This window comes from Dendropsophus ebraccatus, chromosome 7 (assembly GCF_027789765.1).
Source record: "Dendropsophus ebraccatus isolate aDenEbr1 chromosome 7, aDenEbr1.pat, whole genome shotgun sequence".
NCBI lineage: Eukaryota > Metazoa > Chordata > Amphibia > Anura > Hylidae > Dendropsophus > Dendropsophus ebraccatus.
In genome coordinates, this window is record NC_091460.1 from 16678450 (window position 1) to 16793686 (window position 115237).

Consider the following 115237-nt stretch of genomic DNA (forward strand, 5'->3'; position numbering starts at 1 on the left):
CAAGAAAAACATGGTCACATTCTTCCAGAAATAGATTTACTCTTGTCTCTGGGTGGGAACTTGGGTGGTAGATGGACAGGCACTTCTCTCCCTCCCTGCTCGGTGCCCTCCAAATGTACTGGTTAAAGGACACTTGCTCCCCAAAGTATTCCATAAATGTATTCAGTCAAAAACATACTGTATATTACATTTACATACACATCCATTGTAATTCCAATGGAATGTCCAGCAGGGGCGCACTATATATAGAAGTCAATGGTACTCATTGACTTCTATATATATAGTGCGCCCCCTGCTGGACACTCCATTGTAATTACACCCCCGCTTCATGACGTCACTTTTTTTTTTAGAGAATCTGAAGTCTCCCTGATCTACTAAATTAAGGGAAATAGCCCTATATGTGCATTTCCCATAATTAATGTACATTAGAAATTTGCCTAACTTTCCGTAAGTAATAACATATTAAAAAATAGTTTTGGCCGGAGTTGTTCTTTAATTCATGTTGTTATTTTTGTGACTTTTTTTTTTTTTACATTGACGTTAGGGTTCATCATCGTTATTACAAAACATTTAGGGAAAAATATACAGCCTAATAACCCAGCAGTAGAGCCTAGTATAGCGAATATCTCCATAGCCACCATGTATTTCCCCCTGGTGCTCAGATAGGCCGGGATCATGGCGATCCAGACACTGCAGAACACCAGCATGCTGAAGGTGATGTACTTGGCCTCATTGAAAGTGTCCGGTAATGTCCTCACCATGAAAGCCAGAACAAAGCTCACCGCTGCCAGGAACCACAGATACCCCAACATGGAATAGAACCAGATATCTGACCCTTCATTACACTGAATGAGGATCTGATCCATAGAGGACGTCATGTCAAACTCCTGATATGGAGGAGAAACGGACATCCAGATAAGAATTAAGAGGTGAATATAAAAATTATGACAATATTCTCCCCATAGGATAGAAACGTATATGTTTTAGGGATACAAGTTACTTTCCTCTCATCAGGCCATCCATCATCAGGACATCTATGGCAGATCTCACTGTCTGTGGGGCAGAGAACAATAGTCAGATTCAAAACATCCATATATCCCGGAGAGCACAAGCAGTAAGAAGGAAGAGTTACCAAAAATGATAATTGTCTAATAAATATATTATAAAATACTGGGCCAAATTTCATTTCACTTTTATCATGAAGAGAAGTCAAGGCAAAACAGAAACTTGTTGCTGGATGAGTCTCCCGTCATTGTTATTTGGTTGTCCTTCCCTTTGTATAGCAGTTTTTCGTATTGTTATACAGATGTATCCATGGTTAACATGAGGTATGTTGATGTCGTGGCCTGGGTGCTGGAGTTGGTGTTATAAAGCAGTTGGGCTTCCTGTTTTTACTGGCTCACTTGTCACGGTGGGCAGGAGTGGTGATACTCAACCCTGGACACAGGCACTGCGGTTAAAAAGGGTAGCACAAAGTGAGGGTGACAGAAGAATACTTAGACTCACTTAAAGATAACTTTATATCTTGACTGCCTTTTGCCCAACTAGATCAGAGAGTGCCAGGTTGGGTAATACGAGCCCCAGTCCTTTACAACTGGGTGTAGCAGACTTCCCAAGGTTTACCCATTACTTTCAGCTGTGCTTGGACAGACAGTATAGAAGAAGAGTGCTACACCTAGTGGGGGAAAGACATAATTAAACGCCTTCATCCCCTTTGTTCAATACCTGACAGAGATACTTTACCCAGGTTGCATAAAGACTTCATGGACCAAGACACTACATTGAGTCAATTAGAACAAGTTAACACAGGCTACACCTGTATATGTTATATGCTGATATGCGTAACACTTAGCATTTTCTCAGCATCTACAACACCTTAAAGTGACTCTGTACCCACAATCTGACCCCCCTTAAACCACTTGTACCTTTGGATAGCTTTTAATCCAAGATCTGTCCTGGTGTCCATTCGGCAGGGGATGCAGTTATTGTAATAAAAACAACTTTTAATCCGGCAGCGCTCTGTCTAACGGCCGGGGTTACATTTGTATATGCATTAGGCTGGCACCACCTCTCTGTCCCTCCTCCCCACCCTCCTCATCATTAGGAATACTCCAGGCAGATTGCTTCCTATTACCCACCTGTGTGTATAATGAACATGGGCTGGATCGTTAATACACCTGTGCAAAGCTCAAACAGCAGTAAATGTTCCTGGATCATTCCTAATGCTGAGGAGGGTGGGGAGGAAGGAAGGAGAGGTGGTGCCAGCCTAATGCATATACAAATGTAAGCCCGGCCGTTAGACTCACCACTCCAGGATTAAAAGTTGTTTTTAGGAGAATAACTGCATCCCCTGCCGAATGGACCCCAGGACAGATCTTGGATTAAAAGCAGCTATCCGAAGGTACAAGTGGTTTGGGGGGGTCAGATTGTGGGTACAGAGTCGCTTTAAAGCAAATCTGCAGGACACAGATGCTTTAGGTCCTGGCATCCTCCCACTGGTTGTCACTGGGATTCTAGACAGGTGGACACAGTAGCTTGACATATGATCCTGCTTCGGTTGGTGGTAGTTAGTGACAGTGTCGGACTTGGATATCTGGGGGCCCACCAATGAAGGACCAGTGAGAAAAACCATGTCATTCAGTGTTTGTTTAGGTTCTAAAGCTGGGGGCTCATTGAAGGATCCTCCCGTCCTGATGCAATGTCTGCAAACCTGGTCAAGACAGCCAGGAAACATCCGACCTCTGTTACTGCAAACAAAGGTTTGAGGACCAAATATAAAATTCTGTGTTTCTATTGTATCAAATCCTTATTTCATGGCATAAAATGCTAAATAATTATAAATTATAGAATGTGATTTTCAGGAACTTTTTAATAGATCACAGTTGAAGTGTCCCTACCTTGCAAAATCGGCAGCATATCAAATACTTATTTTTCCCAATAACCAACGATGATGATGATGTTTTAGTCCGGCCGTATACATTACCATGTGGCTGTGATCATGGTCTCTGAATCCCGTATAGTTCGTTGTCAAGATAGTTGTTCATGTCATGAATAGCGTGAGCCAGGATATATACCGCAGTGTACAAAGAGTAGTATGATCTATGACTTAATAGAAATTTTTAAGATCAAGATAATCTTCACTGGTGCAATTTTTAAGAGTATTTTTAAAATATTGGTGTAATATGCGAAGCCTGGAAACATTTGGAAAAGAACACCCACAATGATAGTAATAGAGATCTTCTAGGATGAGATCATTTGGACGATTATTCAGGGTTATATTTCTCAGAAACGTCCTCAGACCCGGGACAGGTTTGTCATACAGTACAAAAAACAAAACTTCAATTCAGCGCTTGGGGATATAAATGAATCATTTGAAAGTGGGTGAACCAAGAGTCACTGAGGACCAGAGTTCTATCCCGGTGGATGAGGTCTATATCCAATAACGTGAGAAGAACAGAAGAAAATTGCCCACAAATTATGATGACTTTAGATGTTGACTGACGGATGATATTCTGCTGTTTGGTAATGATACGTTTGTAAAATCTAATGACAAATTCAATGCAGATTCCCCATCTGGCCAATTCCTTGGTTAAATACAACAATTCAGGTTCTCCGTCACCTTCACCTGATACAATGATACCGACCCAGTTCCATCCAAAGTGTTTTAGGAGAGATACAGCCGCCATACACCAAAACTTCTCATTCTGAGCAATTTTTAAAATAAGATTCTAAAAAATCATTGTCCTTTTGCATTGACTCGGTTGTTCCGTAGCTGATCTAGAGAAGAAGAGGCAATTCTATGAAGTAGTATATATTGGCAGCATTCATGTAACTTACATACTTTATTAAGATAAAATACAGAAAGTTAATACCTTTGAAATGTTAATCTTCGAGAATTGATGATAGGAATTTGATCGACCTCCATTTAGGCTTAATGGACAGATCTCAGTTTTGTGCAAATTTAACAAATAAGTCAAAAGTATTAAACATGGTCCTTCTTTATTTATTATTAATATGATTAATTAATTTGTTCTAAATTTTGTACATTTCCTTTAAACATCTTTTTAGGGACAAAATATATAAAAATGATTACAAAATTTTGATTACAAAATGCAATAGGTAGCACTAGCCATACTTACCTGTCTGCACTCCTCCCGATGCTTGCTGGCTCCAGTCACCTACTCATTGACAGCCAGCTAAGCTGATCACTTATGGAGTGTGATTCCTATATCTACACGAATATGCAAAAGAGGAGCCCGTGGAGCCTCATTAAAGAGTCTCAAAACACAGGACTAACCAGATATCCCTCCAGGAAGGACCCAGCCAAGGGGCAGCTCCTGTTAGGAAACCACCAAAACCACCATATTAAGTGGCCCTATAAGTCAATGTAATGACAAGGGATAAACCAAGGCTAGGTAACCATCCACAGACAGCTGTTTCGGGGTGTTGCCCCTCATCAGTGTGGAGCAGGATTCTGGCTAGGTGGGAGCAATGCCTAGTAGAGCCATAAGAGAAACAGATTGCTGAGCTCAGGGAGATCAGCCAAACGACAACACTGCCAGCTGCTAGTGAAAGCGCTGTGAAGTCCTAGGTGCATTGCCCCCTGGGAAACATGAATATGCAAATGAGGAGCCAGTGGAGCCTCATTGAAGAGTCTCAAAACACAGGACTAGCCAGATATCCCTCCGGGAATATGTAGCACTAGCCATACTTACCTGTCTGCACTCCTCCCGATGCTTGCTGGCTCTGGTCACCCACTCATTGACAGCCAGTTAAGCTGATCACTTTTGGAGTGTGATTCCTATATCTACACAGTGGAGGAGGTTTATTAAAGGGGTTGTCCAGCAAAAATCCTTTTCTTTCAAATCAACTGATATCAGAAAGTTATATAGATTTGTAATTTATTTCTATCAAAAAATCTCAAGTCTTCCCATACTTATTAGCTACTATATGTCCTGCAGGAAGTGTTGTTTTATTTTCAGTCTGACACAGTGCTCTCTGCTGCCGTCTCAGGCCGAAACCGGAACTCTGTCTCGGTTTTATATGAATCCCCCTAGAAAACCTCTCCTGCTCTGGGCAGTAATTGGAGTGTCTAATGCTACGTTTACACGGAGCGATAATTCTCCCAATCGATCGTTTAACGATTTAGAAGCAACATTTTGGTTTTTTGTAACGATCAGCGTTTAGACTTATAAATCGTTAGAAAAATCGTTATTGCGATCGTTTTTAAGATCGCCTAAGCCCATCTTTCACATAGGGTGAATCTTTGAAAGACTGTTTACACGAAGTGATCTGTGAATTTTTAGCGAACGTCGATTTGAGAACATTTTGCATCTCCTCTGGGGAAGAATTTTCCCCAGGGCCGGGAGAGAGGCTGGGGGTAAATCAAGGCTCAATGTCTTTCCCCTCAGTGCTTTTGTATCTTGTCTCATCATTGAGGCAGTGGGATTCACACGTCCTTCCACTTTTTTTTTTTTTATGGACATCAGCTTGTCTAAAAAAAACTAAAAAACATTAAGACAGCACTATTGCCATAGAGCAGGGCTGCACCCTCAAGGTATAACAGGCAAAATCTGTCCAGTTTATCAACCCAGAGGTTGAGCGTGGAACGCCCATTGCTCTTTATCTGGATAGCTGCATACACAGTGCTTTACTGTGCAATTTCTGAATAATAAAAATCACCTTGGCAGCAAATAGATAATCTTGACACGGATTTTAGTGCTCGACTTATTTTTGTGCTGCAGAGATACTTGCAGAGATAAGAGATAGTAGAGGTAGTTGTACCAGTGCTTGGAGAGTTTAGAGTGGGGCAGAGTAGAGGAGAGGAGTTTTTCAAAGGAGTCCTAACCCAATGTAGTACTTGTGCTCTGCCAGAAGTTGAGAAAATACTTGAGAGTGAGAAGTTTAATTGTACCTTTGTTTAGACTATGGTCTGAAAACTTTCTGACCTACAGTGTGGAGGTACTCATCCTCATAGGGTGATACAAGCCCCAGCCTTGGATACCTGGGTGAAGCTAAGTGTGTGTGACTTCCCTGGGTTACTTGCACTATGGGATAGAATACATAGACCTTCTGGTATCTTTGTTCTATCCAGGCTAGTTCCTTTTGTAGTGTAGAATACTGCCCTGCACTTTGTAGAGTGTTTCTCGGCGTGGGCTACAATTATCCCTAGCTTTTCTTCCTGTTTAGTGTCTAGCACTGTATAGTAGATATAGTGGATAGACTGGAGAAACTGAGTGTCTCTAGTTGCATCTGCATAAAGGTGTAGACTGCACTCACTAACACACTGTACTGAACTAGACTGGTCCCAGACAAGGGTCCTGGCAGAGCCAGGCCCTGGCTAGGCTACAGCAGGGATGTCTGTTCTGTGTGTCCTCCTCCCACAAGAAACTGGGTCAGACTGTAGCTACGCCTCCCCCCACCAAGTAACTTTCTACAAGGACATATAAGAGATCCTGTAAATGGTGGAAAGGGATGTGTGCAAGAAAAGAAGAAAAGTGATAGGTCTAGGAAGGGAGAGCATTTCCATTGAACAATAAAAGTACATGAAAAAAAAAAACAGGAAACAGTAACCCTTTGCTTACTTCAGCTGTGCAAAACATAAAAGCTGATCTATATAAAACACTGACATCTTGTGGTGAAATCATAAAATACCTTCACTACCACTCAACCTAGAGAAGCAACATTTGTGACAGGTGTGAAACACGAAACACCCATGGTGTGATACCACATCTGCAACACATGCAGCAGGCAAGGGATGAGCATCAAACAGGTCAGGCCACTGCTGGTCCCAAGTTTCACTTATTATCGCACATCATATGAGCCACACCAATCGCTCATCCGTCTGCTCTTCCATACCCCTCAGCACCCCCGAGGTGTGATTCATCCCCCAGACAGATGAGTTTCAGAAGCCATACCCAGTTGTTACTTATCTTTGTCTGTTCTTACCCTAGTTTTACTTTTAAGCCCTATACCCCCTAACTGCGGCACAATGTGCAAACCAACAGTGTATTGTCGTTACTGCCAATGGAGATACCACCCAGGGAGCTCCACTGATCTGACTTTGGTGAGCTCAGTTTCTGGGAGAGGTGGCGAGTACCAGCCAACCAATTGGCTACTAGTCACTCTTTTTTTTCCTTTTTTTATGTGTGTGTGTGTGGGGGGGGGCATGTGACTCAGTTGGGGGGAATGGAGCTTAATTGCAGAATACACCTGAACTAGAGACAAGAGTGGGGCTGTCTCTGGAAGAAAGTGGCCATGTTTTTGTAGCGCTGGATAACCCCTTTTGAGAGCACATGTTTAAAACAGAAAATGGGAATGTGGAATGAAGAGGAAGGGTTTTGGAATGAGCACCCAATTTAAAAACATGGTTAAACTTTAACCTATGAAAAGGAGCGTGTCCTATTTATATATTAACTTTAACCACTTTCCCTACTTATATTATTACTAGAGATGAGCGAACCTGGAGCATGCTCGTGTCCATCCGAACCCGAACTTTCGGCATTTGATTAGCGGGGGCTGCTGAAGTTGGATAAAGCCCTAAGGCTATGTGGAAAACATGGATATAGTCATTGGCTGCATCCATGTTTTCCAGACAACCTTAGGGCTTTATCCAAGTTCAGCAGCCCCAGCTAATCAAATGCCGATCGTTAGGGTTTGGATGGACTCGAACCCGAACCTGGTTCGCTCATCTCTAGTTATTACCTATGCTTACCCCAGTTGTTACCTATGCTTACCCCAGTGGTTACCTATGCTTTCCCCCGTTACTGTTTGGTTTTCACCAGGCTGGAAAATAGCAGTAGCTCAAGTTTTGTTTTGTTTTTTCTTATATGTGGGGTCTCTTCTATTTTCCAAAACCAATATAAAATACATATATTGCAGTACTAATGTATTACCTTATATTGTCAATGTTTTATTCTCTAGACATTTTAGCATGTATCATACTCTATATGGAAAACCAGCTAAAAATAATAATAATAATAATAATAATAATAATGCTTACGCAAACACGCTAACCATTGAGCCACCATGCTGCCCATACTGAGCCACCATGCTGCTTTGTACCCTTTTTTTACTACTGTCCTTTTTTGCACACAATGGGGGAGATTTATCAAACTGGTGTAAAGTACAATTGTCTTAGTTGCCCCCGGCAACCAATCAGATTCCACCTTTTATTTTCCAAAGACTCCAGTTCTACTTTAAACCAGAGATTTTGAGCTGTTTCTTGCTTATCTGTAACAGTATCCATATCAGAAAACCCTGTCTGGACCTAAACACGTTCCATCATCAGACTAGTGGTCAGGCAAGGATCTGTTTTGTTGTTTTAACTGCAAATATCCAGAACTTTTGGTGAGTAGTATATATTCTAGAACTTGTATAGGACTCTTACTTTTGGATGATTGTATAAATTCCAAAAATTTGCTGCTTCAAACTTTTCACTGACAAAACCAATGACTTCGCCACGGTGACGGCAGGAATAGTTGGGGACGTTCTTTCTTCTCCTTGATAAAATACGAAACATTTTGTGGATATAGGTGATCTTGTCTTCACAAGTATCATATATGTGATAACCCAGAGTGATATTAGGGAGGAGCTCCGGGTCCTTGTTCACCTCATCAATAGCAAAGATAAACGTCAGAGTAAATTTACATCTCAGATGAAGCAACGTCTCATCATTCGGGGATTCTAAGCCGTATCTCTCTGCATTTATTATAAGGATGGTTATTAAGAGAACTTAACATTTACTTGTAAGATTTATATATATTGAATAAAGAAAAAGAAAATGGCAAAGTCACACATCCTAGATCCGAATGAATGAAATCTTCTCATTGAATACTTTGTTCTGTACAAAGCTGAATGTACTGACAACAAAATCAAACAAAAATCATCAATGGAAATAAAATTTAATAACCAATGGAGGCCTGGATTTGGAGTCACACCAAAAAATTAAAGTGGCTGATTTAATGTCCTTAACCCCTTAAGGACAGAGCCAATTTCGATTTTTGCGTTTTAGTTTTTTCCTCCTTGTGCTTAAAAGGCCATAGCACTTGCATTTTTCCACCTAGAAACCCACATGAGCCCTTATTTTTTGCGTCACTAATTGTACTTTGCAATGACAGGCTGAATTTTTGCATAAAGTACACTGCGAAACCAGAAAAAAATTCAAAGTGTGGTGAAATTGAAAAAAAAAAAGCATTTTGTTTATTTGGGGGAAAAGTGTTTTTTTACGCCATTCGCCCTGGGGTAAAACTGACTTGTTATATATGTTCCTCAAGTCGTTACGATTAAAATGATATGTAACATGTATAACTTATATTGTATCTGATGGCCTGTAAAAAATGTAAACCATTGTCAACAAATATACGTCACTTAAAACCGCTGCATTCCCAGGCTTATAGCGCTTTTATCCTTTGTTCTATGGGGCTGTGTCAGGTGTCATTTTTTGCGCCATGATGTGTTCTTTCTATCGGTACCTTGATTGCGCATATATGACTTTTTGATCGCTTTTTATTAAAATTTTTCTGGATTTGATGTGACCAAAAATGTGCAATTTTGCACTTTGGGATTTTTTGGCGCTGACGCCGTTTACCGTGCGAGATCAGGAATGTGATTAATTAATAGTTCGGGCGATTACGCACGCGGCGATAGCAAACATGTTGGTTTATGTATTTATTTATTTACTTTTATTTATAACCTGGGAAAAGGGGGGTGATTCAGACTTTTATTAGGGGAGGGGGCTTTTTACTATTGACACCACTTTTTTTTTTTACTTTAACACTTATACTAGAAGCCCCCCTGGGGTTAGGGTTATTCCCCCCTGGGGTTAGGGTTATTCCCCCCTGGGGTTAGGGTTATTCCCCCTAGGGGACTTCTAGTATAAGTGCTTTGATCTCTCATAGAGATCTCTGCAGCATAGATATGCTGCAGAGATCCATGAGATAGGCACTCGTTTACTTCCGGCTGCTGCAGCCGGAAGTAAACGAGTGCCGAGCCGGGGACGGCGCCATCTTGGATAACATCCCGGGGGAGCGATCTCCGCCACTAGACACCAGGGAACGGCTGAATCCGGTAATCGGATGCAGCTGTCATGCTTGACAGCTGCATCTGATTACTGTATTAGCGGGCACGGCGATTGGACCGTGCCCGCTAATACCTACGGTCCCGGGCTACAAGCGGCACCCGGGACCGCCGCGGTTCAGAGCGGGGTCGCCGCGCGGCCCCGCTCTGAACGTCCTTACCGGCATCAGGGCGTAAATTTACGCCCGATGTCGTTAAGGGGTTAAAACAAGTCACATTGAGGCTGAGTATTGTGTGTGGCCTCCATGTGCCTGTAGGATCTCCCTAAAATGCATGGACATGCTCCCAATGAGGTGGCGGATGAGGGATCTCCTCCCAGACCAAGACTAAAGCATCCGCCAACTCCTGGACAGTCTGTGCCGCAACGTGATGTTGGTGGATGGAGCGAGACATGATGTCCTAGATGTGCTCAATGGGATTCAGGTCTGAGGAACGGGCGGCCAGTCCATAGCTTCAATGCCTTCATCTTGCAGGATCAGCTGACACTCCAGCCACATGAGGTCTAGCATTGTCCTGCATTAGGAGGAACCCCAACCGCACCAGCATATGGTCTCACAAGGGCTCTGAGGATCTCATCTTGGTACCTAATGGCAGTCAGGCTACCTCTGGCAGCACATGGAGGGCTGTGCGGCCCTCCAAAAAAATGCCTCCCCAGACCATTACTGACCCACTGCCAAACGGTCATGCTCCATGGCGTCTCCAGACTCTGTCACGTCTGTCACTTGTGCTCAGTGTGAACCTGCTTTCATCTGTGAAGAGCACAGGGCGCCAGTGGCGAATCTGCCAACCCCGGTGTTCTCTGGCAAATGCCAAGCATCCTGCACGATGTTGGGCTGTGAGCACAACCCCCATCTGTGGACGTCAGGCCCTCATACCATCTTTATGGAGTCCGTTTCAAACTGTTTGTGCAAACACCTGCACATTTGTGGCTGCTGGAGGTTATTTTGCAGGGCTCTGGCAGCGCTCCTCCCGTTCCTCCTTGCACGAAAGGCAGAAGTAGCGGTCCTGCTGCTGGGATGTTGCCCTCGTACAGCTTACTCCACGTCTCCTGGTGTACTGGTCTCTATTCTGGTAGCACCTACAGCCTCTGGACACTGTGCTGACAGACACAGCAACACTTCTTGCCACATAGAGGCACATGGAGGCCACACACAATGCTGAACCTCATTTTGACTTGTTTTAAGGACATTACATCAAAGTTGGGTTAGCCTTGAGTGTGCTTTTCCACTTTAGTTTTGCATGTGACTCCAAATCCAGGCCTGCATATGTTAATAACTGTATTTTCCATTGATGATGTTTGTGTGATTTTGTTGTCAGCAAATTCAACTTTGTACAAAACTAAGTGTTTAATGAGAATATTTCATTCATTTAGATCTAGCATATGTTATTTGAATGTTCCCTTCATTTTTTTCTTTGAGCAGTGTACATTGCCGTTAATATGTGCACGGCCAGCCTTTTGTACCACGTCACGTTTTTTCTTCTCATGGCACTGTATGGCTTGAGTACTTCATCTGACAAGTCAACTCCTTCCATGCACTAATTGTAGTCCCCAATACAATCGGGTTTCAGTGTCAAAGGATGGAGCCATTACCATGATATGTTGTCAATATAAACATCACATTTGTCCTTATACTTGACCAACAACATATTTTCATAAGGGCCCTGCTTTCCCCCCTTGAAATGCTACAGGACTTCTAGGGAGGCCTCTTTGGTTTTTCACCATGGTACTGCAAGCTGGTGTACAAGTTACCCACATAGAAGTGATGGGTTAAAATTTACTAACCTGAAATTCTCTTTTCCTGGAGTCTGTAGGCAGCACAACAATTGGATAAGTTTTATGCCCCCTGGAACGAGGCAGAAGAGACTTTAATCAGCAGATAGCAATTACACTAATAAGCATGACATAAATAGCCCAAAGAGACAGAGAGACATTGAGTTGTGTGCAGCAATATTTCAATCAGAGGGTATCTTGTGCTGCCTAAGGACTCCAGAAAAAAAAAAAATTCAGGTTGGTAAATTTTAACCCTTCCTGGACTTCCTACGGCAGCACAATAATGGGATTTTCACAGCAGTAGACAAAATAAAGGGAAAGTAGAAACTAAACAGCAAAATTTAGAAGGACTTGTTTGCCGAAGGCTGGAGTACCAGACATGCCCAGTCGGTAGTGCTTCATGAAGGTTGAAGGAGTTGCCCACGTAGCGGCTCTGCAGATCTCTTCCAATGGCATTTGAGATAACTCTGCTCAAGATGCTGCTGTGGATCTGGTAGAATGCACCCTTAACTGTGAAGGAGCTTGAAGACCTTCCTTCTCGTAGCAGAATGCAATGGTGTCTCTTACCCACCTAGCCAAGGTGGATTTAGATACCTTGTAACCCCTGGATCTGGGTGCGAACTGAAGGAGGAGTTGTTCTGCTCTACGAAATGGCACAACCTTCTGTAAGTAGCACAATACAGCTCTTCTGACGTCAAGGCAGGAAATCGAAGGATCATCAGATTGAAGAGAAGGTAAGAGAAATTCTTGATTAAGGGAGAACGCTGAAGATACTTTAGGCAGAAAACCCTGCATTGTGCGCAGGGATAAGCAATCTCCGAGATCTCTAAGTTAAGGTTGTTAAGTGGATAACGCCTGCAGCTCGCTTATTCTTCAGGTTGAAGCTATGGCCACTAGAAAGAGTCGTCCAAGACAAAAATTTTAGGTCAGCCTTTTCAAGTGGTTCAATGGGTGGTTCCACCAAATGCTCTAGCACTAACTGAAGATCCCAAGAGGGAATCGGCTGACTGATGGAAGGCTGTAAATTCCTGACACCCTTAAAAAAGATCTGGCTAGAGGGTCTACTGAGAACTTGCCAATAAGAAGTTTATAGCAGAAAACTGTGTGTTTAGCTTCAGACCTTTCTCGACCCCCTTCTAGAGGAACTGAAGAATATCAGGGAGAGACACTTGTGGAGAGGAACATCTAGACTTGAAAATCCTCCAGATTCTACTATAGGTGTTCCGTGTACTCGGTTTTCTAGAACAAGAGAGTATAGAAATAACTTCATCTGTAAACCCCTGGAGACGCAGATCTTCTAGTTGATCAACAAAGCCGTCAGACATAAGGCCCTATTCCACGGGTCGTTTAGAGGAGCAATATCGTTCGTATTCGGCCGATATCGGCCGCTACGAACGATATTCGTCCCGTGGAATAGAGTGCAACGATCAGCCGACATCGTTCATGTCGGCTGATCGTTGCAGTCGCTCCGTTGAATAGGAGCATCGGCAGCAGACGCTGCTATATCCTATGGGCTGCCCGGACGATCAGCGATCCCCCGGGCAGCCCCCACAGCAGCTCCCCGCCGCCCCTCCCGCACTCACCCGCCGCCCCTCCCGCACTCACCCGCTCGCTGACGCCGCGTTGAATAGCGGCGGCAGCGAGTGGGGAACGAGGAGCAAACGAGCGCTAATAGCGCTCGTTTGCTCCTCCAAACGACTCGTGTAATTGGGGCATTAGGGCCCTATTCCACCGGACGATTATCGTTTGCATAATCGTTAACGATTAACAATCTGAAACAACCGCTATTGCGAAAGACCTGAAAACGTTCACTCATTTCCATGGAACGATAATCGTTACTTATGATCGTAATGGCGATCGTTTTTCTTCGCTATTTATTCGCTATTGCGTTCGTATCTATTGCAAACGACCGAACGACATCTTATTCAATGCGAACGATTTGCGAACATTTTGCGAACGAGCAACGATAAAAATAGGTCCAGGTCTTATAAAGCGATCAACGATTTCTCGTTCGGTCGTTAATCGTTGACTGCATTTCAACCGAACGATTATCGTTTAAATTTGAACGATTTAACGATAATCTGAACGATAATCGTCCGGTGGAATAGGGCCCTTAGGGTTTTGGGGTCATGATGAAGAATGCCCTTTTGAGACAAGAGGTCTGGTCTTAATGGAATCTCCCTATATCTTTCTTTCGAAAGACTCAATATGAGTGAGGACCAGGCCCGACGGGGCCAAAAGGGTAGGGTAAGAATGGCCTTGGCTTCTCCAACTTCACCTTCTCCAATGTCCATTGAATCAGAGGCACAAGGGGAAAGGCATAAATGAATCTCTTGTCCCAGGGAATCAACAGCCCATCCGGGGCAAAGGGATCATGGTGTCGGTAAAGAGAACAGACTCTCTGCAGTTTGATGTTTTCTTTGGAAGCAAAAACATCTATTTGTGGAACCCCAAACTTCAGACTGATGGTCTTGAAAACTTTGGGGTGGAGATCCCACTCCCATTGCAGTAGACGGTGGCGATGTAGAGTCCCCCTGATGTGCACTGCTGAGAGGGCGGATAGGTTGATTTCTGCCAACCGGAAAAACATCTTGCATTCTCATCAGGGACTGAGAGCGGGTGCCTCCCTGTTTAAGTAAAATACCGTCACCATGTTGTCTGACTGGACAATGACTTCCTTGTTGAGAAGGAAATGATGGAAGAGGAGAAGAGCTAATCTGACAGCTCTTAAGTCTTTCCAATTTGAAGTGTTCTTCAACTCTAGAGTGGACCAAGGCTTCTAGACCCATTTGATCCCAACATGGGGACCCCAGGGGTAGGAGGATGCATTCATTGTGAGAATCACTTTGGGAAGCGGAGTCAGAGGAATGCCCTTCTCTAAACGACCTGTGTGAGCCACCACCTGAGATCTTGGTGAGTTGCCCTGGAGATCTAAATTGTACTGTCCAGATTGTGCCGATTTCTGTCCCACACTAAAAGAATGTTGTTCTGCAACTCTCTCGAATGGGCTCTCGCCCAAGGCACTGCATCCAATGCAGACATGAGACAGCCCCGAACTCTTATCGCTCATCTGATAGAGGTAGATGGAGATTTTGAGATTTTCTCCTGAGATAATCTCAACCTCATTAGACTTGTGTCCAATCTGAAACCAAGGAACTGGATTCTTTGAGATGGAGTAAGGTGAGATTTTTAAAGTTTTATCAGGAACCCATGACTCTGAAGTATTTGAATAGTAATCTGTAGATCGCAGGAAAGAAAAGGTTCCGATTCTTTGAGATATGGGATTACCGCGATCCTCCTCAGATGAAGAGCTGCTGTAAGCACGACTGCCACATTTGTGAAGACCTGAGGTGTCAACGGTAGCCCGAAGGGCAGGCAGGTAAACTGTAGATGGAGAATGCCCTCTGGAGACTCGAGAGCTAGTCTAAGAAACCTGCAGTGACTTGGCAGGATAGGTATGTGTAAATAAGCATCTGTTAAATTGATAAATTGCCCGGCTGGAGATTAGAGTTTACAGATCTTATGTTCTCCATCTTGAAATGCTTTGCTTACAGGCAGGGCCGGCTCCAGCTTTTTGTGGGCCCTTGGGCGACAGAGCCTCGGCGGGCCCCTTTGAGGAGCAAATCATGGAGAGACAGGCGAGGAAAGATTTGCAGCAGAAGAAACATGCGGCTGCTGCATATCTTTCTCCTCCTGTATCTCCTGATCTCTGCAGTAGTCAGGACTCTGGAGGAGTCAGACCCAGTCACAGGATTATATATATATATCATGCTGGTGCTGCTAGTTCTCTAGTATACAGCTCCTTCTGTGTGTGTGTGTGTATATATATATACATACACACACACAGAGCAGGAGCTGTATACTAGAGAACTAGCAGCACCAGCATTATATTTATATATATATATATATATATATATATATATATATTTATTTATTTATTTATAATATGAACATGGTGAGACCTCTAGTTCTCCTATATACAGGCCCTGCAGTGATATACAGTGTGTGTGTGTGTATATATATATATATATATATATATATATATATATATATATATATATATACACACACACACACACACTGTATATCACTGCAGGGCCTGTATATAGGAGAACTAGAGGTCTCACCATGTTCATATGATAGATAGGAGATAGGGAAATAGATAGATAGATAGATAGATAGATTACAGATAGATAGATAGATAGGAGATAGATAGATTACAGATAGATAGAAGATAGATAGATAGATAGATAGATAGATAGATAGATAGATAGATAGATAGATAGATAGGAGATAGATAGGAGATAGGAGATAGATAGATAGATAGATAGATAGATAGATAGGAGATAGATAGATAGATAGATAGATAGGAGATAGATAGATAGATAGATAGATAGATACAGATATCTAGTTGTTTTGTGTATAGAGGTCCTGCTGTAATATATATATTTATATATATATATATATATATATATATATATATATATCCTGCTGTAATAGATATAGATATATTACAGCAGGACCTCTATACACAAAACAAGTAGAAGAACCAGCACATACAGGACACTTAGTTTGCAGAGCCTACCTGCTGCCCTCTATCAGGTCATGTGTCCGATCACATGACCCGTGACATCATCAAAGGTCCTTCAGACTCAAAGGTCCTCTTTCCTACTCGGCTGTAGGGAAGATTTGTGATGGAAGACAGGTGCTCGGGGGCCCCTGTATGGATCGGCGGGCCCCTAACTGTCACATGCGGCCTCTAGGGGCCCAGTCCCCTTTGTTACTACACTTTTTTTCTTTTTTACTTACAAAAAAAATGTAGTAACAAACGGGAGTGGGCCCCTAGAGAAGCTGGGGGCCCTGGCATTTGCCCTACTTAGCCGGGTGCTGACGCCGGCCCTGCTTACAGGTGCTGGTTCAGATAAGTCAGATCTATGATTAGGCAGTGCTTGTTGTTTGGCTTGGGAACCGTAAAGATGCGGTAATAAACACCTCTGTTCCTCTGTGGTAAGGGGACCTATTCCAAGGTACTTTCTAGAATGAACTTCTGGACCAAAGGATATAGTACAGCATTTTGAGAGGAATTTAAAAGGTACCAGTCTTCTGGGAGTTTCTTGAACTCCAGAGGGTTTTCTTCTTTTTACCACGGACTGCACCCATAGATCCTCGTTTGTTGTTTTCCAGACCAAAGAGAATAGAATCAATCTTGCTCCCACAGGCGATTCCATCAGCTTGGCGTCATTGCTCTGGCAACTTTTTTGCAGAGGGTTTGTTCTTTTTTGTGTAGGAGGAAGAACCCTGCTGTTGACGCTTGAACTGTCTGAACTTTGCTAGTCTCTAATTTTTCTTGAATTTAGGTGGTTTTCATTCTGCAACAAAAAAAATCCAAGGACTGCCTTTCCTGCCAGAAAATACAGCACCCTTCTCTTTATTAGGGTTCTTAAAAAGAGAATTGAGTTGAGAGCCAGTATGTCAGGCTGGAACAGGAGAGAGCAAAAATTTATTTTCTAGCCAATATCTCCATTCCACTGCTTTATCCATAGATTTTTACGACTTCTGGATGAGAAACTCAGTGTATCTAATGGGAAATCACAGAGAAAATCAGACGCAGCCTTCAGGGTTAGCATTTTCTTCAGAATGTCCTCTCTTGGAACCCCCTCTTCCAGGTCTTTAGTTATATGGCTAAGCCAAGAGTGTAAGGGCCCTATTCCACAGTAACGATAATCGGCCGAATCGGCCCCATTCGGCCGATAATCGCTCTGTGAAATAGAGAGAACGATCAGCCGATGATCGTGTCATCGGCTGATCGTTCATTTAGTGCCAGACCTAAAATCATCGTTCCCCCACCGCGCATCGCTACGGTTGAATAGCAGTGCACGGCGGGCGACCGACGACTTGAGAAGCAGCAGCAGCATACATTACCTGTCAGCAAAGCGCAATGTCTGGTTTCGGACCACAGCTACACTCAATATTGAGCAATCAACGTGGATACAGCCAATTCCCACCTCTTTGGCATGCAACAATGTGATAGTTCATGTATCCTATCGTCCACTTTATTTAACCTTCTGCAGTGAGTGTGCGATATAAGAGAAAAGTACACTCACGTTTCAGTAGTCTTCATCTTGACTTTACGCAGTGATATGTTTGATTCGGCTGTGTGTAGTCAGAGCACTGGAGATAGTTGGAGGTTTGGCGTCCTCTCCCTGCCGCGCGTAAATAAAGTCAAGATGAAGACTACTGAAACGTGAGTGTACTTTTCTCTTATATCGCACACTCACTGCAGAAGGTTAAATAAAGTGGACGATAGGATACATGAACTATTACATTACCTGTCAGGTCTTCTGCTCCGCTCCGTCTTCCTCCCCGGGTCCCGCGCGCTCTGGCTTCAGAATGGCCTGTGATTGGCTGAGTGGCCTGTGAGTGGCTGAGTGGCCTGTCAGCTGACAGGCCATTCTGAAGCTAGAGCGTGCCAGACTTAGGGAGGAGGACAAAGCGGAGCAGAAGACCTGACAGGTAATGTATGCCGCAAGGGCTGCAAGGACATTGATAACGATGTCCCTGCAGCCCTCCTTCAACGATCATCGGGCCGTGGAATAGGCACAGTAAACGAGCGGCGATCTAGCAGATCGGCGCTCGTTTACATCGTTGATCGGGCCCTCCTCGGCCCGTGAAATAGTACCCTAAGGCTCTGGCCACCGGGATAGCAGACATAGATGTTTTGCACACAAAGGATGCTGCAGAGTAAGCTTTTTTTGACTGAGGCATTAGCCTTCTTATCCAGGGGATCCTTGAGGAGAGGAGAATTTCCAGATGGGTAGACATGGTTTTTGGACAGCTTGGCTACAGCCAGATCTACCTTAGGAGGAAGTTCCCATTTCATAAACCATGATTTGATAAGTGGGTGGCTGGGAAAAACTTTTTTTTATTTAGTTTATTTTTCATTTTTTTCCATATTTCCAAATAAAAAAAAGCAATACATTTCAAAAAACATAAACACCTAGATCATTAATATATATAACATCTACATATAACTTCCCACCTGGTCCCACCCAACCCACCGTTGTGGCGAAAAAAAAAGGGGGGGGGAATCAATTAATTATAAAAACTCTCGTATAATTTAACACGATTCCCATTCTTCTATATTTGGAGCTGTAGGTGATATCTATTTCCGGACTATAAGTAATTTAGTATAGAATATTAACCGCAAAAATCTTCTCAGTTTTAGATTTAGTCGTCATTATATCCGGTATCAGCCCCAATGCTTCGGAGACCATTCCATCTCTAATGCAAGTTTTCCCATTTTCTTTGCACATACTTGTACCCAGAATTCTTGCAGTGTAGAACACTCCCACAACATATGAATAAAAACCAACTTCACCCTCTCCACATCTTGGACACTTCTCATGTGTCCATTTTAAAATTTTCTTTAACAAAACAGGAGTGAAATAAAGCCTGTGAGTAATCTTAAACTCTATCATTTTGTGGTTTGCAGAGCTAGACACCAATTTCAAATTTCAAAAATTTTCTGCCATTCTATTGGTTGGACATTCCCTAGCTCTTCCTGCCAGCTCAACTGACTTTTAAATATTATCTCTTTCCACTCCATCAGGTATCTGTATATTTTTTATATAGAGTTTTTATGGAAGGAGTATCCCCTTAAATTAAATATCAATGGTTCATTTAAAATAATAGACATACTTTTTAGCTCTCAGAGCTATTCTAAGAGCATTACTCAAACATATATAATCTAACCATCTACTATCCGCTATATTAAATTCTAATTTCACCTCCTCCCATTTTTTTTTTATAACTCCTCCTACCAGTATATCTCCTACTGTCCGAATCCCTCTCTCACAGAGATTCTCCAGTATACCCAGCTTTCTCACCTCTACCAAATTTTTATTTCCCCATAAAGGTGTAAAATCACAATAGCCCTCCATACCGATAGTTTTTTTCATTATCTTCCATGCTTTAACCATTGTTTTTGCTAACTCCCACTCTTTCCACACTCCCTCTTCTAATATACCTGCTTCCAATTTTTGATAGATATCAACGGGGGGCAAATTACAGTTGTTCCCTAATAAAGAAAAAAAAGGATTATCCCTCCACGGTATAAGCCAAGATAGTTGCACGGCCAAAAAATATTTTTCCATCTCAGGTAAACCCAACCCTCCTTTTTCTCTCGGGATACATAACAACTCTAACTTCATTCTAACTTTTTTCCTTTTACAAATCAACAGTCATCAATTACTTATCATCAATCTAAACCGGGGCTACTTAAAATAATATAAAGTAACTTGGGAAGGCATACCATTTTAATCAGAGTTATTCTATCAGCTCGGGAAATACAGAATTTACCCCATATTTCTGCTTTCTTTTCAATACCATTAAGCCCTTTTTTGATGTTCAATAGATTAAACTCTTTAATCTTACTAGATATTTCAATTCCTAAATACTTAAAACTGCCACCTTCTGGTAGAATTTTCAACAGATCCAAGTTCACATCAAAGCCTGATCTCAAAGGCATCATTATAGACTTGGACCAGTTCATTTTAAAATCTGAACAACTTCCAAAACCGTTTATCAAATCCATAAGCCTTGGGACTCCCACCATTGGGTCTTATAGAAATAACAGCGTGTCATCGGCATAGAGTGACACCCTGTCTCCTTCACCTCTTGCCCCAAAGCCCACAAATCAGGATCTTCTCATATCATAGGGGCGAAAAGCAAAGGGGAGAGGGGACACCCCTGCCTAGTCCCTCTACTGATCTTAAAAGGTCTTGAATATCTCCCACCAGTGGATATTACAGCAGTCGGTCTATCATAGAGGAGTTTCACCATATTAATACATTTTTGCCCTACACCAAATCTATCCATGACCCACCACAGGCATTCCCATTCCACCCTGTCAAATGCCTTTGCCGCATATAATGTTAGGATGGGGTGGGCTCCTAGTTCCTAGTCACCTGGATATTTTAATAAAATCTCCTAATATTAAATTTCGTCATCCTCTCAGGTATAAACCCCGTTTGATCGACATGTACAATATCTCTCACCACTCTACCCAACCAAAAACTTTACCCTAACAGTTTTATATCAGAATTAATAAGGAATATGGACCTGGTTTAGGGATCAATATAATAGACGCTTCCCTCATTGTCTCTGGGATCGAACTATCCTCAGTTGATTGCATCAGTACTTGATGAAGAGCTGGTATCAGAACCCTTTTATGATTCTTATAAATTTCATAGAGGATTCCAACTTTTCCTGGAGCTGAATTATTACTCGTGGTCCTTTAAAGCATTAAAAAGTTCTTCCTTCGTAATTGGAGAGTCTAACATCTCCCTTTGACTTTAGCTAATGTTTGGCATCACTAACTTTTGGAAAAAAAAAAAAACTCTCTTCTCCTTTGTTTGTAAACATTCTTTTATATATATATATATATATATATATATATATATATTCTATAAAAAAAATCTCAAGGTTTCCAGTACTTATAAGCTGCTATATGTCATGCAGGAAATGTTGTTTTATTTCTAAGACAGAGTTCCTGTCTCAGCCAGAGATGTCAGCAGAGAGCAATGTCAGACTGAAAATAAAACAACATGGGGATGATGTAAAAGCGGCCACTCATCGTCCTCCGTGGTGGTGGCCGGCGGGAGGCGGGTGCCTAGCCTAGAAATTCCCCCCATTCAGCCACCACCACGGAGGACGGTGAGTGACCGCTTTTACAGTATCCCCAAACTCTGCCTTATCTTGCACTGGGATATCCCAAACACAGGGGACGCAGCCTATCTGTATGTGCAGAGCCACGGCATCCCCCCTCCCTCCCCCCCAAATTGAGCGGACAAGCACCCCCAGCAATCATTCCCCGCCAAAGCACACATACCCACCCAGCAATCCCTCCTCCTCCCCCCAAAGCACACATACCCACCCAGCAATCCCTCCCCCCCAGCAATCCCTCCCCCCCAAGCACACATACCCACCCAGCAATCCCTACTTCCCCCTCACCAATCCCTACTCTCCCCCCCAGCAATCCCTCCTTCCCCCCAAAAGCGCACACACCCTACTTTCCCCTCACCAATCCCTCCTCCATCCCCAAAGCACACATACCCCCCAGCAATCCCTACTCCCCCCCAGCAATCCTTACTCCCCCCCAAAGCACACATACCCACCCAGCAATCCCTACTCCCCCCCAGCAATCCCTACTGCCCCCAAAGCACACATACCCCCCCAGCAATCCCTCCTCCCCTAAAGCACACATACCCCCCCAGCAATCCCTCCTCCCCCAAAGCACACATACCCCCCAACAAACCTTACTTCCCCCTCAGCAATCCCTACTCCCCGCCCCCCTCAGCAATCCCTACTCCCCGCCCCCCTCAGCAATCACTCCTCCCCGCCCCCCTCAGCAATCCCTCCCCCCGCCCCCCTCAGCAATCCCTCCTCCCACAGCCCCCCCTCAGCAATCCCTCCTCCCCCCCAAAGCACACAAGCCCATTTACAGCAACTATCACTCCAGTGTTCTAATGGTACAATGTGTTTGCTCATTGGCTCAGAAGGCTAATTGATGATTAGAAAACCCTTGTGCAATCATGTTCACACATCTGAAAACAGTCTAGCTCGTTACAGAAGCTACAAAACTGACCTTCCTTTGAGCAGATTGTGTTTCTGGAGCATCACATTTGTGGGGTCAATTAAACGCTCAAAATGGCTTGAAAAAGAGAACTTTCATCTGAAACTCGGCAGTCTATTCTTGTTCTTAGAAATGAAGGCTATTCCATGTGAGAAATTGCTAAGAAATTGAAGATTTCCTACAACGGTGTGTACTACTCCCTTCAGAGGACAGCACAAACAGGCTCTAACCAGAGTAGAAAAAGAAGTGGGAGGCCGCGTTGCAGAACTAAGCAAGAAGATAAGCACATTAGAGTCTCTAGTTTGAAAAACAGACGCCTCACAGGTCCCCAACTGGCATCTTCATTAAATAGTACCCGCAAAACACCAGTGTCACCATGTACAGTGAAGAGGCGGCTGCCGGATTTTGGGCTTCAGGGCAGAGTGGCAAAGAAAAAGCCATATCTGAGACTGGCCAATAAAAGAAAAAGATTAAGATGGGCAAAAGAACACAGACATTGGACAGAGGAAGACTGGAAAAAAGTGTTGTGGACGGATGAATCCAAGTTTGAGGTGATTGGCACAACAGTTGGCACAAGACGTCATCAGTAAGCGGGAAGTGAGAAGGAGAGGGATGCAGGCAAAAGAGAGCTGAAGGAGCCAGTCCGTATTATGTGGCAGCTGGAGAAATTAGGAAGAAGAGAAGAAGGCGAATGCTGTGGACAGTCAAGAATCTGCCTGGTAGACATGGAAAATGTCTTGGGAAATGGAGAAGTTATGTGAAAAGGTGGATCAAGTTTATCAACCCACTCAGGAAAAAAATGCATAGAGTAAGATGTCATTCGGATGATATGTTGATTGCGAAGATAACACATTCTCTAGTGCTCACCCGCCTGTCCCCTACACAACTGTAGTGTAGTTATCAGTATACAAAGCATAAATAATTTTTAGTGCGTCATAGCGTTTATTACCATCATAACAATAGCACCAAGAATACTACTATACATAAGACAAAGAATACCACAACATTACAACTGAATATCAAGCATACAAAAGGTAACACTCTCAAAAACAACCGGAGACCATATTGCGGTAAATACTGCCGTAAAATGTCCAGTCATAATCTACCCACCATAGTGACTTTTCTGGAAGCTAACAATGTGGAAAGGAAAAAATCTTCGTTACCAAAGATTGTTGATTGTTCAATGCCTTTTGGTTAGATGTCTGTGCATGGATAAAGTTAGACCAGTATGCCAATGCCCATCAGTTTGCATTAGGAAAATCTACCTGAAAGGCCATAACAGTGCATGAGAATTGTCAAAAGTCTCTGGATATTTGTCTGGAAATTGCCTCAGAGATGCCTGTCAAGATAATCTTGATTTTTGAATAGCTAAAGAAAAGCAAATACAGCTATCCCTAAACCATTGTTTAGCATAGGGTGAATTCGATTATAAGCCAAATATTTTACTCATTCATTGGCATACAAGAAACAGAGAAGAGTGGGAAAACAAATGAAAGAATGTGATTTTTTTCCTATCATCTGAATTAATCAATGTCCTCTCGATTTAGAAATGCCTTCTTGCATCATTTCCGAGTGTGATAGTCGGGCCAATCGGGCATCATATTCTCAAGGTGTCATCCTTTATGTTTTTCCCGGCTGTTCCCTGGCTCCAGCAGAATTGCTCAGAGAATACTGGAAGCCAAAAAAATGACACTTTTCGAATGTGTTCTAAACATTTCAGTGATGACTGTTATGTTTATAAACCAGAGAAGAAGAAGAAAAAGTGCCTCAAGACAATGCTGTCCCAACTTTATTTAGAAGCCAACAAGGATCCGGACCACCATGTAAACGTCAAAGGTTACAAGAGAAACAAGATGATATTGTCTACTCTGAAACAACAGGTAACACAGATTCTTTGTTGGACTCTTCAAGCAAAATACCGCATGGAGAGAAGAGGAATATGGTAATTTCAACAGACCCTTTGTTAGGAGTAAAAAGTGTAAAAATTGGTGTAGATTACAAAAAAGTTCGACATCATTCATCTACAAATACTCCTACAATTTCATTCCAAGATAAGGCAACCAAGACAAGGCCAGAGAGAATGAATGATAAAAGTACAACTACAGAACTAGTTACAGTGGATCGGGGATGTCAGTTTCCAGAAACTAGCATTGTTGATGACACCACCACTAACATTAAATTGGATCACTTATACCCACTGAACTTCTCTACCCCCAAAAAGATGAATAACAACAATGCAACAAGAAAGTGTAATAAACACATCCATGTCTTCAATAGATCAACAAGAGCATAAAGATCCAGACTACAATCCAGAAGGTGATTCAGGTAATTTGTTGTCAGCCATCTTACATTCTGAAACTGTGGAAGAAGATTTTGTGAAGGAAAGGACTCAATCAACTCAATCAACTTCTCTCACAAAGTCGATGTTTTTGTCTTAAAAAAAATTGTTAACCCAAAAAAAACCATCATTGGCACATATTTGTGTCTCAACGGTACATGCCAAATGGGACACAAATTTTTTTGGGAAAGTCAAACTATGTCTGGATGTGTACCCATTGGAAACCTCCTTTTAGCTGCCCTAATTTTATTCACAGGTGGAAACTATGGAAAATGTCTGTCATTTTGTTCACAATTAAATGTTCAAATCATGTCTCTATCAACATATTTTCGTTATCAACGGAATTTTTTATTTCCAGTTGTGGACTTGCATTAAAAAAACAAACAGTGGTGGAACAACTTCGAAATCAAGCGGTATGCCTAATTGGTGATGGGCAATGTGACAGCCCAGGGCACAATGCAAAGTATTGTGTGTACACGCTGATGGACACTAAAACCCATAAAGTTGTCGATTTTCAAACGGTCCAAGTGACAGAAACAATGTCCTCGGTTGCAATGGAAAAGTTAGCTTTTCAAAAATGTTTAGATCGAGTTATTAAAAAAGGGATAGATGTACATATCGTTGCAACTGACCGCCATGCTGGGTTCCGGAAAATAATGAAAGAAGACTATTCCGGTATACTCCACGAATTTGATGTGTGGCATTATGCCAAATCTTTGCAAAAAATGCTCATTGCTGTTATTAAAAAAAGAAGCTGTGGGGAAATAGCAGCAATCCAAAACCATTTTCGGTACTGCTGCAGTACGGCCGCAGGAAATGTGGATGTTCTCCTTGAACGATGGTTGTCTCTTTTATACCATATACTAAATATTCATCAATTTCCGGGGGACCTTGTCATAAAATGTGATCATCGGATTTTAGACCCAGAGGAGGAGCAAAAACATCATTGGATGTCGCCAACATCTGCTGCGTATGAGCAGGTTAAGAAAATCTTACTGATAAACAACTACTAAAAGATCTCAACCACTTATGTAATTACTGTCATACTGTAATGATCGAGGTATTTCACAGCTTCTTGCTGAAATATCGGACCAAACGTATTCATTTTTCGTTTGATGGCATGGAAGCTAGAACCTAACTGGAAATTCTTGCACACAATGTAAATCTTCACCGTCCTCAAGCGATTGTCAAGAAAGTGAAGAGGCATTCTGGTCCTAAAGGATCAACCCGGCATAATTTAATATTTTCTAAACTGAACAAGAAGTGGACTACACGTAAAATATATACACCCATGGATTCGTCACATGTTTATCAAATGCTAGATGTCATCAAAAATGTAAAAAATGAACTGCCACGCAACTGGGAATCAAATGCATTGGCTTTGCCCAAAAATATCTCAAGGGAACCTCAAACTGACAAAAGTGAGATGGTTACTGCTCATATGTCTCGTTTCCAATGAACACTGCATTATCTGAGGACATTTTTTTACCTTTCATTTCAGTAGCTTCCATGAATTCTGTCCACGTTTACATTTTTTTTCTTTGACTTGTAAAATTTTATAAAATTGCTTCTGTTTTAACTATATTTCTGTCTGCTTATTGTGTACTAATTTGGGTAACTGGTATGTGCACACTAGTTATATAGTTATGTTTCCAGAAAGAAACACTAATGTGTACGAAAGTTTGTCCCCTATTGTAAAATACTATTAAAATTTAGTCCAGATTCCACATTTTTCAAGGTAAATTATCAGCAAAGAAAATGGTAAGTCCCAAAAGTTCACATGATTAGTTGAGGAAGCTAATTTTGTAATCTTGACCCGCTGCAACTGAGGGGCCACACAGGGGTCTATATACTACTAGGGGAGCACACAGGGCTCTCTATGCAACTGGGGGAGCACACACAGGATCTATATACTACTGGTGGAGTACACACAAGGGTATATATACTACTGGCTTGGACCACACAGGGTCAAAATAGTACTAGGGGAGCACACAGGGCTGTCTATGCAATTGAAGGGCCACACAGGGGGTCTATATACTACTATGGGAGCACACAGGGGGTCTATATACTAAAAGGGTAGCACACACTGGGTCTAAATACTACTGGCTTGGACCACACTGGGTCAAAATAGTACTAGGGGAGCACACAGGGGGTGTGTATACTATATAATTGTGATATTGGTAGAATAATTTTCTAAGAAATCAAAGTAGTCTTTGTCACCGATAAGCACACTAGAACCAATTATTAGAAAAACATTTTATAACAAAATACAAAATAATTGTACATAAAGTGCTCAAATGTGGTCTATACGTTGACAACATACAGTATGTACCTGGCAACAATCATAAAAAAACTAATTTTTAATAACTAAAAAAATGCAATAAAATAACTAAAAAATTCCAGTGAGCAGTAAGATCATCGGCCATATCTGCTGCACTGAAGTCATAGGCTTGTCTAAAGCCAACATAGTCCTGGTTTTCTTCTGGAAATGCCTCTAATTTTGTTTACTGCACAAGCTGGAATAGGTCTGCGCTTCTTCGGGCCCAGATAACCATGCACCCTCATAGTAAACATTCTATATGCAGCTTTTCGAAAGTTTCTGTAAGCAAAAAAAAATTAAAATAAAACAATCAATAGGCTATTAATTTATCAATAATTGATAGTATCAATCAATAGATTCTATTAACCCCTTCGTGCTGCAGCTAGTTTGGGCCTTAATGACCAGGCTAATTTTTCAAAATCTGACCTGTCTTACTTTATGCGCTTATAGCTCAGTGATGCTTTAACGTATGCTAGCGATTCTGAGATTGTTTTTTTTCGTCACATATGGCACTTTATGTTAGTGGCAAAATTTGGTCACTACTTAGTGTGTTTTTTGTGAAAAACATCAAAATATCATGAAAAATTAAAAAATAGCATTTTATAAACTTTGAAATTCTCTGCTTCTAAAAAAAGAAAGTCGTATCACATAAATTAGTTACTAAGTCACATTACCAATGTCTTCTTTATTCTGGCATAATTTGGTAAACATATTTTACTTTTTTAGGGTGTTACGGGGCTTAGAAATTTATCAGCAAATTATCACATTTTCGTGAAAGTTTCCAAAACTGATTTTTTTTTAGGGACCAGTTCTTTTTTTAAATGGATTTAGAAGTCTGGTATCCTGAAAACCCCCATAAGTGACCCCATTTTGGAAACTACACACCTTAAATAATTAATCTAGGGGTATAATGAGCATTTTTACAGGGGCTTGAGGAAAGTATTCACAATTAGGCCATAAAAAATTGGAAAATTTAAATTTTCCAATAATATATACGTTTAGATTAAAGTTTCTCATTTTCAAAAGGAACATGAGAGTAAAGACACCCCAAAATTTATAACGCAGGTTCTATTGAGTACAACGGTACCCCATATGTGGGCGTAAACCACTGTATGGGCACACAGCGGGGCTCAGAAGGGACAGAGCGCCAGGTGCGTTTGCAGTGCCCCTGTAGTGTCAGCAGAGAGAAAAAACCCCATAAGTCACCCCATTTATGAAAGTACACCCCTCAAAGAATTAATCTTGTTGTGTGGTGACCATTTTGACCCCACAGGTATTACAGGAAAGTATTCAAAATTAGACAGTAAAAATGAAAAACTCGAATTCTTCCAATCATATGTTCGTTTAGTTTGAAATTTCTCAATTTCACGAGAAACAAGAGAAAAAAGTACCCCAAAATCTGTAACGCAGCTTTTTCTGAGTACAACAGTACCCCATATGTGAGCATAAACCACTGTTTGGGCACACAGCGGGGCTCAGAAGGGAAGAAGCGCCAATTAGCTTTTTCAATGCAGATTTTGCTGAAGAAGTTTCAGAGCGCCAGGTGCCTTTGCAGTGCCCTTGTAGTGCCAGCGGAGTAAAATCTCCCAATAAGTCACCTCATTTTGGAAAGTACACCCCTCAGAGAATTTATTTTGGGGTGTGTTGAGCATTTTGACCCCACAGGTATTAGAGGAAAGTATTCAAAAGTAAACAGTAAAAATGGAAAACTCAAATTTTTCCAATAATATGTTCCTTTAGTTTGAAATTTCTCAATTTTTACGAGGAACAGGAGAGAAAATTCACCCCAAAATCTGTAACGCAGGTTCTCCTGAGTAGAACGGTACCCCATATGTGGGCATAAACCACTGTATGGGCACACAGCTGGGCTCAGAAGGGAAGGAGCGCCAATTAGCATTTTCAGTGCATGATTTTGCTGAAGAGGGTTTCTGAGCGCCAGATGCATTTGCAGAGCCCCTGTTGTGCCAGCGGAGTGAAATGCCCCCATAAGTCACCCCATTTTGGAAAGTGCACCCCTCAGAGAATTCATCTTGGGGTGTGGTGACCATTTTGACCCCACAGTTATTAGAGGAAAGTATTCAAAATTGGCCAGTAAAAATGAAAAACTCGAATTTTTCCAATAATATGTTGGTTTAGTTTGAAATTTCTCAATTTCACAAGGAACAGGAGAGAAAACGTACCCTAAAATCTGTAACGCAGGTACTCCTGAGTAAAACGGTACCCCATATGTGGGCATAAACCACTGTATGGGCACACAGCGGGGCTCAGAAGGGAAGGAGTGCCAATTTACTGGAGCAAAACCGCAGCTAGTAATAGTTATTAGACTAGCGCAGTTACTAAAATAAAATAAAAAAAAATTAGATTACAGGTAATCTGGAGGTAGATACGGGCAACCTGGGGTGGTTACAGGCAACCTGAGGTGGTTACAGGTAATCTGGAGGTGGATACGGGCAACCTGGGGTGGTTACAGGTAATCTGGGGTGGATACGGACAACATGGGGTGGTCACCGGCAACCTGGGGTGGTTACGGGCAACGTGGGGTGGTTACGTATAAACTGAAGTGCTTATAGGTAATCTGGGGTGGGTACATGTAATCTGGCGTGATTACCGCAATCTGGAGGTGGTTATTGGCAATTTGGGGTGGTTATGTTGAACGTGCGGTGGTTAGAGGCAATGTTTGGTGGTTACGGGCAATGTGCGGTGGTTACAGATAAACTAAAGTGCTTATAGGTAATCTGGGGTGGGTACATGTAATCTGGCGTGGTTACCACAATCTGGAGGGGGTCATTGGCAATTTGGGGTGGTCAGAGGCAACGTGCGGTGGTCAGAGGCAACCTGTGGTGGTCAGAGGCAACCTGTGGTGGTCAGAGGCAACGTGTGGTGGTTACGTGCAATCTGGGGGGGTTACATGTAATCTGGGGTAATTGCAGGCAACTTGGGGGGGTTATGTGCAACCTGGAAGGGTTACAGACAATCTGGGATTGTTAATGATAAACTGAAGTGCTTATAGGTCGTCTGGGGTGGGTACGGGCAATCTGGGGTGATTACAGACAATCTGGAGGGGGTCACTGGCAATTTGGGGTGGTTACGTTCAACGTGCGGTGGTTAGAGGCAATGTTCGGTGGTTACAGGCAATGTGCGGTGGTTACGGGCAACGTACGGTGGTTAGAGGCAATGTTCGGTGGTTACGGGCAACGTGCGGTTGTTATGGGCAATGTGCGGTGGTTATGGACAATGTTCAGTTGTTGTGGGCAACGTGCAGTGGTTAGGGCAACGTGCGGTGGTTATGGGCAACGTGCGGTGGTTACGGGAAATTTGGGAGTAAATTGCAATTATTACTATAATAAAAATTGTGTGTTTTATTTTTTTGTATGTTTTTCACTTTTTGCACTTTTACACATTCATTTTCACTGTATTTCTATGATTACTGTGATATTTTCTATCACAGTAATCATAGTTCAGTGACAGAGACCAAATTGATCTCTGTCACTTTAAATTTTCAGAGTTGGCTGGTTCTGGAGCGCATGCGCACTTCAGAACCAGCCTGGACACCGAGGAGGAAGGAGCTCCCTGGATCAGGTGAGTATAAGGGGTAGGGGGGGGGGAGGGGGGCGACTTTGGGGGGGGGGGACACTTCACTTTTTATGTACCGTTCCTAACCCCTTGCTTAATAGATGCCGCTTATAAGGCCAGTTATTTATACCTAATTAAATATAGTTGATGTGCATCGTCGCCGCTGCAGCAATGACAATGCTTACAGCAGGTCCCCACTCAGCAATAGTAGCATGTGTAACGATCTCGCCACACATCGATTACTACTGTGATCGCTATATTTGGAGTGTAAGTACTAATTATGTAGTGGCAATGGGAAATCAGTTCCCTTGTAGTGCCTGTACACAGCTCCGTTACTAGAACTCATATGCTCCCAGTCCGTGCGGACCCGATAGTCAGTCACAAGGCTGGTATACCATCAGTAACCCGCAGATCTGCTATACAATCTCTAATTACATATAGCTGCCCACGTTCGTAGCCCTTCTGATGTATGAAAAAAGTGCGGTTCTGGTCATGCCCGGCGGAGCGGCCACCACCATCGGGAAATACAAGACCAGTATCACCGCTAGTGAATAGGCTAGGTTACACCATGTAATTAAAACACATAGACACCACCCTCCACCACCCCAACGTTTCACCACTATAGCGTGGCTTTATCAAGGGGAACCAAAACTATAGTGACGTGCCTGCCGTAAGCAAGAGCTTTTAAGGGGTGAGCGATTGCATTTGCAATCAGAAAAACCTCCCTCTTCTTTGAATCTGGCCAATGGGCTGGTTCATATAATGATAGACCAATAGTAAGTATGACTCCGAGGGCTGGTGGGCCGGCCCATTTACGGGAAGCCGGCCTCTCGGCGCATGACAGCAGACATAGAAATTTCTATAGTTAAAGGTCTCTTTGTGCATGTTTCAGAACTTAGAAGTATTCAGGTTAGTATAGTACCTAAGGCGCATGTCCGAAGACTTAGTATGTTTCAGCGTTCGGACAAGTTGCTACTGCGCATGTTTAGTGACTTAAAGAATTCCCTGTTAGCGGAGGTCTCTCTGCGCATGATCAAAGACTTAGAAAAAACTAGCCTATTGTGATGATATCAACTGCGCATGTCAGAAGACTTAGCACAATATAGCATCCAGAGCGATGTCCACTGCGCATGTTTTGCGACTTAGAAAATATTCATATAGGCATAGTGTCAACTATAGATATAGAAAACACCTATAGATTCTGGATTCTATGATAAACGTCCTATACCCCAAAAAGAAAGGATAAGGGGGGGGGGAAGAAAAATAACCGAATGGTACTTGAGATAGAGCTAAACACCTATAAACCCATCCGATATGCAAATGAGCAAAAATATCAAATGAATTGGTACAAGAAAACTTTATTGAGAAATATCGCAACAATAATAAGAACAAGAGAAAAAAATGTATATAAAAACAAAGACCTGGGAGGTGGGAGGCCCAGCATGAGGAAAGGTATATGTTTACAAAATAAAGTGCAAGTGCATATATTGAATACTCATGAATTTTCAGTATACAGCCTGGTTATAAGCATAATATAAGGTGCAAGTGCTCAAACATAACCAAAAACACAGGCTGCATAGATCAGTATGGTAAAGTATAGGCAAGTGCACATAAACAACATTACCCAGGGATATAATTCCCAAAGCCTCAGGACTCCCACCTCACACTCCTCCAACGTCGTTTCGCTATTCGCTTCTTCAGGGAGTGATGAGGGGGAGACCAGAGGGATGTTATATAGTATGCCCTGATGCCCCATTGGATGGCTGTAGTGACTCACCTGCATCGCATTATATGGCGGCCACTCGTGCGGACGCCAGTGTCAGCCGCGGGCCGCGCGATAAGCCGGAAGTGACGCAAGGCGCATGCGCCCTACGTCAGATCCGGTCCTGATCACGTGACCCGCCAGCCGGCCGGACATGCGCATTAGGCCGCACCCGATGCGGGCGCCATCTTAGAAAAGGGCAAACTCTGTGGGCTGCTATTAACTCTGTGGGCTGCTATTAACAATACATCTAAAAACAACATAAAGATAAAAGACGGCCAATACAATATCCCTATCACTTAAATACCCAATTAAAGTGACAAAGTGCTGAAATATGAATAAATATATATATATATACACACAATTAATTAATTATGATATGGGGTGAACATGCCAAAAATAAAGTGCAAGTGCTCAGTGTAAGTGCCAAACGTGCGCCAAAGTGCTAGTGGTAAACAAATGCAATTCATATCTATATATATATATATATAAAAGAAAAAAAAGAGAAAGAAAGAAAGAAAAAAAGATGCTATGAATGTGAAAAGAAGGAAAAAAGAAAAAAAGAGGAAAGAAAAAGGAAAATTTTAACACCAGAAGAAACAAATGTCTCATGAACAATGCAGGCAGATATATAGGATTGAGTATCCTCCATCTTACACTGGTATTATAGAAGTTGGTAAGTAACCCATACTGAACACAGACGGACCGAGACCGCGCAGACCAAAAACCAGAGAACAACAAGGAACAATCCACGGCCGCAAAGCAGACCTAACCTGAAAATACATGGTTGCCTGAACAAAATTGAATCTGCCATGAAACTAATAGAGATAGAAAAGAGATATGTATATCAGTATCTAACTACTGGTGCTGAGTGGCATGTGTATGGATGAACCAAAAAAAATATACTAATATATTATATTTACTAACCTGTGCCGAATTGAAAGATTTTTTTGAAAATATTATTATGGTACAGGGATAAAGTGAAAGTGAATACACCAAGTGTATGTGATTAATATAGTGTAATTAACAGAATGTGTACATTGAGAAAAAATATTGAGAAATGAGTGCTAAAGAAAAGTGTAGTATGGCACCATCTAGTGTCCAATGTAGAAACAACAGCCCACAGGAGGCCATGTAAGTAAAATACAAACAACATCCCCTGGAATCCAAATACAAAACAGGTCTATATTCCATCTAGCCCATTAAAATATAAATCATGTATATACTAACTATATTACTACTAATGATTAAAAAATATATTGATTAAAAATGGAGGTAATAAAACTACAAGTGTGTCAAATCAGACATATACTCGACAATTTGAGAATGAAGTGGTGACAGACTCACCACAAGCCGGTCAAGGGAAAGAAATGCATGAGGCAGATAAATAGCTGGCAATCAACTTACAGCTTACAGATCACAGGGACCAACAAAAGTGATCCACCGAAAGATAATAGGCTTCATTGTATATAACCAAAGTTGGAACCTTGTGGCCACAAGGGTACATGTAGATCTACCAAATATATATTACTATGAGGTACTGTCAGATATCCACAATCACAAGAAACACGCAAATGATAACCGTTCGTTAAGTCCATCTGGCTGAACTGTACCCAGTAGGGTCATCCACTTGCTCTCCACTTGGAGGAGCCGTCTTGTGACATCACCGCCTCTGATGCCTAGATTAATCTGGTCAATACCTCTAACTTTCAGACCCCTGTGGTCACCATTGTGAGCCTTAAGAAAGTGTTGTGGGATAGGTTTTAGTTGTTCTAATTCCCAATCGTTTGAGATGTTCATCCGTTTCATGCGCTTGATGTCTCTCACATGTTCGAGGATCCGGGTCTTGAGTTGTCGAGACGTCATCCCAATATACATCAATCCACACGGGCAGGAGGCCTGGTATATGACTCTTTCAGTCGTACATGTAATGTGATGGACAATCTTATATTCTTTTGTTCCTGTGGAATCAGAGAATACATTACCAGGACTTATGTATTCACAGGCAGAACATCTTTTGCAGGCCGTACATCCCCATTGTGGACCTCTTGATTGAAAAATATATTTGGATTTCGGGGCAACATAATGGCTCCTAACCAACAAATCCCCCAGATTTTTTGAACGTTTTGCTGTTACACGGGGTACAGCTGGAAGCAATTTACCCAACTCTCTATCTTGTTTTAGCACTGACCAATGTCTCTTGAAGATGTCTGTCATCTCTTGCCAACGGGAGTGATAATTGGTGATGATTCGTACCTCACCTGGGTTCTTCAGCCGGGTTTTTGGTGTCATCAGGTCCCTTCTGTCGCATGTTTTTGCAAAGTGGTATCCTTTTTTGACATCTTCCCTTTTGTACCCCCTATTCAGGAATCTGGATTTCATTTCCTCCGCCTGGATCTCGAACTCCTGATCCGTATCACAAATTCGCCTTGCTCTGATGAACTGCCCCTTTGGTATGGCCTGGATGGTGTGTCTAGAATGTGATGAAGTGGCATGTAAGATAGAATTAACGCTTGTTTCTTTTCTAAATAGCGTGGTGCAGAGTCGTCCCCCTGCTCCTACCTTAATCCTCAGGTCCAGAAAATCCACCGCCTCTTGTGAAATGTACCAGGTAAGTCTTATGTTCTTGTCATTCATATTTAGCCCTTCCAGGAACCGCATCAGAGATTCCTTCGTGCCATGCCAAATGAAAAGGATATCATCGATGAACCTCATCCAAGAGACAACATGGCCGTCCCCTGGATGAGATCCACCAAAGTCAACACCCCTCTCCCAATGCCCCCAAAAAAGATTGGCATATGATGGGGCACATGTGGCCCCCATGGCCACGCCACGTGTTTGTAGATAGAAGCGATCCCTGAAGGTAAAGTAATTATGTGTAAGCACAAAATATGTTAGTTCTACAATCAACTTACGAAGATCTTGATCCATGCCTTCCACCTCCAGGAACCACTGTATAGCCTCCATCCCATGATCGTGGTTGATGCAGGTGTACAATGACTCAACGTCGCAACATACTAGATACATATCCTCTTCCAGTATCACATCCTCAATGCGCTGCAAAACCTCTGTTGAGTCTCTAATGAAGGAGGGAAGTGTGGTTACTATTGGTTTCAAGTAGTAGTCTATGAACCGACATGTGTTCTCACAAAGACTGCCATTACCTGACACAATTGGTCTACCCGGTGGGTTCTTTTTATCCTTATGAACCTTTGGGAGCAAGTAAAGGGTTGGAACCACTGGAAAAGTTGTTTTCATGCCATCATACACTGTTTTAGTAATCACTCCATTCTGTAAGGCCAGATCAAGAATTTCCATCAGTTGTTTTTGAAAAAGTATGGTGGGGTTACTGTCTAATCTGCGGTAACATAGTGGATCATTAAGTTGTCTATGGGCTTCACGTTCAAAAGACACTGTAGGCCAGATTACCACATTCCCCCCTTTATCCGCTGGTTTTATTACGATCTCCTTGATATCTCCCAGCTCCCGTATTGCCACCCGTTGTTCTCGTGTCAAGTTATCATACCTTCGTTGTTCGGGTACATGGTCCAATTCCTCCATAACTAGACGTACAAAAATTTCAACTGCTGGGCTCATTGTGAGGGGTGGGAATGTGGTAGATTTCTTTTTAATGTACTCTGGAAATTTCTTGGGGCCTTCGAACTGTTCGGCCCACAACTCCTCTAGTGCTCTCAGCGCCTCCAGTTCTTCTGCTGCAAAAGAAACAGTACAATCTTTTTTTGAGAAATATTTTTTCAAAAGAAGTTTTCTTGCAAAAAGAAATACATTTTTAATGACTGTAAATTTGTCAAATTTAGCAGTTGGACTGAAAGATAGCCCCAGGGACAAGACCGATAGTTGTGCTGTAGAGAGTGTAATATCTGATAGATTAATTACCTTTAGTTGTTGCTGCTCCATGCCTTCTGCTCCCCGATAGTCCTTTCTTTTGTGACCTCTCCTTTCATTATGTTGTCCTCTATAATTTGACTCAAACGAGGTTGTGTTTGATGTTTGTGATGTCATACTGGATAGAGATGTCATGGAGGGCGTTCTAGGTAATGAGCCACCTTGTCTCCATTTAAATACATGACCATTAGCATAGTCACGCATGTCTCGCTGGTATTTCTTCGATTTCGTATTTTGGATATCTGTTTCCCATTTCTGAAGGTCTTTCCTAAGAGTACCCTCAAACCTTTCCACTGTCTCCATTGTTGTAGAGGTTTTAAGCTGTTCTTGTAATCTACTGATTTGTAGTTGCATAGATTCAACCTTTTTATTCTCCAAACCTATCAAAAGTGACATAAATGTTTTGGAGCATTGGACACAGGCCTCCTCCCATTTTTTCTTTACTGTTTCATCATCCACTGCAAATGACGGAAAAACAGGTATTCTTAGGCCTCGTGGTATGATGTCCTTCGCCACATATTGCTCAAGGGCAGCTCTATTCCACCAGGCTCTGGTTCTCTTATGCCATGCATCTTTAAAATTTTTCTGTATTGTTGTGGCTTCAACTGTCTCACTTGAATTATTACCTCCATCATTAAAAACATGCGATAGTTGCAGTGTCCATTCACTGTCTTTACTATGTAAATCCATTTTGGATAGAATACCTAGAATACAAAAACAAGACAATAGAAAACACCTATAGATTCTGGATTCTATGATAAACGTCCTATACCCCAAAAAGAAAGGATAAGGGGGGGGAAGAAAAATAACCGAATGGTACTTGAGATAGAGCTAAACACCTATAAACCCATCCGATATGCAAATGAGCAAAAATATCAAATGAATTGGTACAAGAAAACTTTATTGAGAAATATCGCAACAATAATAAGAACAATAGAAAAAAATGTATATAAAAACAAACAAAGACCTGGGAGGTGGGAGGCCCAGCATGAGGAAAGGTATATGTTTACAAAATAAAGTGCAAGTGCATATATTAAATACTCATGAATTTTCAGTATACAGCCTGGTTATAAGCATATTATAAGGTGCAAGTGCTCAAACATAACCAAAAACACAGGCTGCATGGATCAGTATGGTAAAGTATAGGCAAGTGCACATAAACAACATTACCCAGGGATATAATTCCCAAAGCCTCAGGACTCCCACCTCACACTCCTCCAACGTCGTTTCGCTATTCGCTTCTTCAGGGAGTGATGAGGAGGAGACCAGAGGGATGTTATATAGTATGCCCTGATGCCCCATTGGATGGCTGTAGTAACTCACCTGCATCGCATTATATGGCGGCCACTCGTGCGGACGCCAGTGTCAGCCGCGGGCCGCGCGATGAGCCGGAAGTGACGCAAGGCGCATGCGCCCTACGTCAGATCCGGTCCCGATCACGTGACCCGCCAGCCGGCCGGACATGCGCATTAGGCCGCACCCGATGCGGGCGCCATCTTAGAAAAGGGCAAACTCTGTGGGCTGCTATTAACTCTGTGGGCTGCTATTAACTCTGTGGGCTGCTATTAACAATACATCTAAAAACAACATAAAGATAAAAGACGGCCAATACAATATCCCTATCACTTAAATACCCAATTAAAGTGACAAAGTGCTGAAATATGAATAAATATATATATATATATATACACACAATTAATTAATTATGATATGGGGTGAACATGCCAAAAATAAAGTGCAAGTGCTCAGTGTAAGTGCCAAACGTGCGCCAAAGTGCTAGTGGTAAACAGATGCAATTCATATCTATCTATATATATATATATAAAAGAAAAAAAGAGAAAGAAAGAAAGAAAAAAAGATGCTATGAATGTGAAAAGAAGGAAAAAAGAAAGAAAGAGGAAAGAAAAAGGAGAATTTTAGCACCAGAAGAAATAAATGTCTCATGAACAATGCAGGCAGATATATAGGATTGAGTATCCTCCATCTTACACTGGTATTATAAAAGTTGGTAAGTAACCCATACTGAACACAGACGGACCGAGACCGCGCAGACCAAAAACCAGAGAACAACAAGGAACAATCCACGGCCGCAAAGCAGACCTAACCTGAAAATACATGGTTGCCTGAACAAAATTGAATCTGCCATGAAACTAATAGAGATAGAAAAGAGATATGTATATCAGTATCTAACTACAGTATCTATCATTCAGTACATCATCCAGATCTTTGTCATTTCTCAAGACAGTCCAATATTTCCGAAGGATTTTTACCACTTCAGGGGCACAGTTGTCAAATGTCCCGATGCACCTGATGATTTTCTTATCGCCAGATGCACCAGCATTCAGAGGTGGATTATCCATCAGATCCTCCCTAGGGGTTACTTTAGCTCGTTTATAGGCTTTATTTAGAACCGGTCTTGGGTAACCTCTCGCCTGGAATCTGGATTTGAGGTTTGAACATTCAACCTCAAATCTACTCTCATCAGAGCAATTTCTCCGAGCTCTCAAATACTGGCCGGTGGGAATACCTGATCTAAGGGACCTAGGGTGGCAGCTTTGCCAATGTAGAAGGTTGTTAGTAGCCGTCTCCTCTCTGTAGATGTTTGTCTGGATATTGTTCTGTCCATCAATATAGATTTCCAGATCCAGAAAATTAATCTTTCTACCGCCGATCTCGCATGTGAATGTCATTCCAATTTGGTTTTGATTGAGGCGATCAACAAAGTCCTTTAGGAGGGTGATACTGCCCTCCCAGAAAATCAAAATATCGTCTATGTAACTGCCCCAAAATAAGATGTGCTCCGTGAAAGGGCCGTTACTGTCCGAAAAAACTATTAAATTCTCGCACCACCCTAAAAATAAATTAGCAAAAGATGGTGCACAAGTAGTCCCCATTGCCGTCCCCTTCACCTGCCTGTAAATCGTGCCATTAAAAGTGAAAATGTTATGTGTCAAAATAAATTTAATGAGAGAGAGAGTGAAAATGTTATGGTCTTGATATTGGATACCTCTTGTGTTTAGAAAGTGACTAGTGGATTCCAGGCCCAGATCGTGATGGATGTTACTATATAGGGACTCAACGTCCAAACTGACCAAAATCGTGTTATCTGTAACCAAAATATCGTGTAGTTTAGAAACTGTGTCTTTTGTGTCGCGTAAATAAGACGGGAGAGTGACAACAAATGGTCTTAGGATTTTGTTAACATAGGTGCTGCAACCCTCTGTCAAATTGTTGTTCCCTGAAACAATAGGGCGGCCTGGTATAGGTTTAACTTTTTTGTGCACTTTTGGCAAAGTGTACAAAGTGGCCATGTGGGATTGTTATCAAAAAGGCATAGTATATACCGCTGATCGCTTGTACCGGGACCCCCAGGGGGTCCCCGATCACTGCCCCATGCTCTCCGCAACCTCCGGTGGCGGAGAGCATGGGGCTTTCATTCATTTTCAGTTTTCCATCGCTGTGAACAGACATAAGTCTGTTCACAGCGATGGCGGTGGCCATCTTGGATCTGATGGCCGCTGGGGGAGGGGGGTTAGTTACCGGGGCACTAGGGGCGGCTGATCTGAGGTCTGGGATGCACTTATTTCATCTCCCCCCGCCGTGGATTCACGGCGGGGGGAGATGAAAAGCGGTGGTGGCAGCAGCAATGCCCGTTAACTTTAATAGCCGGTATGGGGGCCGGCCGGGAGGGACCCCACACACTGGGGTGGGGGCCTTTCCGGCCCCGCAATCTTATTCTCTGCCATCGCTGTAAAAAGCTGATGGCAGCAGAATAAGGCCCCTTAGTGACCGCCGTAAAAAGGGGTTAATATCTAATCTATCAATATGAAAACATCACATATGAAATTTTTGGAGCTGTATGTGTGTTTCCAAAGCACCTGTACAGTTCACAAATGGTTAATTGCGCCTTGTTCAAACAAGTTTCCACAAACATGTTGTGATCTGTAATGCAAGATATTGTGTTATCTTCTTCCAATTTCATTGTAACATTATGTACATCGTGACAGTATATATGCACTCTTCTGCTGTTGGTAAAAGTATACAGTTGCCACAATGACACCAAGAGTCCACAGGATTTTTGGATGTAGACGGCGAGCGTTCTTCTCCCATTCTCAAAGTTTGGAGGGACAAAATTGGATCCTGAAAGGTTCTTGATATTTCATGCAGTTCTTTATGCAAAATGGCTCTCTATAAAGAAAAAAAATAGCATTTTTTTACATCACAAAACAGCAGTAAAATCATTGTGTGTGTTAGCATAAGAAGTTGGTTTCAACTCTAAGTCTATGGGGGGAATTTATCAAACTGGGGCAAAGTAGAATTTTCTTAGTTGCCCCTAGCAACCAATCAGATTCCACTTTTCCTTCCTCACAGACACAGAAAATGAAAAGTGGAATCTGATTGGTTGCTAGGGGCAACTGAGCCAGTTTCACTTTACACCATGCTTGATAAATCTCCACCATTGTAAAAAAATTTTAATGGACTCCCAAGGGCTGGATCCAACTTCTTTACTGATATTCCAATGTCTAAGGCTAGCCCTCTGATGAACCGTAGCAGGCTTGAGTTGCACTCTTCTGTAGTGTAATATGATAGTAAAAAGTCCAAACAAAAAGGAGATATCTCCACGCAGACCACGTAAACTAATAGAAAGTTTTTATTTTTGTAAAATTATAAAGTACATATCCACAAGTTTCTGGAGCGCTGGCCACCCTTGCTCTAACCTCATGGGTATATCCTTGAGGTTAGAGCAAGGGTGCCCAGCGCTCCAGAAACACGTTACCTGTGGACATGTACTTTATAATTTTACAAAAATAAAAAGTTGCTATTAATTTACATGGTCTGGACATTGTACCTGGATTTCTGTACCTGAATGGGTGATGGTGGATGACTTCCAGCAGCAGTCTTATGGTGCGTTTACACAGGCAGATTCATCTGACCCATTCTGGAAGCCAAAGTCCAGAATGGACTTGAAAAGACAGGGAATCTCAGTCTTTCCTTTATGACCTGTTCCCTGTTTATAGTCTGTTCCTGGCTTTGGCTTCAAAAATCTGTCAGATAAATCTCTCTGTGTAAACGCACCATAAGATATGCGTCTTGTAGTGGTTGTGACTGTTTACAACCACATCAGGTGAGCCGAAACCTGGTTGAAGTGCTAGACTGTGTCACCCTATGAGGCGCTCTTGCCTTTTTTTTTTTTTTTTTTTTCTTTTTCTGTCCCATGATAGTGAAAAAAATTACTCAAAGTAAAACATGTACATGATCATGAAAACATCAGCAGCCTTATTCCGTCTCATTCTTTGCCTTGTAAAGTTACACTATAGCTGTAATTCAGTAAGTCAGTGGTCAAGTAGTGCATCAATGCTACATTTTTTATATGAAACTTAAAAAAAAAAATTACAAATTGCTTACCTTTTGTGCCCTCTTTTTTTCTCCTCCTCTGAAAAAGATGGAGAAATTCTTTTCAATCTCTTTTTAGTCTTCCCAGATGATCTTTTTCTTTTTGAAGCCATAGTGGTTACTAAACAGTAATGAGTAGACATAGTTTAGAGAATATAGTCATTGGCTGTATCCATGTTTTCCAGACAACCTTAGAGCTTTATCCACCTTCAGCAGCCGCCGCTAATCAAATGCCGAACGTTCGGGTTCGGATGGACTCGAACCCGAACCCGGTTCGCTCATCTCTATTCACACTATAATTCTAATGAGAATCAATTGCAGAGAGTTTTGGGCATTCACAGGCAGTAAACAATTATTTAAAAAAAAAAAAATAATAATCTTTTTATTAAATTTTACTAAAATTTTTATTTTGTCTTGTACATAACATAAGGATGACAATATGAACATAAAGTATTCGCTATCTATTGAATAGCAATCTTCAAATAATGTGTGGCATCTGAGTAATTGAAAGTTGCATTACTTCTGGAAGAAACACATAAAACCCTAGAGTTGGGAACATAAGAATAAAAAAACATAACTGTGTTGAATGAAAGGATATTCAAGTAATCCCATTTTCTTGTTCAAACACGACCAAGCGGATACATTTTTTCCTTAGATTGGATAGAAGTTCGGACCAAGCAGAGGCACGTGCTCTCCCATAGACAGTCTATGGCACAGTGAGACAGTCGGGATATTCTACACTATGGAATTCCACTTGATTTGCTCTGTGTGTGAACATACCCTTATACAGACTGGATTCTTCTACTGTCGTTTGATCACAGCCCGCATGTTCCCTCTGCTGGCTGCCGTCTTTTTCTGCCCACTCTGACGGCCAACATGTCTCTTGCTTTACCTGCCTGGTAACATCACAGCCCAACCTCCCCCCTCACCCACAACCTGCTCGATCACCTAACTGCTTTTGCAACCACTACAACATGCCTGGTTACCTCACAGTCCGCTGTAGTGCACTCACCAAAGCCTGCCACAAATAAGCTTCATCAGAACAGACTTCAAGCTGTTGCAGAAACACACACCTCAAGCCAATACCACACACTCACCCACCACCAGCCAATACCACACACCCACCACCGCAAGCCAATACCACACACTCACCCACCACCAGCCAATACCACACACCCACCACCGCAAGCCAATACCACACACCCACCACCGCAAGCCAATACCACACACCCACCAACGCAAGCCAATACCACCCACCCACCAACTCAATCCAATACCACACACCCACCACCGCAAGCCAATACCACACACCCACCACCGCAAGCCAATACCACACACCCACCACCGCAAGCCAATACCACACACCCACCACCGCAAGCCAATACCACACACCCACCACCGCAAGCCAATACCACACACTCACCCACCACCAGCCAATACCACACACCCACCAACGCAAGCCAATACCACACACTCACCCACCACCGCAAGCCAATACCACACACTCACCAACTCAATCCAATACCACACACCCACCAACTCAATCCAATACCACACACCCACCACCGCAAGCTAATACCACACACCCACCACCGCAAGCCAATACCACACACCCACCAACTCAATCCAATACCACACACCCACCACCGCAAGCCAATACCACACACCCACCACTGCAGGCCAATACCACACACCCACCACCGCAAGCCAATACCACACACCCACCACCGCCAGCCAATACCACATACCCACCACCGCAAGCCAATACCACACACCCACCACCGCAAGCCAATACCACACACCCACCACTGCAGGCCAATACCACACACCCACCACCGCAAGCCAATACCACACACTCACCCACCACCGCAAGCCAATACCACACACCCACCACCGCAAGCCAATACCACACACCCACCACCGCAAGCCAATACCACACACTCACCCACCACCGCAAGCTGTTACTCAACCACACACACCAATGTAAAGTGTCGTCCGGGATGGGGGGTGAGAGTCTGGTGCTCTCTGATCCATCATCCTAGGGTGTGTGTGTGTGTGTTGTGGGGGGTGGATATAGCTACACCATTGACAGCACACTCATTCCCTTATTACACATATCACCCTCTTCTTCCCTCAACACACACAGCACACCTACCTCATCCCATGGGAGGAGGGGGGGTAATATGTGCCTGGGGGGAGGAAGAATTGCTGGGCGGGTATGTGCGCTTGGTGGGGGGGGGGGGGGGAGGGATTGCTGGGGGGGAGTAGGGATTGCTGGGTGGGTATGTGTGCTTTGGGGGGGGAGGGGGAAGTAGGGATTGCTGGTGGGTATGTGTGCTTTGGGGGGAAGTAGGGATTGCTGGGTGGGTATGTGTGCTTTGGGGGGGGGGAGGGATTTCTGGGGGGGTATGTGTGCTTTGGGGGGGAAGGAGGGATTGCTGGGGGGTATGTGTGCTTTGGGGAGGAGGGATTGCTGGGGGGTATGTGTGCTTTAGGGGGGAGGGATTGCTGGGGGGTATGTGTGCTTTGGGGGGAAGGAGGGATTGCTGGGGGGTATGTGTGCTTTGGGGGGGATTGCTGGGGGGGTATGTGTGCTTTGGGGGGGAGGAGGGATTGCTGGGGGGAAGTAGGGATTGCTGAGGGGTATGTGTGCTTTGGGGGGGATTTCTGAGGGGGAAGTAGGGATTGCTGGGGGGTATGTGTGCTTTGGGGGGAAGTAGGGATTGCTGGGTGGGTATGTGTGCTTTGGGAGGGGGAGGGATTGCTGGGGGTTATGTGTGCTTTGGGGGAGGAGGGATTGCTGGGGGGTATGTGTGCTTTGGGGGGAAGGAGGGATTGCTGGGGGGTATGTGTGCTTTGGGGGGAAGGAGGGATTGCTGGGGGGTATGTGTGCTTTGGGGGGAAGGAGGGATTGCTGGGGGGTATGTGTGCTTTGGGGGGGGAAGGAGGAATTGCTGGGGGGTATGTGTGCTTTGGGGGGAAGGAGGGATTGCTGGGGGGAAGTAGGGATTGCTGAGGGGTATGTGTGCTTTGGGGGGGAAGGAGAGATTTCTGGGGGGTATGTGTGCTTTGGGGGGGATTGCTGAGGGGGAAGTAGGGATTGCTGGGTGGGTATGTGTGCTTTGGGGGAGGGGAGTGATTGCTGGGGAAGGGGGTATGTGTGCTTTGGGGGCGAATGATTGCTGGGGGGAGGGATTGCTGGGGGTGCATGTCCGCTCAATTTGGGGGGAGGGAGGGGGGATGCCGCGGCTCTGCACATACAGATAGGCTGCGTGCCCTGTGCTTGGGATATCCCAGTGCCGCGGCGCCCGGCTCTGCAAGATAAGGCTGAGTGCGGGGATACTGTAAAAGCGTCCACTCACCGTCCTCCGTGGTGGGGGCTGGGGGGGAAGGAATTGCTAGGCTACTCACCACCACAGAGGACGGTGAGTGGCCGCTTTTACAGTATCCCCGCCAGGGCAGTTTCTAGGCCATTTTGGCAACAGGGCGACTCTGAAAAAAGTGCCCCCCCCCCCCCCTCCGTCAAACACACACACACCTTTAATGGGGGGGAAGCTATCAATCACTGCTGAGTGAGGTACGAGGTCTGGTAAGGACACTAAGGGTATGTCCGCGCCTTTCTTAGTGTCCCATAGCAGTCTATGGGAGAGCACGCGCTCCTCTGCAGCCACCGCTCTCTGCTTAAAGAAGTGACATGTCACTTCTTTGAGCGGAGAGCGGTGGATTCAGAATAGTGCGCGCTCTACCACTGAGATGCTATGACAAACTGAGGAAGGCATAATTCCACAGCGGAGAGTTCTGCCGCAGAATTACGCCCATTTTACTCAGTGTGAACATACCCTTACAGAAGGAACCACTGAGAAGACACCATAGCTTCCTTGAATGACAACTACAACTCCCAGAATGCCCTACATGTATGAAGCTCTCAGGGTAATGCTGGGAGTTGTAGCTGTGAGAAGACAACACCATGAGGTATCTGTTCATTTGTACTTCAATTCCCAGCATATTCTGAGGGCTGTGGCCTGTCAGTAAATGCTGGGAGTTGTAGTGTTTGCAGCTGTTGTAGTTGGAGGGTCCCGGTTGCAAACTGGTGTAAATCATGGCAGAAACGTACACCTCCTCTGGAGCAGGAGCAGGTCCCACTGAATGTACTAAGACTGGGTTCACCCTACGTTTTTGTGATCTGTTTTTCGAAAAAATGGATTAAAAAAAACTGATGTATTTGTGGGCATCTGTTTTGATCCGTTTTTGCAGTGACTTCCATCATAAAAAAAAAAAAAAAAGCATCGGTTTTTTTAACGTACACAAAAACGTGTACCTTAAAAAAGGATGCGTTCTGAGATGATTGACAGGAAAAGAGGCTTCTAAGGGCCCTATTCCACCGGACGATTATCGTTCAAATTATCGTTAAATCGTTCGAATCTAAACGATAATCGTTCAGTTGAAATGCAGTAACGATTAACGATCGAACGAGAAATCGTTGATCGCTTTATAAGACCTGGACCTATTTTTATCGTTGCTCGTTCGCAAAATGTTCGCATTGAATAAGACGTCGTTCGGTCGTTTGCAATAGATACGAACGCAATAGCGACGAAAAAACGATTATCGTTCCATGGAAATGACTGAACGTTTTCAGGTCTTTCGCAATAGCGGTCGTTTGAGACTGTTAATCGTTAACAATTATGCAAACGATAATCGTCCGGTGGAATAGGGCCCTAGCTGACCTCTTTTCCTGTCAGTTATCCTGCAGAGCTCGCGGACAGGCAGAGAGCCGTAACCAGTCACAATGGTACCATTACTGGGACAATCTAAGTGATTGGTTTGCTCTATCTTTTACAAGTCTATGGTCCTATACATTCTTCCATGGAATGAAAATCTGCCTCAAGAATGGAGCGCCATGGACTGTAATAGAAATTAGTATCGCAGCAGATTTCACCATGAAACTTGCAGCATAAAATCTACTGCACATGTGGTATGTGTGGATGTTCACTTATAAACCTATGGTAAGTTTGAACCAGAACCGGATGTTGGTCTGGTTTGGTCGAACTTACTGTAAGTTCTCTCATCTCTCAAATACAGACAAATCAACATTATATATACACTGTCTCTCTATACACACATTAGTACACTACACAGTATGGACATCACACATACATAGAGCATAGCAGCACACTATACATAACATTGGACATCACACATACCTTTGCACATTGTACTTTTTAGGGTACAAACACACACCGTATACGCAGCAGATATGCGGCAGATTTGATACTGTGTTCAGTTATTTAGATCTAATCTGCTGCGTATCTCAGCAGTAAATACGCAGCATATATGCCGTGTGTGTTTGTACCCTCGGGGGGGGGGTTTAGTGTAGGTTTAATGTAGATAGGCTGCGTCCCCTGTTCTCGGGATATCCCAGTGCCGCGGCGCCCGGCTCTGCAAGATAAGGCTGAGTGCGGGGATGATGTAAAAGTGGCCAATCGCCGTCCTCCGTGGTGGGGGCTGGGGGGGATTGCTAGTGGTGCCTGGAAGCAGGGGCAGAGTGGAGCAAGACAGAGTGTGGGGGTAGGAGGTAGGGAAGCGGCCACTCACTGCCCGGGGGGAGGGTTGGTGGGCAGCCTGTCTGCATGGTCGGGCACACAGCCTGTATAGGCACGGCGCTCTACGCAGTACACAGTAACAGGGCCTTCAGTGTAAGTGAACCAGACGGACTCCGTCAGTGTCTGGAGGTGCCGTATAGCGTCTGTGTTTGTGTCGTGAAATGATGTCACACACGGACATAATAAACATGGCAGCCCCCCTTGTGCAGCAATACATTTTACAAACAAATAATCAAACACTACATAAAAAAACATCCAACAGACTTATTTATTCTTATTACTTTTCATTAAAAAAAATTTCAAAAATGTGACACTGTCCCTTTAATCTAAATATAACCCCAAAGTAAATACCCCGAATTACTGCCTTAATAGTTTTCCACACCACTTGCACCGAGGAAGAGCCCCAGTTTAATTTTAGAATTTCTTCTATCTCTTTGTCTATTTCCCCTTATCCTCAATAAACTTTAACCAATGTGCATTGATTCTGTGTTACCCAGTTGTGCCCCCCCCCCCAACTTTTTTCCAGAATCATTGAATGATGCGATAGTCTAATATATTATAATATATTATATCTTCTAATATATTTCATATCTTTTATATTATGTGTCACATTATTATTCACTAAGGCCATATCAATTCTAGATAGGGTATTACTTGTTCTATTCCAGCGAGAATATTCCTTCTTGTTCGGATATCTCTCTCTATAAATATCGTGAAGACCGATTTCTTCCACCATTAAAGGAAAGGTAGATACAGCTGGGATCTTACTTGGGGCTACCGCTCTCCATCTGTCCGCCTGCTCATCCATCACCGTGTGAAAGTCACCTACAACCAATGCAGCACAATCCCCTTTCTTTTTTATAAATTCAAACTAATCATAAAATACTACAGAAGAAAACTGAGGAGGATTATACATAAATGCCAAACTGCATACTAAGCCATCTAATTTGCCAAATAAAAAAATGTACCGACCTTCTTTATCAGTTTTCTTATCATACATAGTCCAATTCAGTTTCTTATAAATTAGGTATCTTCAGTAACTCAAAAAAACAGAGTGGTACTGATAAGACCACCATATCTTATTTATCTTATTGGTGTTCTCTCTAGTGAAATGGGTTTCGCACAGACATATTACACATGGAAAATAATTTTTCAGGTGACTCAAGATTGCGGTCCTTTTCCATCAATCATTACGTTCCAAGTTATAACCTTAACAACCATCTACTAGAAGAAAAGAAGGGGAAAAAAAAACACCCCGCAATGATGGGCTCCACCCCCCTCCCCACAGATGGCTCATGATTAGAGACGAGTCGATCCGAACCCGAACGTTCAGTATTTGATTAGCTGGGGCTGCTGAACTTGGATAAAGCTCTAAGGTTGTCTGGAAAACATGGATACAGCCAATGACTATATCCATGATTTCCACATAGCCTTAGGGCTTTATCCAACGTCAGCAGCCACCGCTAATCAAATACCGAAAGTTCGGGTTCGGATGGACTCCAGCATGCTCCAGGTTCGCTCATCTCTAATTATGATACATCCACAGGAGCCTCAACACTTAGAGCTTCTACCGTCTTCCCTCCTGCACTTTAATAAACAAACAGGATATTATAGTCCCATTAGTTCATTAATAAAAAAATATACCAGTCTCAGCTTTGCAGGAAAAATGAAATAATATTTAACGTTGTTTTGCTGTAATCTCTTTTTAACCCGTGTGAATCCCATTCTCCTTTTCTTGGTCTCCATTGAATAATCTGGAAAAATCAATATCTTATTTTCATTAAACTAAATTTCCTCAATTTCTCTTCCTCTTCTCAGGATAATATTTCCATCCTTAAAGATTACAAATTTGACTATTATAGGTCTGGGATATCTTCCAGGTGGGGACGCTTTCCCGGGTAACCTATGTGCCCTTTCAACTGGAAAATGTTTAATCGGATAATTTTGATCAGATAATTAATCGTAGAGCAAAACCATTGTTGGGTAAATGTCCCTGTATCTTCACCCTCTACTCCCTCCCTCAGGGAATCCTATTATCCAAATGGTCCGTTTACACGGAGCGATGATTCACCCAATCGATCGTTTAACGATCTTGAAGCAACAATTTGTTTTTTATAACGATCAGCGTTTAGACGAATAAATCGTTAGAAAATTCGTAAGAAAAATCGTTTGCGTTTTTAGGCTCACTTAAACACCTTTCACATAGGGTGAATCTTTGACAGACTGTTTACACAAAGCGATCTGCGAATTCTTAGCGAACAACGAACGACGATTTGAGAACATGTTGAAAGATCAAAATGAACGATTTCTCACTTGTTGCTTGACCGTTTGCTGTGTTTAGACGAAATGATTATCACTCAAACGCGATTGTTATTGGGAAAATTCAAACGATAAGATGTGTAAACGTAGCATAAGGTTGCACCTCCTTGCCCTGTCTTCTAAATCCACTGTTTTCCTTTTTAACTCTGAGTGCTCTGACTAGCACATAAAGTGCTTTTTTTCTCTCCACTTACTACTGCATCAAGGCTTCACTTTCTGGATAACATGGTGATGTCACTTCCTGGATAATATGGTGATGTCACTTTCTGGATAACTGGTGATGTCACTTTCTGGATAACATGGTGATGTCACTTCCTAGATAACATGGTGATGTCACTTCCTGGATAACATGGTGATGTCACTTTCTGGATAACTGGTGATGTCACGACCCGACTCCCAGAGCTGTGCGGGCTGTGGCTACAGGAGAGGATGATGGCAGAGGGACACTGAGGGACACATGGCACTGGAGGGACACTGAACATCCCCCTGCCATCATCCTCTCCAGCAGCCACAGCCCACACAACTCTGGGAGTCGGGGGCGTGACATCACCATGTTATCCAGAAAGTGACATCACCATGTTATCCAGAAAGTGACATCACCATGTTATCCAGAAAGTGACATCACCATGTTATCTGGGAAGTGACATCACCATGTTATCCGGGAAGTGACATCACCATGTTATCCGGGAAGTGTGTTTTACTGTATTAGGAAATTATATATGTTCTATCTATAACATTCTCCTGGATTATGTTTACTGTTTTTGAAGTATACTTTGTTTAGATTGACTACCCTCCCCTCCCCAGGTGATTTCAGTGATTGGTGCTCTATTTTTTCTACTCACATATATACCATTGTAATTGAAAGTAGATAAGCAGAACACCTGTCAAAATGACCCCTACCTGCTTCTGACTGTGTCTGCAGCAGTACTTCAGCCTTTACTGACAGTCACAGGATCACTAGAGGCTGCAGTGCAGGGAAGATGCCATAGAGTGAGGAGCCAGGAGTGCTGTGTTAAGCTGTAATCACACATTTAAAGGGAACCAATCACCAAAAAATCATTATAAAATGTCTCTCATACACAGCAAGAACATATAAATATGTTTCCTGTGTCTTTGTCCGCTTTGATCAACTAGTTAGACTGGGTGAAATAGTCGTTTGGGCGGTCCCTGAGGCCCAACTGGTCACTGCTCTGGGGCTGGTGAGGCACTGTAATCACCTTCTCTGGACATGATTCACAGCTCTGTATCCTTGTGGCGTCACACAGAGGTGGTCCTGAGAGGGTACGTGTGCTCAGGCCCACCTCTAAAGGACCGCTCAAACGACTAGTTTGCCCCTATTTACTGTACATCCAGCGCAGGAGTTGATCACAGCGGGTAGAGAAGAGCAAATCTACAGTAAGGACAAACCGAAGCGCTTCGTCCCTATCTGTATTCCACTCATCGGGCTGCGGCACTTTGATGAACGATTCGCCCTGCGCCGCTCCTTCCCAGGTGCTGGGGAAAAGATCGATCCCGTCCTTGGAAACTGGGAGAAGATTCCCAGGACGGGATCCATCTTTTCCCAGCACCTGGGAAGGAGCGGTGCGGAGCGTACATCAAAGCGCCGCAGCCCGATGAGCTGAATACAGATACGGACAAAGCGCTTTGCTTCTTCCTTACTGTAGATTCGCTCATCCCTAACAGCGGGCAGGGACTCAGGGAACATATATATATATATTTATTTATTTGTTTATTTATTTGTAGGAGTAATGGTTTTAGCAACATTTGGTAGGTTTATAGCGATTTCTTTTTGATGATTAGTTCCCTTTAAGTTTACCTGGCGTGTTATGGAAAAGAAGGGCAGGGACCCCATGTTTTAAACTGATTAAAAAAATAAAAGGTTTAGGGCCCCATCTTCCCCATAAACAGCTAAATATCAAACAGCTGTAACCTAGCAGTACCAGGGTGGGAAGGGCAGGGGATTCTGGCTCTGCCCAGCCTATTAGCAGCCTGCTTCTTGTGTATAATGGTACAAACACACACACCGTATACGCAACGTATTTACTGCTGCAATACGCAGCAGATTAGATCTAAATAACTGAACACAGCATCAAATCTGCTGCAGATTTGCTGCGCATACGGTGTGTGTGTTTGTACCCTTAGCCATTCTGTGGGCTAACAGTAAGCCCCGGTTCTTCCCAGTACCCCTGTGGTGGTGGCTACTGGGGTATATGTGGGGGTATTAGCCATTCTGTAGGCTAACACTGAGCCCCGGCTTAGTGACCAACGTCATCAGACGACTTACACTACTGAGCTTGGAATATCGGTAAAATAAACAACAATACATCAAACAGAAATAAAAACACCCCCACACCCCTTGACCATTTTATTTTATTTAAAAAAAAACCTCCGCCAGTCATGGCTGTAGTCCAGGGAATGTGACGTCGTCCTCAGGACACCGGTATCTGGAAATCATCTGAAACCTTTCATATATGGAGGGCGCTCTCCCTGCTGCGGCTGCTGCACGGGTGTGCTGGTGGTCCTGTCTGCAGGCTGTAGGCCCCTACATCAGCCCTGGCGGCCGGTGCAGCGGGGAAGAACGGCCACAAAGTGCTGAAAGGCTGCACTGCCACAAACGTAATGTGACCAAGCCCGACACTCATGGCGGGGGATATGGGGGGCGCAGGTTAAGCTCTGTGGGTCTTATGCGCATCGAGTGGGGGCTGGAAACTCTTTGGGGACAACATGCTTGTTACTGGGTGGTGAGAGAGAGGTTATGCTCGTTACCGGGTGGTGGTGGGGGAGGGTTATGCTCGTTACCGGGTGGTGGTGGGGGAGGGTTATGCTCGTTACCGGGTGGTGGTGGGGGAGGGTTATGCTCGTTACCGGGTGGTGGTGGGGGAGGGTTATGCTCGTTACCGGGTGGTGGTGGGGGAGGGTTATGCTCGTTACCGGGTGGTGGTGGGGGAGGGTTATGCTCGTTACCGGGTGGTGGTGGGGGAGGGTTATGCTCGTTACCGGGTGGTGGTGGGGGAGGGTTATGCTCGTTACCGGGTGGGGGTGGGGTTATGATCGTTACCGGAGGGGGGGGTATGCTGGGGGGGTATGCTCGTTACCGGGTGGTGGTGGGGAAGGGTTATGCTCGTTACCGGGTGGTGGTGGGGGGGGTATGCTCGTTACCGGGTGGTGGGGGGGGGTATGCTCGTTACCGGGTGGTGGTATGCTCGTTACCGGGTGGTGGTGGGGGGGGGGGTATGCTCGTTACCGGGTGGTGGGGGGGGGGGTATGCTCGTTACCGGGTGGTGGGGGGGGGGGGTATGCTCGTTACCGGGTGGTGGGGGGGGGGGTATGCTCTTTGACAGGGTCTTATGCTCGCTGCCATTGCGGGGGCAGTCACATCAGACAATGCTCCCTATCTATAGGATATAGCTGCAGCTGCTGATGAAGAAGTCCAGTCACCTCTGAAGAGCGGTTAATCCCTCCAGCATCTTCTTCATGGATACTTGCGTTCCACTTCGCCGCTTGCGTTACATCGTCAGGGTTTCCTGGAAGTGACGTAGGCAGAAGGATCTCGTGAGAGCGGCGAGTTCTCACGAGATCCTGCTGAAAGCTTTGCCGGCGCCGTATATCTCGGGATTGGCAGCACCGGATGACGAGCTGTATACAGGTACACTGTCCGCGCACCGCCCGCTCTGTACTGCTGCTCTTATCTCCACGCGGTGGTTACGGCTCCTCTGCCGCTGTGCCGGTCACAGATCGGGACGCACGCGCTACTTCCGGGCCGTATAAAAGCGTGATGACGTCACACGCTCTCCCTTTCCCCCGTCAGCGGCGAGGTGAGGAGATGGCGGCGGCGGAGGATCCGGCTGTGGGATCTGTGTCCATCCCGGCTGATCCGGTGCCCGCTGCCCCCAACCACATAACGGGGAGATCCCCGGGGGGTCCCGGCAGTGATGGCGGATATATGGGCGCTGTATAGTGGCGGAGAGCTGTGTGAGGAGGAGGCGGATGGGGCTCAGGACATGTCCCCAGTGCGGCTCTGTGTGTACAGGAGCTTACACTGTAGTGCGGTTATGTCCCTGCTGGTGCAGATAGGCGGCGCTGTCCCTGGGGACCCCTGTGTTGTGCCCCCCCCCCATAGGTGGGGGCCCCTGAGCTGTCACTATTAACCCTTTCTTGTTCTTTCCTCCAGAATGAAGACCATTCTCAGTAACCAGGTGGTTGACATCCCTGATAAGGGTGAGTACTCCCCCCTCCCCCTCCTGTATAAGATTTCCCGGTCTCTGTGTATTGAGGTGTTTTGCTGACGGACTCGTCTCCCCACAGTTGATATTTCCCTGAGGGGCCGCACCGTCACTGTGAAGGGGCCCCGGGGAACCCTGCGGAAAAACTTCAACCACATCAATGTAGAACTGTGCTTACTGGGCAAGACCAAGAGGAGGGTGAGTACCTGCAGGGGGCGCTGAGGGGCTTCTAGAAGGGGGCGCTGCTCTGGGCTCGGAGTGATGCTGTATATGCGGCCGGTCCCCGGCACCTCCTATACATGACCCCTCTCCTGCTTCTCTCTTACAGCTCCGGGTGGACAAGTGGTGGGGAAACAGGAAGGAGCTGGCCACAGTGCGCACCATCTGCAGCCATGTGCAGAACATGATCAAGGGGGTGACTATGGTGAGTGGGGTCCGGGGGGTGACTATGGTGAGTGGGGGCCGGGGGGTGAGGAGCCCGGTGGCTGCTGCATGGTGGCTGACGTCACATAATGCCCACTGACAGCTGCTGTGGTGGGTGGGAAATACCTGTATACATATATACCTGTATACCCCTGCACCCATATACATATATACCTGTATACCACTGCACCCATATACATATATACCTGTATAGCTCTGCGCCTTTATACATATATACCCCAGCACGTATACATATATACCTGTATACATATATCTATATGCCTATATACCTGTATACATATATCTATATGCCTGTATACCCCTGCACCCGTATACATGTATACCTGTATACCCCTGCACCCGTATACATGTATACCTGTATACCCCTGCACCCGTATACCTGTATACCCCTGCACCCGTATACCTGTATACCCCTGCACCCGTATACCTGTATACCCCTGCACCCGTATACATGTATACCTGTATACCCCTGCACCCGTATACATGTATACCTGTATACCCCTGCACCCGTATACATGTATACCTGTATACCCCTGCACCCGTATACATGTATACCTGTATACCCCTGCACCCGTATACATGTATACCTGTATACCCCTGCACCCGTATACATGTATACCTGTATACCCCTGCACCCGTATACATGTATACCTGTATACCCCTGCACCCGTATACATGTATACCTGTATACCCCTGCACCCGTATACATGTATACCTGTATACCCCTGCACCCGTATACATGTATACCTGTATACCCCTGCACCCGTATACCTGTATACCCCTGCACCCGTATACCTGTATACCCCTGCACCCGTATACCTGTATACCCCTGCACCCGTATACCTGTATACCCCTGCACCCGTATACCTGTATACCCCTGCACCCGTATACCTGTATACCCCTGCACCCGTATACCTGTATACCCCTGCACCCGTATACCTGTATACCCCTGCACCCGTATACCTGTATACCCCTGCACCCGTATACCCCTGCACCCCTGCACCCGTATACCCCTGCACCCCTGCACCCGTATACCCCTGCACCCGTATACCTGTATACCCCTGCACCCGTATACCCCTGCACCCGTATACCCCTGCACCCGTATACCTGTATACCCCTGCACCCGTATACCTGTATACCCCTGCACCCGTATACCTGTATACCCCTGCACCCGTATACCTGTATACCCCTGCACCCGTATACCTGTATACCCCTGCACCCGTATACCTGTATACCCCTGCACCCGTATACCTGTATACCCCTGCACCCGTATACCTGTATACCCCTGCACCCGTATACCTGTATACCCCTGCACCCGTATACCTGTATACCCCTGCACCCGTATACCTGTATACCCCTGCACCCGTATACCTGTATACCCCTGCACCCGTATACCCCTGCACCCGTATACCTGTATACCCCTGCACCCGTATACCTGTATACCCCTGCACCCGTATACCTGTATACCCCTGCACCCATACTGGCAGTGCCTCATAATGGTGTAATGCTGTCATACGTGTATAGATTACCCCTGCAGGTCATCCCTCCCCCCTCATCCTGTCACCCGTGTATAGCTTACCCCTGCAGGTCATCCCTCCCCCCTCATCCTGTCACCCGTGTATAGCTTACCCCTGCAGGTCATCCCTCCCCCCTCATCCTGTCACCCGTGTATAGCTTACCCCTGCAGGTCATCCCTCCCCCCTCATCCTGTCACCCGTGTATAGCTTACCCCTGCAGGTCATCCCTCCCCCCTCATCCTGTCACCCGTGTATAGATTACGCCTGCAGATCATCCCTCCCGTGTATAGATTACCGCTGCAGATCATCCCTCCTCATCCTCTCCGCTCTGTCTCTTAGGGTTTCCGATACAAGATGAGGTCGGTGTACGCTCACTTTCCCATTAACGTGGTGCTTCAGGAGAGCGGCTCACTGGTGGAGATCAGAAACTTCCTGGGAGAGAAGTATATCCGCAGGGTGCGCATGAGGCCAGGTACGTGGGGAGCCGGGGGGATAATGCAGTGATGTCATCACCTCCTATATATGTGTCTATAGATCAGTGATCTCCAGCCTGCGGCCCTCCAGCTGTTGCAGAACTACAACTCCCAGCATGCCAGACCTGACAATCTCTTATGCTCTCCAGGAATGATGGGAGTTGTAGTCCTGCTGTGCATTGGACACCACGGCCATAGGTATGATCGGTCCTGTCCTGTGCGCTGGGGTCTGCAGGGGGAACAATGTTTGGAGCGCAGACTATTTGTCTAGCCGTGTGTTTAAATACTAGGTCATGGGGGTCAGTGCCTGTAACCGGGGGGAGCACAGGTCATGGGGGTCAGTGCCTGTAACCGGGGGGGAGCACAGGTCATGGGGGTCAGTGCCTGTAACCGGGGGGGAGCACAGGTCATGGGGGTCAGTGCCTGTAACCGGGGGGAGCACAGGTCATGGGGGTCAGTGCCTGTAACCGGGGGGGAGCACAGGTCATGGGGGTCAGTGCCTGTAACCGGGCGGGAGCACAGGTCATGGGGGTCAGTGCCTGTAATCGGGGGGGAGCACAGGTCATGGGGGTCAGTGCCGGTAACCGGGGGGGAGCACAGGTCATGGGGGTCAGTGCCTGTAACCGGGGGGGGGGGGAGCACAGGTCATGGGGGTCAGTGCCTGTAACCGGGGGGGGGGAGCACAGGTCATGGGGGAACCGGGGGGGGGGGGGGAGCACAGGTCATGGGGGTCAGTGCCTGTAACCGGGGGGGGAGCACAGGTCATGGGGGTCAGTGCCTGTAACCGGGGGGGGAGCACAGGTCATGGGGGGGTCAGTGCCCGTAACCTGGGGGGGCGAGCACAGGTCATGGGGGTCAGTGCCTGTAACCCGGGGGGGCGAGCACAGGTCATGGGGGTCAGTGCCTGTAACCGGGGGGGGGGGGGGGGCGAGCACAGGTCATGGGGGTCAGTGCCTGTAACCGGGGGGGGGGGGGGGGGGCGAGCACAGGTCATGGGGGTCAGTGCCTGTAACCCGGGGGGGGGCGAGCACAGGTCATGGGGGTCAGTGCCTGTAACCGGGGGGGGGGGGCGAGCACAGGTCATGGGGGTCAGTGCCTGTAACCCGGGGGGGGGCGAGCACAGGTCATGGGGGTCAGTGCCTGTAACCCGGGGGGGGGGGGGGGGGGGGCGAGCACAGGTCATGGGGGTCAGTGCCTGTAACCCGGGGGGGGGGGGCGAGCACAGGTCATGGGGGTCAGTGCCTGTAACCCGGGGGGGGGGGCGATCACAGGTCATGGGGGTCAGTGCCTGTAACCCGGGGGGGGGGGGGCGATCACAGGTCATGGGGGTCAGTGCCTGTAACCCGGGGGGGGGCGAGCACAGGTCATGGGGGTCAGTGCCTGTAACCCGGGGGGGGGGGGGGCGAGCACAGGTCATGGGGGTCAGTGCCTGTAACCCGGGGGGGGGGGGGGGGGGGGGCAGCACAGGTCATGGGGGTCAGTGCCTGTAACCCGGGGGGGGGGGGGGAGCACAGGTCATGGGGGTCAGTGCCTGTAACCGGGGGGGGGGGGGAGCACAGGTCATGGGGGTCAGTGCCTGTAACCATCCTGTTGGGCTGTAGATGGTGGGGAGGAATGGTCACATGGTGGGGAAACCTCTGCCCTTCCCTGCTGAGCTCCAGGAGGCTTTACATGGCTCACTGCTGTCTCTCCAGCTGACTATCTGTATAGAAGGACGGCTGTCTCTCCAGCTGACTATCTGTATAGTAATAAGCCGCCATGCTGGACGCTTCTCGGTTGGTGACGCTCGGCATGTGACTCCCCATGGCTGCAGGAGATGGATGGTGCTGTATGACAGATGTTATATGGAGCCCTGACATCTCTGCCCCCTGTGTATACAGCAGTATATACAGTATATATGTATGACAATATGGCCGCTCACTCTTTCTGCTGCTGTTTGCACAGTTGTATATTGTATCTTGCTGTGGATATGGTTATACAGATATACATGTTCTTCCCCCCTGTAGGTGTTGTCTGTTCCCTTTCCCAAGCACAGAAGGATGAGCTGATCCTTGAAGGCAACGACATTGAGCTTGTATCAAACTCTGGTAAGTCGTCCATCTTGTAGACCCCAAAGCTTGTTAGGGTAAATGGCTGCTGGGGCCCCACAATACAGATCCTGTCCGGCCTGGCTGCTGGGGCCCCACAATACAGATCCTGTCCGGCCTGGCTGCTGGGGCCCCACAATACAGATCCTGTCCGGCCTGGCTGCTGGGGCCCCCACAGTACAGATCCTGTCCGGCCTGGCTGCTGGGGCCCACAATACAGATCCTGTCCGGCCTGGCTGCTGGGGCCCCCACAGTACAGATCCTGTCCGGCCTGGCTGCTGGGGCCCCCACAGTACAGATCCTGTCCGGCCTGGCTGCTGGGGCCCCCACAGTACAGATCCTGTCCGGCCTGGCTGCTGGGGCCCCCACAGTACAGATCCTGTCCGGCCTGGCTGCTGGGGCCCCCACAGTACAGATCCTGTCCGGCCTGGCTGCTGGGGCCCCCACAGTACAGATCCTGTCCGGCCTGGCTGCTGGGGCCCCCACAGTACAGATCCTGTCCGGCCTGGCTGCTGGGCCCCCACAGTACAGATCCTGTCCGGCCTGGCTGCTGGGCCCCCACAGTACAGATCCTGTCTGGCCTGGCTGCTGGGGCCCCACAATACAGATCCTGTCCGGCCTGGCTGCTGGGGCCCCCACAGTACAGATCCTGTCCGGCCTGGCTGCTGGGGCCCACAATACTTTCTATCATTGTGTTTAAAAAAATTACTGTGTAAAAATGGTAAAATGATAAAAGCTGTGACTGTGGATCTGGTTGTGCTCAGACTGACCTATAGGATAAGGAACCTGTCGGCGTTACCATAAAGTGATTGTGTAAGAACAGAATCCCCCATAATGGGGCTGCGCTTGGGGTTTTCTCAATTTCATCCCACAATATATTGTTTTCGACATATTTTATGGTAAATAGAAAGGTGACGTTACTACATGGCGGCCGTTCTTGTAGCAGGTTTGTGTATAGGAGACTGGGGGCGGCTCTGACCTCTCTATATACTGGCAGCAGGTCTGTGTATAGGAGACTGGGGGTGGAAGGACGGCTCTGACCTCTATATACTGGCAGCAGGTTTGTGTATAGGAGACTGGGGGCGGCTCTGCCGTCTCTCTCATAATCGGGTCCCTGGTGGTAAATGATCTGTTCTGTTTCCAGCCGCCTTGATCCAGCAAGCCACCACAGTGAAGAACAAGGATATCAGGAAGTTCCTGGACGGCATCTATGTCTCTGAGAAGGGTACAGTCCAGCAGGTGGAAGAGTAACAGGTCAGTGGCTGTGTGGGGTGTGGACGGGAGTCAGGAACAGGTTTATTACTACTATGGAAAGTACAAAATCCTACAGATGCTGCTGCCATCACCACTGACTCTTTATCTCTTCCTTACAGGTTGACCTGACACGTCCGATCTTTGTTGCATCCAACAATAAAGTCCATTTATCTACATCTCTGCCTGTGGCTCTTTCTGATTGGGGGCGGTGATGGTGACCTCTGACCGTACATAGATGTATATAGTGTGCTAGGAGGATAGTGACCTGTGACCGTATATAGTGTGCCTGGAGGATAGTGACCTGTGACCGTACATAGATGTATATAGTGTGCCTGGAGGATAGTGACCTGTGACTGTACATAGATGCATATAGTGCGCTTGGAGGATAGTGACCTGTGACTGTACATAGATGTACACTCACCGGCCACTTTATTAGGTACACCTGTAAAAACTGCACGTTACCACTTAATTTCTAATCAGCCAATCACATGGCAGCAACTCAGTGCATTTAGGCATGTAGACATGGTCAAGACAATCTCCTGCAGTTCAAACCGAGCATCAGTATGGGGAAGAAAGGTGATTTGAGTGTCTTTGAACGTGGCATGGTTGTTGGTGCCAGAAGGGCTGGTCTCAGTATTTCAGAAACTGCTGATCTACTGGGATTTTCACGCACAACCGGGATTTTCACGCACAACCATCTCTAGGGTTTACAGAGAATGGTCCGAAAAAGAAAAAACATCCAGTGAGCGGCAGTTCTGTGGGCGGAAATGCCTTGTTGATGCCAGAGGTCAGAGGAGAATGGGCAGACTGGTTCGAGCTGATAGAAAGGCAACAGTGACTCAAATAGCCAACCGTTACAGCCAAGGTAGGCAGAAGAGCATCTCTGAACGCACAGTACGGCCAACTTTGAGGCAGATGGGCTACAGCAGCAGAAGACCACACCGGGTGCCACTCCGCTCAGCTAAGAACAGGAAACTGACGCTACAATTTGCACAAGCTCATCGAAATTGGACAGTAGAAGATTGGAAAAATGTTGCCTGGTCTGATAAGTCTCGATTTCTGCTTGAACATGACAATGAGGTCACTGTACTCCAATGGCCTCCACAGTCACTAGATCTCAATCCAATAGAGCATCTTTGGGATGTGGTGGAACGGGAGATTCGCATCATGGATGTGCAGCCGACAAATCTGCGGCAACTGTGTGATGCCATCATGTCACTATGGACCAAAATCTCTGAGGAGCTTCCAGCACCTTGTTGTATCTATGCCACGAAGAATTGAGACAGTTCTGAAGGCAAAAGGGGGTCCAACCCGTTACTAGTATGGTGTACCTAATAAAGTGGCCGGTGAGTGTATATAGTGACCTGTGACCGTACATAGATGTATATAGTGTGCTCGCAGGATAGTGACCTGTGACTGTACATAGATGTATACAGTGTGCTCGGAGGATAGTGACCTGTGACCGTACATAGATGTATACAGTGTGCTCGGAGGATGGTGACTGGATCGTTGTGTGTGGATATGAGGCCGGATGTCCTGGATTGGCTCGTGGGCATCGGCTGCAGATCTGACCGCTCCCCGGCCTCACAATGTGGATTATTAATCTGGAGAAGAATCTGCTGTACCAGAGCAGATACCTGAGAGGACGGCAGTATACGGTCTGGGGTCTGTGTGACATGTGTAGCCGTTCCCTACTACACACCGGTGAGGCCCTGTACATGGCCTGTGGAGATGGTAAATGATTTGTGACCATGACAATGCTGTGCCATCTATCGCCATCTGGTTCTCGGACAGGGACGGCCGAAGCTGGCATTGTGGATGCAGAATAACCTGTTCTCTGCCGTCCAATGGGCGGGGTATAAACCCTTAGGGCTTATTCCCACATGCTGTGTTTTACAGAGGTTACGGACGGGGAGGCCCTGAGCTGGACTGTTTCCTGCCCAGTGTGATGGATCAGTCAGGATGGGAGGGGGGAAAGTATGAAACTATCATCCAAACAGTTCCCCTGCTCCTGGCGTGGGGTTATATACCCGCAGGGGAATGTTTCATCCCGCTGCCAGTATGTAACCGGGCCCCTTTAACCCTCTGCAGCATACACTACCTGCTCGGCACCCCGGCTGCATGTGGGGCGACCGTCAGGAGTCATGAAAAATTCCCCTGTGGGTATATAACTATTGACAATCACATGGATTCGCAGCGTGAAATCTGCTGTGAATCCGGTAGCTTCACACTTAATGTATCCACAGCAGATTTTTTGCTGCGGATACTAGCCCATTCACTTCAATGGGCCAACATACTTGCTCGCTCTTGCTCACAGCTGCACGCATCTCCGTTCAGGTTCATTCTTTGGACGGACGGTGGAATCCACCCGACGGTAGAATGGAGTCTATGGCACGGGCGGAGACGCGGAATTTGCTGCGGATGATTTGCCTGGATTTCTCAGTGTGAACATATCCTCAGGAATTGAGGAGAAAATGATCGCTAAAATTCAGGGCAAAGCGGGATGCAAAGCCCCAATGACTTTTATAAGATTTCTCTAGCGGAATCTGCCCAAGTAGATCCGTGCGTAAATTCTGCCGTGTGAAAGAGTGGAAATCCCATAGAACACAATGGGACATTGCTCCGTACAGATATTAGAGGCAGAATTTAAAGTGGAATATGTGTAAAATTAAGTGTGGATTCAGCATGAAATTCCTTGCCTATTCCTCAGTGTGTACATACCCTAATATCTGTCTGCACCTCAGTGGCCGGAATAACGCTGTTGGGACTCTTCCAGGATTCTCAGGGATCATGCAGGTGACTGTATTCTGTGGACAGTACTGGCATCTAGTGGCTAAACTTCAGAATGCAGTCTGTACAGCAACACTCAGATCTTAGGTTCAAGACTAACACCAACCCCATGGCCATAATTGTCAACGTATCATGGAGTTTTCTAGAATAAACCTTTTTCCCCCCCTATATCTTCCCTTCCCTGTGTACTGTGCTCACTAAAATGACGCTACAGCACAGAAGGAGGAGGTTGCCTGCAGCAGTTTAAACACTTAAACTACTAAATGAAGATCTACAGAATTTGCACTAAGAATTAGGCCATGTTCACACAGGGTAGAGCTGGGCGATATGGCCAAAAAATAAAATCTCTATTTTAAAAATTTTGACGATTCTCGATTTAAATCTCGATTTTTTTTTTTTTTTTCCTTTTTGCTAATTAAACAGAACAGTTTTGTCCTTGCAGCATCAGATACTATTTTAATGACATTTGAGACAACTGTATTGCTTCTCACTGTAACAGTGCTCCCCTGTAGTAGACAAGCCTCCTGTGTGCCATTCCGGGCCTCCATGTAGTATAGGAGATCTTCTTTGTGTGTGTGTGTGTGTGTGTGTGTGTAGTAGTGGAGGTATAGTGGATAAGGGGTGTAGTAGTAGTACTACAGGTACAGATGAGGGGTGTAGTAGTACAGGTACAGATGAGGGCTGTGGTAGTACAGGTACAGATGAGGGGTGTAGTAGTACAGGTACAGATGAGGGCTGTGGTAGTACAGGTAAAGATTATGGGTGTAGTAGTATAGGTATAGATGTGGGGTGTGGTAGTAGTACAGGTATAGATGTGTATTAGTAGTACAGATGAGGGGGATTAGTTGTACAGGTAAAGTTTAGGGGTGACTGGGGCAGCTGGGGGTGACTGAAGGAGGGACTGGGGCAGCTAGGGGGGGATGGAGGGGGCCTGGGGGTGATTGAAGAAGGACTTTGGGTGACTGAAGGAGAGACTGGGGCAGCTGGGGGTGATGGAGGGCGACTGGGGGTGACTGTAGGAGGACTGGGGGTGACTGTAGGAGGACTGGGGTGATGGAGAGTGACTGGGGGTGACTGAAGGAGGACTGGGGGTGATGGAGGGTGACTGAAGGAGGACTGGGGGTGACTGAAGGAGGACTGGGGGTGACTGAAGGAGGACTGGGGGTGATGGAGGGTGACTAGGGGTGACTGAAGGAGGACTGGGGGTGATGGAGGGCGACTGGGGGTGACTGAAGGAGGACTGGGGGTGTTGGGGGGCGACTGGGGGTTAATGAAGGAGGACTGGGGGTGATGGAGGGCGACTAGGGGTGAATGAAGGGTGACTGGGGGTGACTGAGGGAGGAGTAGGGGTGATGGAGGGTGACTGGGGGTGACTGAGGGAGGAGTAGGGGTGATGGAGGGTGACTGAGGGAGGAGTGAGGCAGCTAGGAATGATTGGGGAAGGAGTATACATAGCTCTCCTCCCCTCACCCCGGCCACACATGCAGGTCCCGGTCTCTGGAGGAGGCTGCAGGGACTGTAGTGGTGATAGCGTCGCTGCCATTACTGGAGCTGTACAGCAGGATCGGGGGTGAAGATCCTGCTGTACAGCTCCAGTAATGGCAGCGACGCTATCACCACTACAGTCCCTGCAGCCTCCTCCAGAGCCCGGGACCTGCATGTGTGGCCGGTAGGGGAACGGAACGCTATGGGTAGAGCTGGGGAAGGTCGGTCGCGGCTCTGGGGGACTACCGACCTGCACCTCGCCGCACTTCCCGCCCGCCCAGCACCTCCACACAGCGCCGCCCGGCCTCCATCTCTCGTCCGACACTCCGCACCTCCCCCCGGCAGTAACCTGCACCTCCACCTCATGCCCGGCCGGCACCTCCACGCAGTGCTGCCCGCCCTCCATCTCCCGCCCGGCACCTGCACCTCCCGTCCTTTCGGCCGCCCGCCTGACTCTCCGTGCTGCTCTGCCCGCAATGATTTTTTGTGAAAATCGAATTTACGATTTTCACAAAAAATCTAATCGATTCTAACCTTCTGGGCGAATTATTTCGATTAATCGCCCAGCCCTAACACAGGGTATGAACATCGGCGTTGTTTGACACGGCTGAAGTCTGGACATTTTCCGAATTCCAATGTACACTGTGGTCTATGGTAAAGTATGGCCGGGAGCCGTACTTTACACTGTGAGTGGCCGTATAAAAAAGACCTGTCATTTATATTGTGCAGCCACAGAGAACAACAGCCGTAGTATATACAATGTATATACACTACAGTTGTTCCATACACTTCAATGTAATTAGGCCCTGTCATTAAACAACGGCCGTTGTCTAATGCTAAAATAGTGTGTGAATGTGGCCTTAGATGGTGGTAGTAAATCTGGGCAATTGAGCAGCAGTGGATGGAGTCTGAAGAGGAGATTTCACTCCCTATAATTCACTTAAAGGGGTACTCCAGTGATTATTTTTTTTCCTTTCAAATCAACTGCTGTCAGAAAGCTGTACAGATTTGTAAGTTCTATTTACAAATCTCTAGCCTTCCAGTACTTACCAGCTGCTGTATGTCATGCAGGAAGTGTTGTATTCTCTCTAGTCTGACACAGTGCTCTCTACTGCCACTTCTGTCTATGTCAGGAACTGTCCAGAGCAGTACCAAATCCTAAAGAAAAAAAAGTTTTGCTGGAGTACCCCTTAAATGATCCTATAGATAAAATAAAAAAACACTGAGCGGTAGCTCAGGAGGTGGGTTTGGGGGTGGGTGGAGATTCAAAGCAATTGTAGCAGGGACCTGTGTAGCCTGTTCCTTATTGATCTGACTTTTACAGGTAGAGGATAGAATTCAGGCCAAGGAGTCCAGGGATCGGCTGTTCACACCCCTCCCACTGAGTTGTCGGCTAGATCTGCAGCTTTGTCCATCCCAGCTAAGAGGGCTGTCTGCCTAAACAGACCCTGTCAGTAGGCTGGAGCTGAACACAATGATGTATCACTTACATTGGTCTGTGCAGCTGATCCAGAGATCTCCTCCTGAATAACATGGACAATAAGTAGTCCTCTCTATTATGTGCATGAGCCCAGTAGTCCTGGATATTCATGAGAAGCAGAAAACTCCGCCCACCAGCTGCTGATTGGCAGTTACCTTGCCATGCTCTGTATAGGCAGTTATCTGTCAATCAGCGGGGAGAGGGGTGCGGCAATAATCCTATTCTGTCCATGTAATAGCCCAACCTCTGCCGGTGGGTGGTTGAAACCCTCTGATAACAGGGCACATGGCATATCATCATGTAACCAGAGCACAGGACAGACATCACAGATAACTAGATCGCTGGGGAAGGTTAAAGGGGATAGCCAGGATTAGTAAGTGACTAATATTCTGCAAAGAAACAGCACCACCCCTGTCTTCAGGCTGTGTAGTATTATAACTCTGCTCTATTCATTTAAAGCAGGGATGAGGAACCTTCGGCCTTCCAGCTGTTGCAAAACTACAATTCCCATCATGCCTGGACAGCAAAAGCTTTGGCTTCAGCTGTCCAGGCATGATGGGAAGTGTAGTTTTGTAACAGCCACAGGTTGCCCATCCCTGACTTAAAGGAACTCCGCTCCAAAACCCCACAGGGAGGAGCTGTTTATGGAAGAAAGCCGCCATGTTTTTTTAAGCCAGGAAAACATGGATACAGCTTATGGCCATAACAATTGTTTCCAGGACTATGGATAATGGTTTCATCCAACTTCACCAGGAGTGAAATTCTCCAAACAGTTCAGTAAAGTCACTCAACAACTGATTGTCTTCTTAGGGCGGGTTCACACTACGGAATTCTCACGGACAATGTCCACGGAATTCCGTCAGCTGTCCGCCCGCATGGGCACGCGCTCTTCCGCCGGCCCCATAGACACCATTCTATAGGCCGGCGTATTCCGCGATCCGCTGAAAGAAGTGACATGACACTTCTTTCAGCGTATAGCTGTAAAAAACTAATAACCTGTAACCCCATCTATAACATCTAACCTTATTAATGGCTGAATGGATCATATTATCTTTGGCATTAGTAGAATCAAATTATTATCATCCAAGATATATCTACACTGTATTCCAGTCTCATTCTCTTCTCCACTCTCATATTGAGTATAGGGCTGAACTCTCACCTAGTAATTTCTTGACCTCCAAAATGGTGGATGACTGGAAGTCCTAATATGGTCGTGTCTAAATGGTCACGTGGGTAATGTATGGATCATAGTGAGATATAGCTACGTGTCCAGCTTGACCAATCCACTTGGAGCTTTGCCAGTATACCATTTTTGGGATATAAGTTGTACTGGGTGTAACCATATTTGGGCATAAGTGTATATATTTTCCCGGTCAGGAGAGTATATAGACTTAGAAGGTTAGTTGGTTGGGGAGTCTTTTTGTATACCATCTTTCAGAAGCCTCCACGCACATCTGGGGTTTGTTAGCCCCCACCTCAGGAATTCACCCAAGGAAGTTCTTTGTTCTCCAGCCAAATCTTCAGTCACCATTGGAAAGAGACTACATCCCCATCATTTTTGGGACTCTGAGACTTGAACCACAGAGACATTCTAAGACATTTGTAAGACTATTGCCTTATTTCTCTTATGATTGATACCCTGCTTATATGATATTTGTACCTCCTTTGGTGAAGAATTAAACCCACCATATTTTTACCCACAAGTTTTCTTCTGCCGTCCTGGATCATTCAAATTTCCCTCCAAAGCACACTTTTCCTTTTTTTTTTTTTAAACCTCATCCTTATTACAATAGCGGAATACGCCGGCCCATAGAATGGTGTCTATGGGGCCGGAGGAAAGGCGCCCAGATGTGCGGGCAGACAGCTGACGGAATTCCGCGGACATTGTCCGCGAGAATTCCGTAGTGTGAACCCGCCCTTATGGGCGTCACTGGGTTTTGGAAAGACAGAAAAGCTGGAAAACCTGAAGCACTATCTTCTCTACAGGAAGGAACGATTTTTTTAGTCACTGAATCCAACATGATTCCCAGGAATGTTTTCCTCTTTTCCGGTGTTAATAATGATTTTGTGTAGTTTATCATCCACCTGAGTTTTCCTCAAATGGATCAAGTTCTTTTTAGTATTGTCTGAAGCTTTTCCTTTGTCTCTGCTACGAGCAAGAAATCGTCCAGATATGGAATGAAGATGCCCTCTTCCTCCCTTATGTGAGCAGCCATCTCCACCACTATCTTCGTGAAGATTCCTGGGGCGATGGAAATACCGAAGGGCAGTGCCTGAAATTAAAGATGGACCAGGGAATTGTCGATCCAGATTGCCAGTCTCAAGTATTTTTTGAAGTCCCTGTGAATTGGGATGTGCAGGTAAGCGTCTGAGATCTACTGACGCCATGAAACATTCTGGAAAGAGCAAGTTCACCATATTTTTTATATTTTCCATCTTAAACCTTTGGTAGCGAAGATACTGATTCAGGGGTTTGAGATTTATTATAACCCTATAGCTTCCGTCTGTGTTTTTTTTTTTTTTTTTACCAGAAACAAGGTGAAGTAGAATCCCTGACCTATTTTTGGGTCCGGCGTCAGAACAAGTACTTCCTTCTCCAGAAACGACAGGACTTCTAGCTTTAAGGATTCCAGTTGCTTTGATCCTTGCTGCCCCTTTATTACTATAAACCAAGTGGGAGGTAGGGAGGTGAAATCTAAGCGCACACCATCTCAAATACATTGTAGTACCCATTTGCTGCCGCAGATCTTTTCCCATTCTTGCGTGTAATGACTTAACCTGCCCCCATTTCGGAACATGGCTTCATTGGGAGGAGGACTTTGCTGCGTTTGATTTCTGAGAGAACATGTAGCCCTTTGACTTGTTGTAGGGCTTCCCTCTACTGGGTCTGTCTATACCTCTTCTGTGAAACTTTTCCTTTCCTTGCCCACGAAAGGACTGGAATCGTTTCCCCTAAAAGGCTGCTGGAAAACCCTTCTTCCTGTCTGCGGCCTTAGCCAGTAGATCGTCCAGTACAGATCCAAATAGATACTCCCCTTCACAGGGTATGGTACACAACTTTGCCTTTGCAACCGGATCACCTGATGGACTAATTTATCTATGTAACATCTATATATGATTAACCAATAATTTCACTAATACATCTGATATAGGACAGCATGGGGAGGGGGTCTTTGTTACAGTATGCACATGACACCAGTTTTTTCACTCACTAGGAATAGCATATGTCTTAGGCTAAAGATATACTATGCCATAAGCTAAAACCCATTATTATGTGCAATTCCTTGTCTACCATATTAGGCATTACCATACCTCGTCTTCTTTTACACTATCTATGTATATGTTCAATGTTACTGGTCAACTCTTTGGAGCATGCCCAGAGGAATGGTCAAGCTCACTATAAATAAAGTGGTCTCACTCTCCCATGGAGGGAGGCATTTGCATACCACTGGAGTATGGCTGTGTCTACTCATTCTGGCCAGACATTCTTCCCTTCCCCCGTACCAGGGAAATTCGCAATTTGAAGCTCATCGACAAAGTAACCTGGGAGATCCATTTTGAGGTCGAAATTGCTCTAACACACCCGACCAGTTCTTTAGCCACAACGCTCTGTGAGCCGAGTTGGATTGGGCTGTAAACCTAAGTGCATCTGTGGATGAATCAGCTAGAAAGGTGGCAGATTTTTTTAAGAGGCAAAGCTGTAGTGAATTTTTCTTTGAAATATTCAGTCTGACGATCATCTTCTAATTGGAAAAGCCAAACCATAATTGACCTGGCAACACAAGTACCTGCAATGTTGGGTTTGAAGCTTCCAGTGGCAGCCTCCCAGGACTTCTTCAGGAAGCCCTCTGCCTTTTTATCCATGGGTTCCTTGAGTATTCCTAGGTCATCAAAGGGTAAAGAGTCTTTTCTAGAGATCTTAAGAGATAGAAACGTCAATCTTGGGGGCTCTATCCCAAGAAGGATTTTCAGACTCCTCAAAGGGGTATTTCCTCTTGACCGCACGAGCAACGAATCCCTTCTTCCCAGGCTTACGCCACTCCTTCTGAATAAGAGCGGACACGTTCTTATGTACCGGGAAAACCTTCCTTTTTCTTCTTCTCTAAACCTCCAAACATTATGTCCTGTATGGACTTGGGCTCCCTAGGGTCCTCAATTTTCATGGTGGCGTGGACTTCCTTAACCAGTGTACACACATCTTCTAAATAAAATAAAGCTTTAACACCTGTTTGATTGTCACTCTTCTGATCCTGCTGTTTCTGCACCATCTTCCCTAGCTGGCCCCTCTTCTTCATGGTCAGAAATGGATACTGCAGAAACCTTGTGAGCTGGTCCTGGTATACTGACAGGAGCTGCAGTAGGTATATTTTTTTAAAGAATTCTGTATCTCATCTTTGATCATAATTTTACTGACGATAGGATAGATTCTATGGATGGTGTTTCCGCAGCAATTAATTTACTAATGCACTGTTAACAAGTTGGTTTATCATAACTAGAGCTAAGCCTCCCCTTGCACACCCTGCATTCCTTATGTCTGGGAGTTTTAGATTTTCTGGAGGACTCCTAATGCATGCAATGAGAAAAAAATATATATACAATTAGGCTTAAAGCCAAAACAACTTCATCATCTTACCACCCCAACCAGGGGAGAAGAGACTCAGTACCCGGGAGGCGGCAGGAGCACCAGAGGAATCCTTCCTTGCTTCACTGCTGGAACTCATGGCTGACTGCAGCTGTGAGTATGCCGGCCGACCACACCACTGCGCACTCCACGCTGCTTCCTGGCTTTATCCGGCGTCAGACGTCACTTCCTGTGCACCGCAGGACTCCCCTAAACTACGTCAACGCTCAGCGCCAAATCGGAAGTCACCGCGCGCCGGACCAGAAGTAGGCCACACTGTGGAACGCACGCCCTGGACGGACGCATCCACCGCTGCAGCCCGATATTGCCTCCAACACCCCGCAACTGCCACTAGCAGATCTCGAGGCCTCCGATCCAGCTCCTTTGCCATTTTTTAATATACGGCCAGAGTGTTGGGCTTACAGCGCTACACCAATGCCTTCTTGAGTCCTTCCCCCAGCTATTCCCACTAGGAAAGCCCCGGCTTCCTTAATCCTCGAGACACCTACACAGAGCCTTCATACTTGAGGCTTCCTGCAGGGACAGGAAACCACACTGAGGTTGAGAGGAGGGCCTAATCCTTTTATACTTCAGGTTTCCTGTCCCTGGGGGCGGAGTCCCGCTCTCCGTGGTGCTGTCATGTTGAAGGGGAAAACATTGTGAGGTCATGGCCCGGATAACATGGTGAGATCTTGGCCCGACTCCCAGAGCTGTGCGGGCTGTGGCTGCTGGAGAGGATGATGGCAGGGGGACACAGGGCACTGCAGGGACACTGAGCATCCATCTGCCATCATCCTCTCCAGCAGATAAAGCCCGCACAGCTCTAGGAGTCGGGTCGTGACATCACCATGTTATCCAGGAAGTGAAGCCTTGATGCAGTAGTAAGTGCAGGGGGGGAAAAAAAAATGCACTTTATGTACATTTCCCATAATAAGTGTATATTAGGGATCTGTATAACTTTTGGTGGGCAATACAATACCTTAATAAAAATTAGCTTCGAGCTGGTCAGTCTCCTTGTTCAAGCTGGAGGCAGCCAGCACACACACCGTTCAGGCCCTGAGCATCATTGCCCCCATGCAGGTCCGCGCTTTTTTTGAAAATCAAATTTGTGAATTAATCTGATTAATCTCCCAGCCCTACAGCACACTATATACCACAGACGATGGACCATTACTCATCATGCTACAGTTAGATCTATGAGAAGGAGCCGCAGGCAGAGATGTAGATAAATGGACTTTATTGTTGGAAGCAGCAAAGAGATCGGACGTGTCAGGTCAACCTGTAAGGAAGAGAGAGAGACGGTCAGTGGTGATGGCGGCAGCAGCATCTGTAGGATTAGGATATACACCTAGACAAGTTATTGGAACACTTGCTAGTTTTGGACACCATTTATACAATTCTACTTTCTATCTAGAAAGGGTCAGGTGACTTATTCCAGTGTTCCCCTCAGAGGTACAAGTATCACGGGTCCAGGCCGACACCGAGATCCCCCTGACTAAATAGATGTTGTGGTGACCCCCATTTCCCTGGACCCCCAAAATCTACCAAAGCAGACACCAAGATTAAAGGGGTACTTCAGCAAAAATCTCTCTTTCAGATCAACTGGTTTCAGAAAGCTATATAGATTTGTAAGTATTCCCATACTTAGCTGCTGTATGTCCTGCAGGAAGTGGTGTTTTCTTTCCAATCTGACAGTGCTCTCTGCTGCCACCTCTGTCCATGTCAGGAACGGTCCAGAGCAGGAGAGGTATTCTATGGGGATTTGCTGCTACTCTGGACAGTTCCTGACATGGACAGAGGTGCCATCAGACTGTCAGACTGGAAAGAATACACCACTTCCTGCAGGACATACAGCAGACGATAAGTACTGGAAGAGTGGAGATTTTTTAAAGAGAAGTAAAATTACAAATCTATATAACTTTCTGAAACCAGTTGATTACAAAGATTTTCGCCGCCGCAGGGTGCGTTCACACATACAGGATCTGCAGCAGATTTGAAGTTGCAGATTCAAAGCAAATCTGCTGAATATCCTGTACGTGTGAACGCACCCTTAAGGGAAGAAGGGAGTAAGAGAAGCGGCCACTCTGTCTGGTGTAACCTGCTGCATGTAAGGGAAATGATGGATCACACGTTGACAAACTATGTAAAGCACTGCGGAATCTGCACTATACAAATAAAAGAATCACTACTACTATTATATAGGAGATGAGAGGGAGTGATATGGGAGGACATTTCCCCAGCAGATGTGGACAATACAGTCTTCGCTTGGCAGAGATGGGCATGTAGGATGGAACTTGAGAACTCAAGATTCCAACTAGAAGGTTATGTGATATACGGGTTGAAGATGTGAATGACCCCGAAGGTCAGTGTCCACATAATCCATGCCGCAATCATGAGGAGGATCTTGGCACGGATCCCCTAACCGGAGCCCACCCGATGGATCCCCCCCAGCAGCAGAGATGACAGGAGAGCATAATGTGCTCTCGCCGCACGGATCATGTGAATGGCTGCATTCACTTAAATGGTACCTAAAACTGTACGTGTTCGTGGATCCACGACCATAGTCAATTTTACGGGATGTGTGAATGCAGCCTTAGAGTGGAGTGGATGTGTTCTATCCCCCTGTAAGTCCCCCTCCACCATCTTACACCCCCACACAGCCACTGACCTGTTACTCTTCCACCTGCTGGACTGTTCCCTTCTCGGAGACATAGATGCCGTCCAGGAACTTCCTGATATCCTTGTTCTTCACTGTGGTGGCTTGCTGGATCAAGGCGGCTGGAAACAGAACAGATCATTTACCACCAGGGACCAGAGTATGAGGAGAGACAGCAGAGCCGCCCCCAGTCTCCTATACACAGACCTGCTGCCAGTATATAGAGAGGTCAGAGCCGCCCCCAGTCTCCTATACACAAACCTGCTGCCAGTATAGAGGTCAGAGCCGTCCTGCCGCCCCCAGTCTCCTATACACAGACCTGCTGCCAGTATATAGAGAGGTCAGAGCCGCCCCCAGTCTCCTATACACAGACCTGCTGCCAGTATAGAGAGGTCAGAGCCGTCCTGCCGCCCCCAGTCTCCTATACACAGACCTGCTGCCAGTATATAGAGAGGTCAGAGCCGCCCCCAGTCTCCTATACACAAACCTGCTGCCAGTATATAGAGAGGTCAGAGCCGCCCCCCGTCTCCTATACACAAACCTGCTGCCAGTATATAGAGAGGTCAGAGCCGCCCCCAGTCTCCTATACACAAACCTGCTGCCAGTATATAGAGAGGTCAGAGCCGTCCTGCCGCCCCCAGTCTCCTATACACAGACCTGCTGCCAGTATATAGAGAGGTCAGAGCCGCCCCCAGTCTCCTATACACAAACCTGCTGCCAGTATATAGAGAGGTCAGAGCCGTCCTGACGCCCCCAGCAGCCGTCCTGTGGGGCCCCAGCAGCCAGGCCAGACAGGATCTGTATTGTGGGGCCCCAGCAGCCAGGCCGGACGTGACCTGTATTGTGGGGGCCCCAGCAGCCAGGCCGGACAGGATCTGTATTGTGGGGCCCCAGCAGCCAGGCCGGACGGGACCTGTATTGTGGGGGCCCCAGCAGCCAGGCCGGACAGGATCTGTATTGTGGGGCCCCAGCAGCCAGGCCGGACGGGACCTGTATTGTGGGGGCCCCAGCAGCCATTTACCCTAACAAGCTTTGGGGTCTACAAGATGGACGACTTACCAGAGTTTGATACAAGCTCAATGTCGTTGCCTTCAAGGATCAGCTCATCCTTCTGTGCTTGGGAAAGGGAACAGACAACACCTACAGGGGGGAAGAACATGTATATCTGTATAACCATATCCACAGCAAGATACAATATACAGCTGTGCAAACAAACAGCAGCAGAAAGAGGGAGCGGCCATATTGTCATACATATATACTGTATATCCTGCTGTATACACAGGGGGCACAGGGGTCAGGGCTCCATATAACATCTGTCATACAGCACCATCCATCTCCTGCAGCCATGGGGAGTCACATGCCGAGCGTCACCAACCGAGAAGCGTCCAGCATGGCGGCTTATTACTATACAGAGACTACATGAAGCCTCGTCCTTCTATACAGATATAGTCAGATGGAGAGACAGCCGTCCTTCTATACAGATAGTCAGCTGGAGAGACAGCAGTCCTTATATACAGATAGTCAGATGGAGAGACAGCCGTCCTTATATACAGATAGTCAGATGGAGAGACAGCCGTCCTTATATACAGATAGTCAGATGGAGAGACAGCCGTCCTAATATACAGATATATAGTCAGATGGAGAGACAGCCGTCCTTATATACAGATATGGCAATGTCTGCCGAGTATTTATAAGCCGCTGTCATGTGATAAGAGGAACCAGGCACTGACCCCCATGACCTGTGCTCCCCCCCCCCCTTGCCGGTTACAGGCGCTGACCCCCATGACCTGTGCTCCCCCTGGTTAAAGGCACGGACCCCCATGACCTAGTATTTAGCACACATCTTTGCAAATAGTCTGCGCCCCCTGTAGATCCCAGAAAGCAACCCCAGTGCGCAGGACAGGACTGATCATAACTATGGCCGTGGTGTCCAATCCACAGCAGGACTACAACTCCCATCATACCTGAAGAGCATACAACATTGTCAGGCCAGGCATGATGGGAGGTGTAGTTCTGCCGCAGGCTGGAAATCACTGATCTCTCTCATTAAATATTATCTCTCTCTCTCTGGGTAATGATGAAATGAACGAGTTTTTTTTTTTATTTTTTTTATTAACACAGTGATTTGTGGCATCGAGTATTTTTTTTTTTTTTTTTTACAGGCACTTATTTTTGTGTTACATTGCTTTTTGGATGCTTTTTGGACTTCTCTAAATCCTTGACCTCCAGATATGGTGAATTTTCCTGCAATCTCACACAGACTTAGGCTATGTTCACACATGGTATAACACCAGCCATTCTGTGACCTGGACGGGTCACAGAACGGCCGGTGTCACCGAAGATCATGTCAGTTCACACTGCTGTACCGGCCAGATGATCTCCATTTCTGGTGAACTCGGATGCAGGCACACCTCCCAATTCACCGCTGCACACAATGGAGCCGGAGCCGCATACTCCACTGTGTGAACTGACAGGTTCTGTGCAGCCGCTACTCAATGAATAGCGGCCGCAGAAAACAGACAGGTCAGTTTTTCGTGTGGCTGCTTGGAATCCCGGCTGGAGCGTATACTATGTATGTATATACAGTGGTACCTCTGTTCTCGAACTTAATTGGTTCCGGAAGGCAGTTTGAGAAGCGAGCAGTGTGTTCCCATAGGAAATAATGTAAATGTGTTTAATTGGTTCCAGCAGCCACCAATAATTACCTACAGTATCCATATATTATATAAGTGCCCAGTATAATCCCTGTAGTACAGAACAGCACTATATATTGCCCAGCACATTATACACAAGAAACATTCAACAAAACCAGCAATTATAGCACAGTAGTCACTGACTGCTCACTCGTATACTGTACAGGATGGGAGATAGCGGTGCACTGACTGTACTACTACTGTATATGCACTCCATACAGTACTGTATTGGGAAGCCTCACCAGTGCTTAACTCACCAGGTACAACCCACCATCCACGCTCACAAAAACGTTCAGGTACCGAGTACTTCAAGACTGGGGGCCCGAAAAGTGTTTGAGAACCTAAGCAAACTTTCCTTGAAAATACAGTTTGAGTTCCAAGGTACCACTGTATATACTATGTGTATTCCATTCAAATACAACGTATGTTTTGTATAAATTACGTCCGTTGTTGCAAATTGCAACAACGTCCGTGATTTATGCAAAACATACGTTGTGTGAACATGGCCTTAGGTCGGTCTGGGGAACTGTTTCAGTAAACGTTGTAGTAATTACTTACAGAGCGTTTCTAGGTAGCCAATCTTTTATGGTGACCAAGGAACAGATTTTGTATAATTGTTTTTTTACACATCATATCTGCCCCCCACCAGGGTCCCTCCATCTTCTACCCTCCCCACCAGGGTCCCTCCATCTTCTACCCTCCCCACCAGGGTCCCTCCATCTTCTACCCTCCCCACCAGGGTCCCTCCATCTTCTACCCTCCCCACCAGGGTCCCTCCATCTTCTACCCTCCCCACCAGGGTCCTTCCATCTTCTACCCTCCCCACCAGGGTCCTTCCATCTTCTACCCTCCCCACCAGGGTCCTTCCATCTTCTACCCTCCCCACCAGGGTCCTTCCATCTTCTACCCTCCCCACCAGGGTCCTTCCATCTTCTACCCTCCCCACCAGGGTCCTTCCATCTTCTACCCTCCCCACCAGGGTCCTTCCATCTTCTACCCTCCCCACCAGGGTCCTTCCATCTTCTACCCTCCCCACCAGGGTCCTTCCATCTTCTACCCTCCCCACCAGGGTCCTTCCATCTTCTACCCTCCCCACCAGGGTCCTTCCATCTTCTACCCTCCCCACCAGGGTCCTTCCATCTTCTACCCTCCCCACCAGGGTCCTTCCATCTTCTACCCTCCCCACCAGGGTCCTTCCATCTTCTACCCTCCCCACCAGGGTCCTTCCATCTTCTACCCTCCCCACCAGGGTCCTTCCATCTTCTACCCTCCCCACCAGGGTCCTTCCATCTTCTACCCTCCCCACCAGGGTCCTTCCATCTTCTACCCTCCCCACCAGGGTCCTTCCATCTTCTACCCTCCCCACCAGGGTCCTTCCATCTTCTACCCTCCCCACCAGGGTCCTTCCATCTTCTACCCTCCCCACCAGGGTCCTTCCATCTTCTAACCCTCCCCACCAGGGTCCTTCCATCTTCTACCCTCCCCACCAGGGTCCTTCCATCTTCTACCCTCCCCACCAGGGTCCTTCCATCTTCTACCCTCCCCACCAGGGTCCTTCCATCTTCTACCCTCCCCACCAGGGTCCTTCCATCTTCTACCCTCCCCACCAGGGTCCTTCCATCTTCTACCCTCCCCACCAGGGTCCTTCCATCTTCTACCCTCCCCACCAGGGTCCTTCCATCTTCTACCCTCCCCACCAGGGTCCTTCCATCTTCTACCCTCCCCACCAGGGTCCTTCCATCTTCTACCCTCCCCACCAGGGTCCTTCCATCTTCTACCCTCCCCACCAGGGTCCTTCCATCTTCTACCCTCCCCACCAGGGTCCTTCCATCTTCTACCCTCCCCACCAGGGTCCTTCCATCTTCTACCCTCCCCACCAGGGTCCTTCCATCTTCTACCCTCCCCACCAGGGTCCTTCCATCTTCTACCCTCCCCACCAGGGTCCTTCCATCTTCTACCCTCCCCACCAGGGTCCTTCCATCTTCTACCCTCCCCACCAGGGTCCTTCCATCTTCTACCCTCCCCACCAGGGTCCTTCCATCTTCTACCCTCCCCACCAGGGTCCTTCCATCTTCTACCCTCCCCACCAGGGTCCTTCCATCTTCTACCCTCCCCACCAGGGTCCTTCCATCTTCTACCCTCCCCACCAGGGTCCTTCCATCTTCTACCCTCCCCACCAGGGTCCTTCCATCTTCTAAGCTCCCCACCAGGGTCCTTCCATCTTCTAAGCTCCCCACCAGGGTCCTTCCATCTTCTAAGCTCCCCACCAGGGTCCTTCCATCTTATAAGCTCCCCACCAGGGTCCTTCCATCTTATAAGCTCCCCACCATGGTCCTTCCATCTTATACGCTCCCCACCATGGTCCTTCCATCTTATACACTCCCCACCAGGGTCCTTCCATCTTATACCCTCCCCACCAGGGTCCTTCCATCCGATACCCTCCCCACCATGGTCCTTCCATATGATGGCCTTCTATCAGCCTTGGCACATACACCAAAACTGGAATCCACCAACACATCTTTAAATTTCTTCAACGAAACCTCTCATTTTTTTCAGCCGATCTTTTCAGGTGTTTTGCAGCATTTCCCCTCTCCTCTCATCTTTAACACTCTTCGCCTTGCGGCATAAATAGTGCAGAATTTTTGACCCTTTGTATCCTTCTCCTACGGTATTGCCACATATAGATCACAAGCACCGCAGTTTTTTTTTTTAATCATCACATGAATAGGCTCCAGCAGATTCTGTTCCACAAACACCACAATGTGCTTGCCCTTCTGACGCGGGTAACAGACTGCTGGCCCACCAGGGTAAGTGATGCTCCGGCAACTCACTCATTTCATCGTTTACCTGAAGGGGGTCAGGGACTTCATCAAATCCCTGACTTTCTTCAGGGAAATGATGTAACATACATGTCTAGGAGGTGATGACATCACTGCATTATCCCCCCGGCTCCCCACGTACCTGGCCTCATGCGCACCCTGCGGATATACTTCTCTCCCAGGAAGTTTCTGATCTCCACCAGTGAGCCGCTCTCCTGAAGCACCACGTTAATGGGAAAGTGAGCGTACACCGACCTCATCTTGTATCGGAAACCCTGAGAGACAGAGCGGAGAGGATGAGGGATGATCTGCAGCGGTAATCTATACACGGGAGGGATGATCTGCAGGGGTAAGCTATACACGGGTGACAGGATGAGGGATGATCGGCCAGAAGTCTTTGGCCATTTCTGTGACTCTCAGGAATAAATAAGAGTGTGGTGACAGCACGGACCCCTCTGGATGAGGCACTGCCAGTAAGGGTGCAGGAGTATACAGGTATATGGGTGCTGAAGTATACAGGTATATGGGCAAATAGGTGTAAAATTATAAAAATTATATATATATATATATATATATATATATATATATATATATATATATATATATACACACACACACACACATATATATACACACACAAGTATATTGGTGCAGGAGTATACAGGTATATGGGCATATAGGTATATATGTATACGGGTATATAACTGCGGGGATATATATGTATACAGGCGCAGAGCTATACAGGTATATATGTATATGGGGCAAGGGTATACAGGTGCAGAGGTGAACAGGTATATACTGTATGTATATGGGGTCAGGAGTATACAGGTATATATGTATTTCCCACCCACCACAGCAGCTGTCAGTGGGCAGTATGTGACGTCAGCCACCATGGTCTCCAGCAGCCGCCGGGCTCCTCACCCCCCGGCCCCCACTCACCATAGTCACCCCCCGGCCCCCACTCACCATAGTCACCCCCCGGACCCCACTCACCATAGTCACCCCCCGGCCCCCACTCACCATAGTCACCCCCCGGCCCCCACTCACCATAGTCACCCCCCGGACCCCACTCACCATAGTCACCCCCTTGATCATGTTCTGCACATGGCTGCAGATGGTGCGCACTGTGGCCAGCTCCTTCCTGTTTCCCCACCACTTGTCCACCCGGAGCTGTAAGAGAGAAGCAGGAGAGGGGTCATGTATAGGAGGTGCCGGGGACCGGCCACATATACAGCATCACTCCGAGCCCAGAGCAGCGCCCCCTTCTAGAAGCCCCTCAGCGCCCCCTGCAGGTACTCACCCTCCTCTTGGTCTTGCCCAGTAAGCACAGTTCTACATTGATGTGGTTGAAGTTTTTCCGCAGGGTTCCCCGGGGCCCCTTCACAGTGACGGTGCGGCCCCTCAGGGAAATATCAACTGTGGGGAGACGAGTCCGTCAGCAAAACACCTCAATACACAGAGACCGGGAAATCTTATACAGGAGGGGGAGGGGGGAGTACTCACCCTTATCAGGGATGTCAACCACCTGGTTACTGAGAATGGTCTTCATTCTGGAGGAGAGAACAAGAAAGGGTTAATAGTGACAGCTCAGGGGCCCCCACCTATGGGGGGGGGCACAACACAGGGGGCCCCCACCTATAGGGGGGCACAACACAGGGGGGCCCCCACCTATAGGGGGGCACAACACAGGGGGGCCCCACCTATAGGGGGGCACAACACAGGGGGGCCCCACCTATAGGGGGGCACAACACAGGGGGCCCCCACCTATAGGGGGGCACAACACAGGGGGCCCCCACCTATAGGGGGGCACAACACAGGGGGCCCCCACCTATAGGGGGGCAGAACACAGGGGCCCCCACCTATAGGGGGGCACAACACAGGCAGTCCCCCACCTATAGGGGGGCACAACACAGGCAGTCCCCCACCTATAGGGGGGCACAACACAGGGGCCCCCACCTATAGGGGGGCACAACACAGGGGCCCCCACCTATAGGGGCCACAACACAGGCAGTCCCTCACCTATGGGGGGGGCACAACACAGGCAGTCCCCCACCTATAGGGGGCACAACACAGGCGCTCCCCCACCTATAAGGGGCACAACACAGGGGCCCCCACCTATAGGGGGCACAACACAGAGGCCCCCACCTATAGGGGGGCACAACACAGGGGTCCCCACCTATAGGGGGCACAACACAGGGGTCCCAACCTATAGGGGGGGGGCACAACACAGGGGCCCCCACCTATAGGGGGCACAACACAGGGGTCCCAACCTATAGGGGGGGGGCACAACACAGGGGCCCCCACCTATAGGGGGCACAACACAGGGGCCCCCACCTATAGGGGGGCACAACACAGGCGGTCCCCCACCTATAGGGGGGCACAACACAGGCGGTCCCCCACCTATAGGGGGGCACAACACAGGGGTCCCAACCTATAGGGGGGGGGCACAACACAGGGGCCCCCACCTATAGGGGGGCACAACACAGGGGCCCCCACCTATAGGGGGGCACAACACAGGGGTCCCCACCTATGGGGGGGCACAACACAGGGGCCCCCACCTATAGGGGGGCACAACACAGGGGCCCCCACCTATAGGGGGGCACAGCAGAGGAGACGTCACAGTGGTGGTTTTGCAGCAGTGCCACAAGTGGAGGAACACTTCTCAGAGACCCCCAGAGCCAGTAACACCGCAGTCCTGCACCAGGAGGCGCCACATGTGCACATTACAGGAGATCTCTATGGCTGCGGGGTCAGACACCACAGCAGCATCACCCCACGGCCAGAGAGGAGCCCGGGGACAGCGCCGCCTATCTGCACCAGTACACAACCGCACTACAGTGTAAGCTCCTGTACACACAGAGCCGCACTGGGGACATGTCCTGAGCCCCATCCGCCTCCTCCTCACACAGCTCTCCGCCACTATACAGCGCCCATATATCCGCCACCACTGCCGGGACCCCCCGGGGATCTCCCCGTTATGTGGTTGGGGGCAGCGGGCACCGGATCAGCCGGGATGGACACAGATCCCACAGCCGGATCCTCCGCCGCCGCCATCTCCTCACCTCGCCGCTGACGGGGGAAAGGGAGAGCGTGTGACGTCATCACGCTTTTATACGGCCCGGAAGTAGCGCGTGCGTCCCGATCTGTTACCGGCACAGCGGCAGAGGAGCCGTAACCACCGCGTCACTATGGAGATGAGCGCAGCAGTACGGAGGGGACGGTGCGCGGACAGTGTACCTGTATACAGCTCGTCATCCGGTGCCGGGATATAGAATTAAAACGTGAGAGGGGCGGGGACTATTATTATAGTAGGTGTGTTATAAATCAGTAGGGGGCGTGTTTTCGGCGCCGGCACAGCTGTAAGAAGGATCACGTTAGAAGTCGCTGCGCTCAAGATATTCTGCTGTCTACGTCACTTCCTGGAAGCCCTGACAGTGGAACGCAAGCGGCGAAGTGGAACGCAAGTTTCCATGGAGAAGAGAGCGGCTATCCGCTGACTGGGAATCCTCGTCTCCATCAGCAGCTGCTGCCCGGTGAGTGTCCGTACCATAGATAAAGAGGTGAGTGCCGCAGCCCCCCCCCCCACTGCAGCCTGGCAACAAGCACAAGACCCCCAAAGAGTAGCTGCCCCGTCATTGCATCAGACCCCCATAGTAGTACTGGCTTCCCTGGCTTCAGGACCCTCAGAGCCGTACTCACTCCTCGTTCCCACCTTGTGTACTATTATTTATAAAGCGCCCTTAAAGGGGTAGTGTGTTATAAACCCTTTTATACATCTTTGTATTGTGTGTTATTTATGTGAATGGCCCCCTTCCCCATGTTTCCCAGCCTCCCGACCGCGGACCCGGAAGTGTGATACTGTATACTCACGGAATCACTGTCAACCCCGGCCGCCATCTTGGGACGATCACGTCATTTTTAGGAGGCCGGCCCTCCAGCGCGTCATGAGCTGCTCAGCCGCTATTGGCTGAGCATAACAGAGGACGTCTGGGGCTTCTGTTATGCGCAGCCAATGGCGCGCTGTAGGGGGGCCGGCATGAGGGAGGGCTGAAGCAGTCAGGCCGGCCTCCTGAAGATGACGTTATCGTCCCAAGATGGCGGCCGGGGTCGACAGTGGAAAGTGGACAGGGGAGTGGAAACATGGGGAAGGGGGCCATTCACATAAATAACACACATTACAATGTTGTAGAACTTTGTAATGTGTGTTATTTAGTGAAAAAAGGTTTTATATTTCACTACCCCTTTAATTCCAGAGCGCTATACAAGCGATGGGGGTAACAAACAGGAACAATACAAAATAAGAGATGAGCGAACCTGGAGCATGCACGTTCGGCATTTGATTAGCGGTGGCTGCTGGATAAAGCCCTAAGGCTATGTGGAAATCATGGATATAGTCATTGGCTGTATCCATGTTTTCCAGACAACCTTAGAGCTTTATCCAAGTTCAGCAGCCACTGCTAATCAAATACCGAACGTTTGGGTTCGGATCGACTCGAACCCGAACCCGGTTCGCTCATCTCTATACAAGATCAAAACACATTACATAAAGCCAAATGGCAGACTGGTACATGGGGGAAGAGGACCCTTACAATCTATATTCTAAAATCGCATCATGTACCCCAACAGTGGTGCCTATAAAAACTATAACAGAATACACAGCCCCTTTATAGCCACACGTAAGAAGAAAAAAAAAACAGATTGAATTTGTTTCTACCCTTTTTCAGATCTAAATCAGATCTGCACTTGATTACTACAGCCTGCTGGACTCACAGCAGCTATGGAGGCCTAGCAGAGGGCGCAGGCAGTCTTTACAATGGGACGGCTTCCTGCCCATCCGCTTCGGCCATTGAACCACCACTGAAATGCATTCATAACGATTAAATGCTGCTGTAAGTGGCATTTAAACAGTTAAAATAGCAGGGGACGGTGATCGCTCTGTGTCACGGCCCTTGGGTGCTGATAGCAGCTGGGAGGCACCGTGTCTAGAGAAGGCTTGAGTCAAGAGCCCTCTTTTCACCCACCCCAAAAAATTCTTTCAAATCAACTGGTGCCACAAATTTGTAATTTGCTTTTGTTAAAAAAAAATCTCCAGTCTTCCAAGTACTTATCAGCTGCTGTATGTCCTGCAGGAAGTGGTATATTCTTTCCAGTCTAGAGAGCAGGAGAGGTTTTCTATGGGCATTTGCTACTGCTCTGGGCAGTACCTGACATGGACAGAGGTGGCAGCAGAGAGCACTGTGTCAGACTGGGAAAAATACACCACTTCCTGCAGGACATACAGCAGTTGATGAGTACTGGAAAACTTGAGAATTTTTTTTGGGGGGGGGGGGGGTAAAAGTAAATATAAAAGTAAATCTGTTGATTTGTAAGAATTTTTGGGGTGAACTACCCTTTTAACAACACCATGACTTACCAGTATAGTCCTGTGTCCTTCAGGAGTTAAGGTTTTATTTTTTCGCTTTATGGTTTTCAGATACCGGTATTGGATTCTGTGGACTACAACAATGACTGGAAGGTTTATTTGTTTTCAATAAAATGGTAAAGGGGGTGTTTATATTTCAATAAAAAAAAGTTTGGTGTCTGGTGTATTTTTTTAAAAAATTTTTTTTGAATAGACTTACCAACCTTATCTAAAATTATGCTCCTGATCTAGGATATTAGCAGTCTAGTATTGTTAGGAAGGTAAGGTCCAAAATAAATGTCGTTTCCCACCCTGGTATCACTAGGCTAATTTCTGGAAAAGAGGGGGAACCCTGCTCCCTTTTTCTTTTAATTATTTTAAGCATGTAGTTGTACCTATCTAACAATGACCGGGGGGGGGGGCAATCTGGGCATTTAAGGGGTTAATGAGAGGCTGCAGCGTTGCAGCCTGTCTTTAACTGTGAAGGGCCCGGCTGCTGAATGCAGCTGGCCCCCCACCTGCTATGAAGCTCCGGAGCGGAGCGCACTTCATAACCCAGGAGGTACCGTATGCCCAGGGTCGTCAGGCGGCCAGGGCGTACAGATACATCCTAGGTGGTCTAGGGGTTAATATATGGGTTGTTACCAACATCTGGTGAGAATAAAGGGGAGGGGGGGGACAGACTAATCAGCTCACACTTTTTTTTTAATTATCGGCAGAAAGCAGCAACTCAGTATTGGGGGAAGGAGATTGACTAGATAGGGAATAAATTGTTAGTCTCACCATGGGGAGCGACATATGAAAAGTTATGTTTGTCTGGAATATCCCTTTAAGGCTGACCCCCTTCAGAGCTCAACCTGTTAATCACCATGAGGATTTGCGTTAAAATAAATCTACTGTAACTTTCCAAAAGAGGGACTATTTGACCCCTTACACGGCCTTGAGGTCAGATTTGGCACTGTGTGTTGAAAGAAAGCAACTATTCCCCTGGCTATTTCCTTTCATGCAGATTACTCAGCAAAACATACTGATTGGCGGGGTGCTGGGTAATCGGCTGTTCAGCATCCACACTACACAGGTTAAGAGATTGAAGTAGTTGGCTCCATCCGTTCTTCAGTGGTGGCCGCACGTAGCTGCAGCTCAGCTCCCATTAAAGGAAATGGTAGCTGAGCTTTAACCAGGTCAGGCCACTAAACACTGAAAGGAGACAACGGCTTCTGGCCCTGGTCACTGTGTAGTGTGGGTACTGAATAGCTGATCGATGGGGGTGCCTGTTATCCATCAATACGTTTTGTAAGGAAAATACCTTGATCGAGCCATTTAATAACAAATATAACAAAAGAATAAATCTACCATTAGGTCCATTTACGGGAATAGTCTCTAAGGCAGGATCTAGCTCTCCACCTATTATTTGTGTTCAGGGCACCTGATAACCTTTACTACACAGACCTGACCATCATTTCTACTCAGTGTTGATCGACTTTTATCAGTGATCAGCACTGAGGCCCACTGGTCCCTCGTCCGGTGTAGAAAGAGAGAGCTATGTATCAGCCACACTTGCCTTGGGTGGTGGTGTTACAGTGTACAGCACAAATGTGTCTAGTCAATACAGAACTGCCCTACACTAGGGGCTAATGCAACTACACTGATCTCCCATAGAGATCAATGTAGCTGTATTACACAGCACCGATCCATGTGATTGGTGCTCTATTGCTTTGGCCTGCCGCAGACCAATGCAATAGAATACCGAGCCAGGATCAGCATCATTCCACTAGACACCAGAGAAGGCTCCATAGAAGATAGATGTCATGTTTGACAGCTGCATCTAACCCTCTTAATTAGCGGGAAGATGATCGCCCGCTCCCACTAATAGCTGCGGTCCCATGCTGCAGATATGACATACCGTTACGGCATACGTCCTCAAGAGGTTAAAGGAGAAGTCATTTTTTAATAAGGTATTGTATTGCCCCCCAAAAGTTATACACTTATTACAGGAAATGCACGTAAAGTGCTTTTTTTCCTACACTTACTACTGCATCAAGGCTGCACTTCCTGGATGACATAGTGATGTCACTTTCTGGATGACATGGTGATGTCACACCCCGACTCCCAGAGCTGTGGTCTGGCTTTGCGCTGCCCTATCTCTTTTCCACTGCACGGAAATATCCACATTATTAATAAGTCTGAGTGGGAAAAACTGGAAAAGAGTGCTATCATTCCCAAGCGTGTTAAAAGGCATTATCCTTTTAATGACAAAGACTCCTCAGACTGGGATGCTATCCCTAAAATAGACATTCCGGTAGAAAAAGTGGCTAAATGTACCTCTACCTTTTCGGGAATGCAACCCAAGTTAAAGACCCCATGGACCGTAAAGCCTAATGTTGCCTTTACATGTGTGGCCAGAACCCTTAAAGTCTGGCTTGACTAGCTGGAGGTTTATCTCCAAAATAAAATCCCCTCATAAAAGATTCTTGAGTCTCTTTCTGTGTTACAAATGGCTACAAATTTTTTAGCAGATGCTTCGCCGGAAGCTGTTAAAATGAGTGACCGAGCTTCAGCTTTAACTAATACTACTAGACTTGTCCTATGGTTAAAGTCTTGGTCGGGTGACATGGCATCTAAAAATAAGCTTTGTTCTCTTCCCTTTCATGGTCAGTTCATTTTTGGCCCTGATTTAGACAAAATCTTAGAGAAAACTTCTGATAAAAAAAAAAAGTTTTCCTGAAGATAAAACGAAATCCAAAAAGCAGCCCTTTCGTAATCAAAGACAATCTGATCAGGGTCATAGAGGGAGCGAAGGAAAGTCAGGACGTTGGTCCTACAAAAAAGGTAGTAAGGGAAGAAATTTCATTTTCAACCCTAACCGAGATAAGTGTTCCACCAAACAATGACGCCAGGAAGGTGTGTGTGTGTGGTGGTGGTGGGGGACTTCCGATCTATCTAGGACTCTTTAATTTCCAACCCCTGGATAGTTCAGGTAATATCTCAGGGCTACTAGATAGAATTAGACTCTCCTTCCCCCCTCTAAGTTTGTAGTCACAGCCCAAAACCATCAGACTCAAAAAGATAAATTAATGGGTGTTCAGGATCTACTATCACTAGGAGCTATTTGTCCAGTACCTGGTCAGGAGAAGGGTCTGGATCTATACTACATCACTTTCAGTTTTTATGGCTTCTGTTCAGTTTCTCAGCCCCGATGATCTTCTCAAAAGTGATGATAGAGGTAATGTCTTGAGAGGGGAGGACTACCTGGACAACATTCTAGTGGTGGCAGACTCGGAATCCTTACTGAAATTTCATCTGCAGAGGACAGTCCAACTTCTAACCTCTCTCGGGTGAATTCTAAACCTGGAGAAGTCTGACTTAATTCCTAGTCACAGGAAGATATTTCTTGGGACCCTCCTCGACTCCTCCTGCCAGATGTCTTTCCTGCCCACAGAAAAGATGTCGGCCCTGCAGACTCGGACAAAATCCTTCATGAGTCTACGATCCTGCTCATTCCGCACAGCCATGTCAGTACTTGGTCAGCTGACAGCCTGCACCCAGTCAGTTGCATGGGCCCAGTTTCACTCAAGAATTCTTTAGAAATTGGTCCTCTCCCAGTGGGACGAGAAACCAATATCCCTAGACCAGAGGATTCTTCTTCCAAACTGGACCAAAGCATCCTTTGGTGGCTCCAGAAGAAGAACCTAGACACCAGACTACACTGGCACTAGAGATGAGCAAAGGGAATCTGACGAATCAAGATTCGATGCAAACCGTGCTGTCAATTCGCTTTGTTCTGAGAAATTTGTAAAAAAGAAAATGTCAGCCACACATGCTGTCTGGAGCGTCACTGGGTGGGAGAAAGGGATTAACCATAATCCTGTGCTTTGTCCAATCACCTGTAGGCCCCTCTGTGATGTCAGCACCTCCCCCTCTATTTAAGGCTGTTCGTTAATGGAGGTGGTGTGTCGGCTGTGTGTGAAGAGAGCAGACTGGCAGCAGGCAGTTAGAGCAGAGCAGGGAGAGACTATCAGAGTGGTTTAGGGACAGAGAGAAGAGGATAGGAGAGCTGATCGTGGGTGATGCCAGCCCCCCCTCAGTTTAGCTGTTTATTGACTTGCTAACCCCCCCCCCCCCCCCCCCCCCAGGAGACATTATCTGCATTATCTCCATGCACCTGTGCTGCTTCCATAGACTGACATGTGTTCTTGAGCCTAGGTCTCTGTAGTATAAAACATTATAGTTCTCTTTCTGCTTGCTGTCAGTGAATGCAGGCATATGTACCTGTCTTTGTGTCACAGCTCTGTGTCGGACTAGAATGTTTTCATTCATAGCCAGCAAGCAGAGATCTAAACCTACACTACACCCCCCATTCCCAGTAAACAGATGCCTAATTTGCAGGACATAGCTACACATAGCGTCAGCTCTGCTACACCATATGCGCATGAGCTCTGCTACATCATCAGCTAGTATGGGAAACATACTTAGGTAATGTGATGAAAAATCAGTGAAAAAAAACAGTCCTGTGTTTACTATGCAATACTATGATGCATGATGGGAAATGTAGTTTCCTATCTTGGATACAGATCAGCTTTTAGAAAAACTTGTACTGTAACTCAGGAATGGTTGCAGGCTGCAGCTAGAAAGACAGGAGACGTCTCAAAATGTAATGTGGTGAGGCACAGGGAGTTTTTTGTTTTGGTGGTCCCTCTGCAGGGTCAACTGGTAGAGTGGTGGGTGTAGGACCCACCCCAGACATTTTGACGCCTCACCAACACCACAAAGGCATTAAAGGGGTATTCCCCCCAAATCTTTTTACACTATGTAAAAGCCCACCCACAGCTTCACATATTGGCCAATACAAGTTATGTGTTCTGTGTCCTTTTGCTGCTTTTTCTGTCTACTCACCCCCCTTGGATGCAAAGAATGAGCTCAGTCCAGTCCACTCCAACACCCTCCCTCCTCCTGGCCCCACCCTCGGGGTCGGGGTCACGTGTCCTCCCTCCCTTTAATAGGCTAAAGTGAGGACACCTGACAGCCTCTGCTGCCGATGTCTGTCTCCACCTCCCTCAGTCTCCTCGCTGTGTGTCGCCTAGTCTGGTCTTATCTCTGTCTCATTCTCTCTCACTGTGTGAAGCCCGGGACTCCTCATTTCCATAAAGCTGTAGCTGTCATGGACCGTACTGCAGGAGACTGGAGGGAAAATAAAACAGTGATCAGCATGGGCCGGAGGAGGGGGTGGTTGCTGTCATGGACCGGGCTACACAGCTCAGTGATCCTGCAGCAGGGCTGGTTAGGGTGTCAGCCCTGCATTGCTGCAGATCAGTCTCCCTCTCTGCTCTATGACAATGGCAACTAGACCTCCTTTCCTCATGCAATGTAGTAATGAGGAGCAGGGGACAGGATAAAAGCTAAGGGAAAGAACTGCATGATGGGAAATGGAGGTTCCTGCCCAGCACCATCTTGCATATAAATAGGCCTTTTAGAAAAACTTTTAACCCAGGAACGTCAGCAGCTAGAAAGACTGGGGACGACTCAAAATACTCAGGGGGACTTGGTAAGTGAGACCAGCTAGGTTTGGGAGCAATTAATTGGGGGGAATACCACTTTAACCCAAGTGTACAGGTGGGTGCGGGTGCACAAGGAATAGGCCAGAGTCCAGTACTTTAGCAAAGTAGAACAGTTTACTTAGTAACAAACATACAGTGCAATACAAGAATAGTGCTTGTAGTAGTAATACAGTCCATTGCAACACAACAAGTATACAATCCTGCAAGAGACTCAGGTATTAGTAGTTGAGGTAGAGACCAGAAGAAGGTGCTTTGCAGTAGAGAGGATATAGGAGACAGGTTGCGAGGGGGGCCTTTTCCAATGTAGAAATGTACTCTACCGAAACCGTAGAATTGTGAAGAAGAAATAGAGAATACTTTTTTTTTTTTTTTTAACATATTTTTATTGTTTTTAACCCAAAACAGATATACAATACACACAGTGTTTACAGGAGGACGTGCTCGTGCATATATAACAATATGTTGCTTTCGGACAAAACATGGGTATGCGAAACTGAATAACAGACACGGTATCTTCCAATGAAAATTAGACCATGCAAACATATGGACACATTCATACAGTCAATGGCTCAGTAAACTAGAAGAATGTCCATGTCTGCTAGGATCCCTGGAGCATGACCCAGATCTAATATGTAGTGACTGAAATGGAATCAAGACCTGTCCTGACTGGAGTCTTAGGTAAGTACAATCACCCAGTGGTCTTGTGTCTGGGCACAAAACAACATAAATCATACAATAAAGAGACGAACCACCCTCACGAATTAGCCCCCCCACCCACCCTCCCTTCCCCAGCAGTAACCCGGTCCGCTGAATTTGCAATGCACCCAAAGTGCCTTTCAGAACTTCCATATTGTACCAACCAGTACTTCTAAACGGGAACATAAAATCATCTATCGTAGATCTAGAGAAGTGATGTACAATAAAAAGTTTCCATTTGGAAAAAAAACTTTTTGGCTTCCTTCTCCTTATTTCTCAAGGTCTCTATCTTGTCATACAGTAATAGCCTGTGTAATAAAGCAACCATTTCCTCCAGCATAGGAGACTCTGGCGTCAGCCAGTGGCGGAGTATACATTTCTTGGCTGCCAAACTCACCATGCGTAACATTCTGACATTGGTATTTCCTAGACATAGCCCAGGTTGATCCAGTAAATAGTCATGGAAAATGAAGTTACGGGGGGACATGGGTACATTAGGTTCCCATACCTCTTTAAGATAGTCCAATACTCTGGACCAGAAATTTTGTATCTGGGGGCAGTGCCAAATGGCGTGTAGCAGGTCTGCCCTTGACAGTCTACATTTCGGGCACTCTCTCAAGTAATGATCCGGCGCATCTCTGTAGGAGAAATAAAACGCATAGGTAGCCCTGTGCAGGATTCTGAAGACTGTTTCACGCCATTGCTTATTGAGTAGATATTTACGGGTTCCCTCCCATTGGCATCCAGGTCTCCCAATTTCGTCTCCCAAGTCTTGAACACGTCTGTCTTCGATCTACGTAGCATTTGTTTCTGTAATGTCATGTACAGGTAAGATAAGGAGTCATGTCTGGTACTGGGTCTTATTAGATCTTTAAACGTGCCTTGTATCTCCTTTGCCCCCCAGTCTACCGCTAAAGACTTGCAGTACTCTATCACCTGACAATAATGGAGATATTGGTTAGGCCCAAACCTTCAACTGATTGCAAAGGGCTCGACTGCCATGAAGCAAAGAGTCGGTTTTGTCTGCCAAGAGGGAAGATCGGGGGACTCCAGAGAGGCATATACCGTGATATGTGGAAAGGAAGGCCATGTAATTTGCGTACTATTCGCCATACTGCCAACGTGTCGCCCAGTACAGTGATAGACTTCACATGGGGCGGTAGGTCACCAAATTTGCAGTGTAGCAGCGCTTTCAGGGTGCAATCCCCCGCTAACTCCTGGTCCATAGTTGGGTTAGAGAAAAAGGTAGTCCCATGCACCCAATCACGGACATGGCGGAAAAGCGCTGCCAAATTGTATCCCCGCACCAGGGGCAACTGCAGACCTCCATAACTCTTTGAGAGAGCTAACTTATTGTAGGCAATTCTAGGTCTCTTACCCTGCCACAGAAAATCTACCACCGCTGATTGCAGCCTCTGATGGTCGGCGTGTTTGATTAGCAGGAGAATAGTTCGCAGAGGGTAAAGTAAACGTGCAAAGCTGACCATTTTATAGATGTGTACTCTCCCAAAGTGTGAGAGGGGCAAGGTCCTCCACCTGTCCAGTTCTTTAATTATCTTATCTATGATCGGGGTGAAGTTTAACGAGTATATGGAGGACGGATTACGTTTCACTTTCACTCCTAAGTAGATAATAGTTTGTTGCGTTATTGATACCTCTCCCACCTTCACATCAGAGGGAGATGGGTCTCCCAACTCTAGCAGTTGGCACTTTGAGGCGTTAATTCTGTAGCCTGAAAACTGTCTGAACTCCTCGAGAAAACCGAGCACCCCTGATAACTGCGTCTGTGGGCTTTGCATATACAGCAGCATATCATCGGCAAAGCAGGTGAGTTTGACCACAGACCTGCCCACCGAGATGCCTTCATAGAGATCACTATGACGTAGATAGAAAGCCAGGGGTTCTAATGCTATTTAGAATAAAAGGGGAGAAAGGGGACACCCCTGTGTCGTCCCTTTCCGGAGAGCGATAGCTCCCGACAAGAAACCCATGGAGCAGACTTACGCCATGGGCGACTTTTAAATAGCCGTCAGATAATGTCGAAAGGGGCCGTGTATACCAAATCTATCTAGTACTAGTTGGAGCCAGCCCCAATCGATATTATCGAAGGGTTTCTCAACGTCTAAGGCCACCAGGCGCTGAGTGTGACCTCTTTGCCCCCTAGTGGATTCCAAGACCGCTAGGACTGTACTTATGTGAGTTACTGCCGAGCGCTCCTTAATGAACCTCACTTGATGGGACCCTATAATGTCCGGCATTAGTATAGCGAGGCGATCAGCTAATAATTTAGAAAGGATTTTAATGTCCGTGTTAATGAGCGATATCGGATGGTATGCCCCTGGGTCTGTTGGATCTTTTCCGGGTTTATATATTAGCCTAATGTGCGCTACATCCTCCGATGGAAGTGGGTCAGCGTCAGATAATATACGATTAAAAACTGCAGTAAGCGATGGGGTTATCTCCGGTGCTAGGGCCCTGTAAAATTTGCAAGAAAACCCATCGGGTCCCGTCGCTTTACCTGATGACAGTTTTTTAATTGTGGCCTGAACTTCCTGATCTTTGACTGGAGCATTCAGCATAGCCAAATCCTCTTCCTGTAGTGAGGGGAGTGTGACTTTATCTAAAAAGTGTTCAGCCAAATTTGGGGGCCTAACAGGGGCTGAGTATAGTTCTTTATAATAGTCTCTTAGGATGAGATTGATGCCTTGGGGATCAGTGGTCAGTCTTCCCGAGGAGTCTCGCAGTGCTTTGATATTGGTCGGAGTGTACCTGCCTCATGCCATCCGTGCCAGCAGAGAGCCTGCCTTATTTCCTTACCTAAAGAAATCCGCCTCCCTCTGGTGTCTCCTCATGTCCTCATATCTATCCGTCCATGCGTCATATTCTGTTTTGGCTTTGGTCCAAACTTCCTTATCTGCTCGAGTCTGGGAACTAAGGTACGTTGTGTATGCTCTTCTCACCCTTTCTGTCGCCTCTCTAACTGCCTTCTCAGTTTTCTTCTTAGTTGAGTGGTGGTAGGCTAAAATGCGACCTCTCAGGACTGCCTTAGCTGTGTCCCAGAATAAATGCGGGGTGTCCCTATGTTGGGCGTTGTCAGACGCGTATTGCATCCACCAGCCTCGCAAGAGATCCAGAAAGTTGGGGTCTCTGACCAGGTATGAAGGCAACCGCCAAATAAAAACATCTATCATGCCTGTCAAAGTTAGGAGTGGGGATAGTACTTTGTCTCTAGACCTCTACGGAGCCCTCACCTTGTGTGCCCTTTTTCTGTCCTCCGAGCAAGATAGCACAGTATTTAGGTCACCGCCCACCAGGATGTGGACATTTCTGTCAGCAAGCATTCTGGACAATAGTGACTTCTCTACACATGCCATTTCTTTTTTGTTGAGACTCCTTGAAATTATTTTGACTGAAAATTATTTCTTATTCCAAGATGGCTACTATGCTCAAAGAAGAGGTACAGCTATGGGCTCCAATGTTGCGCCTACCTATACCAACATCTTTATGGCGGCATTGGAGGAGTCCCAAATCTATACCTCCCACCACTTCAGCCATGTGCTGAGGTGGTGGAGGTATATTGATGACATCTTTGTCATTTGGACAGGCTCAAGGCAGGAACTGGATGAATTTTTTGTATTCCTCAACCAAATGGATGAGGACATAAAGTTCACCCGTGAGATCTCCACCGACTCTATCAACTTCTTGGATACCCTTGTATACATACAGGGGAACCTATTGATGACTGACCTATATCGTAAGCCCACGGACCGCAACACTCCGTTGCGGTTTGACAGCTTTCATCCACGACCCATGATTGAATCCCTGCCATACAGCCAACTGTTCGGGGTTAAACGCATAGTACAGGATCCCTCCAAATGTGATAAACAGCTTAAAATTATGTGTAAAAATTTCATCAATAGGGGTTTTCCTAGAAGCTTAGTCCATGACAAACGCAACAGAGTAGCTAACTTAAGCAGGCAAGATCTACTTACACGTAGAGAAATGAGGACAAGAACACCAAGATTAGCGTTCGTATCCACATATGGCACTGAAAGTCCCTACATAGCCAAGACCATACGAAGGGAATGGAACATCCTTACTAAAGCATTTCCACACATCCTGGAGTTTCAATCTCCCCCCATCATGGCATATCGACGCCCTAGGAACCTGAAAGATAGATTAGGTAGGGCTGACCTGGGAGGTAGAACACCATCTACTCTTTTCTTGGTAGCACACGCACTGGATGTTTCCCATGTTTAAGTTGTGGTAATAGCAATCAAATGCTCAAGGGCAGTGAGTTTGTTCACCCTATAAGTGGGCAGAGATATAAAATCAAGCAACATCTGACATGTCATTCTGAGTTTGTGGTATATGTTTAACAGTGCCCCTGCAAACTCCTGTACGTTAGAGAGACCACTGGCCAATGTAGACTACGTATAAATCAACATAAATCAACCATCAGAACACAGAAGTGTGAACTCCCGGTCCCCAACCATTTTGTGGCACAACACCACAATACACAAGATCTGAGATTTACAATCATTGACTCCCTAGACATAGAAGAGGAGGTGACCGTATAGCCAGATTGAAACGGTGTGAATTGGAATGGATATATAGATTGAACACTCTGTCCCCCAATGGTCTCAATATTGATTTTAAAATAGGTCCTTCCAGAGGTACTTAATCCCCTCCCTTTTTTTCTTCATTTCCCTTTTTCTCTCCTTATTTTCTACCTACATCATCCCCCTCCATTTACTGTTACTAGCGCTGTTTATTTTAAAAAAAATTTCGTGAGCACTAGTTTGGGGATCATGGTTACACGCACTGATCAAAGTATATTCTTGTGGAACATAATAAATCTATTACAATCGTATTACAATCGTATTCATTGCCTGTATTGGCTACGATATAGGGGGGAGGGTCAGTGTCGACAAACCATGTGGACCTAGGGGTGGGCCCGAATCACCACATTTTCCCTTCAGGGACTGCACTTAAGTGAGTGGTCCTGTTTTGGGATTCCTGATTCTTGGATGACCATGTTGTCTTACGACGTGATGGTTCATCTCTCGGGCCAGGTGTGGGTCTGGACCCGTTACCCCTAACTTTGGCTCACAGTCTACACTTATTAAGACCCTTATGCTATCCCCCCTGAGCCATTTTATAATCTATGACGTATTCTCCTTGTCCATATAGTATATACCATCTAGCTATATTATCTAGTTATCCAATATATTCATTATAGTCCCCTTTTACTTAATTTTAATTTTATCTTATTTTAGTTAGTCTCACCATCTTATCTTTCTATATTTAGTTTTCTTCTTTACATTGATCAGTTTATGCCCATACTTTCTCCGTATGGGCAATTTTTGCCCATTACTATCATGGCTGCTATGGATTCTGGACTACCTGACTGTGGATCAGCCTCTGTGCGCTCATGCGCATGCGCGTGACCGGGCACGGACGGTCCGGTCATGTGATGCAGGTCGTGGTCACGTGATCGGATCCGCCGGCTCGGACCAGCGGTCACATGATGCAGGGTTGGTCAGGTGTCCATCCTGGGGGCGCGCTGTCATGACGTGGCACCGGAGCGACCGCACTGTCTGGCGTACAGATCCTTATCCCGCCTCCTGGTCTGATGTATGTACATCTCTTTTGTTTATCTTATTTATGTTTTATTACTGGCACCTGCCACGTTGTCACCTAATTAACACAAATATGTATTTTTGTATGTTGATCCTTGGTGTTTTTTATGATCAACCCTTATCACTGTGGTTGTATTTTGAGTATGTTCACATACATAATGTGGTATATCATTTTGATTCACTGTATCTAGATTTTTGTTCAATTATGCACTATTGATTGTATTATCACAATTGGATTTTTAATTGCTGGCACTTGGATATATATCCCTGGATTTGTAATGAAGTGTATCACTGCTTGAGAAAGGCTAATACAGCCGAAACGTCGCGCACTGGTGTGTCAATAAATCCCACTTATTGCTTTGGAAGTGCTGTCTCTCAACGTTCTTCTGTCAGCAAGCAGTTGCTTCTCTAATGAGTGAAAAAAGGATGTGTTAATATCAGTTGGACCATATACTCCATATATACTAATCCTACCCATTTGACCTTCTATAACTTCGTGGATCAGCCTGCCTTCAGTGTCACAATCATGGGATAAAATTGTACACTGTAAACCTTTATGTAGGAGGAGTAGTACCCCCTGCCTTGCCATTCTTTGCAGGAGATCCCAGAACTGAGCCTACCCATAATTTGTTCATGCGTTAAAAATCACTAGAGTTTCTTGTAGTATAGCGCAATCAACTTTTAGCCATTTTAGGTGTCTCAGTACCATCATTCTCTTATTAAGGAGCGGAGACCTTTGACATTCCAGGTCACCAGTTTCATATTGGGTAAACCGTGTGGTATGGTATTAAACTAGGCTTTTGGGTTGATCTCCAGCAAAGAATGGCCAGAACTATGATGACTGCCGAGGATTCCCCCCACCCTCTCAAAAACAACAAGAGCCACACATGGAGTGGCTTCTAACACTGTAAACCGAACTGTGTATAACTACGGGAATAAACTCTTGTATAGGCTTCACTTCTTTTGCGTCACCTGAGGGCACGTCCCAACACCCCCACTAGAAGCTAAGCTTCAGCTATAAGAAAAACGTAAAGAAACTCCTAACGCATCACCCCCCCCCCCCCGCCGTCTAAAATACTAGATGTCATCAGGGGCGGTCTTGGCATTTCTGGGGCACCAAGCGAAGTTATGTCTGGGCCCCCCCCCCCTCGACACGCGTTCCAAAACAATAGACCGCTGTGTGTTGCCCCCAGTAGTATATACCCCTTGTGCGCTCCCGCCAGTAATATATACTTCTTGTGTGCTACCCCCAATAGTATATACCCCTTGTGTCCTGCCCCCAGTAGTATATACCCCGTTTGCTTCCCCCAGTAGTATATAGACCCCTGTGTGTTCCCCCAGTTATATATAGCCCCCCGTGTGCTCCCCCAGAAGTATATAAACCTCCTGTGTGCTGCCCCAGTTGTATATAGACCCCCTGTGTGCTCCCCCACTTGCATATAGACCTCCTGTGTGCTCCCCCACTTGGATATAGACCCCTGTGTGCTCCTCCAGTAGTATATAAACCCCTGTGTGCTCCCCCCAGAAGTATATAGACCTCCTGTGTGCTGCCCCAGTTGTATATAGACCCCCTGTGTGCTCCCCCACTAGTATATAGGCCCCCTGTGTGCTCCCTCAGGAGTATTAAGCCCCCCTGTGTGCTCCCCCACTTGCATATAGACCTCCTGTGTGCTCCCCCACTTGGATATAGACCCCTGTGTGCTCCTCCAGTAGTATATAAACCCCCTGTCTGGTTCCCCCAGTAGTATATAGACCCCCTGTGTGCCCCACCAGTATTATATAGACCCCTTGTGTGCTGCCCCAGTAGTATACAGACCCCTGTGTGCCCCCCCCAGTTATATATAGACCACCTGTGTGCCTCACAAGTAGTATATACACCCCCTGTATGTTCCCCCAGTAGTATATAGACCCCTGTGTGCCCCACCAGTAGTATATAGACCCCTGTGTGCTCCCCCAGTAGTATATATAGGCCCCCTGTGTGCTCCCCCAGTTATATATAGCCCCCTGTGTCTTCTCCGTTATATAGCCGCCTGTGTGCTCCCCCCATTTATGTAGACCCCCGATGTGCGCTCCCCCAGTTACAAAGACCCCTGTGTGCTCCTCCTCCCATATAGTATATAACACAACAAAACAAACACTTATACTCACCTGGGTCTGGGCGTCTCCTCTTCTCTTCACTCTTGTGGCCGCAGGAAGGGTTTTCCCTGCGATCACAAGAGGCCGCACTCCCCTTGTCCTGGCGCCGATGCTCCAGTGATGTCACTGGAGCGCCGGCACCACAAGGACAAAGCTGCCACTTGTGACCGCAGGGAAAACACTTCCTGCGGCCACAAGAGTGACTGACAGGAAGGGGGCCAATGTGCTCATTACGAGTGCTTATAGTTACAGTTCAGATGGCAGCATCAAGCGGTGCAGCGGCCCTGTCCAGCGGTCTTGAGCACAAGAGCAGGGCGTGGGGGCCCCAAGCGATCGCTTGGGGTGCTTGGTGCCAAAGACCGCCACTCGATGTCATGGCATAAGTAGGAGAGAAGGGAGGTGGGGGGGGGGGGGAGGGAAGGAGGGAGAAGGGGGGGGAAGGGGAGCAGCAAAGGGGAGATAGCCTTCACAGCTGGAAGGAATGAAAGGGTGAGACATGACCAGTAATCTATAAAGTCAATTTAAATCAGGTCACGGTGGCTACAGTTCTTCATGAAGTAGGCCTCAGGGGGTAGAGGAGACGCGAGACCAGGTCGCTGCTGGTGGTGCAACAAGAGACATCATATTAAGGCAGAAGTCCCAGGTCCTTGATGTGGGCTGTGTTGCACCTAATAGGCCATATTGTCAGCCTCCTGTCTTGCGCCGTTTCGATGGTTCCTGTGGACGGGCATCCGCTGGTCTGAGAGACGTCACATAGTCTTGAGCCTTCGCAGGTGAAGTGAAAGTCATAGTAGATCCATCTTCCTTGAACACTTTCAGGAAAGCCGGGTATTGCAAGAATAATCTAACTTGAAGCTATATCAAAGATGTGCATACCAGTGAGAATGCCTTGCGGCGTTTGGCCACTTCCGCTGAATAATCGCTGAATAGTAATAGCTTGCGACCCCTAATGACAAGGTCATGCATACATTTTTTAGCTGCCTGCATGATGGCTGCTTTGTCCATATAGTTCAGGTATTTCACTATGACTTGACGAGGGCGGACATTTTGGGCGTCCCCCCGGCTTGTTTTAGCGGTCCCACTCTATGTTCTCTCTCCACCACGCAGGGGTGGTTCATGCCTAGCGCTTTTGGTATTTAGAGCAGATTATGGCCAGGTGTGCATAACTGACAGTTTCAGATAGTCCCACTATGCGTATATTGCTCCGCCGAGACCTATTCTCGAGGTCCTCGGTCTTCTCCCTAAGCTCCTTGTTAGCCTTAGCAAGCATCTGCAGTTTATGGCGTGTATCAGCCAGCTCCTCCTCTACCATCTCCAGCCTGTGGTCCACAGGAGCCAAGTGTTCAGTATGTGAAGATACTTCTGACTGTAACTTAGCCAGGGCGGTTCTACATGTCGTGGTGGAGCCCGGTAAAATAAATTCTTGGCTGCTCACCAGCTCTTGTGACGACTCTATGAGTTCGTCTGTGGCCATCTCCGGCTGCGTGTCTGTCACTTCAGGTTTATTCGGCGCCATCTTGGCTTTCGCCGTCCCTGATACGCACTGGTGCTGGGACGTGGCAGATGCACAGCCATGCTACCCTGGTCGGGTCACAAACCTCTCCATCCTGTCAGCAGGTAGAGAGACTTAGTCAGGTGTGGATACACTGCTATTTGTGGTGCGGGGAGCTGCGGGAGGTGATGCGGGACTCGGAGCTCCTTCTACATGCGACTACTCACGCGCGCCGGAACCGGAAGCCGTCAGAGAATACTCTTACTTACTAACCCTAACCCTATGCCCCCTAGTTGCGGGCTACCCATCCTAGGTGGGTAATACAAGCCCCAGACCTTGTTATCAGGGCTTCCCATTTGTCCAGCGCTGCGCTGTGGAATACGTAGTGCCCTGCACTTTGTAGAGTAGTTCCTGGCATGGACAAGGTGATCCCTTTTTGGCTTCTCTCCCCCTGTAGAGTTCTAGCACTGCATAGCGGTTCTGTTGCTCATCAGAATGAAACTGGCTTGTCTAGTTGTGTCCCTGTTAGAGGACCTGGCCAAAACCAGGCCCTGGCTTGGCTTCTGCAGAGACCTGTCTGTGTTGCTCCCCTTTGACTCCACTGAATTCCTAAGTCCGAACTACAGGGGTCTTTCTAACCCTGTCTGTGATTGGTGGGCTGTATGTGTGCAGAGAAAAAAAAAGGAGAAGATAGGCTGAGGAAAGGAGGGAAAGCACCTGCACCTTTGAGTGGACAAAAGGCAACACGTGACATACAACAGTTAAAGGGGTTATCCAGCGCTACAAAAACATGGCCACTTTCACCCTACTGTTGTCTCCAGTTTGGGTGGGGTTTTGAAACTTAGTTCCATTGAAGTAAAAGGAGCTTAATTGCAAACCACACCTGAACTGGAGACAACATTAGGGGGAAAAGTGGCCGTGTTTTTGTAGTTTTGGATAACCCCTTTAACCCTTGGAAGACTTCAGCTATGTATATAAATAAGCTAACAAACAAACTCAGTAGAGACACCTAGTGGGGAAAACACTAACTACAGTGGATACAGTCCCTCCCTAACGCTCTCCCTGACAAGCAGTAGCTCTGTGCCTATTCTCTTCCAGCATGCATGTGAGCCGAGCCGGCACAAATTTTTATATGCCAGGGTCATCCAATCTGGCCAACCAATCGCTGCTATCGACATGTATGGGTCCCACGTGATCGCAGGATGTACTAAAGAGTCTCCTGCATGTTGATTGGCTGAGAAATTGCGCCCAAACTTACAGGAAATGGATTATGCCATTTTCTCAAGTATCGCGAGATGCTCGTCCGAGTAGCGAGTACCATCGAGTACCCTCATACTAGAACGAATACCAAGCTCGGACAACCATGCTCGCTCATCACTAGTCAAAATTTTTTTTTTTACTCCAGCCAAAATGAGCTCTGATTACCACTCCACGACTATAAGTATTACTCCACAACCCTGGTAAAAATCCCAACAACATTTATCAGCCAGTGTATTCATACAAATAGAACATGAATGCTACACATTCCATGTGAGGTCTGCCACATCATCATCATAGTTGGCGATGAAAGATTCCTCTTTAAGGCTCTCTTCCTCCATTCTCATGCCTTTAATTCCTGTTGCTTTGTAAGAAGATTCTTCTGCCTGGCTCTTTTGACTGCTTTCGGGCCTAGAAACCCCCGCAGTTTTAACGCTTTCTTCCAAATGCTAACTGTCCTCCCACACCTGAGTACAGTGGCTAAGATTCCTGAGGGAGTTTCCAGAAGGATCCATTCCAAAATACTTGCCTTGATAGTATTCACCAATGGGAGGTTTGTTCCGGTCACACCTATTCAAGGCCCTTAGTTCCGGGTAGGAGGGTCTTCTGTTAGTTGGAGTTGAAGAGAGAAGATAAAAGCTATGCAGTGCTAAACCCATAGGTGGGATAACTGTTACCAGGAAAAAACCTTGTCTATGTTTGAGGTAACCATTCTACACCTATTCAGGACAATCCATCTAGCCAGGGTTTGTCTGCAGTGGAGCAAAGTGCCTATAAACTGACAAACTCCATTGATTCCTGCTCCGGGAACCTTGAGGGTTTATCTACACCTGGTTGTTCAACCGTGGAACTCGTACTACCAGACCTGACAGTGGATTAAAACACAGAGAGGATCTGTTCACACAATGTTGTAATTGAGTGGATGGCCGCCATATAACAGTAAATAACGGCCATTATTTCAATATAACAGCCGTTGTTTTAAAATAACAGCAAATATTTGCCATTAAATGGCGGCCATCCACTCAATTTCAACATTGTGTGAACAGATCCTTTTTGTGTTTTTAATTCACTCCTGGTTTTGGTTGCAATACTGACTGAAATATACGTAGTGTGAACCCAGCCTTAGGCTATGTTCACACTACGTATATTTCCGGCCGTAGTTTCAGCCGCACATTATCGGCCGCGTAAAAACTACGGCCGGAAATATACGCCGTAGGAAAAAATATACATGCGGCTGAAAACATACGGTCATTTACTTGGAAATCTGGTTCAAATAAAAATAACAAATAAAATCTTTAGAAAGTGATGCAAACACCTCTGGATGCATCTGGGAAAGCAGGGAAACAGTTTACATGAATCGCTATTACCGGGGTTAGCGATCCTCTGCAATAATGCCGATGCCTCTCATGGTTAATATATTTAATTAATAAAACACATTTTCGTTGTAATAAAGTCCCTTTCATTGTTCAATAATTAAATTTAAACGAATCCATCATTGTGCAATTAAATATACTGTTAGGGTGCGTTCACACCTGCAGATCTGCAGCAGATTTGATGCTGTGTTCAGTTATTTAAATGAAATCTGCTGCAGAAAATCAGCTGCAGATCCTGTAGGTGTGAACGCACCATTAAAATATATATATATATATATATATATATATATATATATATATATAAATAAATGTATATTTATATATTTATTTTTTGACAGTATATTTAATTGCACAATGATGGATTCGTTTAAATTAAACTTTTGAACAACAAAACTAATTTTATTACAACAAAAATGTGTTTAATTAATTAAATATTAATTAGTACAGGAAGCTCCATTAAGCTGTTAATTCATATTCCCGGTAAATAGATCATAGGGTCCCCCCTATTTTTATAACCAGCCGGGTTAAAAACCAAGCAACAGCAGCCTGGTAACACCAGGTAGGGAAGAGCCATTGGTTTAGGCCCTCCCCAGCCTAAATATTACCAGCCTGCTGCCGCCCGGTCCAGGAGCGCCAATTTTGATGCTCCGGGACCACTGGCACACGGCTCTTCCCAGTACCCCTGGTGGCATTGGGTACTGGGGTAATAATGGGGGGTTAGTGTAAGCCATTTTATACCGGCTAACACTAGGCCCCGACTTAGTAATGGATTCCGTCTATTAGACGGCTTCCACTACTAAGTCTATAAAGTAGAGAAATAAAGACAAGACACAAGTGAAATTTTTTTTTATTCAAATAAAAACACCCCCACACCCCTCATTGACCATTTTATAAAAAAAACAAAAAACAAAAAAAACAACCGCTGGTCATCGTCGTAGTCCATCAAATCCAACGTAATCCACAGGATACCGATATCTGAAAAACAAAAAGGGAGAAACACACAAAAAACACACAAACAGGAGCACAACACCCATCAATGTGAGCGGTGTTGTGCTCCTTACAGTATGCAGCATCTTTACAGATCGCTGCTTACAGTTTGGCCCCCAAGGGGTTAAGGGAGGATGCATTGCATCCCCCTTAACCCCTAGGGGGCCAGACTAATGTCAGACTGCACCCATCCCAGCAAGGAAGTGACCCCCCTTCCTTGCTGGGATGGGTGCAGTGCTGGGGAGGGGGTGGGGAGAGCTTTATACTCACCATCCGATGTCCCGATGTGTCCTCTTCGCTGGTCCGCAGCACAATGAAGTCACTGTGCTGCGGACAGCTCTTTATATGTGCGCTGAGCCGATCAGCCAATCAGCTGAGCGCACATATGATTCAAAATGTTTCCTCTAATAATGCTATTGTGATAACATAATTAGAAGAAACATTTGGTGTTTTAATTAAAGTAAAGTATTGATTAGTACAGAATGCTCTATTACCGGGAATATGAATTAACGGCTTAATGGAGCTTCCTGTACTAATTAATATTTAATTAATAAACATTTTCGTTGTAATAAAATCAGTTTCGTTGTTCAATAATTTAATTCTAACGAATCCATCATTGTGCAATTAAATATACTGTCAAAAAATAAATATATATATAAATATACATTTATTTATATATATATATTTATTTTAACAGTATATTTAATTGCACAATGATGGATTTGTTAGAATTAAATTATTGAACAACAAAAGGGACTTTATTACAAAGAAAATGTGTTTTATTAATTTAATATATTAACTATTAGAGGCATCGGCATTCGGCATTATTGTCGGCTATTTTTTTAAGTACTCCGTACGGACCGCCTGTCAATCCACGGCCGTGAATTTGCACAGTTCCGGCCGCAAACAATGGTCTTGTTAATTTTTTATGGGTCCGTTTACGATCGGGCTGTAGGCTCATACGTAGTGTGCACTGTGCAGCCGTATATCGTATACTTTCCAGCGTACGCATCAACCTCAAAACTACGGGCAGATATTCGCGGCTCGCACTACGGCCGTACATATACGTAGTGTGAACATAGCCTTAAGCTGTATTGCAGTGAAGATCCTTAAGTCTTACCCTGATTAAGTGCTCAGCATCTATCAAGGCCTAGTGTTAGGATACCCGGGGGGCACTCCTGGCCACCGTGACAAGTGCCTAGTTGGTGCTTCTACACCTAGCCCACTACTAACAATACCTATCAACCCCAGGTTACTGCATTACCAACTGTCTGGCCTCCAGGCTGATTTAGGGCAACATTGATTATTAACATCAGCATCAGCTGAAGATAGAAGGTAGAAGATGGCAGAGAGGATGACCAGGGAAGGTGCCACCTACACAGACAACAGGAAGGGATTGACAGCTGGAGTTGGCCATGTCATAGATTTGCTGACTTTTGGCCCAGGTAGTCACTGCACAGCTCACAGTAAATGAGTGTGGGGCTGGCATTGTATGTTTACGGACAAAAGATGACCCAAGAATCTGCTGCCTGTGGCAAGATGCTCTCCTCACCACATGGAAGATATGGCCCTAATCTTGTCCATGTGTTCATTATATGTAGAAAGATTTTAAAGGGGTTATCCAGTGCTATAAAAACATGGCCACTTTCTTTCAGAGACAGCACCACTCTTGTCTCCAGTTCAGGTGCGGTTTGCAATTAAGCTCCATTCACTTCAATGGAACTAAGCAGCAAAACCCGCCCAAGCTGGAGACAAGAGCAGTGCTGTCTCTGGAAGAAAGTGGCCATGTTTTTGTAGCGTTGGATAACCCCTTTAACTTTGATTGCTCTGACAATATATGGCCAATCTATTTGCTCCACTAGCCACAACTATGATTTTCTTAGAGATTGAGAGAACTTGTAATACTTTATATTTGCTGTCTATATAAAAAAAAGCCATTAAAAAAATAAAAGATAAATAGATATCAAATATCTATTATGATAGATAAATAGACGGAAAGACAGATAGATAGATAGATAGATAGATAGATAGATAGGAGGTAGATAGATAGATAGGAGATAGATAGATAGATAGGAGATAGATAGATAGATAGATAGATAGATAGATAGATAGATAGATAGATAGATAGATAGATAGGAGATAGATAGATAAAATAATAATAATAGCCACACAATAGATACTATTACACAGCCATTGTACTTCTTGAGTTAAATGTCATTTCTTTTTTCACTCGCTACATATAATAAATAAATAAATAAATGTTACTAATAAACCTTCTTCCCTTCTCTCAGTAGACATACTTTTATTATGTGCAGAGTGAAATATTTCAGACTCCCCGAACGATGAGTCGCTGCTTCACCTATGATGTAAAATTAATCCAAGTTCATAGATATAAACCCTGCATCCTGAGCCTCGGATCATTGCCGGCTGTGATGACAGAGGAGGACGCAGGGTCTGTGCAGCTGGGAAGGGCATGGAGAGTATAGGACAAATCTATCATGACTCTTCTCACTGAGTTACCATTGCTGCATTGTGACAGGTTTATGCCATCATTTTTACTCTATATATTACTTACTATATGCGTCACTTCTTCTGGCCATGGACTACAAAGCTCATCATCCAAGTGTAGTCTCAGCCAAAACAATCTGATCACCGGACTGGAATATGAATATTACCAGAGAGGAGACTTCATCATAGGAGGACTGTTCTCTGTCAACAGCGGCCATGTTGACAATGTTCCCTTTGACATATTTTTCGGGAGGGTATGTTGTTTCATGTAAGTTTCTTATTATTCATTCTCTTCGTAGAGATCTGTTCACACATATCTATCTTCCATATAGTTGAGGCATACATGAATACTAGAATAAAGAGTTGTCCTGATCCCAAAGACACAATATATATATGTATGTATGTATGCTTCACCTTTTACAATGGGACTTACTCGGTGGTAACAGGATTCAATGCCACAGGCACCCTGTTACATTTTGGTAAATAATTTTTTTTTATTTTCCCAGTATATTTCCATCTTGAAAAAAATAGATACGTTTTAAAGTCCCGGAAAAAATGTGGACTGAGTCTAATATTGTTTATAGGGATTAGCAAATTTACAGTAGGAATGAAACAAAGTGCTTCTTTAGGCTGCTGGCTTTGAAGTCTGCACCAAGAGATTGAGGGGGGTCCGACCTCCTGGCCCACCACAGCCGATCTCCAGATGGGCCGTTGGCTTCTTTATTTTGACTACAAACACCGGTACAGCATATGACCTGCGGCTCTATTCATTCCAATAGAGCCACCAGAAAGAGCCGAGTGCTGTACTCTGCTCTCTCCCATGGCTCCATTCATTCTCTATAGAGCTGCCGGAGAAAGTCAAGTACAGCACTCAGCTCTTAGAGAATGAATGGAGTCTTGCCATACCCGTACCTATATTTAAAACAAAGAAGTTGGGTGCCGATCTGGAGATCTAGTTTAAGGTGGACAAGCTCTTTAACTAACGCACCCCAAAAACTCCTCAAACAGAAGAGACATCTGAGCCAAACCACAAATTTTTAGAAATGATTAATAAAGTTTATTTTGAACAGTTATTTTGAAAACATGATTATCACACAAAAGTTCATAAAATATTCTTCATAAAAAGGAGGACAGATGACAGACAACACAACATAAGGAAAGGGAGACAACACGGTTCATGCATGTGTCATATAGAAAATAAAGTGCATGCTTTGACCAGCGGATATTATATATTCTACAAAGTGCCATGTGCATCATGCAATAGACAAAAAATGGCGGAGGCAAAGCGTGCAAAAAATAAAGATAGTATTGCATAAACTGATTTTCAGAGGTGAAAGATAAAGAGGTAAAATGCAAAGTGCTTAAGTACCGACTAATTCATTCCAATAGAGCCGCCAGAAAGAGCTGAGTGCTGTACTCTGCTCTCTCCCATGGCTCCATTCATTCTCTAAAGAGCTGCCGGAGAAAGTCGAGTACAGCACTCAGCTCTTAGAGAATGAATGGAGTCTTGCCGTACCCGTACCTGTATTTAAAACAAAGAAGTCAGGTGCCGATCTGGAGACCGGCGGTGGGTACGGAGCTCGGACTTCCTGCAATCGCTTACTTGTGCTCTATCCTGTGGATATGGGACAAGTTAGTTTAAGGTGGACAAGCTCTTTAACTAAGACCATCTTGAAGTTTCTGATCCAAAAAGGCGTCAGTCATAAAAGACCTCAGGGTGTCAGATCACACTTTTTATGGCAACTTTGGTTATACTGAATTTCAACCAGCATACAAATAAAGATCATAGGCCAGAGAAGAGGGTACTAATTTGCACCTTATCTAATTGGGAAATGTGACAGCACATATACCATATCTCTTCTTGGCCACCTTGTAATGAAGGATGGGCTCTCATTTAGGGTTGTCTATATTATTGCATTAACTTTACTTTTACAAGTTGTTGACAGTCCTTATGGGTTCGGTGAAAATGAACAAGTATTTTAACACCGTAACATGTTTTATGTTTTTGTTAACACTTCCACAGGCCACATATAAAAGCGTACATGATGCTTCAGACTTTTATCTTTGCTGTTGATGAGGTGAACAAGGACCCGGAGCTCCTCCCTAATATCACTCTGGGTTATCACATATATGATACTTGTGGTGACAAGATAACCTTTATTCAAAAAATGCTAAATATATTATCAGGGGATAAAAAGGACGTCCCCAACTATTCCTGCCGCCACCGTGGTGAAGTTGCCGGTTTTGTCAGTGAAAATTTTGAACCAACAGATGTTTGGAATTTATACAATCATCCAAAAGTAAGTGTCATAGTACAGAATAAATCATGTTACATGATACAAAGCAATGCCCATAAGAAGGCTTATTATCCTATTTATATGGCATCAACATTAGTGATGAGCAAACGTGCTCGTCCAGACTTGGTACTCGATTGAGTATTAGGGTACTCGATGGTAATCGTTACTTGGACGAGCATCTTGCGATACTCGAGGAAATCTCATCATCTGTTTCCTGTAAGTTTGGGCGCTATTTCTCAGCCAATAAACATGCAGGAGACTCTTTGGTACATCCTGCGATCACGTGGGACCCATACATGTCGATAGCAGCGATTGGTTGGCCAGATCAGATGACCCTGCCATATAAAACTCGGCGCCGGCAGTGCTCGCTTCAGACGTGTGCTGTGAGAGATCAGGGACAGAGCTGCTGCTGGTCAGGGAGAGTGTCAGTGTAGGATATAGCGTTCCAGTAGGCAGGGTATATACTAACAATACAAACAAACAGCCCTTTTCAGGGCTTAAAAGCTTCTATTAATAGTATTACTACAGACTGCTGGCTGGGAGTTGCAGTGCTGCTACCGCGATTTGACCGGTGACCGGCTGCTGGCAGGAAGGGGACATTAGGTGTTGCATACAGACCCCTAAGAAGTGCTCAGTGTACTCCTTTTTTGATTTTGGGGCTGGTGGTCCTGCTGTACTACATTGGATTGCTGGGATTTGTAGTACATCCTGCATAGAACTTCACTGCTCATTGTAAGGGGGTATCACAGCGTGTATCTAGGCCCAGCCATTACCAGATTGTACCGTACAGCCCCCCCTAAACTTGTGGGGACTACACTGTATTGCTGGGATTTGTAGTACATCCTGCATAGAACTTCACTGCTCATTGTAAAGGGGTGTCAGAGAGTGTGTATAGTTCCGGCCAATAGAAGATTGTACCGTATAGCCCCCCCTAAACTCATGGGGACTGCACTGTATTGCTGGGATTTGTAGTACATCCTGCATAGAACTTCACTGCTCATTGTAAGGGAGTATCACAGAGTGTATCTAGGTCCAGCCAGTACCAGATTGTTCCGTACAGCCCCACCAAACCAGTGGGTACTACAAGTATTTTTCCAGATTTCTGTATTTCATACGCAAGGCCTATCACAGTTCCATACTGTGCAGTGTCCATAAAATGGTGAACCCCAGGGGTAAGGGTCAAGGACGAGGGCGTGGGGTTCCAAGTGATGTGGTTACTGGAGGCCGTGTTTCAAGGCAGGGTGACACAGCAGCACCTGTTGAGGAGGTAGCAGTGTCACACGGCAGACGTCCACTCCCTAGCTTCTTTGCCCAACTTACGGGATCTCATCGTAGACCGTTATTGAAACCACAGCAGTGTGAACAGGTGATCACGTGGATAGCGGATAATGTGTCCAGTAACTTATCCACCACACAGTCTTCAACGCAGTCCACCCACGCTACCCAAGGGACTGGAACCCTTGCTCCTTCCCCACAGCCTGGCCCCTCCAGGGAAAGAAGGGATTCAGATCCACCACCACCACCATGCTCCCAGGAACTCTTTTCTGGACCCTTCCCTGAGTCAGAGCAACCGGAGCAGTCAATCTGTCCTGATGCCCAAAATATGCAGCTCACGCAGTCAGTGGGTGATGAGAGTGGGGACTTGCAAGTGGGGTTGGAAGAGGTGTCTGATGATGACGATGAGACCCGGTTGTCAGACAGTGAGGTTGTTGTCATGGATGTAACTCAAAGTGAGGAGGAGAGTGAGGAAATGGAGGAAGAGCTGGTGGATGAGGACGAGGTGACTGACCCGAGCTGGGTGGATAAGCCTAGTGAAGACCGTGCTTCTGAGGAGGAGGCAAGTTCACCCGCAGGACTGGTTGGAAGAGGAAGAGGGGTGGGCAGAGGGTGAGGCAGGGGCAGAGCGAGTAGATCAGCAACTTTCACAGAGTCAAACTCCCGTGGCCAGGGCTAGATGGTCCCAAGTCTGGAGGTTTTTTAAAGAAACTGCGGATGACCAACGGACTGTAGTGTGCAACCTGTGCCACGCCAGGATCAGCAAAGGAGCCACCACTACCAGCCTAACCACTACCAGCATGCGCAGGCATATGAGTGCTAAACACCACACTCAGTGGAACCAAGGCCGTTCAGTGAGTGCAAGTCGCACACCTGCTCCTTCCCCTGTGTCATGTTCTGGCTCTGTCAGTCCCCCGGCCTCCCGCCTTACACGCACCCCTTCACCTCCATTCTGCTCCACACCCTCCAGCAAGGTGTCCAAGCGCATTGTTCAACTGTCCCTGCAGCAGACCGGAAGCGCAAATACACTGCCACTCACCCGCATGCACAAGCCCTATATGTGCACATAGGCAAACTGCTGAGCTTGGAGATGCTGCCCTATCGGCTGGTAGAGACAGAGGCTTTTAGGAACCTCATGGCAGTGGCTGTCCCTCGGTACTCTGTCCCCAGCCGCCACTACTTTTCACGGTGTGCCGTCCCAGCCCTACACCAGCACGTGTTGGATAACATCATCCGTGCCCTGAACAAAGCGGTCAGCGACAAGGTCCACCTAACCATGGACATGTGGACAAGTGCAGGCAGGGACACTATATCTCCCTGACGGCACATTGGGTCAACTTGCTGGAGGCTAGGACAGAGTCTGACCCTATTTCCGCTCATGTGCTGCCCACCCCGAGGATTGCGGGGCCTACCTCGGTTGCAGTCTCTCATGAGTTGTACACCTCTTTCTCCTCCTCTTCTTCCTCCTCTCTATTACCCTCCACGAGCACGTTGCCTCCATCTCGTAGCATCAGCAGTGCGGTGGGTAAGCGCCAACAGGCGGTGTTGAAACTGCTGAGCTTAGGCTACAAGAGGCATACGGCTCAGGAGCTGTTGCAGGGCATCACGGCGCAGTCAGATTTTTTGCTCGCGCCACGGAGCCTCAAACCAGTCATTCCTCTATTTGTCAGTTCGGGATATAATATAACAGTTATTAGTGATTATGCCCGTATCTGCAGAGGTAATACATTTATAGTAGTATAAAAAAGCGGTGGATATACACCTCTCTATATACAAGATCTCTGTGGTATACTCCAAAGAAGACCTCCGGAGTGAAACATCCTCAGGCAGGGGAAACTGTTACATCTATCCACATACTCACTATCTGCGGCCGCAGACACTACAACAGACACCGCCTTTTTTATGCTACTATAAATGTATTACCTCTGCAGATACGGGCATAATCACTAATAACTGTTATATTATATCCCGAACTGACAAATAGAGGAATGATCAACTACTTAATATAAGCACAGTGACCACAAATCATTGCGACCTGCAAGGGCCCTGCAAGGTCGCATATGGACAAAACCCTATGTTTTATGATCACTTCATGAAATATATAATACAAGAATATTTTTCGTGCCACAAAGACATTTTGCTACAATACTTTTTGTGAGGAATTTTACCTTATATGTCTATATGATTATTTCATGCACACATATGTATTTAAATTTTGTTTATAGTTTTATTTGTATTTTGATTTTATGAATATATAAAAGTCATTATTTCTATTTATAATTCTGAGTCATATATGTATATGATACTGTTCTCGGGGCGTCACGCTAGAGAGCCTACTAACTCTTCTATTTAATCCAATTATTGTTTTTTTGCGCCAACCAAGTAGTGCACTCGCCACACACCCTTCACCCCAATTGTACTATTAGGTTGAGTTTTTACACTAAAAAATTCCATAATTTTTTGAAAGCTCACTTGCTTCCTCACTCACTTTTAATGGTTCTCTGTGTGCTCAATGCCATGCTGTGTCTGGTCTAATTTTTGGGAGGCTCACTTGCTTCCTCACTCACTTTTAATTGTTCTCTGTGTTCTCACTGCCATGCTCTGACTTAACACTACGTCTGCGGAGGAGCGGGACTGGTTGCCAGGGGCCCGCTGATCGCGCCCCCGCCAACCAGCCAGCTGTTTTATTTTTTATTTTTTTTGGTCTGGCCGTGGTCGGGGCCTCACCACCCCCGATCGAGAGTCATCAGGTTTACCCTTGATGGTAACTGACAGCTGGCCTAGCCAGTTAGCTGTCAGCACCCGAGGTCCTGTGTAATTAGCAGTGAGCTTGATTGCGTGCACCACATCTGTGCGCATTTCCGCAAGTCAACCAGTTAAACTAACCCCAACTGCTACAGTCACATTCAAAGTCAAATTCAAACTCAAAACAACGGTGGTGGTGGTGGGGGGGAAGTGGGGAGTCACATGATACAGGGAATGTTACCCCAACTGCTACAGTCAAATTCATAGTCACATTCAATTTACCTTCCTTGTCTTCTCCATTTCGAACCATATTATCTGTGGATGTCATCTTATCTTACGGCAGTCCTCTGCCATTCTTTCACCAGTACCTTCTACCTTTTTTTCAATGTTGTAGCCGTTTTTAAGGCAGGATTGACCAGAGCAGTAATGGACATCCATGTTGACTACTGCTGGGCCTTTACTGCCATCCATGTTGACTACTGCTGTGCCTGCCCTTGCCTCCATGTAGGCTACTGCTGGGCCTTAACTGGCATCCATGTTGACTACTGCTGACTACTGCTGTGCCTGCCCTTGCCTTTATGTTTGCTACTGCTGGGCCTTAACTGGCATCTATGTTGACTACTGCTGGGCCTTTACTGGCATCCATGTTGACTACTGCTGTGCCTGCCCTTGCCTCCATGTTGGCTACTGCTGCTCCCGGGAGTTCTCTGTGTGCTCAATGCCATGCAGTGTCTGGCCTAATTTTGGGGAGGCTCACTTGCTTCCTCACTCACTTTTAATGGTTCTCTGTGTGCTCAATGCTATGCTGTGTCTGGTATAATTTTTGGAAGGCTCACTGGCTACCGCTTCTACCTTGTTCACTCTGTCCTTACCACCATGCTGTGTCAGGCTTAATTTTGGGGTGTTTCATCATATGCTACCTCTGTTTTAATGAATCCCTGTGTTCTCACTGCCATGCTGTGTCAGGCTGAGATTTTGGGTGGTCCATATGCCTACCTCTGTTTTAACCAGGCTGTTGCACAGAATTAGGCATAATGGTGCCATTAGGCAGCCTCAGAGGCATGCATACATGCTGCCCCTGCTCTTTCCTGTCCATTTCCGTTGTGTTTCCATCAATTTCTGAAGTTGACAGGTGTTCACACGACCTTCTTTCTATTGAACTTGAGTCTCCTGCAAAAAAGCTCGAGTCTCCCATTGACTTCAATGGGGTTATTTACTCGAAACGAGCACTCGAGTATCGGTAAATACTCGTCTCGAGTAATGAGCACCCGAGCATTTTAGTACTCGCTCATCACTAATCAACATGTATTACTCACAAAAAGTTAGGGATACTTGGCTTGTAGGTGAAAATTTTGGAAATGCAAAAAGTTCCCTCTACAATGATATTATACCATGGTAGATTTAATCTCTTTAAGGGGAACTCAAATTTTCTTTCAAATGTCAGAAAGTTACATAGATTTGTAATTTACTTCTATTTAAAGGGGAACTATCAGGAATTTGTCAATGACATCTTCTGGGATATCCTTTACACCTGTGTAATCAAGTACCTGGACAACATTTTTGAGCCATATGGGTCATGTATGTCAAGTGTTGCAACGATTAAGAGATTATTGCCTCAATGTCAAGTTCGGGAAGTGCATGTTCCATCAGTCCAGCCCTCCTACAATGGTTTCTGGGGCTCGCCAACTATTATCGGCAGTTCGTTCCCCATTTTTTCAACCTGGTTGCACCGATTGTAGCCCTGACCAATAAACACGTTAATCCAGTTTCTGGGCGAATAAGCCTTTTCAAGGTTGAAGTCTGCTTTCCCCTCTGATTTTGTCGGATCCAGACTCTTCCAGGCCATTCTTCTTGGAGGTAATAGCTTTTTCAATGGGTGCCGGAGCAGTTTTCAATGGGTGCCGGAGCACCCGGAAAAATTATTCGGTAAAGACTACAACGTGTGGCTTTTTCACCAACACCTTCTCTTTTGTTGAGCAGAACTACACCATAGGAAACCATGAGCTATTGGCCACCAAATTGGCTTTGGAGGAGTGCCACCATCTCTTAGAGGGGGCAAGTCATCCCATTACCATCTACAAGGATCACAAGAACCTCCTCTATCTTCAGTCGTCTGAGCGAATTAATCTCAGGCAGGCAAGGTGGTCCCTCTTCTTTTCCCGGTTAAATTTTGTCATAGACTTCCGACCGGTGGAGAAGAATTTAAAAGCCAACGCTCTCTCTCATGCTTCTGATGTTCTTGGTCAGGAGGACACCCCTCGTGACATCATACCATCAGAACGTTTAGTGCCGGTAACCATCTCAGTTCTTCAGAATGTCCCTCCTGGCACCCAGCACTCAGAAGGAGAATCCTGAAATGGGGTAATTTTTCCTTGATTTCCGGACATCCTGTAGTCTATAAGACTGGGCAATTGATCTCCCAACATTACTGGTGGCCAAGTCTTTCCAAAGACTTCAAGAACTATGTGGTCTCTTGCTCCATCTGTGCCTGAAACAAGATCTCTGTCTGAAACCAGCTGATCTGCTTCAGCTTTTGCCCATTCCAGATTGGCCCAGGGCGCATATTGCCATGGATTTCCTTCTTCTCTGGGTAACTCTGTCATCTGGGATATTCCAAGATATCCCATTTTGTGCCTCTTCCCGATTTGCATTCTGCTCCTCATCTAGCCAGCCTTTTCCTCCCGCATATTTTCTAGTTGTATGGACTGCCTCATCATGTTGGCATCCCCTCTGTTCCCAACACCAAGTGGAGTTAGACTTCTCTTTGGCCTATCACCCTGAGACCAACAGGCAAGTTAAGAGAGTCAATCAGGTCCTGGGGAATCTCCCTCCTTTTGTCTCTGCACATTAGGACAACTGGTCAAGTCTGCTTTCATGGGCAGAGTTTTCCTATAACCATCTGGACTCCAGTTCTACTGGCACATCACCATTCTTTTGAAAAGTTCTTACAAACCCAGTCTAAAATGGTGGCTGCTTATTGTACATTACATTATATCAAAAGCCCAGGTGTAAGGGTTTATCTATAATTTTTTGCAGCCAGGCAATTAGCTGCAAGCTGCCACCCCACTATTAAACCCCCCCCGACGTCACATTTTTTACTTCACTATATATGTTGGGGCAAGTCAACTGCTGGGCAGAAAACTAAGCATATACATTTATCTTAGCTAGAGAGAAAAAGGAAGAGGCAGGGAGAGGAGGCAGAGTTAGAGAGGGTTATCGAGGGTTAAATAGGTATCAGAGAAAGATAGAGGACAGTGTTAGAGTAATAGTATATGATAACATTGCTCCTGTCCTGTCACTTTGTCTCATACACCCTGTCCAACACTATTCTGGGTGAAGTTAACCCAGGTGTGAAGCACCTGCCAAGTTATGTCAGGTGACCTGTTTTAAAACTCTGTCTGGCAGCAAAACAGGTATCATTGACAATGCCACTTATTTGGTTCTTAAACAGTTTTAGAATAAGCCACCTGATGTTACCTGGCAAGTGATTCATAGATTTTACTTTACCCGGAAGAGCTGTGGACATTGGTGGATCACTGATATATAAGCAGTCATTGTATGCCAATGATCCACCACTGTCCACAGCTCTCCTGGTGAATCACCTGTCATGTTATGTCAGATGGTCTGTTCTAAAACTG

At 46.1% G+C, this 115237-nt stretch overlaps 2 protein-coding genes and 1 long non-coding RNA gene across 3 annotated transcripts; 1 reads left to right on the forward strand and 2 right to left on the reverse strand.

Moving 5' to 3' along the window:
- Window positions 1–27060: 27060 nt before the first annotated feature.
- Window positions 27061–53458, reverse strand: LOC138797259 (uncharacterized). The gene is made up of 2 exons (XR_011363911.1): window positions 53132–53458; window positions 27061–27418 (listed from the first exon to the last, which is right to left on the reverse strand). It is a non-coding gene; the product is annotated as an uncharacterized lncRNA (long non-coding RNA).
- A 401-nt stretch (window positions 53459–53859) lies between these two features.
- LOC138797257 (large ribosomal subunit protein uL6) lies at window positions 53860–59867 on the forward strand. The gene is made up of 7 exons (XM_069977154.1): window positions 53860–53911; window positions 53999–54114; window positions 54245–54340; window positions 56217–56349; window positions 58357–58437; window positions 59582–59691; window positions 59811–59867. The coding sequence occupies exons 1-6, from the start codon at window positions 53866–53868 to the stop codon at window positions 59686–59688; spliced, it is 579 nt and encodes a 192-aa protein (XP_069833255.1). The 5' UTR covers window positions 53860–53865; the 3' UTR covers window positions 59689–59691; window positions 59811–59867.
- Window positions 59868–71287: 11420 nt separating this feature from the next.
- Window positions 71288–79847, reverse strand: LOC138797256 (large ribosomal subunit protein uL6). The gene is made up of 7 exons (XM_069977153.1): window positions 79739–79847; window positions 79536–79651; window positions 79310–79405; window positions 78378–78510; window positions 73783–73863; window positions 72736–72845; window positions 71288–71346 (listed from the first exon to the last, which is right to left on the reverse strand). Exons 1-6 carry the CDS (start codon window positions 79782–79784, stop codon window positions 72739–72741), a joined length of 579 nt encoding a protein of 192 aa, XP_069833254.1. The 5' UTR covers window positions 79785–79847; the 3' UTR covers window positions 71288–71346; window positions 72736–72738.
- Between the last annotated feature and the right edge of the window lie 35390 nt (window positions 79848–115237).

Coding starts and splice junctions, on each gene's coding strand:
- LOC138797256 (XM_069977153.1), bottom strand. CDS start 79,784: ATGAAGACCATTCTCAGTAACCAGGTGGTTGACATCCCTGATAAGG. Junction 79,406..79,535: donor TGGGCAAGACCAAGAGGAGG/GTGAGTACCTGC, acceptor TCTCTCTTACAG/CTCCGGGTGGACAAGTGGTG. Junction 78,511..79,309: donor TGATCAAGGGGGTGACTATG/GTGAGTGGGGTC, acceptor TCTGTCTCTCAG/GGTTTCCGATACAAGATGAG.
- LOC138797257 (XM_069977154.1), top strand. CDS start 53,866: ATGAAGACCATTCTCAGTAACCAGGTGGTTGACATCCCTGATAAGG. Junction 54,341..56,216: donor TGATCAAGGGGGTGACTATG/GTGAGTGGGGTC, acceptor TCTGTCTCTTAG/GGTTTCCGATACAAGATGAG. Junction 58,438..59,581: donor TGAGCTTGTATCAAACTCTG/GTAAGTCGTCCA, acceptor TTCTGTTTCCAG/CCGCCTTGATCCAGCAAGCC.